Genomic DNA, 132,630 nt, shown 5'->3' with positions numbered 1-132,630 from the left:
GGTGGGGTGGGGTTGGCGGGGGTGGGGTGGGGTTGGGGGTGGGCAAGGCGCCTCGCGCCGAGAATTCTGCGCCTGCGCAATGGTATGTGGCGGAAGCGCGTGCGCGGTGACGTGGACGGGGGGGGGTAGGTGGTGCGCGCGCAGTCTCTTCAGCTGGCTGCACGGTGTGCGAGCGGAACGGAATAACCCGCCCCCAGCGGGATGTGAAGGACTCGGGGTGAGGTCTGCCGCGCCCAGCACGGTAACTCTTGGGCCTGGGTGGAGGGCATTTGTTTAGTACTGGCTTGAAGGAGGCTTTCGAGAGTTCGAAGCTCTTGGGTTTTATTTGAGTCTTCCGAAGCACTCGGCAGTGAGAGCTTCGCGCGCCCTACCCAGGCCCGGCCTGACGCGGGGGCAGCCTTGGGTGCGCGCGCTTCCAGGCCCCCGACCGAGACTGCGCATGACACCTCTTGCGCGCCCCCGTTCCCACTTCCGGACTGCACTTCTGACGAACTGGAAAAATCGACGCCAAAGGGATCGGCCACGAGGCGGGCGGGGTGAGAAGCGCCTTAGGCGCGGCCCTGCCCTCGCGTGCGTGGGGTGCTCCGCGGCGTGGCACGGTCTGCGTGACGACACTCTGTAGAGTGTGAGTCTGTTGCGATTGTGGGCAACCCTTTGAACCATAAGTCCTCTAGGCTCCATCTACTGCGGGCGGCCGAATCGCTGAGAGGAGACGTTGGTAATCCTGTTTTCTCGCCGAAGCGGAGCTTGACTTTGACACCTGTGCACACATCTCTTCTTACGTGAAATGCCAGGAGTGACTCTTTGAAGAGTAGCCAGTGTACAAAGAAGGGGCCGTCGGCTGCTAGCTGGTGAGGAAGGGAGCTACGTCTGAGCGGGAACCTTAGTAAACAAAGGGCTGATTGCTTGTAGGTGCTGATGAGAGCGGGCTGGGAAAACAGGTGGGGAGAGATGCTATTTTCGCTTTCCATCAGTGGGGGCAGTCTCAGGCTGCCGCAGCGTTTAAATTGACTGAGAGAACAGAAATGAATCTTTTACCTGCCCCCCATCCCCCATCTCTTAGGTGAAGGGGTGGGGTGTGAATAAGACCGCCCCCAACCCTTCCCCTGCTCTTCCTGTAGTAAGGACACCTGTTGTGCTTGCGAAGAGTCAGGGAAACAGGTGATTAATAGTTGTGGTTGAAAGGTAGAAAAGTGCTGTAAGTTTTTTGCTAGGTTTCTCCTTCCGATTTTGGGATCTCTGCTTGCAGTGATTTTGGCGTGGTTCCCTTCATCCAGCACTTAAGTTGGTTGGGACGGTGTGAAGGGAGCGGAGAGGGGCGGCAGTAACCGAAATATCGACCCTTTGGAAGTGAAAGTGTAGGGAAGAGCGTGTCGGGCCTGGTTTCCGTCGCCAGAGCCGACACGTGGATCTTGTAAGAACTTTCGAACCCACCCGAGCTGCACTCGCGCGTGCTGTGGCGGTATTTGCAGTAGCTTATGCAGCTGAGTCTTGTAGCTAACCCTGCAGCTTTATTCCTTGCTCCTGGGCACGACGCCGCTTCTGGGCTGCAGGGAAAGTGAATGGGGGCGGGGTGATGGCTAGGATGGGGGCGGGATCAGGAGGGCTTTGAAGCGCTCTGTGGTCACCACGGTAACAGAACGCTGCGGAGCTCCCGCGGAGCTAGCTAGCTGGTTCCGGCGGGCTGCACGTGACCCTCGGGGTTGCTGTTCCCCGGAAGAGCTTACTCTTCTGCGGTCCTTCACGTGGTACCCAGCCAGTCAGACGTTGTCTGTGAGAATTACTGCAAGAGTTGGTCTTTAGTAGACGACCAGGCCATTTCTTCAGTGGTGGGTGATATGTTTTTATTCCTTTTCCGGAGGATGGCATTCTATCTGGGCTACCATCCATCACACGGCCGGGTTTTCTAGCCAAAGTGTGTGAGTGGCTTCGGCTACCTTACTAGTGGGTAAACGTTTAGACTTGCTGAAACACTGTGTCCTGGGAGTTTCGACTTAACGATCACGAAGGAGGCTTAGCATCATATAAATCTTTGCGAGTTAAGTACTCAGAAAAAATTACATGAAATTTCCTTCCATTGGAGAGGGTGAATTTAATTAAGATCCTAGTTTGTGGATGACTTGTAGGCAACAGAAGCTCCTCTGGATAGGTTTGCTAGGAATAGGAATGAACTTTTGCTAATTTAAGACTTGTTTGTATTGAAATGGAGCTGCAGCGAATTTGTGAAGCAGAATACAATCTAAGAAATTGTTTAGATTCCCCCACAGTTTAATTTACAAATTATTGTTTTTGAAAACAGAATGGGAACATGCTATGTAGATATTTTAAAAATTCCCTACTTTCGCCATTCCAACTTACTGCTTCAGAACTTGCCTCCCCTCCCCGTTTTTTTGGGGGGAGTGCCTAATTTTTAGGAAACAGCAGCAGCTAATGATCACAGTTTCAGTGAATTTACTCTATTATCACATCATTTTTCGGAAGCTTAGTGAAAATTGCATAGTAGATTTGGAAACGGACAGGTCCTCATAGAACTTTTAGTCCAACAATAGATAACCGCCTTATTGGTATTATACATTCATTTTTGTAATATCAAAATCAGTTTAAATTGTTCTTTTAAATTGCACACTAGATGAGAACGTCTCTCATTTGGTAATTGCTTTTTGGATTTTTGAAAGTAAAAAAATGAATTTCCGAATAGTTGACAATTTGGATGTGAGTTTGATGATTAATTATATATTTTAAAATTTGAATAGGACTTAGGGACTAAGAACTGGGTAGTTTTTTGTTTGTTTTGGTACAGGAGATTCCTTGGTGACTAAATTCCCTCTGCTAATGAATTTAGTGTTTATAGGATTTCCTTAAAGTCGATTGCCCAGAATCACATAGGCTGTGTTTCAGATGTAGAACTGAAAATTCAGATCTTCCTGAACTTGGAGACCAGCTTTCCAGGTCATGCTGCCTCTCTGCTTATGATTTAGTCATTAAATGGGTTAATTTAGTTATAATTTGAAAAGTTATTTTGCATCTAAGGAACAATAAGTAGAAAGACTAGATTGAGTCAAGGTGAAACTAAATTGAGAAAAACTAGATAAAAAACTGCTTGAAATTGTAACCTTTTGCTTATTGAAATTGTAACTTTTTTTTCAATTCAAAATACTCCCTGAAAACTTATCTTTTTTGTTAAATATGTAACTATGATGACAACTGATAGGATGTATCATTTTAGGGTGTCACTTTGTTTGCTTTTCCACATATAAAATTCTAGTACTGAAATAATTCTTTGCATGCCTAATAGAGGAATACTGACAATTCTGAAAATTTCGAATTGGTTATTGTATACTAAGCCATTTGGTACTCAATTCCTAGCACATAGTAAATATTTATTGACTGACATGACAACATGCAAGCCCTGACAGCTGAATAATATTGGATCAACATAGTTTTTTTAATTTCATTTTTGTAGGTAACTCCTTTTGAAGAAACTCATACCAATTCAGAGAAATAACTCTTGGAATTCACAGCCTAAGAATAGCATGGAGGCACTGAGGGGCTAAGTGATTTGAACTGAGTCACACAACATATATGTTATCGGAGGTGAGGCATGTGAATATATATAATCCCTTTAAAATTATACATTTTGCCCATGATATATCCCTAGTGGGGATATTGGCACCTTACTTTTGCTGTATTGACTTTCCAAACACTGTCTGTAAGGTTTCTGGATCCCCAGGTTAAAGCAAATAAACAAACTCCTCAAAATCTACAACCCTCCTGTTTTTCATGATTTTTGCTTATGTGGCTTAAGCCCTTGGTTAAAGAATACTCAGGTATGTATTTCAGAATAGTTATTTATATTTTCATAGTCTCCTCCCAGTTATGTAGATATTTTTGAGTATGAAAGTGACAATATAAGCCAATTTTTAAATATCTAATTGTAAAAATATCCATTAAAATTTGTTTTAAAATGCCATGTGGGCTTAGATTTATTAATTTCTCATAGGATAATAATCCTCATAGCATTTTCTCCTGAGGAGAAATAAAACGTTACCTTTAAAAAAACAAAAAACATTGGTCACTATAAGTAGAAGTTATTTTTATTAGGAAATACTGTAGCATTATGATATTATGCTTTTCCCCCCCTATGATATAGGGGAGGAAAGATGAATGAAAAGAGTAGTGGAGTTGAGTATCTGGTATTGAGTTCTTCTTTTGATGTGTAATACTTTGGTATGGCACTTAATCTTCTAAGGCTTCAGTTTTCCCAAATGTAAAATGAAGAGTTTGGCATTAGATGGATTTTCAAGTTTCTTTTAGCTCCAAGATTATCTCATGCATCTTATATTTTAATTTTTCACACATTATTTTTGTGTGTGCAAAAAGTTAATGAAAATAAACATCCTGAAGTAGAAGAAATCTAAATAGGTAGTAAGGAAATAATTAAATTATTAAATATCTCCTGCTTTGTATATAATTTTGCATTGAATTTATGCTTTTATTACATAAGTGTGTTGTCAATTAGATGATAATGATACTTTTTTCCTATTAAAATTTAAGAGGCAAATTTTAATTTTCTTGGTTTTGAAACAGAATCGATCGTATATTGAGACTAAACGTGAAATATGCCCTTATGGCCAAATCTTTTTTGTAATATGTAACAATGATTTTTGTAAACTAAATATCTGTACACTGAATCATTATCCCTTAGAGGTGATACACTTTCAGTCCCAACAAAACTCCTGACAGGAATCAGATTAAAATGTGAGTAGGAATTGGACAGCTGGATGGCTTACTTGATTGAGAACCAGGTTTGTAGGCTGCTGATTCTGGGTTCAAATGTTGCCTTGTTTACTTCCTAGCTGTATGACCCTGGGCAAGTCACTTAATCTCCATTGCTTAGGCCCTACCACTCTTATCTTCCTTGGAACTAATACGTAGTATTGATTCTAAGATGGAAGGTAAGGGTTTAAAAAAAGATTGTAATTGGGAAATATTTAACAAAAATAAAAATACAACACAGTATAGGTAATGTAATTTGTGGAATTCATTTACAGCCTACAGAGATCTATTTTTATTTGAGTTTGATACCACTGACTTAGGTTATGACTTCATAGAAAATCCCCTTTTCCATTAGTATTAAATTTATTCCCATTTCTTTTTATTTTAAGTTTCTGTGTTTTCATTTCCCTCTCTCCCATAATAATACTCTTTAAACAAGTATTATTATAGGAGAACTTTTTTCATCTTGAGCCTTTCCTGAATGACATTCCCTATAACCAACTGCCTTTTGGATATATGTTTTTTTCTTTTTTAAAACTCTTCCTTCTTAGATTCAATACTATGTATTGGTTCCAAGGCAGAAAAGCGGTAAGGGCTAGGCAGTGGGGGGTTAAGTGACTTGCCTAGGGTCACAGCTAGGAAGTGTCTGAGGTCAGATTTGAACCCAGGGCCTGACTCTCAATCCACTGAGCCACCTAGCTACCCTCCTTTTGTATATTTTCAATGGGTTGTCCTCTAGGCTCAGCATAGTCAGAACAGTCTTTCCTCCTCAAAAATCTCTTTTCTTTCTAACTTCCCTATTTCAGTCAAGGGTTCTGCTATCTTTTGAGTCACTCAAATTTACAGACTTGGAGAGTTAGCCTTAATTCACTCATCATATCCAGTTCAAGTTTTGTTGATTGTACGATCTTGGCATCTATCCTCTTGTTTTCTCTCATGGCTACCATGCTAGTTCAAGCATCACTTCATTCTTGGACCACTGAATTGGCTTCCTAAGAGATCTTTCCTCAAGTCTGTCCCATTATCAATCTATTCTCTACACAGCTATTAAGGTGACATTCCTAAAACAGGTCTGACTATAGTTGTTTGCTTACTTTAAAAAGCTACAGCAGCCTTTTTTACCTATAGTATAGAATACTAACTTCTCTGTTTGGTATTGAAACTCTTCACAATCTGGAACTTGAGGCATGCTGCTTCCTTGCAGATTTTCAACGAGGTGCTAGATGATCATTTGGATCACTTGCTGGCCTTCTTATAGTCAGAATTCCTTTTTCATTTGGTTTGGACTCTCTTGGTGTGGCTATTGGGTTCCCTTCCAACTCATGTTTTGTGTAATTCTATGATACTTTGCCTAAAGGCTTAATATACTCATTCATTCTACATTTTAACCAAATTGGTCTGTTTGCTGTTCTAGCTCTGTTTTCCCTTAACGTCTAATAATTAGATGTTTCATTTCCTTGCCATTCCATAACTGTCCCCATATGCATAATGTTGTCCCTCTTTATCTCTGCCTCTTAGAGTTCATAGCTTCCTTAAAAATTCAACTCAAAAAAAAATTCATCTCAAATGCCACATGCATGAAGCTTTCCCCTAAGGTGTTTATCTTCATTCTCCATAAGTTACCTTATATTTATTTTTCATTATCTTACATTTGAAAATGTTTTTCATCTTTGAAATCTAAGCTTTTGGAGGTTAGGTGTTGAATTTGTCTTTTGTATTTGATTTGTGGTGTTCTTAATATATGGTCTGCATGATTCTTAAGTGCAGCTTCTCTTTTGAGTTTGACAGCACTGCTCTAGGCAGCTCACTTAAGACTATAAATTGCAGAGAAGATGCCTTGGTAGGAGTTTCCTCTTCTGGGTATGCTGTATAATAATGAAATCTCAGTTGTCCAATCTGTCTCATTTACACAAAATGATTCTTTTAAAAAAAGAATTAAAAAAAAAAAAGAAAGTTTTAGGAAAGGTAAGAAGCAACATGACATCTCTTAAAGCAGGAAGTCAGTAGGCAAAGAGATGAGAGAGGGAGATTATTTCAGGCAAGGGGACAGGCAGAGAAAATGCCCAAGAAAGAGAGATGGAGTGTCTTATTTGTGGAACAAGGAGTGCCATGGGATGGAAGAATATCTCTTGGAGAGTAAGATAAAGACCAGAAAGGTAGGAGAGAGCTACATTGTGAAGGACTTTGAACCTTAAACAGATGATTTTGTATAAATTGAGGTCATGGGTAGCTACCGGAGTTTGCTGAGTAAGGGGTTGGGGTGACATGGTAGGCCTTGTGCTTCAGAAAAATCACTTCGTGGCTAAATGGAGGATAGATTGGAGTGGGGAGAGACTTGAGGCAGGCAGACCCGCCAAGTAGGTTTGTTCAATAGTTCACAGTGTGAGGTGTAAAGAAAGAACCTTATTAAACTGATAGTGATGATCAGAGGAGAGAAAGGGATGTATTTAAGAGATGCTATAAAGGTGAAATTGGCAGGCTTTAGTAGCAGTTTTGAATATGGAAGATGAGGAGTCACAGATGACTCCTAAATCATGAGCCTGAGAAACTGGTAAAGAATGTGTACTCTACTACAGTGATAGGGAAAGTACGAAGGGGAGGGTTTAGGGGGAGATTTTAAGCAGAGCGATGATAATCCTTGGGAGCATATGAGTTTATAATATAATATATTTATATGTAATGTAATATATAATATAATTATGAGCATTATGAGATCATAAATGAAGTAGTTTAGACAGAAAAGAACTGGTCTCTGGACAGAAACCTGTGGTACACCTACAGTTAGAGAATGCATGATCTGGATGAGAATCTAGCAAAGAAGACTTGAGAGAGAGTGGTCAGGTAGGGAGGAAGAGAGGTAGGAGACAGTGGTACACTAAAAACCTAGAGAAAGGAGTCTCAAGAAGTAGAGGATGTCAACAACTGAAAAAAGTTCATTGAATTTCGCAAGTAAGACATTATAACTTTGGATAAAATAGTTTGGGGAGTCTTTCACAGTTGGTCATCATACAATATTGCTGTAACTGTGTGCAGTGTATTTTAGGTAATGCTTAATTCGTTCTGCATCAGTTCACAACCCTATCAACAGTGCATTAGTGTGCCAATATTGCCACATCCCTTTTAACTTATCACTTTCCTTTATTGTCATATTGACCTATCTGATAAGTATGAGGGGTGATACCTCACAGTTTTAATTTGCATTTTTGTAATCAAGAGTGATTTAGAATGTTTTTTCATATGATTATTGATAATTTTGATTTCATCTGAAAATTACTTGTTCATATATCCTTTGACCATCTGTCAATTAGGAATGGCTTGCATTCTTACAAATTTGACTTATTTCTTTATAAATTTGAGAAATTAGACCTTTATCAGGGAAATTTGTTATAAAATTTTTTTCTCAGTTTGTTGTTTCCCTTCTAATCTTGGTGACATTGGTTTTGTTTGTACAAAAGCATTTAAATTTAATATAATCAAAATTCATTTTACATCTTAGAATGCCATCTTTTGTTTGGTCATAAATTTGTTCCTCCTCCATAGATGTCGTGTAAACTGTTTTCCTAATTTACTTTTTTTGTCACTCTATATCTATTTTGACCCTCTCTTGGGATAGGGTATGAGATACTGATCTATTATATCTAGTTTCTGTCATAATGTTTTCTTTTTTTCCCAGCTGTTTTTGTTTAATAGTGAGTTCTCCTCCCCAAAGCTGGAGTCTTTAGGTTTATCAAACACTTAAGTTGCTGAGGTCATTTACCCCATATATCTAATCTATTCCATTGATCCATCATTCTGTTTTTTTAGTCAGTACCAGACTGTTTTGATGATTGGTCCTATGCTAGGCAATTTTCTTCACATTTTTTTCCCATTAATTCCCTTGATAGTCTTGATATTTTGTTCATACAGGCGAATTTAGTTATTTTTTCCAATTTTGTAAAATAATTTTTTAATAATTTGGTATGGCACTGAATGAGTAAATTAATTTAGGTAAACTGTCATTTTTATTATATTATATCTGTCCACTCATGAGCAATGAATATTTTTCTGATTGTTTAGATCTGACTTTATTTGTGGAAAGTGTTTTGTAGTTGTGATCATATAATTCCTGTGTTTGTCTTGGCAGGTAGATTCCCAGGTATTTTATATTACCTAGAGATAATATTTTTATTCAAAGATATTTTATTTTTTCAATTACATGTAATAATTTTCAGTTTATATTTTCCAAAATAATAAGATCCAAACCATTCCCTCCTCCCACTCAGCAATTTGATTTGGGCCATATATGTATTATCATGCAAGATACCCTTCCTTTGTAAGAGCAAACTTGTACAAAACCAAAACTTCAAAATAATTTAATAAAAACTATAAGTAAACTGATATAAAAGATAGTATGCTTTGATCTGCATCTGACTCCCATCAGTTTTAGAGAAGTCTAAATGTGATTTCTCTTTCTACCTTCTACTGTTGAACTTTGGTAATATATAGAAATGATGATGATTTATGTGGGTTTATTTTGTGCCCTGCAACGTTGCTAAAGTTATTATTTCAACTGGTTTATCAGTTGATTCTTTAGGATTCTCTAATTTTCCTTATTGCCTACTTTAATTTCTTCAATTTCTTTTTCTTTTCTTATTCCTAAAGCTATCATTTCTAGTACAAAATTAAATAATAGTGGTCATAATGGACATCTTTGTTCCCAGATCTTATTTAGAAGACTTATTTATCTATTAATCTTATTCTACTGCAGATGATACTTGATGATAGTTTTCAGTAGAGATTACTTATCATTTTAAGGAAGGGCCAATTTATTCCTATGCTTCCTAGTGTTTTTAATATTTTGTCAAGGATTTTTTTATGTATCTATTGATAAATCATGTGATTCCTATTAGTTTGGTTATTAATATTATCAATTATGCTAATAGTTTTCCTAACATTAAACTAAATCTGGCATAAATAAATAATAAAATAATAACAAGCAATAAATAATAAAATAAATAATAAACAAAATTCCTGCTATAAATCTCACCTGGTCATAGTGAATGATCTTCATGACATATTGCTATATTCTCCTTGCTGATATTTTATTTAAATTTTTTGCATTGATATTCATTTAGGAAATTGGTCTGTAATTTTCTTTCTGTTTTTGCTTTTTGTGACTTAGTGTCATAAAAAGAATTTAATAGGATTCCTCTTTTGTCTATTTTGTCTATTTTGACCAATAGTTTGTATAATAGTATTACGATTAATTGTTCTTCAAATGTTTGATAGAATTCAATTGTGATTCCATTTGGCCCTTGGGATTTTTTCTTAGGGAGTTCAATGATGGTCTGTTCAAATTCTTTTTCTGAGATGTGATTATTTTATTATTCTATTTCTTCTTTTGTTAATCTGGGCAATTTATGTTTTTGTAAATATTCAGCCATTTTATTTAAATTGTCAAATTTATTGGCTTTTAATTGGGCAAAATAACTTTGAATGATTGCTTCAGTTTTCAATGGTGAATTGTGTTTATTTTTGATAACTGATATTTGATTTTCTTTCTTTTTTTAAATCAAATTAACCAATGCTGTATTTTTTTAATTCCTAGTCTTATTTATTAGTTTAATGCTTCTCTTTCCATTTTATTAATTTTCCTTTGATTTTTAAGATTTCCAATTTAGTCCTTAATTGGGGATTTTAAATTTGTTATTTTTCTAGATTTTTTAGTTGTATGCCAGATTTGTTGATCTGTTTTTAAATTTATTTTATTGATATAAGCATTTAGAGATATAAATTTTCCCCTAAGCACTATTTTGGCTCTGTATACCATTTTCCTGATTCTGTTTATTTCACTCCACCTTAGTTCATAAGAGTCCCCTAATACTTCTCTAAATTCTTACTGTACATTTTTGATAGCACAACAGTATTAAAGTAATTCATGTGCCTCAGTTTGTTTAGTCCTTTCCTTTCTTTGTTGACAGCCTTTCAGTAGCATAAAAAGTGCCATTATGAATATTTTGGTATATATTTGACCTTTCCTACCTTGATCTCCTTAGGGGGTACATACCTAGCATTGAGGTCTCTGATTCAGAAAGTATGGACATTTAAATAATAGAATGGCAATTATAATTTTTTAGCAGTGGAGACATGTAGTGGAATAGTTAACATATCTCTTAGAATATATTATCCTTGTTATCTTAAAAGATTCATTTTTCATATCCATATCATTTTTAAAGTAAATTATAATCTGTACAATTTATTTTTAAAGAGGCTTTAATTATATATTTTGTTTGTTTTCAGGATGGTGAGAACACAGGACTGGCTGTTTCAACTGAGTGTTGTCTACAGTTAGTTCAAGAGAAAAATTACTACCAAAGTTACTATGGAGCAACAGCAGGTTACATTGGGTAATCAAGATGGTGGGACTGTATCAGGAACAGCACCTGCCTTTTTTGTCATCTTGAAACAGCAGCAAGGGAGTAATAAAACTGATCAAGGCATTTTAGTAGCAAACCGGGATGCCTGTGCTCTAGCCAGCAGTGTGTCATCACCAGTAAAAACTAAAGTCAAGACATGCCTTCCAGCTGATTGTACATCAGGGGGCATCACTGTTACCCTGGATAACAATAGCATGTGGAATGAGTTCTATCATCGAAGCACAGAAATGATTTTGACGAAGCAGGGAAGACGCATGTTTCCTTACTGTCGCTATTGGATAACTGGCTTGAATTCAAATTTGAAGTACCTCCTTGTAATGGACATCACTCCTGTGGACAACCACCGCTATAAATGGAATGGCCGCTGGTGGGAGCCCAGTGGTAAGGCAGAACCTCACGTCCTGGGGAGGGTATTCATTCATCCAGAATCTCCTTCCACAGGACATTACTGGATGCACCAGCCAGTGTCTTTCTATAAACTGAAACTTACCAACAACACACTGGATCCTGAAGGACACATTATCTTACACTCTATGCATCGTTATCTGCCTCGACTCCACGTGGTACCTGCAGAAAAGAATTCAGATTTTGTACGGCTAACTGGCCCTGGTGTCCGTACCTTTACCTTCCCACAGACTGAATTCTTTGCAGTGACAGCTTATCAGAACATCCAAATTACCCAGTTAAAAATAGATTACAACCCATTTGCCAAAGGGTTTCGGGATGATGGATTGAACAGCAAACCTCAACGAGATGTGAGACAAAAGAATAGTTCAGACCAGGAAGGGAGTAGTGTTCCCAGTTCTCCTGGTTATCGGGGCCATCTTACTGAAAGTGATGGATCAGAAATACAGCAAAGTGTCCCAGATCCTGAACTGAGTGGTCATGAACCATCAGAGGTGGACTTGGAGAAGGCATCTTTTAATGCAGAACGAGATTTCCTTGGTTTTCTAGATTCTGGGTTGACTCCTGATGAGATTCCACAGCTAAAGCAGGAAGCTTCCGAAAGGTATGACAGTGTATTTCTGTTTTTGTAGCAATGGACCTGGGGATTGAGGGGATTTTACTATAGTGGCATTATGGAATGATGATTATGGACAGTTGGTAAGTATTAAAACACACCTAAACTATATAGTAATGATTGTTAAACATATCTTTCTCATATCTTTCATGTAGTGTACCTTTTTCTTTATGAAGGCTAATTGATTTTAAACATTTCCCTTGACTTTTAATCTCCCTTCTTTTTGGGGGGAAACTGATAATGTGTTATCAATATAGGGAGCTCCCACTGAGGAACTCCTTCAATTAGTGAAGATTGACACTTGGCTCTGCAACTCAGTCTTAGTTACTGGTATGCTTTAAGATAAATGTCAAAACTTGTGGCAACAAGTCCTGGCACTAGCAGCCCAACCAAATTAAAATATAATTGGGACATGTTTAACAAATTAAATAAAAATACAGTACAATATAGGTAAAGTTAAGTTGTGGTTGGGCTCTGTTTCTATTTGAGTTTGACATTAGTGCTCTGAGAGGTTAAGTGATTTGTCCAGGGTCACAGAACTATTATATGTGTATCAGAGGCAGAGTAGACTTAACCTTGGATCTTACCATATTGCAGGCTGATTACACAAATGTTTGTCTCTAGACTTAGTCACTAAAGCATGTCTTATTCAAGTGTCATAGATATTTTTGTGTTATGTTTTGGATTTCAAACATTTGTAGCTGAACATGGATAGATTACAATGGAAGCTAAAATGGGGATCTAAGTTTAATTGTAAGCAGGGTAGAGCCAAGATGGCGATTTAGTAGCAGCAAAAACAAACTGTTCTAACAATTCTTCCAAATCATTGTAAGCACCAGTTATGTGCTTTCATCCAAATGGTAAAAAATGTTGACTGAGCTTTCCAGGATGCTATTGGTGATCACTTTCCAGTTTAAAAGTAGAAATTTACTCTTTATTTTCTTTTTCTTTGGATTATATTGAGCAGTGTGTGCTCAGAAACTTAAAACCCTGTAGAAGTTCTTTAATTAGCATTATTGGAGAAGTGTGGAAGACATGATTATTTTGGAGTTCTTTTTTAGATTTGCACAGATGCTTAATGAATTGAGATATCTCAACCCCATCTCCATCTTGAAGATTTTTACAGACCATTTAAGACTTTATTGATCATACAACCAAGGACAGAATATAAGGTCAATTAGCTCTCTCCTCCAATTACTAATTTTACAGTTTGTGAATTGTTCATACCCTAAATTGCTTTAATCTTTTTCTTTACTTTTGGTAATTAGTACCTCCACTGAGGCTTAGTGAAAAGAGGATAGGCAACACTAAAGTAAATTATGGTTCTTTTTTTCCTTTTCTTTTGGTCTCTTAACTCTGGTTAATTGATTTGTTGAAAAGAATGAAACTAGTAGTGAAAATCAGACTTGTGGATTATCTTGGGATCTTATGTGTACTTATCTGAATTGATAAAATAATTAACAGTATAGCATGAACTCCCTCAATTGCTTTCATCTCTTACTGTAGTGTGTGTTTATGTTTCAACATTTTTCCCAAGCGCTTTTCTTCAGTTTAGGACAGTGGAACATCTTGCCTGAAAATTAACTCTTCTCTTTTTCTGTCTCATTCTAAAAAGATTTTAGGATTTCATTCTGAAGGATATTTTAGAAATCATCTCAACCAACTCCTTACTTTGCAGATGAGAAAACTAATATCTAGACATAAGGGAGTTTCCTAGTGTAGTAAATAGAGCCAGGATTTGATCCAATATCCTCTAACTCAAATCTAGCAGTTTTTTCCCCTTTATCACTAATAAAATTAATTCATTCTCTTTTTAACATCACCAATTTCTTTTTCTGTAGGTTCCTTCTCTTCAAATTTGTGCAGGTCTATTTTCTTGAAAACAAAAATCTTAATTTCATAGTTTTTTTTATTGATGAGTTTTGCTTTTATATGAGCCACCTTTTAATTTTTTTTTTCCTTTAGTTAACTAAAATCTGGTCCTCCCCCATTGGAAAAGAAAGAAAAACAGTCCTTATAACAAATATGTATAATGAAGCAAAACAGCTTCCCATATTGGCTTTATTCAATAAATATATCTGTCTGCTCTCTGAGTACATCATCTTTCTGCCAGGAGGTAGATAGCATGCTTTATTATAGATCATCTAAAATTATATTTGATCATTGAGTTGATCAGTTTCCAAGTCTTTTAGAGTTGTCTTTACAGTATTGCTATTGTATAAATTGTTGTCTTAGTTGTTCTGACTTCATTGTCATTTCATACAAGTCTTCCTAGGTTTTTAAAAAAATTGTCCCTTTAATCAGAGGTTTTAAGCTCAAAGGCTGAAATCAGCCCACAAAATTCCTGAGTGTTCTCTGAAACCAAATCGAATTGGGAAATATTTAAAAAACAAAACAAAACAGTATGAATAATGTTAATTCGTGCTTTTTAAATCAACATGAACACTCAGGAATCCATTTTTATTTGCCTTTGACACCACTGCTCTTTATTTCCTACATCACTCACATCTCTATATATTCTCAAATCCCCTGACTCTACTTTTCAGTTGAGCCTTCCTTTTATACCAAGGAACACAGCAACTGATAATAGTATGTACAGGCTTCTGCACTCATATTCCTCTCTTTCCTCAATTTTGGGTCCCAGATTGGTCATTCTATGTTAAATAGTATTTTTTCTGGTTTTGTTAGGTTTCTGCTTGAATATATTACATTTTTAGAAAATTCTTTTTATAGTAGTAATGTAGTGGAAAGAGCACCAAGATTCTAAATCAGAAGATCTAGATTTATGTATTGACTATGTGACCCTGATAAGGCAGTCTCTCTGGGCTTCAGTTTTCTCGTTTTCAGGTCCTCTCTAGAACAAAACTGTGATCTTCCTTGGGCCTCATGCAATGCTGTAAGGTATAGTTGTACTGGATTGATGAAATTTTTTCCTTCCTCCAAAAGTCAATTCAGGTCTCATCTATTAAATGAAGTATGTTTCCTTATTTTTTCTCTTTCTCATTCCTTTTGGTTATTAGGGTTTTCCCTCTTTAAAATGCCCATATATGTGTTGTATCCTCCCAGTGGAAGTAAACTCTTGAGGGCAGGGATTAGTTAATTGTTCTTAGTAGGTTAAGTTTGTAGTAAAATGTCTTGCCAAATAGCTTAATAAATGTCTGATTGAATTGAGTTAGCATTTGAAATAGGCAAGTGGGGGCTACAATGGGTTTGGAAGCTAGATTATCTGGGATTGCAAAGTAAGTGAGAAATGAGGAAAGTATAGTTTTTTTTCCTATGAGTTTTGTTGTGAAAGGGAGAAGAAATAGCAGAATCAAGACTATGAGAGACCTGGGCATGATTATAGGCAGTAGAGGAGGAACTTATTAGATACGGAGAGGTTGAAGATGAGAAGGGATAGTTGAAAGAGCAAATTTCCAATGGATTTGTTATCCAGGGAACAAATAGAGGAGTGTTAGCTTTGGAAAAAAGAACCACCTCTTCTATAGATGCTGGAGTGAAGAAGAACATTTGGGATGATGAAGAGGGGTTTTAAGATGAGGGAGAAGGGAGCCCATGATTGGCATGGATTTTTTTTTTTTTTAGTCATGTAGGACAGGGAGAACTTCTGGTAAAAGGGATGTGAGAAAGGAATAGTTAAGGGATTTCAAAGAGCGGAGAAGACTTAGAATAGGTATTTGAGGAGTGTGATGGTCTATGAATAATAAAAGGATTGCTGTACAGTAGTGAATGCTTTATAGTGGAGTCATTTGATATGTATTGACTTTCTCTAGCAGTGTTCACACAGCAAGTATTAGAAGGAGAAAAGGAAGGAAAAAACCTCCATAGTATTCAATATACAATCACAAAGTAAGCTAGCACAGTGTATTGCATAGTGAATGATTAACAAATTATTTTTCATTTATTGGAAGTACATGCTGAAGGGCAGCTAGGTGGCGCATTGGATAGAGTGCTGGGCACGGAATCAAGAAGACCCAAGTTTAAATCCAGCCTCAGCCTCTTACTAGCTGTGTGACCCTGGGCAAATTACTTAACCCTATTTGCCTCAAAAAAGAAAGGAAGGAAGGAAAAAAGAAAAAGAAAGACAGACAGTACATGCTGGAGACTATTTACTTTGGTAAGTTAAGTTTTTTACTGGGTGTGTTGAATGCTGTAGAGAGGTTCATTCTTTTAAACATTTAGAATTCAATATAAAATTAAGAGCACTAGGAAGGTATATAAGAAAAAGGAGTCTGGGAAGTGAAAGAAGCAAAGATTGCAAATCGTTAGGAGTATGTTTGTAACCTTCTGCTATTTAGAGCTTAATATTGCCCACAAAGATATTTTTATTAACTTTTACATAGTATTACACATGTCTTTTTTTCCCCCTGATCTTTTCTGACCACCTTAAGTTTGTATATAACACATTAGTTGCTATCGTTTTTAACTAAATGGTTGTAGTCATGTGTATTGTTTTTGTTTTGCTCTTTACTTACTAAATACTTAATCACCACCACCAAAAAACAGTTAACTAACCTTATGAATAAAAAAGATGTGCAAAATGACAAACTCCATATTGTTTGTAATTTGTTTAAAAATATTTATATTATATGTGTATACTAATATAAATATCCTCTGTTTTTGTTCCCTTTGGATTTATTTCACTTGGTCACTTTTTTCCTCTTGATTTTGTGACTGATTTTTAAAAAATGTAATCATGTTATGTATTATTCTTATTTTCTTTTCTTTTCAACTCTTTGTATATTAATCTTATTTTCTTTATATTTCTAATATTTGTCATTTAAATAACATTACATTCAAATATTATAATCTATTCAGCCTTTTCTCCCATTTGTTGCATTTGTATTATTTCCAGTTATTTTAAACTGGAATTTCAACATAATAAAACTTCCATGAATATTTTCATACCCACATACCCACCTGAAAGTTAGTAATAGATATAAGTCTGAATTTACACATAATCCAAACAGTTTCTGATGAGACAACAATGGCTTTAGAGAGCATAAATACTTTGTACAAGTCTTACCTTAACACTTATGCCGTAGAGGCAATTCTGCATCACTGAGAGGTTTTGGCACTGGAACAAAAGTTCCACTGGGTATGATCAATCTGGAAAGACTTTGTTTTGGAAAGAGTATGGTCCTTGCAACAGATTATGTGTGCTGCCTAAGGACCAATCTAGCAAAATATAGTCCTGGTGATATATGTTAATGAAGGACCAAAAGGGCTAAATAAATGGTGTTAGGAACATGGGGAAACAGGCCTAATATATTACAATGGTAAAGAAGCTGTGAATTTTTTTTTAATACACATTAACAGCTGTAAACCTGTTCATGCTCATAGACCTAGAGATCCCATTTACTATGGGTAGGCCCTGAGGGCATTATTGAGAGGGTAAAAAGCTATGTATGAAAATATTCATTGTTCTGCTCTTTTTACTCTGCAGCACTTCATATAACTTCTAATATTTATTTGAATTTTTGTGTATTTCTTCTGGCACTTTGATGTTTGATTGTCTGATGTTTATATGTCATATGTATAAACAATAGTTTGTTTAGATTTTTCCCAGTTGATGAGTCTCATTTGTTTACAGGTTTTGCTCTCTGAATCAGGATTACTAGTTAACTGTTTATTCCCTATGTATCTTTTATATTTGTCATTAGGAGACTGAATGAATGTTTTATGGTTAACTTCCTTCTTGGATTTTGCTTCTTGTGGATTTCTGAAGCTTTAATGCTTTATTTTATTTATATTATTTATTTTATTTATTATTTCTCTTCCATTTGTTAAAAATACTTTCTTTACCATGGAGTCATAAAGAATAGGTAGGCAGACTAAATGAATGAACAGTAACAATATAGATAGAATCATTATAATGATTCACAAATCTAGAAAAAAGAATTGGACTTCAAGTCAGAGGTCCTTGCCCTTCATTTTGTAGTTTTAGCTTTTGATTATAAGCAAATCTCTTTGCCTTTTTAAACCTTAATTTTTCTCCTCTGCAAAATGGGAATGTTAGGTGTACTATGAATTGGCCTCATATTTTAAGAAAATCTTTGTGAATTATATGAATGTGAATAAGCTATTGTGACATGAAATAATAATAGCTAGGATTTATATAATGCTTTAACGTTTGCAAAGTGATTTGCATATATTATATCATTAGATCCTCAAAACAACCCTTTGAAGTAGATGCTTTTATTACTTATACTTTGTTACTGAAGAAATAAGAGCAAATGGGTTAAGTGACTTACCAAGGATCAGATAGTATTATTCTCTTAAGACCAAATGTGAACTCAAATCTCCTTGAATCTGAATTCTAGCACTCATTTGTGCTAGTTTCTCATGATAATATCCTCAAATTAATTGATACTTTTTGCTAATTTTGATTTATATTAAAAAATGTATTTACTTAAACATATTATCTGTGATACTTCTATTGTAGCATTATGCATTTACTTTTAATGTAGAAAATTAATTGCCATGTTGAAAAGCTTTTTCTGATGTTTGCCGCTGTTCCTTTGATGTATAGCAAGTCAGTTTACTTTTTATCTGCTGATAAAGCAGACAATTGCTTTTTAGATTTTAAATTGGATCAGTCCTAAGACTTCCAATTTAGAGACTAATTAAAGCATCATTAAGAAAATTAGATGAGCTATCAGGAATTTATTTTTCTATTTTTGGGGTGCAAGAAACCTGATTTCTTTAAAAAACTTTATTCTTCAATGAATATTATATGGTTCATAGAGCTACTGTAGGATATTATTATTGACTTAAGTAATTCATTGAACCTTGATTACACAGTTTTTACATATTCTTTCAAGAATGAATATGATAAAGTACTTTTGTCTTTAGCAGTATCTTGAGGTTTTTTCCTTTTATGTTGTTGGTATAGAATTACAGCTTTTTCCCCCTTTCCCCTTTAGTCCTATTGCCAGCAGCTTTGAAGACAACTCTCATGTAACATCACCATTAAATCCAAATGAAAACTTTAATGTGGTCATTAAAGAAGAACCTCTAGATGAATATGATTATGAACTTGGCATGTGCCCTGAGGGAGTTACAGTAAAGCAGGAAGACACTGATGAAGAAACTGATGTGTATTCAAACAGTGATGATGAGCCCATCCTGGAGAAACAGTTGAGGAGGCATGGAGAAATAGATGACCCAGAAGTTGACCATTCTGCCAAACGGCCACTCAGTAGCCCATCAGGTGTTGCTAAAGCCAAAATGTTAAAATTGGACAGTGGCAAGATGCCAGTGGTCTATCTAGAACCCTGTGCTGTAACTAAAAGCACAGTAAAGATCTCCGAGCTACCTGAAAATATGTTTTCTCAGAGTCGGAAAGAGAAATCTCCTGTATTGACTGAATTAGACTTTTTGCCTGCATACATGGAGAATTCCAGGAAATCCAGCTTTTGTTTGCCTAGAGAAATCGAGAAAGAACTTAGGAAACAGCCCTTAGAACTCAGAGCACCACAGAAATACTCCTCTCTTAAAGAATCTGAATGGAAATATCCTGATTTGGATGACAACATTAGCATATCAAAAACACTTAGCAATAATCCTAAAAGCTTAGATGGAGATTTTTTTTCAGAAAAAGATGACTTGGGCAGAAAGAGAACAACTATATTAAAAATTACAGGGGCTCCAAAAGCATCTAGCACTACTCAGAATATCACTTCAAATGTTCCAGGAAAAAGAGGAAGGCCCAGAAAATTTAAACTCTCCAAGGCAGGTAGACCACCTAAAAGTACAGGAAAATCTGTAACAGCCAATAAAACTACCCCAGTGGGATCTGGGAACACCTTTCCAGATGTGAAGCCTGATCTTGAAGATGTAGATGGTGTCCTTTTTGTTTCCTTTGCATCAAAGGTAAGTTTTTTAATTTGAGTATTCTTTTAGGTCATATGGGAAGAATTATAATTTGCTTTAACGCTATAGTGGTAATGTACCTAGAAATCATAGTTCTTATCACTGCAACCATTGGATACTTCTCAAGTGTACATTTTCAAAACACTAACACCTATTACCTCCTGCTTGGAAATTTTGTTATAAAACGTTCAAAGATAAATTCTTTTTAACCAGTGTGTGTGATGTTTATTTTAACTGAAAGGTAGAACTCATACTATTTAATTTGTTGGCATTAAATCTATAGAGACTTACAAAAACTGTATTATAATTTAGTATTTGTAAAGGTGGTAAGGCCATTCATCCTTTGAGGACCAAAGATTTTCTCTGTAATCAAAGTAACTCTTTTAACTGATGTTTAGAAAGTTGATTTTTCACAGTAGTGTATCCAAAGGGATCTTGCCCATGATTTTCTTTTGGATATCCTCCTCTTGGGTCCTTCGTTATCTTTCTCTCTGATTATCAGTAACGCCCAAGAAAGCAGAATTGACCACTATGATACCGAATTTCATTTGTTTTTTTCATGTTTCCCACTCTATCATGTTGTTGAAATGGCTACCACAGTATGGATTCCAACTTCGTTTGGCCCCAAGAAATTGAAACATTAAAAATTTATGTATTATAATAGTATTATGGCACAATCATAGGTCAGTTAACTATGAGTTTGATATTATGTTATCAACCTACTTTAATTTTAAGTTCTTAATGTTGATTTGAAATATTCATATTTAGGAAGCTCTGGACATTCACACAGTTGATAGAGCAGTTGATGAACCCACCAGTCTTCAGGATTCTGCCACAAGTGATCCAGGTATTCTATGTAGCATAAAAACTAGAACTGACACAATGGGAGTACATAGATATTTAGATAATGAATATTTATTAAGTGCCTGCTATGTGGCAGGCACTGTGCTAAGCACTTAAAATAACCATCCCATTTTATTTTTAGACTAACTCAGGGTGGTGAGTGCTATTATTATTCCCATTTTACAGATAAGGAAATTGAAGCAGACAGCAAATTAAAGGTCTTTCCCAGTTATATGGCTAGTTTGAGGTGGGATTTGAATGGGAGCCAGACTCTTAAATCCAGGGATCTAAGTAAACAATGTAGAATTTTCTTTATTGCATAATATGTATTTATGGAGCATCTTCCTAGCTCTAAGGACCGAACAGGTCATGATTACCATTTAAATAGAAATTGTACTACATTCTGCCCTGTCCACTCAACATTTCTTTGCTTAGATCTGGGGTCTGAGTCTTGCCTATTGAGCCAAGTACAGGTCCATTAATGGGTCTATTTTCAGAGGATTAGTTTAGTTAAGTTTGAAGAAGTTTTGTAACTAGTTTGACTTTAGAGTAATGCCTCAAAAGTTAATCGACTCAGCTGTAGTGAGATTGTAATGTCAGTTGACTGAGAGTATCATGATATTTGAAATATTGACGTATAGGTATTTTACTCTCTTCTCAACTTTCTGAGTAGGTCATAGAGCAAGGATTTGTCAGCTGGAACAGGAGTTGTTAGAAGATTTGAAGTCCTTAAGGCACAAACAAGTGATCCATCCTGGTCTTCAAGAAGGTGAGTGGGAAATGGTTTTTGCTATTGTTCTGAGAAAAGAACTCTTTCTGCAAGGTAAATAAAATAGTAATATTCTCTTGCATAAAATTCTTCCTCCTTTTGTAGTTTGTTAAATAATTAATGAAATTTGTTAATTTCTCGTAGAAACCTTTGGTTTTGTTTTTCCTTTTTCTTATGTCTCCTTTGTTTCATTTCTAGGTTCAATTTATTAAGTTGATCTTTTTCTTTTTCATTAATATGAGTATTTAAGGTTATGCATTTTTCCTCTATTAGTTTAGTGCAAAGCTGAAAAATTATATCCAGCTGGACCTTGTTTTACTCAATCTTAACATATGAATTCAGGTATATGCAATTGTCGATGGAAATAAAGGCAGAAAAATATGTAAAACAAAACATTTTAATTATATACGAAATCTGAGCCATTTCCCCAAGCAGGTAAAGTCTTGTAGCAGTTCAACCAACTACTCATTTTTGCTCTGAGAAGTGTTAGTGTGTCATTACATTGTTTCCATCCAAGTATTAGCTCTTATACCAGTCTTTGTCAAGAATTCTTGCTTCTGGGGGAAGCTGGGTGGCTTAGTGGATTGAAGACCAGGCCTAGAGATGGGAGGTCCTAAATTCAAATCTGGCCCCAGATACTTCGTAATTGTGTGACCCTGGACAAGTCACTTAACCCCCATTACTTCAACCTTACTGCTCTTCTGCCTTGAAATCAACACAGAATTGGATTCTAATATCAATTAGATATTGATTGAAGGTGGTATGGGTTAAACAATTTTTTTTCCCCCTAACAAGTCATGTTCATGTTAGAGCAGTGCTCTTTGTTTCTTTAATGTGATTTAATTATTAGTAATGGCCCTGAAGTACAACAGTAGTGATCCTGAGAACCCTGCTAAAAATAATTATTAAATATTGGAGTTTGCTATTATACATGATTTTTAACTTAGACTAAGCTTCTTAGAATGTATTTGTTGTATAAAATGAGGTCTTACTGTATTGTATTTACACTTTTATTATTAAAAATTATGAACTAGATTTTGTCTCTAACTAGATTTTCTAACTAGAATTTGTCTCTAACATTTTTTTTTAAACCCCTAACCTTCTGTCTTGGAGTCAATACCGTGTATTGGCTCCAAGGCAGAAGAGTGGTAAGAGCTAGGCAATGGGGGTCAGGTGACTTGCCCAGGGTCACACAGCTGGGAAGTGTCTGAGGACAGATTTGAACCTAGGACCTCCCATCTCTAGGGCTGGATCTCAATCCACTGAGCTACCCAGCTGGCCTCCCCCCCTCCCCCCATTTCACTAAAAGGATAAAATTTTTTTCTTTTGTTTTGGAAACTTAATTGTTTTCCCCCCTGATTTTTGTGTGCGTAAGATCAGAGACTGGATACAGAATTAGTCTTTTCAAAATGTCAGTATAAAACAAACAAAATATCAGTATATTTTTTGTGAATCATTATGTTTGAATATTAGTATTGAAACTTAACTCTGTGACCATGAACAAATTGCCTATCCATTTTCAACCGCAGTTTCCTTATTTCTTTGCTGGGAATAATATTTGCTCTAGCAGCTAGATGGCATGGTGGATAGCGTGCCAAACCAGGAGTCAAGAAGACTCGAGTTCAAATCTGAGACAGATACTTACTGGTTATGTAGCAATGGATAGGCAATTTGTTCATGGTCACAACAGGAAATCCCTAAACATATGCAACCATAGATATGGAAGGAAAAAAAATGCAACCATAAGTACAGGCTCTCTGTATATATTAAAGATAGTTTATTTTCTAGCCTGTTATAAAAAGAAAAAAGTTAAAATCATTATATTAAGATAAAAATAAAGCAAACGATATGACTAAAAAAGTTTAACATTGTGTGGATTAGTACACATTATAACAGTACACATAAATGAGCTGTCCTGACTGGATTCACTAATAACTTACATTTATGTAGTATTCAGTTGACAGTGAGCTTCAGTTGTGAGGTAATTAGTAATGATGGTGATAGCTAACATATTTTAGGCACTGTATGAAGCACTTTACAATTAATTAGTATTTACTTTGAACTCCACAACTATACTAGGAGGTAGGTGCTATTATTACCTCCGTTTTACAGATGAGAAATCTAAAGTAAACAGAAGTTTGTGATTTGCTACATAATGTTCATTATATGAGTGCCTGTACTTATGGTTGCATTTTTTTTTCCTTCCATATCTATGGTTGCATATGTTTAGGGATTTCCTGTTGTGGAAATTTACTTTACCAATGCATGTTAGCAAATATTCTACAGCTGATTTGCCCAGGTTCAATCAGCCTAAATATCAGTTGGTGGTGAGATTTTGATCTAGGTTGTTTGAGTTGAAATTGCATAAGGTAGTGTAGGGGAAAAATTTTTTTAGGACAAAGAAATTCACTTATGTATTAGTTTAGTCCCTTCTCAAACATCACTTTGTGCATGCTTAACATCACTATTTATCTCCAACTGTTGCTCTTTTTCTTTGGACATTTTCTTTTACAAAAAATATATTTTTTATGGTTAAGAAAAATTTTTTTAGTTTATTGTTAATGCCAATCAAACAGTTTTGATCAAATACCTCATAGAATCATGAAAACTTAAAAGTCATAGAAAAGTAGCAAATGAGTAATTGATAAGTTGCATGTTTTCTTCACATGCCAGAAATAATTGTTTCTAGCATCTTGAGTAGTGATACAGATTGTGAAAGCAGGACTGAGAGAAATGGCAGCAAAACATTTTAAAGTGAAAGAAGTGATGCTTTAGACTAGTAGTGGCAAACCTTGGAAAAAAAATTTTTTTTTTACCTTCTTAGAATCAATACTGTTTATTGGTTCCAGGGCAGAAAAATGGTAAGAGCTAGGTAATGGGGGTTAAATGACTTGCCCAGGGTCACACAGCTAGGAAGCGTCTGAGGCCAGAGTTGAAACCAGGACCTCCCGCCTCTGGCCTTGGCTCTGAATTCACTGAGCCACAACTGCCTGATGGCAAACCTTTTAGAAACAGATTGTTGGATGTATGATTACATACTTCTTGAATATAGGCTAAATTTCACCATGATTAAAATGCTGTGAGTTTTATGCATTAAGAATCAGTATGAGAGGGAGTCCAAGACCAAAAAAAAAAAAAAAGCAAAGAGTCCCTGTTTTAAAGGAAGCTAGGGATTCTGTGAGGGAGAAAAGAGAATGGCAGTACATTCTTGGCATGGAGGTAGGCAATGGGATGTTGAGTCAATGAACATTTATCAAGTGCCTCCTATGTGCCAAAACCTGTATGGAGTGATAGGAATACAAATACAAAAAAAAAGAAAAACTTTGTGACCTCAAAGCATTTACAATCTGATGGAGGAAGAAGAAACATAAAAGGAAGTTGAAAAGCAAGGTAAAGGAAAGTTTAGGAGTAGGGAATGTAGAATTATTATATTCAGGTAAGAAGGGAGAACATACCTAAACTAAGCTCTCCCTTTGAATGGAAGATGGAAGTTTATGGCCCTGACTCCCAGTCAGAAGCAGAGAGTGGTGATGAGATGGAACTGGAGTCCCTTGACTGATGAGATCTTGAAGGAACGTACAGGGGAAAGCACATTGGTCGTTTTGGCGGAAATCTATACACAATGCATGAGGGGGAGAGTCTAGTGCAGTAGATTTGGAAAGATAGACTAGAATCGGCTAACGATGGCCTTTAAAAACCAGATCAAGTTTATATTTTATTTTAGAGGCAATTACAGGCCACTGTAACTTTTTGACCAACAAAATATCATGGTCATCAAGCCTGTATTTTAAGCACTTTAGCAGCTACAGGTGGGTTTAAAAGTGACGTGGTCCCAAAATCAGCAATATTGTACAATGATTATCAGTGAAAACTTGACTACTCTCAGCATGCAATGATCTGGAACAATTCTGAAAGACTGAAGGAGAATGCTATCCATCTTCAGTGAAAGAACTGTTGGAGTTGTCTTTCACATCAGTATATTTATGATTTTATTTAGGGGTTTGGTTATGTATGAATCTGTTCTTACCATGGTGACCAATATGTAAGTGTGTTTTGCATGACAATAAAGATACAATTAATATATTTTTTTAAAGTGATGGGGTTCTGTCTGAGGCTATTGTGTGGATAGAGAAAAGGGAGAGAGATACAAGACATTTTGTGGAGGTAGAATCTATGGCTTGGCAACTGATCAAATGTGAGAGGGAAGGAAAGATGTAGGAAGATTGAGGTTATAGACTCAGATGATAAAAATTATGGGGTCCTCAACAGAAATAGGGAAGTTGGGAAAAAAGGGAAATTTTAGGAGAAATAATAGTTTGTTAATTTGGATAATTTCTGGTGTCTATGGGATATCTTGATTAAAATGTCTAATAGGTAGTTGGTGTTAAAAAATTGAAGCTTGGAATATAGGTCTTAAAGTTTTGTACACATAATGGTGATAATTTTGTTTACGGGACTGTAAGAGATTACCAGGAGAGAATATTAACAAAGGAGAGAAGATAATTCAGGACAGAACACTTAACATATAACAATGGGGTGGGACAAGAATGATTAATGGTCCTGAAGAGGACACTGAAGAGGAGTAACTAGATAGTAGATAATTTGTAGTAACTAGATAGGAAGATAATTAGGAGAGAATAGTGTTGTGGCTATGTTCTCTTCTTAGATATTTCTCTTCCCCCCTGGGTTTTCAACAGTGTCAGATACTACATAGAGGTAATAAAGAAAGGTAGTAACTGAGAAAAGGTTTAAGAATTAGAATAGAACTAGAATGCAATGGTAATATAAATTTTGTTAAAATTAACTTTTTATGATTTTTATTTTCATTTTTTACTTTTGAAATATTTTTTCTAACGAATTTAAAAATTTTTTACATTTGTTTAAAAGTTTTGAGTTCCAAGTTCTCTCCTTTCTTCTCTCCCTTGACCATTCCCTGAGATGGCAAGCAATTTAATTTGTATACTCCTGTAAAATATATTTCCATATTAGTCATGTTCTGAAAGAAAACACAGACCAAAAAACACCCAAGAAACATAGGGGAAAGAGTGAGTTTTTAATGAAAGAGGATTTTTAAGCTTTCCTGATTAAAAAAACCAGAGCTGTGTAGAAACTTTGAAGTTCAAATACAGTAGTGAAAGTGATATAAAAAGGTAAATGTGAACGAACAGTGATAAAGGACTACATCATGATATACTGCTTACATTCAAATATGGGAAGATGATATGTATTTCCTCTGATCCTTATCAGCATTAGGGGTGATAGAGAGTGTATAATTATGCAGCCTAAAACTAAATGTATTGTCTTGATGATCTTAAAAGTATGGAATGGCAAGGGGCAGCTGGGTAGCTCAGTGAATTGAGAGCCAGCCTAGAGACGGGAGGTCCTAGGTTCAAATCCGGCCTCAGATATTTCTCAGCTGTGTGACCCTGGGCAAGTCACTTGACCCCCATTGCCTACCCTTGCCACTCTTCTGCCTTGGAGCCAATACTCAGTATTGATTTCAAGACGGAAGGTAAGGGTTTAAAAAAAAAAAAAGTATGGAATGGGAGAAAAAGAGGAATATCCTGGGCAGCATGGGATAAGACAGAAAAGAAAGGAAAAATTATCTCACATAATTAGGCTGTACAAGGTAACATCTAACCAACCTCACTGCCATCTACACTGATTTAAAAAAAAAAAAAAAGCATTCTCTCTCTTTCTCCCTCCCACCCCCACCCCCCATCCTCTGATACCTTGGATGGATGGATTTCTACCTCCCTTTCTGCATAAAAAAGGAAAGAAATAACTTTTCAAATTATATTAAAATTTCAAAGTTTTGTAATTCAGTATGATGAGAATAGGACAAAGATAGGAATAGTGTAATGTTGTGAAAAATATCTGTGTAAAATGTGTATCTTTGTACACATGAAAGTATTTGAATGATTACACTGATATATGTCAGTTATTTAACTCAAAGAAGGGCTTACTTTAATTTAGAACATAATATTTCAGGATTTATTCACTGGGTAGATTTAAATAGCAATTATATGCTCTTGGACTAATGATGAGCCTTTCCTGGTTGATATGTGCATTTGAAAGAAATTTTATGTTACTTCATCACTTCGTCTTTTTAATTTCTTCAGTGGGTAGTGTTTTGTACTTGGGAGTATAAAAATTGCAAGTTATGTAACTAGAGAAATGATTCATAATAAAAACTGCCATTAATTTTGAATTTATGCAACTTTGGACAGGAATTTGGTGAAAGCTTACTGTTTCATTGACTTCTAACAAGGATTTAAAAAATACAGTAATAGTGCAAGGGTTCTCCTTAATAGAATTTCTTTTATTAAGATTTTAAAAAAGTATTCTAGTAGTATCCATTTATATTTTAACTGTTTATGATTATTATATATTCATTTTCTCTTCATAATTAAAGACCTAAGTAATCCTTAGATGACTTAGTTCATTAAATTTGTACAGTAACATGTACTTGTATTACATTTTTTGAAAACTAAATTTTCACTCACTGAATTTGGCTTCTCTTTAGATTATCAAATGTAAGGGTTTCACTCTTGTTAAAGATAATAATAGATCAATTTAACATTTCTGGAAGATCTGTTCTAGTTTGCATTTCTTTGTTGTCCCTTTCCAAGTTTCTTCTACAAAAGCCCTGGCTTAGCTGAATTTAATGCCACTTTTTCTGTATGCTTTCAATTTCTTTTGAGCTACTGTTTTGATAGCCAGTCCTAATCATAGCTTTTTGTCATCTTTATCAGAAATATTTTTATCTGTCTCTGCCACTACCCTTCTGTACCCATTGCACAAATTAAACAACCAAATCAAACCCATAAGGTCCTCGATAATTATAGCACCTCCCTCAGAGGGGTCTGTATGTGAGGATAAAATGAGAGAATATTTGTAAAAGGTTAGTAAATACCTGGCATATAGTAGGGATAAAAAAAAAAATCTGTTTTCCTTTTCACACATATTATTACCCCTATTTTGCAGATGAAGAAATTGAGACAAAGGTTAAATGATTTTCCCAGATTCACATAGCTGGGAAATGTCTGAGGCTGGATTTGAACTGGGTTCTCCTTGACTCCAAATTCAATACTCTGTACACTCTTCCACTATTGTAGAAGTAGATGGGACCTTAGAGATCATTGTTTTCATTCATCTCATTTTGCCATTAATGAAGCTAAGGCTTAAAGAGTAGAGGCTTTAATTCACTCATTCATTTGTTTATTTTGTCTTCTATGTTTGTCAACTAGTACTGGACTAGGCCTCTTGATTTTCTGTCCAGTGGGAAAAAACCTTTTTTTCTTATTTTTTTTTTGTGCCCAGATGTTGATAGGAACCTTAATAAAGTTGAGAATGAACTAAGAATGTGTTGTTGAACCTACGGTCCATGTGCTGTAGGGGGTTGCTCCTCTGCATTGTGCCTGAGGACATTTCTCACATGACCCACCTCTCTGCCCAACAGCCCAATGGGAGTGCTTCCTCCCTCTCCTGTCTGGGGTAAGGGGGTGGGCAGCTTACATGTTGCTCTAGGGTTGCAGATTGGTCACTGTCTCTAAAAGGTTAGCCATCACTGACCTAAGCCATGAACAAATGCTTATTTTGTATAATGTTATGCTATTTTTTTTCCTTTTAGAAATTGAATTTTGTTTTCGTAAGGTATTTTCAAGTAGTTTCTAGAACAAGATTTTATTTTTTTGGAATTAGGCCAGCTCTTCTAATTTCTTGAGACATTTCTGGTATGGTGTGGTAGACACTTGGGGGAATGTAATAGCTTCTTAAATATTTTACCTCTTAGAACAATGGCTGTTCATAGAATATTATGTGACTGAAATTGTCATTGAAAAGTTTTATGTATAAATTGAAGAAGTTCTTAAATTTCCTCAAGTATCTTTTAATGTGATTGGCTATTTAGTATTATTGGTTGAATAGCCTTAGGAGAGTCTCTTAACATCTCATTTTCATAATCTGTAAATTGTGATATTTTTATTTATACTACTTGTTTTATGTGATTGTTATGAGGGAAGTTTATCATAATACAATACCAAAAAATAAGATCAATATCAGTGAGGTTTTGTTTTATTTATTTTAAATATATGTGTGTGTGTGTGTGTGTGTGTGTGTGTGTGTGTGTGTGTGTGTGTGTATTTTTTAATGCTATCTTGTGTTATTTCTGGCAGTGGGTTTAAAACTGAACTCAGTGGATCCAACAATGAGTATTGACCTTCAGTACTTGGGGGTACAGCTGCCTCTGGCTCCTGCTACTAGCTTTCCTCTCTGGAACCTTGGAGGAACTAATCCTGGCTCTCCAGGTGAGTAAATAGCATTTGAAAACTCAAACACCATTTTTATTATTTAGGGTTATGGTTATATATTATGTGAATGTAAGATTATATTTATTGAAAATCAGATAAAATTAGATCTTATGTGTAATGGCATGGATCTTAGGGAATGAGATGATAAATAATTGTTTGGAATTTTAGTGACCAATTATTTGTTGAATTCTTTCTTTTTCAGATACTGGATTACCTTTTGTTTCCAGGACAGGGAAGACCAATGATTTCACTAAGATCAAAGGTTGGAGAGGAAAATTTCATAATGCTTCTTCCTCTAAGAATGAAGGTAACCAAATATTTAGAATGACACAATTATTCCTAATATATGTTTTATAAAATGTGTACTTTGATATTTATTCTTTCCTCGTCCTTCTCTTATGCTTTCAGTTGAACCAGAAAATGTGAAAAGAAATGTATTTTTCTCATTTATTTTATTCTTTACATTCTTGCATCTATAACCCCAGATGTTCTGACTCAGATTATTAGAGGTGCTTACTTTTTCCCATTACAAATGACCGTAAAGGAAGAATCATCTTCCTTTGTTAAAGAAAAATGCATATTTTTAATTGTCAAATTATTTATTCTTTCCTCTAAAGAAAAAAGGGGGAAAAAATCCTCATCACAAATTTACAAGCAAGGCAAATTCCCATATTGACCATATCCAGAAGTATGTATCATTTACATATTGGTCCTATCCCTTTCCCTATCTAGATATGAGTAGCAATCCTCATCATTGGTCCTTTGGAATCATGGTTGATCATAGCATGGAATAGAGTTCTGAAGTCTTTTAAAATTATTTAGTGTTTTTGTTATAAATGTTTCTCTTGGGTTCTCTTCACTTTACTTTGCATCAGTTCATAGAAGTCTTTGTAGGTTTTTCTGTAATCATGTTTTTCATTATTTATTATAGCAAATCAATGTTTCCATTACATTCATGTACCTTAATTGGTTCATCCATTCTCCAATTGAATGGCTCTGTCTTAGTTTCCAGGTGTTTTTGTTTGTTTTTTGTTTTTTTTGCCACTACCAAAAGCTGCTATACATATTTTTCTACTTAGAGGACTCTCCTTTCTTGGATCTCTGAAGTATAGGCCTGGTAGTGGAAGAATCATCTTCTTTGAACATTTTTATCATTTTAATGTTTTCCTTTTCTGGGACACTTTTTGTAAAGTTCTTTGTGATAGGTGTGAATATTCTCATTTAAGAGAGATAAAAATAAGGCTCAGAAAAGCTAGATGATTGCTTTTAGTCATATAATTTGGTAAGTAAGAGAGTTAGGATAAGAATACAGCTTTCATCTCTATTCTCCTACCCCTCAAAGCTCTGCAAGACACATTTTCCTCACTTAAGGCTTCTCTGGTAGGTTCTAATCACTCCAGCCACCCCTTAACTGTCTGCCTATTCCTAATTATGTATAAACACTTTCTTATGGTTTGTTATTTCAGTTGTTTATGTGTTCTTCTATTAATTGCCACTTTTATTAAAATATAAACTGAATGATAAAAACTTTGTTTTCCACTTTGACTTAAAAAGAACCCCCCCCCAAAAAAAAAGAACCCCAAACCCAACCAGTACAGTACCTTGGCACATGGATAAATGGTTATGTTTTTTGCTTATTCTTTTTTCTGAAGCAATGAACTTAAACACTAGTGAACAAAATTATTTCAGTACACAAAGATATAAAAGAGCATTATATATGAAGCCATGAATCTCTTTTACAGTTTGTTTTTAAAAGTGTATATTAAACATAACATGATAGTACCAAGCTACACCACCCAACTGGTGATCTTTGTACCTTTTTGAATTTCCTTTGATTTGAGATCCATATAATTTTTCCTTTTTATTTTTTAGTCTTTTCCTTTTCCTGGTTTCCTGCTTTACTTTAATCTTCTATTTACCTATTTTTGAACTTCTCCTTTACATTTTCTGTTATTGCTTTACAGATCTTGACCCTCCTGGCCCCTTTTTTTATGCTGGACCCCACTCTCAAAAATACTAGTTCCTTAAGATGATAGGAAAAAAGTATTAACCCATCAGGAATTTTCCTGTCCCTGATTGTATAATTATTTACCATCCTTTGCATCCTTCATGATAATTTTTTTCTCTTTTACCATGAGATATTCTCTCTGGGTTCCATACCCACTTACTTTTCTGTATGCCAGTTGCCTTGAGGAGCTCTGATTTCCCCTTTCACCAGAGTGGTCTCTCTTAAGTATCAAATCCCTATAGATTATACTTACTGTAAGCTCCCTTTCTCCCATTTTGCAATATCTCCCTTCTCTTCCTGGAAGCATTCTTCAGTTGAATCCTTTCCTGCCAGTTAAATGAGATTTCCTTTCTTTCAACTTGTTTTAATCCCTTCATTTGCCTCCTCCCTCAGTGCTTCTCTCTAGGTCAACTTCTAACCTTAATACAGCTGGTAGGTGGAGGAGCTGCTTAGTGAATTAGGGATTTGGGATTTACTTTCCTGCTTTTAGTTCATCATTCTTGGTGCCTTAGACAGAGGAGGTTGTTGAAATTGTTCTTGTTCATAATTCTTATTTCAAAGAGATTTAAGAAGTCATCAAGATCTCTTGTTGATTACATCACCAGGAAACCACACTTAAATTTTATTCTTCTGAGTATTTTTTAATGTCTCATAGATGTTCATCTCTTGTTTTGGATCACTATTACTACCATTTGTCTCTTATCCACCCCTCTCCCCAAGTCTTCCTTGTAATAAATATAGTCTAGCAGAAGAAATGCACACTTTTACTTTTTCTGAACATGTCTCTTTTTGTACCTCTTGCCCATCTTTTTTTTTTTTTTGCCTAGAGTTAGGAGACATGTTTCATCAATCTTGTGGAACATGTTTCATCAATCTTGTGGAATATCATTGTATTGGTCAGAATTCTTAAGTTTTTTGGTAAGTGACAAGCTTAGATTGTTAAATTAGAGATGTAGAGAATCTTTGTATTGAAAACCAAAGTTTTATAATTTTGAGTTGAAGCATTTTTTTCACCAACTGTTGAACGCTTCATATCTGTGTTGGTAAAGGAAGTATTTCCACTGATGAAATCACAAATCCCTAAGTGTTCAGGACATTTTGCTAAAGCATTGGCACATAAAAGTAGACATAATAACTTTCATGTCATAAACTCCCTGAAAAAGAAAATATGTGAATTAAAAAAATCAAAATTTCTATTCGCATATATTTTTATATGCCCATAGCTTAGGCTGGGTAGAAGGGTGGAGATAAATCTCTATGTCTGTCTGTCTCTGGTATGGGGGAAACTCATCTCCCCACCCCACATGCTCTACCCCTAGCCCTCTTTGGTATCTTTTTTTTTTTTTTTTTTTTATCCTGGGACTCCATTCTAGGAGCATAGGGCCACAACCAGTAGGCAATGGGTCACACAGTCGCTCAGGGTCACCCAGCTGGGAAGTGTCTGAGCCCGGATTTGAACCTAGGACCTTTCGTCTCTAGGCCTGGCTCTCAATCCACTGAGCTAGCCCAGCTGCCCTTACTTTAGGTTGCAGTTTCTTTAGCAGATGTAGTTTTTACAGGGTGGGGTTGCTAGCCCCACGCCCAACCCTCCTCCTTTTTCATCCTTGGCCCAGGAGTGGTAAGGGTGGGCAATAGGGGTCAAGTGACTTGCCCAAGGTCACACAGCTGGAAGTGTCCGAGGCCGGACTTGAACCTAGGACCTCCAATCTCTAGGCCTGGCTCTCAATCCACTGAGCCATCCAGCTGCCCCTCCTCTTTGGTATAGGGGAGAATAAGAGAAGTATAGAGGTCCTGGCAACGTGCTACGGAAATTTTTGGAATGGAAAGGTATCTTTTTTCCAGGGGTACACATTTCACAGAGGAGGTGATTCCTGAATTGGGTCATGGAAGAAGAGATTGTCTTCAATAAGTAGTAATTAGAAGGAAGTCTCTCTGAGACATGAGGGACAGATTGAGGAAATGTATAGGAGGAGGAGAGAACAGAAGAACAACAGGGAATAGATTGCTTTTCATTTTCTCTGAAATGTCAAGTTCATGAGAAGTAATGCAATGAGAACTAGTAAGTTAAGTTAGCACCATATAGTAGAGAGCTTTGAATAAAAGCATCTAGAATTTAATGAAGAGGCATTGAGGATTCCTTTAAAGGCTTTTAAGTAGTGCAGTGTGGTATAATGGTACATTTTTTTATTTTTTTTTAATTATATTTTTATTTTTATTTTGAATATTTTCCCATAGTTACATGTTTCATGTTCTTTCCCTCTCCCCCAAACCTCCCAATCCCCCCTTAGCCAACGCACAATTCCACTGGGTTTTACATGTATCATTGATTAAGACCTAATTCCATATTATTGATAGTTGGATTAGAGTTATCGTTTAGTGTCTTCATCCTGAATAATATCCTCATCAGCCCATGTATTCAAGCAGTTGTTTTTCTTCTGTGTTTCTCCTCCCACAGTTCTTCCTCTGAATGTGGCTAGTTTTCTTTCTCATAAGTCCCTCAGCCTTGCTCTGGATTCTTGCATTGCTGCTAGTAGAGAAGTCCATTACATTCGATTGTACCACAGTGTATCAGTCTCTGTGTACAATGTTCTCCTGGTTCTGCTCCTTTCACTCTGCATCAGTTCCTGGAGGTATAAATGTTAAAAATGATATAGGCTGCTATAAATATATATATTAGTAATTTAATTAAAGCCATGCTGATAGATAAAGTTATTAGACCACGCTAAGAATTCAAAATCTGCCGCCTAGCCATAATTGTCTCCTTTCTCCTCTCGAGTCTGCTGGCCAAGAGGCCACTCCCTCCTAACCCAGGAGATTTAAACTCTTCTCTGCGTCGAGACGGCCTCCCCACGCCCAAAGAACCGGAACCAGAAACCCGTTGGACCACGGGAAATGTAGTTTGATAATTTCCCCGTGTCCAGAAAATACACACACACATATATATATATACACACACACTTAAAGATGGCATCTCCCAAATTTCACTTTTACAGAGGTCATTCCAGTTCACATGGAATTCCTCTAGTTCTTTATTCCTTTGAGCGCAATAGTATTCCATCACCAACAGATACCACAATTTGTTCAGCCATTCCCCAATTGAAGGACAGTCTCTCATTTTCCAACTTTTTGCCACCACGAAGAGTGCAGTTATAAATATTTTTGTACAAGTCTTTTTCCTTATTATCTCTTTGGGGTATAAACCAAGCAGTCCTGTGGCTAGATCAAAAGGCAGATAGTCTTTTAAAGCCCTTTGGGCATAGTTCCAAATTGCCATCCAGAATGGTTGGATCAATTCACAACTCCACCAGCAGTGCTAAATAAATGTCCCAATCTCACCACATTATAATGGTGCATTTTGAAGATTATTTGAACTGCTTTGTTAAAGGTGAATTGGAGAAAGAATAGACAAGAAGCAAGAAAAAGGTACAATTTTTAAAATGCATAGGATATAAGATAGTCAGTTTTTGTATTTTTTTCTCCCCTTAGAATATTTCAACAAATAATTAATTTTCTATTCTAGTGCTACTCAGAGGCTTGCTTTTTTTTTTTTTTTTAAGACCCTTAACTTCGGTGTATTGTCTCATAGGTGGAAGAGTGGTAAGGGTGGGCAATGGGGGTCAAGTGACTTGCCCAGGGTCACACAGCTGGGAAGTGGCTGAGGCCGGGTTTGAACCTAGGACCTCCTGTCTCTAGGCCTGACTCTCACTCCACTGAGCTATCCAGCTGCCCCAAAGGCTTGCTTTTTTAAATAGTGCATTTGTTAATATTTATGCTGAACTTTTCTCAAATGTGTGTTTGATTTCAGGTAGCAGTTCAGAAAGTTCCCTGAAGAATCGCTCTGCCTTTTGTAGTGACAAACTTGATGAATATTTAGAAAATGAAGGCAAGCTAATGGAAACAAGCATGGGCTTTTCTTCAAATGCCCCCACATCACCTGTGGTTTATCAGCTTCCAACTAAGAGCACTAGCTATGTACGAACATTAGATAGTGTCCTAAAGAAGCAATCTACTGTTACCCCATCTACATCTTACACTTTGAAGCCTCATCCTGTAACCTCTGTCTCTCGTAAGACCAAGTCTCTCAACAGACAAGCGGTTTCCAGTGGCCGAACCAAATCATCTTTTAAACCCATTTTGCCATCTCCTGTTTCACCAAAGCAAAAATCATCTCATTCAGTTCCAGGAGATAAAGCCACCAAGGCTTCCCCAAATAGCATGTCAGAAAGTCAGGGGGAAAACTTAACTGTACCAGCTACAGATGAAAATGTATTGCCAAAGCAGATCAATCTTAGGCAGGCACATCACCAACAGCACCCAGCAACTCGCCCTCCAGGATTATCTAAAACTCAGGTGAAGCTGATGGACTTGGAAGATTGTGCCCTGTGGGAAGGGAAACCAAGAACATACATTACCGAGGAGAGAGCAGATGTGTCTTTAACAACTTTGCTTACAGCTCAAGTATGTACTTTTCTTTTTCTAGAAATTATAAGCTTGGGTTGGAAAGGAGTATGATTAGTGAAGGGGGTGGTGGGAGGTGAGCAGTACCAACAGGAGGATCAGTTAGTTAATAGCATTTAAGTTACATTTATATCTTGGTTACAAACAAGTTAAGATGTCCTATCCATTTATTCTTCTTTACCAGCCAGAGGGTGTGTCATTCCTTCCTGCCAGCAGAGGGAGATGACAATACAGTTGTGTTTTTGAATAAATCCCTCTCCTATGTAAAAGCAGTTTGCCATTCTGAAATCTCTAATTTTAATCCTCAGAATGTGAAGAAGTACATTTGTTGATTTTGTTAAAAGACCTTTGAAACATTTTGCTTAAAAGTACTAAATCCCAGAAAATCCAATTAAATTTATGAATTGAGAGAAGAGTAACATTTTCATTTAAAATTTTACAATAAGAATTTTTAATTGTCATGAAAGAACCATTTCAGTGGTTTGTGGATTCGTGTCAAATGACAATTGAGCATTTAAAACAATAACATAGCAACTGCCACTTTTGATCTTTATTTCCTAAATGGAAGAATGAGTCAAAAATGTAAGAGGAAGGAGAAACTGATGAATCTTTTAGCCTGGGTTCTAGCAGGATCATAGAGGGACTAAATTCTTTAACTGAACATCTTCCCATTTAAACATTGGGCTTTTTCTTTGTGGGAAATATCTTTAATAGATAATTATCCCTAATGTCTGATGAGGAATGAGCCTCTAGTTTATTAAAACCTAAACTCTTAGTGCTCTTATTCTATATGCATTGTATCTTCCCTCACTCTCCATTATCTGTTATAAAGAACTTTATATATAATTCCATTTGAGAATAAGTCCATCCTTATTGATAACTTTAATAAGAACACTCTCCTGCTTATCTGTAACACGAATTATAGTAACAGATTGCTCCTTGTCCTGGCTACACAATCACCATCTTGTTTTTTTGGGTTCTAAATGAAAATCAGTCTGTTATTACTAGTTCTTATAGATTATCAAATGAAGGATGGGGCATGGAACAATAAGTTGTGACTATTGTATTGATAGAGATTATATGAGTAATATAGTGATTGAGGGTGATATTGGGAATATATTTTAGAAAAATTTCAAGTATCTGCTTGCTTTAACTTTAGGCATCTCTCAAAACTAAACCCATCCACAAAATCATCAAGAAACGAGCTCCCCCCTGCAACAATGACTTCTGCCGACTGGGCTGTATATGTGCTAGTCTAGCCTTGGAGAAACGCCAACCTGCCCATTGTCGCCGGCCTGACTGTATGTTTGGCTGCACTTGTTTAAAAAGAAAAGTTGTGCTTGTTAAAGGAAGATCCAAGAAAAAGCGCTTCCTGAGGAAGACTGCTCGAAGAGACTCGATATTTTCTGGTCCTGTTGGGGAGCAGAAAAAGGAGGGAGGGAAAGATGTGACCAGGGAAGAAGATCGGTTGAAAGAAAAAAAGAGAAGAAAGAAGGTGGAATATAGTGAGTTTTATTTGATAATTTTATGGGAAGATTTATGTATGTATTGATTATTGCAAAATTGTTTAATTTTAGCAATCCAAATAATTCTTTTATATTTAAGGGATTGATTACCTCTGATTTGGAAGTTCTCTCCATCATTTCGTATTGCTTATTCTTATTTACTCATCCTATGTTTCCTGTTAATACCTTCTCCTTAGTTTGACATGAAATCTCCTTGACTTAATGCTTTGCTTTTTCCTGATATCTCTAGGGTACCAGTGGAGTAATCTAGTTCTCTGTCTATCATCCTGCTCATCCTCTCTTCCTGTTATACAGTTCCTTAATGGCATCTTTTACGCATATTTTCTTAAGAAGCCATGCAACTTTGCCCTTTGTGTGATAATTCATTTTTAATTCTTTGAAGACTTACATTTCATACCTCACTACTAGACATCCAGTATTAGGCATTAGATTAAAAAAAATTATTGTTCTGGACTTTCACAAGGTTGACAGGAAGCCTAAAACAGTTTAGCCCAAGATTAGTTCATTAAGCACCTTGTTTGTACCAGACACTATTGTGAAGACAAAACAAAATTGTTACTGCTCTCCAGGAACATTTTACTTTTTACATTGATTTTACTGGTTGATGGCAACATGTATTTTAGTAGATGGATAGTTAAAACATTTGTTTAGCATTTACTGTATGCCAGGCATTGTGCTAAGCACAAAGATAGGACCAAAGCTAGACAATCACTGCATTCAGAGAGCTTACATTATAATGGGAGAAGACAACATCTAAAGTAGAGCTAGAAAGGAATGGAGATTGAGTTGAGATATGCATGCTTTGGCATGGTGATTGCCAGGAAAAAAATCCTGGCAAGATAAGGTGATGGTTTGCCTGTTAGAGCTGGGAAACTCACATGTAGGAGTCCAAGGTTAAGGTGGAGGAGCGGTAAATGAAGATGATGGCTAGAGTGCAAATATCATGGTGAGGGGATGGAAGGGAACTGGAATGGAAGATTGGTTTCTGGCAAGATAAAACAGCTTTATCAATTGGATGACTAGGGATGTAGTCCAAGGTTGGGATAGGAGGCTGGGGGGATGAGGATGATGGTTGACTGTAAAGGCAACATGTGAGTATGTGATTAGGAAGCGGTATGGAAGCCATTATCCATGGTATGGAAGCCATTATCCATATATGAATAAATAGAAAATACAGTAGTTTTTGGCAAAAGGAGAGAGGAAGAGTACTAACAGCTGTGCAAAACCCATCTTAGATTAATCCCACCATCTGCCTCCTTTGTTCCTATTCATGTACTATAGAATGTGCTGGAGAAAATTATGGAATGATGTTGATTGGGTCCATTACAAATTTTTGCTATATGGTCTTAGCTGGACCTTTGCTACAGCAAGATACTCCTTTTACACATGTTATTAATTCTCTATCCCATTTGCCACTGGCTGTGCAAAATGTTTTCATTCTTCCCGAAGTCTCTTGTGGCCCTACTTTCTCCGTTCCTCTCATTTTTTTGAGGACTTTGCTTCATACTTTTTCCCTCAAAATTGAATCCATTCACCAACAGCTCTCTCTTCTGTTCTCCACTTATATTACTTGTACGTCTCTCACCTTCTTTAACTCTGACTCAAATGAAGTAGCCCCTTTCCTTACCATGGCAAACTCCCTACATTTACTTGTGAGCTTTCCCTTTCCATGTTCTCCAGTAGATTTGCCCCTGCTTTTATTCTCTCCCTTTCTAATCTTCAATCTCTAGCTCCTTCTTCCTTGATATCTCCAAATATGCCAATATCTCCCCCATCCTTTAAAAAAACAAACTTGTTCCAGCCATCCCTCCTAATTATTTTCCTTCATTTTTCCTCTCTATTGCAGTGCAGATTCCTTCCAGGAATTTAGCTATGGAGAGATTTCAGAAAATGTGATGGTAGGGTCAATTGAATATATTTTTTTAAAGGATCAAGGGCATCTAGTTATTTTGTAGAAAGTATGGAAGGAACCAAGGAAAAAGAGAAATAGTTTAGTTATGTTTCTTTTCTGATGTCTAGCACATCTTTGAATGGTTCACTTTGTTTATACATAAAAAAATATATTAAACTCTTAAATATGTCCAAAGCACCATGTTAAATTCTAGGGATACAAATAGAAAAGGAGAACAGTGTTTACTTTTCAAGGAGCATACTTATTAATGAAGAAGATATAGGAGATTTCAACAGCAATGAAAAGACCTTATGATCCTTTGAATGTTACAGCAAAGCAGATGGTAATGTATTTTCTTTAGTGTTGTTTCCATTGATAAGATATTTCTGATGTTGAAATATTAATTTCTAATGTTGAACCATTTGACAGTGCCAAGGACTTTGATGGAGAAAAATTTCTTTTTGTGGTCTTCAGTAGCAATGATTGTCGAAGAGTCAGGAACTTTGACCCTGTAGTATCAGTTTTCAGAATGTTTCTCTGAAAGGCATATTTTCCTGAATCATGGCTGTTGGGGTTGTGTTGGAAGCAGAACTGATGGTTGGGGAGTGGGGCGGTAAGCTATTCCTTGGGTTCTTAGATTCATTGATCTAGGCCAGTGTTGGTGAACCTTTTAGCGATCTCGTGCCCAAACTTCACCCTCAAGCCACCTGTGAGGGCCCCTCCTAACCCCCTTCCCCCCCATTATCCCAGACAGGGGAGGAGGGAGGAAGTGCTTGCATTGGGCTTCTGGGCAGAGGGATTTGGGTATGTGAAAAATGTTCTCAGGTGCTGTGAAGAAGGGGGATTGAGCAGTCCCCTCTGGGCACGTGGAAGAATGGGTGCCATGCATTTGCCAACATGGATCTAGGCTGTCTCTATAAGGGTCTAAGGGGAATTTGTGTTAGTTGATATGATCTGCCTGGGATGTGTCACCTCATGGCTTGTCCTTTGGTGCCTTTCTACTTTAGCTAGGATGGATTTCTTGCCCTTTTAGTAGTAGTTGATTGGCATTTGATGAAGTTTATAATATAGTAAATTGATATTCTAGGAACTGTGCTAAGCCCTAGGAATATAAAGAAAGGCAAAAAGTCAGTTTTTGCCCTCAAAGAGCTCTTATTCTAATGGAGGAGATCACATATCAACATCTATAGGTGTTGATATGTGATCTCCTCCATTTTGTGTGTGTGTGTGTGTGTGTGTGTGTGTGTGTGTGTGTGTATAAAACCTATATATCGGTTAAAGAGGAAATAATCAACAGAGGAGGAATGCATTAGGATCGGAAAAGCCTTCCTGTAGAAGGTAGGCTTTTATAGCTGGCACTTTAAGGAAGCCAAGAATTTTTCCTTTGGATAATGATTATGGGAACTGAGCTGGAATAGAGTCCTGTGCCTGGTAGACACGGTTAGCCCAAGGATTCTTGGTCTTCCCATCTCATTGATGGTCATTGGTTCATGGTGGTGGGTCCATAGGTTGGAAGTAGGGTCAATAGTGTTGGATAAAGGATAAAGGCAAATTAAGGGTAAATTATGGAGATTGAAAAAATTGGTCGTTAAATAAGTACTGAAATACAAAAAGGGCAAAATCATGGGAGAAAAGAATAAGGAGTTTAGACTCTGTCGTATGGACATTGAAGAGCTTTTGAAGATTTTGCAATGATGCAGCCAATATGATGTTTTAGAAAATTTATTAATAAGTAATATTGAAAGCTTCTTAAGTGCAAGAATTGTCTTTCCTTTTGGTTTTAGGTATCTCTTGTGCATAGTGCCTTACATATTATGAAAATGGAATAATTAATAAATTGTTTTTCAATGAAATTTAATTACAGAAGAACATCTATAGCTTCAGAACATATATTCCATCACTTACAATGGATGACTGAAACAAGTGAATTACCTGTTCATTCTCACTTTTAAAAAATTTCTATATCTGTGTCTAGTCTCTCTCCCTGCTCCTGTCCCTTGGCTCAATGCTCCCAGGCCTCCTACTCCTGATTCCCCCAAAAGAAAAAAAAGGAAACTAAAAAAAAGTAAAAATGGAAGCAGAAGAAACTGATTGGGACAGACTGTTATAACAGACGTCCAGCACTTAGTGCACAGACCGCCAGTACTGGGAGTTGACTTTGGATAACTGAAACTGGAAAGTGAAACTGAGGATAAGGGACTCCTATGGCATATGACTGTTAAACATTTATGTGGTACTTTAGGTTTACAAAATTCTTTCCTCATAGCTCCATCATCTTTATGAATTCCATTCTCTACCCTTCTCTCAATACCTCTTCCCACTAGTCTTCGCTAAGCAAGGTGTACTTCTGGTGATCTAGATTCTACAGCAATTTCTCTGTTGTTCTAGTTTCAGCCAGCACTCCTCCCTACCCATTATCCCAACTTTCTTTTGTAAGCAATGGACCTCAACTCTGTCCAGCTAAGAATGGAAAAGAGAGAGAAATATAGGAAGGAGAATCTCAATTTTCGGTGATCTTTTATATGAATAAATCTCAAGACAGTAGAAACTGCCTAGAACACACACTATCCTGCCCAATCCTGCAAAAAGTAGTAATAGCCTCTTAAGTGTGATAGCTCAGCCATAGAAATAAAGATTTTGAGGGAACTAGATCAGGGACCAACCAACATGTGGGAGCTAAGCTCAAGTTAAAAGATTGGTATATACCTAGAGCCAAACATTCTACCCAGAAGTTACTTGGGAGAGGCCAGTGAAAAGTTAATTTTCTTTAAGTGTCTAGTACTGATTGTATAAACCCACCAGCTTAGTGGAAAAAGTCAGAAAGAAAGGGTTATGAGAATTTAAGGAAAAAGAAGATTTAACACCACCAAAGATATCAGAAAGAGAAAAATTCAGTTAAAAACCTAGAGCCACAAACAGGTAAATCAACAAGGAATACATTAAAATCAGATGGGAAGATGAGTAACAAGACATCTAAAAGATTACAAATGTTTCTAAATAAATATTGCAAGGTAAAGGAAATTGTACCTGATGATACATAGATCCCTGTGAATTTCCAGGAGAGCTTGGAGTTATAGCAAGATGTTCCAGAATAATCTGACACAAATTAGAACCATAAGAGAAGAATTTAGGTAAGAACAAAGAGCAAAATGTATTGCCTCCACAGCAGAAGTAAGAAAGAATTAATCTTTCATAAGGAAAAAAAAAGGCAAGCCTGGACATGGGCTTGTCATGATGCAGAAAACAATAATTAAAAAAAGGCACAGGTAAAAAGAATCCAGATTCCTTCCATATAAAAACAACCAAAGACCCCTCCTTTGCTCTTGTATGCATAACTATTAATTCAGACATTTCTAATGAGAAACAACAGATTCCAAATTACCAGGGGACATACTCTTTAAGGTAAAGGAAAGGACTTTTTTGAATAATATAATATTACTCATCAGGAACCTCAGAAGGGTATGGAACAATATATCCTGAAAAGCAAAGGAGATCAAGAGGTAAAACAAAATGATATGCCCTGTAAATCTGTGCCTAATCATTGTTGAAAAAGATGGATTTCCAATGAGACATCTGAAATATTTCTAGGGGAAAAAAGACTTAACATTTACAAACATTTCATAGCAATAAAAACATTAAGTGTAAACAAATACAACTGTTGAGGAAAGCAAAAATAGCAATTCATATCTAGAGCTTTAAAAGAAGAAAAATCGAGGTATCTGTGAGGTTAAAAAGATCTCTAAAAGATTTCTTTCTAGAAGGAGATAAAGATCAAAGTGGAATTTTAAAAAGAGGAGCAAACTTGAATCACCAAAGGACTAAAACACTGCTATTCTCCCACTCCTCTACAGTTGAATCAATGTATTTTGTAAGATTACATTAAAAAGTGGAGAGCATAGATAGAAGGTGGAGACCATGTAGGTGAACCCTAATCAAATCATGGTAACAGGGAAAATGACTCTGAGTGCCCCTAACAAGAACAGTAACCTACTGAAAAATGGATATGTCAAAAGGAGAGATTGAAATGGGGGAAAGGAGGGAAAACTTGACTCAATGGTGGGAAGGGGTTCAGAAGAACATCTACATGGGGGGAAAGTTATAATCTCCAGTGAGAGATGAGAACCCGACCAAATGGAGACCTAAATTATAAAGGAGAACAATCTTCTAATTTTGATGGAATATGTATCATAACTAGCACTTATATAATACTTTTAAAATTGGAATATTACATTAGTTATATTTGATCACAACATTCCTGTGAAGTTGATTATCCCTTTTTGGCAGCCAAGAAAACTAAGGTCAAGAGAGGCTAAGCAACTTGCCTGGGATCCCACAGGCAGTAAGTATCAGATGCAAGATTTGAACTTTGGGTTCAAATCACTGTCTTCAAGTGTAGCATTTTTTTTTTTAAATCCTTACCTTCTGCCTTAGAATCATTTTGATTCTAAGACAGAAGAATGATAAGGGCTAGGCAATGGAGGTTAAGTGACTTGCCCAGCGTCACACCACTGGAAAGTGTCTGAGATCAAATTTGAACCCAGGACTTCCCATCTCTAGGCCTGGCTCTCAATCCACTGAGCTACCCAGCTTCCCCCCCCCCCCCCCCCACCAAGTACGGCACTCTTAACCAGTCTGCCATCTAATTAAGTTGTTCCCTCCTGCTGATTCACAGGAGAATTCTTTTTTTTAATTAAACATTTTTGAAAAAGGTATTTTGTTTTCTCAATTACACTTAACAATTTTCCACATGTTTTCTGAAATTATCTCCCTACTGTAATAAGTAAATACTAGCTGGTGTATTGATAACTAAACTATTATTAATAAGCTATTATAACTATTATTGATAACATCAATAACAAAATGGTAATATAATAGCTAGTTATTATAATCAGTTAAAGCTGTCAGGGCCAAGCTGGTTTCAGGTGGTGGATTGAAGGCTGAATTCAATCTAATACAACTTGAATTTATTATGGAGGAGAGGTATAAAAAGGAAAACAGGAGGTAGGGATAAGAGTTGAAACTAGGAGAGTATATGTGTTTTTTTTTTTTTAATTTTTTAATATTTTATTTTTTTAGAAAATTTTCCATGGTTACGTGATTCTTGTTTTTACTTTCCCCTTCAACCCTCCCCCCATATCCAACGTGCATTTCCACTGGTTTTAACATGTGTGATCAATCAAGACTTATTTACATATTATTGATAGTTGCATTGGTGTGGTCATTTAGTGTCTACATCCCCAACCATATCCACATCAACCCATGTGTTCGAGTGGTTGTTTTTCTTCTGTGTTTCCACTCCTGCAGTTCTTCCTCTGAATGTGGGTAGCGTTCTTTTCCATAAATCCCTCAGAATTGTCCTGGGTCATTGCATTGCTGCCAGTACAGAAGTCCATTACATTCGATTTTACCACAGTGTATCAGTCTCTGTGTACAATGTTCTTCTGGCTCTGCTCCTTTCACTCTGCATCAATTCCTAGAGGTCTTTCCAGTTCACATGGAATTCCTCCAGTTTATTATTCCTTTGAGCACAATAGTATTCCATCACCAACATATTCCACAATTTGTTTAGCCACTCCCCAATTGAAGGGCATCCCTTTGTTTTCCAGTTTTTTGCCACCACAAAAAGCATGGCTATAAATATTTTCGTACAAGTCTTTTTATCTATGATCTCTTTGGGGTACAAACCCAGCAATGGTATGGCTGGATCGAAGGGCAGGCAGTCTTTTGGAGCTCTTTGGGCCTAGTTCCAAATTGCCATCCTGAATGATTGGATCAGTTCACAACTCCACCAGCAATGCATCAATGTCCCAATTTTGCCACATCCCCTCTAACATTCATTACTCTCCCCTTTTTTCATTTTAGCCAATCTGCTAGGTGTGAGGTGATACCTCAGAGTTGTTTTGATTTGCATTTCTCTAATTATTATTATTACACTTTCTCATATGCTTATTGATAGTTTTGATTTCTTCATCTGAAAATTGCCTATTCATGTCCCTTGCCCATTTATCAATTGGGGAATGGCTTGATTTTTTATACAATTGATTTAGCTTATTTGAAGTAATTAGACCTCTCTGTCAGAGGTTTTTGTTATAAAGATTTTTTCCCAGTTTGTTTTGTTTTTGTTAATATTATATTATGTCTAAAGTTCAAACTCTGCTAATATATTTAAATAAATCCCCCCCCCCCCAAAAAAAACTAACTCCTCATGGAGTTTCTTCTTGTCTGAAAACAGACCTGACTTAACTATACTCTCTGACTAAAAATGAAATTCCATCTTACTATCTTATCCTAAGCTAAATTATAAAAATCTTAAATTGATACAAATTCTTGGTCTTCAAACACCTCCTTAAAATAACTTTCTAATATAACTGTCATTTTCTCTTCAGAGAGACTTGACTGCAGCTCCTTTCTTCCTCCACTCCAAAGGTACAACTGTTTTTGTCAGTTCACTCAAAGCAGATCTCTAGCGCCCCCTCAGTTTCTCAAGAGAAAGTCTTCAGTAAACACACTTTCAGCTCAGTGTGAATTTCCAATCTCAAAGTAAACTGTCTCAAATAATAAACAGATCTTCTTTTCTGTCAGAGAATGACCTAGCCACCAACTGTCCCCAAAACAAGTCAGAGAGGATGGACCCAGAACTCCCAACTGACTCGTCTCTTATCCTAGGCCTCTTAAAGTGACCACTGCAAATTCTATGTGTCTTCCCTCTTAAAGTGGACAAACCCTTTCTCTTACTTGAAATTTGTTCTTAATGACAGCTAAATAAATTCTCATCACAATACTACCCCACCCTCTCCCAAAAGATGGTAATCAATTTGATCTGGGTTATATATTATGCAAAATATATTTCCATATTGGTCATTATTTTAAGTGAATACTCATATAAAAACAAAACCCCCAAAACAAAAACATGAACTAAAGTGAAAAAACAGTATGCTTTGATATGCATTCCAACTCCTATGGTTCTTTCTCTGGAGGTAGATAGCATTCTTTGTCACAAGTTCTTCAGAATTGACCTGTAACATTGTTTTGAGAGTAGCTAAAAAATCTTTCATAGATGTTGTACAATATTGCTCTTGCTGTGTACATTATTCTCCTGGTTCTTATTTTACTCTATATAAGTTCATGGAGGTCTTAATAGCTTTTTCTGAAGTCATCCTATTCATCATATAGCATAATAGTATTCTGTTGCCACCATATATCACAATTTGTTCAGCCATTCCCAAAATGATGGACATTCCCCATAATTTCCTATTCTTTGCCATCCTGAAAAGAGCTGTTATATATTTTTGTACAAATAGATCCTTCCCCTTCTCCCCCCCTTTTTAAATCTCTTGGGGATACAGACCTAGTAGTTGCATTTATAGGATCCAAAGGTATGCACAGTTCTCTAGTCTTTTGGGTGTGGTTCCAAATTGCCCTTCAGAATGGTTGGATCAATTCACAACTCTTTTAGTATCCAAATTTTGACACATCTCCAACATTTATCACCTTACTCTCATATTGGGGCCAATCTGCTACGTGTGAGGTGTTACCTCAGAATTGTTTTAATACAAATGCATTTTCTGAGTGATTTAGAACATTTTTTCATAAGATTATTTATGGTTCTGATTTCTTAATTTGAAAGCTGTTCATATCCTCTGACCGTTTGTCAATTGAAAAATGTATTTTTATAAATTTGACTTCATTCTCTGTGTATTTGAGAAATTAGATCTTTATCAGAGAAAGTTGCTATAAATCTCCACCCCCTCCCCCCAGTTTGTTGTTTCCCTTCTAATCTTGGTGACATGAGTGTTTTTGGTATAAAACCAAATATATAATATAATCAAAATTATTAATTTTACTTACAATTTCCATAGCTCTTGTTTGGTCATAAATTCTTCCTTTCTCCTTAGATTTGCTAGGGAAACTATTCGATGTTCTCCTAATTTACTTATATTATCAACCTTTATGTCTAAATCATAAACCCATTTTCACTTTATCTTGGCATAGTGTGTGAGACATTGGTATATATCTAGTTTCTGCCTTATCTTTTCCCAATTTTCTCAGCAGTTTTTGTCAGATAATAAGTTCTTATCCCAAAAGTTGGAGTCAGCTGGATTGCTAAGGTCATTTTGCCCTTGTATATGTTGTATCTGTTCTATTCAGCTGGTTCACCATTCTATTTCTTAGCCAGTACCAGATTGCTTTGATGATTACTCCTTTTTAATACAGTTTTGAGATCTGATACTGCTAAGCCACCTTCCTTCACATTCCTTTTTTTTTTAATTTTCATTAATTTATTTGATATTCTTCCAGATGAATTCTGTTACTATTTTTTCTAGTTCCATAAGATAACTTTTTGTTAGTTTGATTAGTATGGTGTGGAAAAAGTAAATTAATTTAGATAGAAAAAGAATTTTTTTTAGAGATCCATTAAATCTCTTATAAAAGTTTATTAATTTACTTTATGTCTTGTTCATTTTTTCGTTAGATTTATCTAGTTCTGAGAGGGTAAGGTTGAGACCTCTCCCCACCAGTATAGTTTTACTGTCTATTTCTTCCTGAAGCTTATTTAATTCTTTAAAAATTTGGAGAATATGCCATATATTTAGTATTGATATTCATTGTCTATGATACCTTTTTATCAAGCTGTAATTTCCTTCTTAAGCTATTTTAATTAGATCTGTTTTTGTTTTACCTATGTCTGAGATCATGATCGCTACTCCTATTTTTTACTTCAGCTGAAGCTCCATAGTTTCTTTTCCAGCCCTTTAATTTTTTTAATTGATTAATTAAGAACATTTTTTCTGTGGTTACATGATTCATGTTCTTTCCCTCCCCTCCTCCCAACCCCCTCCCATAGCCAACATGCAATTCCATTGGGTTTGGATGGCATTCTTTCTCATGGGTCCCTCAGAAATGTCTTGGATCCTTGCATTGCTGCTAAGAGAGAAGGCTATTACATTCAGTTGTGCCACATTGTATCTGTCTCTGTGAATATGGTTCTCCTGGTTCTGCTCCTTTCACTCTGCATCAATTCCTGGAGGTCATTCCAGTTCACGTGGAATTCCTCCAGTTCATTATTCCTTTTCACACAATACTATTCCATCACCAGCAGATACCACAATTTATTTAGCTATTCCCCAATTGAAGGGCATCCCCTCATTTTCCAACTTTTTGCCACCACAAAGAACGTGGCTATAAATATTTTTGTAAAAGTCTTTTTCCTTATTATCTCTTTGGTGTATAAACCCAGCAGTGATATTCCCCAGCCCTTTAATTTTACTCTTTGTGTCTTCTTGCCTCAAATGCTCTCCCTTCTCAGCTATATTAACTTCGCTTAAAACCCTAACTAAAATTTGACCTTCCACTGGAAGCCTTTCCCTACCCCTCTTAATAATCATTACTTCTCTTTGTTAATTATCTTAAATTTATTCTTTATGCTTTTTTTGGTACATGGTTTTACCTCATTAAACTATGAGCTCTTCTGGAGTGGGGGACTGTTTTGCCTTTCTGTTTATTAGCACACACATTCCTGGCAAATAGTTTACACTTGAATATTTTCTGACTGAGATGCATACAATATTAGGAAAACAATAACATTTTTTTTAGCATTTTATTTACAATTTTATATTAAATTATTTTTAAAAATACTAAACTTATTTCCAATTCCATGTAAACACAATTTTCAGCATTTGGTTAAAAAATTTTTTTTTGAGTTTCAAATTTTCTGTCCCTCTCTCCTTCCCCATTCTTGAAGGCAAGCTTGATATATGTAGTATTGTATAGTCATGTAAAGGGTATTTCCATGTTAGTCATATTGCAAAAGAAAGTACAAAGTAGAAAAAGAAAAAAAAAATTAAAAAAGGTAACCTTCAATCTGTATTTAGACCATCAGTAAGTCATTCCCTTTTTTTTTCTTTTAAATTTTAAACCCTTAACTTCTGTGTATTGGCTCCTAGGTGGAAGGGTGGTAAGGGTGGGCAATGGGGGTCAAGTGACTTGCCCAGGGTCACACAGCTGGGAAGTGTCTGAGGCCGGATTTGAACCTAGGACCTCCCATCTCTAGGCCTGGCTCTCAATAAGTCATTCACTTTTGATATTATTACTGTATACAATTTTTTAGGCCTTTCTGAGAGCATTCTGCTTTGTCATTTCTTTTAGCATAATACTATTCCATCACAATTGTATATCACAGCTTGTATAGTCATTCCCCAAATGATGGGTATCCTTTCACTTTCCAATTCTTTGCTACTACTAAAAAGAGCTGCTATTAACATTTTTATATATATTCTTTTCCTTTTTGTTTTTTAATATCTTTGGGATATAAACCTAGTTGTGAAATTGCAGGGTCAATGAGTATGCACAGTTTTACAGCTCTTGAAGTATAGATCCAAGTTGCTCTCTGGAATGGTTTAATCATTTCACAACTCCACCATAACTGTCTCCATTTCCTCACTTTCTCTCCAACATTTGTCATTTTCCTTTGAGTCAGTCTGTTAAATATGGGGTTGTACTTTGGAGTGGTTTTATTTTGCATTTCTCTTAATAGTGATTTAGAGCTTTTTTTTTTTATGACTATAGTTAGTTTTTTTTTTTACATTTATTAATATTCATTTTTAACATGGTTACATGATTCATGCTCCTCCTTTCCCCTTCAACCCCCCCCCCCCGCACCCCCCACACCCATGCGCATTTCCACTAGTTTTGTCATGTGTCCTTGATCAAGACCAATTTCCAAATTGTTGGTAGTTGCATTGGTGTGGTAGTTTCGAGTCCACATCCCCAATCATGTCCACCCCAACCCATGCGTTCAAGCAGTTGTTTTTCCTATATGTTTCCTCTCCTGCAGTCCCTCCTCTGAATGTGGGCAGCATCTTTACCATAAATCCCTCAGAATTGTCCTGGGTCATTGCATTGCTGCTGGTTCAGAGGTCCATTACATTCGATTTTACCACAGAATGTCAGTCTCTGTGTATAGAGTTCTTCTGGCTCTGCTCCTTTTGCTCTGCATCAGTTCCCGGATATAGTTAGTTTTGATTACTTAATCTGAAAGCTGCCTGTTCAAATTTGATCATTTATAAATTGTTGAATTACTTGTATTCTTATAAGTTTAACTCAGTTCTCTCTATACATGTATGAGAAATGAGGCCTTTATCACAGAAACTTGCTTTAAAAATTACATCTGTGATTACTGGGTATTTTCCTTTATTGTTCCCCCCGTTTATTTTACTCTCTTGCTCTTTTCATTGTTCTCAAAAACGTTTTGCTTCTGACTACTCCCATCTCCCATCTTTCACCTCTCCCACCTCCCAATCTCTTGGGATTTACAAATAGTATCTCATATAAGAATATAAACAGTTTAATCTTATTGAATCTCTCATGATTTCTCTTTCTTGTTTACCTTTTTATTCTTTTCTGGAGTCTCATTTTTGAGAGTCACATTTTCTGTTCAGCTCTGGTCTTTTCATTAGCAATGCTTGAAAGTCCTCTATTTCGTTAAATACTCATTTTCCGCCCTTGAAAGATTATCCTCAGTTTTGCTGGTAAGTGATTCTTGCTTGTAATACTAGCTCCTTTGCCTTCAGAAACATCATATTTCAAGTCTTCTGATCCGTTAACATAGAAATTACTAAATCTTGTGTTATCGTGATTGTGGCTCCACAGTGTTTGAATAATTTCTTTCTGCCTGCTTGTTATATTTTCTACCTGACTTGAGCACTCTGGAATTTGGCTATACTATTCTGGGTATTTTCATTTTGGGATTTCTTTTGGGAAATGATCAATCGATTCTTTTTCTGTTTTACCTTCTTGTTTAAGAATATCAGAAAAATTTCCCTGGATAATTTTTTGAAAGATGATATATCTAGGATCTTTTTCATCATGACTTTCAGATAGTCCAGTAATTCTTAAATGATTTATCTTTGGTCTATTTTCCAGGTCAGTTGTTTTCCCAGTGAAATAGTTCATATTTTCTTCTTTATTTTCATTCTTTTGATTTTGTCTCATTGTTTCTTGATGCCAGTAAAGAGACCATTGCAATCTTCTGACTTATTGTACAATACCTTTACCCTTAGATTTAGAGCTCCAGAGGGCCCTGATGCTGTGGAATTGTTGAGGCATAGGCTCATTGAATTCTACTTTGGGCATTGCCTGTGAGTAATTGCACTGCAGGCTCATCCTCGTGTAACAGATCTTTCCTGCCAACCTTATAGGTTGTCTTGGGAAGGAAAATTGTTTTTACCTCTTCTTTTGTGGGTTCTGCCACCATACAATTTATTTTGAGGCCTTATTTTAAAGTTGTTTGGTGTTGAATTTGTGAGTCACTGGGAGACTTGCTGCCTTTCCTCCAGCATCTTGACTTTGCCTCCAACAATAAACATTTAATCATATTAAATAAAAACATCCAGAACTTCATTTCAATGCAAAGCTGCCCATTCTCTTCAATGTTATCGTATATGTTTTTAAAATGCTCTCAGTAAGAAGATGAGATAGAAATGAAATGTTTAAAGTTGGGCAAAGAAGAGTTAAAACTATTCCTATTGGCTGATTGCATCATTTCCTTGGATAACTTTAGTGGTTCAGTAAATAAGTTAATGGCTTCAACACAGTTGGAGACTACCAAATATACCCACAAATATCAATAGCATTTATATATAATTAAACACAAAAAACATGAGGCAACAATGGATGGGAAAATTTTATTCAAAATTGCTTCATTACGCATCATATATTTTGCATTGAATATACAAAAGCAAACTCGGGAATTGTATATATGTATTACCAATTGCTCTTTTAAAGACATAAAAAGAACAACATATCAGTGGTCATGAGTAGGCTATGCCAGTTTAATAAAAATTATAATATTACAAAGTTAATGTATAATTTTAATAGTATTCTATTTCAACATTTCATGGGAATATTTTATAGAACTCAAGTAATAAAATATCTAAAATGTGTAGGAAAATAACGAAAACAGGAAAGATGATACAGGGGAATGGTGGTACACTCAGTTCTTCAACTATCAAATAGCAGTCATCAAAACCATATAGCATTGTTTAAAATATAGATAACCAGACAGGAAAGAATTAAAAATAATGGAATTTAATCATTGTTTAATAAGCTAAAAAACAAATGACAGGAGAAACTCCCTTTTTGGCAAGAATTTCTAGAGAAACTGCTATGCTTTCTTGAAGACATTAGGGATTAGACTAGTATTTTATATTATATTCCACATTAAATTTAAAAAATGACATGTGATCTGAATAGTAAAAGACGATACTATACAAAAATGAAGATAAAAGATAAAATAGATAATTTTGATTGTAGTAAATTGAAAGGCCTCTGTACAACAGACAGAGCTCATTTAGGCTCAGAAGGGAACTTGATTGACTAGAAAATAATGGTTTTTTTTTCAAGTTCCTCAGATAAGAGTCTGGTGTCTAAAGATATATAGTTAAGTAGCAGAAAAATGAGAGCATAAGACATTTCCCAGTAGACAATTGATCAAAAGATGGGAAAAAATGAGTTCTTACAAGAATTGCACACTTTTAACAATCGTATGAAAGATGTTTCAAATCAACTAATAATAAGAGAACTGCAGATCATAACCACCCTGAGATTTCACTCATACCGAGAAATTGGTGAAGATAGCAAAAGACTGTAATAAGTAATATCTGATAAGATGTATGCAACATACATTAATACATTATTGGTAGAGTTTTGAAGTAATACAACCATTTGGAAAGCAGTTTGGAATTAGGAAAATAAAGTGACTAAAATGTTTATAGCCTTTGACTTAGAAATTCGGTTGCCTAGATATATATCTCAAGGAGTTCACTGATTAAAAAAAAGTGTTCTAGATTCCAAAAAAAAACAGAACATCATTTTTTGTGGAAGCAGAGGGACTAGAAAGAAATTAGATATCCATACATTGAGAAATGGCTAAACAAATGATGGAAACAAATGTGATAGAATACTATGTTATCAGACAGGATTACTGTAAAGAATTCAAGGAAACATGACAATAAACTGATCCAGAGTACAGTAGCCAAGAAAACAATATACACAATAATTATAAGAATGTAACTGGAACAACTATGATACAATAAAAAATTCATGTTGTAAATATATAAAGAACAAGAAGAGAGATGAGAAGACAACTTTCCCTGTTTTTTTGAAGGACTACAGGGCAATGAGAATAGCATATATTGCCAGCCATTTAAGTGCTAATTTTTTAAATCTACATTATTTTTCTATTTTCAGCTGTTTACTAGATATTTCCACTTAAATGTTTCTATGTATCCTAAGCTGAGCGTCTTTTTTTAAAAATTATGAACTTAATAGGTATCAATAAACATGAACATTTCCCTATAATACGAAGAACAGAAAATGAGAATCTGTGCATGTTATTATATATAGCTTGATTTTTTTTAATGCGTGTGTGTGTGTGTGTATACACACACACACACACACACACACACATACACACACACACCACTATCACTGCCTTACTTGTCTTTTCCCATCTGAACTTTATTCTGTTTACTATGTATTTTTAAAAATGTTACATTAATTCTTTTTTTGAGGAGTCACTATTACTCCACTTAACAATTTTTCCATGGGGGGGGGAAGCCTCTTGTAACAAATATGGTGAAACAAAACACACACATTGGTTGTATCTGAAAATATTTCTCATTTTTTATCTCTAGTCTGTTAACTCTTTCATAAGAGGGGAAACATGCTTCACCACTAGTATTCTGTAGTTAAGATTGTTGCATTCAGTTTTCATTTAGTTCTAAAAATCAGTTTTTACTAACCTCTGTTAATAAATAACACTTGGGGCCTCAAATTTCTTTGTCTACAAAATGAAAAGGATTGGACTGTGTGATTTAAGATGTCTATTATGGGGGCAGCTGGGTAGCTCAGTGGATTGAGAGTCAGACCTAGAGATGGGAGGTCCTAAGTTCAAATCCTGCCTCAGACACTTCCCAGCTGTGTGACCCTGGGCAAGTCACTTGACCCCCATTGCCCACCCTTACCACTCTTCCACCAAGGAGCCAATACACAAAAGTTAAGGGTTTTAAAAAAAAAGTCTATTTTACTTTTTAGCCATTGAACATAGTCTGGTTTAAAACTTTGAAGTCATCTTTAAAAATATTATTATACTTTTTTCAAACTGTTAATATTCCTTGTAAAATATGTATGATATTCTTGACTTTTGCACTTTACTTCCATTAGCCTTGTCCAGATATTTTATCATGTTGCATTTGGATTGTTATAGTAAATCTCTGGTTGACCATGCTCAATTTTCTCTCACTTTAATTCTTTTTTTACCTGCCAAATGAATCTTCTTTGCAGGACCCCTTGATCTTTAATACTGCCATTGCTTACTTTGTTAGCTCCCAATTTTCATGTCTTTTTGAGACTTTTTGTTCATATTTAACCAAGCTCATTGTTTCTGAAATTCACTCATTGTTTGCCTCTTCTCTAATGCCAACATTTATGCCCATCTAAATCTGATACATACTTTGAAACCTAGTTAAAATCCCATTTCCATGAATCCTTCCCCAACGTTTCCTGCCAGCATTGATCTCTCTCTTTCCTCTAAACTGCTCCAAACATTAGCCATACAGTTTATATCATAATTTTTATGAGCAAGTTACATTGCAAGTAACTTGTTTTATATGATATTTTCACTTAGTACAGCGTTGCACATTATAAGTAGGTACTTAACTACATAGCTATTTGACGTAAGTAATTGATTCCTGTCTGGGAACTTTGTCATGTTAGGAACATTATAGAAAAGAAACAGTATAAGGCAATAAAGAATGTACCAGTCATGACATCAACAATATATCCTGCAGGAATTCAGAGGTGGCAAAGAACACCTTAGGTTAAAGTATCCAGGGAAGAAAAGTTATTTATGTAGATGGATTTGAGTTGGACCTTGATGGGAAACCAGAACAGTGTTGCTAGTTAGTTATTTGTGTATTTATCTTTAAATCTTCAACCAGTCAATAAGTATGTGTTAACTGCTTATTGTGTGATGCAAAACATAATATGTGGTGCTATGTACTTTTTTTTTTTTATTTTTTATTTTTTAACCCTTAACTTCTGTGTATTGACTTATAGGTGGAAGAGTGGTAAGGGTAGGCAATGGGGGTCAAGTGACTTGCCCAGGGTCACACAGCTGGGAAGTGTCTGAGACCGGATTTGAACCTAGGACCTCCCGTCTCTAGGCCTGGCTCTCAATCCACTGAGCTACCCCGCTGCCCTGCTATGTACTTTTTTAAAGTATGAGTGACACTCTTTCAAAATGGTTATCTTTGTAATATGTTTTACACACACACGTGAGATTCATATGTGTTTGAATCACAAACCTGCCTTTTTTTGTATGTATATCTTGTTCTTTATTATCCCAGCAGTGTTTTGAATGATGTTTAGAGCTAACCTTATTAAAGTTAACCACGGTTTTTCTCTTCTTTATTTAGCTATCTGTGATACGGAACCAGAACAGCCCATTCGTCATTATCCATTATGGGTAAAAGTAGAAGGCGAGGTAGATCCTGAGCCAGTTTATATTCCCACACCTTCTGTTGTTGAGCCAGTGAAACCAACAGTTTCGCCTCACCCAGAGATTTTGCCTACCAGCAGCAAGAACAAACTTACCAATGGAGTTAAACCAGTGCGTGTGTATACTCCCAAACCCAATCCTGTGGTAAGCCTGGGGCTTCACCTTTTAAGAAAGGATCCTTTTCCCTTTCATATATAAAAATAGTGCATTTTCATCATTTATTCTCTGCAAACAATTTTTTGTTCTTTTTATATTTTTTTTTTGTAGAATAAGTTAATTTATAATCTTAAAATGTTAACAAAATGAGAGAGGTGTGAAATATTGTTACTTAACTTATTTATTTATTTTTCTGAAAGCTCTTACTTTCTGTCTTGGAATCAATACTTTATATCAAGACAGAAGAGTGGTAAGGACTAGGCAGGGGTGGGTTAAATGACTTGCCCAGGGTCATACAGCTAGGATGTATCTTAGGCCACATTTGAACCTAGGATCTCCCTTTAGGCCTGACTCTCAATCCACTGACTGTTAACTGCTTAAACTGAAAGTTGTAGTCTCTTTTAGACATCTTTATAAATAATACTCATTAATTTAAATCAAACTAATGTGAAATTTGCAATAACAAATACACAATTATTATTATCTTTAGATCATTGATCATTTGAAAATAACTTACTATTTGTTTTTGATACTGTTTTAGACTTGTTTGGAATTAAAATTTTATTTGGCCTATTTCACACTTTATTTTGTAGACTTTTCTGAAGTCTATTCTTTTGGATTTTTTAAAGTAGGATCTACCTTTTGTTTCGCATTAGTGAAGTTTATTCATTCCACAGTTCATTATTGTACCCCTCTTATGTGCAAATCCATAAGGTACATGCTTGATACTTATTTTAGTGTAATGTAGCCTAAGGGGACATTTGAGGGGATTCTCAAATCCCATATTAAATGACCCATCCTATAATGTAAAATCTATCTGTACCAAGCAAATTTTGCCTTTTAACCAGAAGTCTTTATAAAATGTTTTATTGCTATAAGCATCAAATTCTAGATTAGAAAATAACAAGGAACAGCATAATCGGAGAGCTAATAGTATCCTAATTATATTAATATATGAAGAAGTTGTGATATCAAATTTCAAACTATTAAGTTTTGTTTTCTTGGCTAAAAACATTCTTTACATTGAGGGAAAATCTTCTAATCTGACACAGTACCCAAGAGACATAATGTTAAAGTGATGAGTGTATTAGATTTGGAGTTAGGAGATTTAGATTAAAGATTGTTTTTCTACTTGCTAGCAGGGTAAATTGCATTTATTTACCCAATCTGTCTTATACAATAATTTTGAAAGTCAAAAACATAAAAAACCCTCCCCCTTTTTTTATAACTAGAAAGCACTTTATAACCATGAGATGTTGGCATTGATATCCTTGATATCCATTAAGTGCTACTAGCTGCCTTGAAACTTCACTTCTTACAGTTTAGTATTAGTCACTTGTAATGTTTAGTCATAATTTGCTTTGAGAGCAGTCATTCCTATTTTGAAATTCTGAAGGATTTTTTTTTTTGTTGTTATTTTTGGCTTGTGATCTGGAGTTTGCAAGGCACCCTGCTTTAAGTGTCGCATTATGTTTGATGGAATTCTTTTATGTAACTTTACAGATTCGAGAAGAAGACAAAGATCCAGTGTACTTGTACTTTGAGAGCATGATGACTTGTGCTAGAGTCCGAGTATATGAACGCAAACTAGAAGAAGGGGAGCAACCATCACCATTGAGGCAACAAAATTCATGCCAATCTAGTACTAAGAATTGTAGTTCTAAGGTGAGATGCTGCTCATTTTTTTTTTTTTTTTTTTTTAAGGAAAGAAGACACCTTTAAAAAATATTTAGCATTTTTTAAAGTTCCAAGTTCTCTTCTTTCCTTAAGGAGGCCCTGTCTTACTCATCGAGAAGGCAAACAATATGTCACCCATCATACATGTGAAGTCATGCAAAATATATTTCTATATCAGTTATATTGTCTATTCCCCCCTACCCCCCACCCAAATAAAGAAGGTACAAAAGCAAGACATTCTTCAGTCTTCACTTAGAGTTCATCAGTTCCCTTTCTGGGGGAAAAGGATGACCTTTTTTGTCTTGAGTCCTTTTGAAATGTTATAGATCATTGTGTTGATCAGAGTAGCTCAGCTTTTCATAGTTGATCACTTTGACAATATTTCTGTTACTGTGTACAGTGGTCTCCTGGTTCTGCCTACTTTATTTCATATCGACTCATAAGTCTTCCCAGATTTTGCTGAACCCATTGCCCATATAATTTCTTATAACACAGTACTATTCCATCACAACAGTATGCCACAACTTATTCAACCTTTCCCTACCTGATATACATCCCTTTGATTTCCAATTCTTTGTCACCACAGAAAGCTGCTATTAAAATTTTTATACATATAGGACCTTTCTCTTTTTCCTATAATATCTTTGGATCTTTGATCCTTTTCCTTTGCTCTCTAAGGCTTTATAGACCTAATAGTGATGTTAGTGGGTCAAAGGGTATGCACAGTTTTATAGCCCTTTGGACAAAATTCCAAATCATTCTCCAGAATGGTTGGACTAGTTTACAACTTTACCAATTGCACAGGTGGCCCTATTTTTCCATTTCCCCTCCAACAGTTTTCTTTTTTTTTTTTTCCTGGATGTTAACAGATCTGATAGGTATGAGATATTACTTCAGGAATTAAAATTTTTTTTTGTTTCTCTGGTAATTAATAATTTAGAGCATTTTTTTAATACGAGTATTGATAGGTTTGATTTCTTCTTCTGAAAATTGTCCATTTATATCCTTTAACCATTTATCACTTGAGGAATAATTCTTATTTTTTATAAATTAGACTGAGTTCCTTATATATTTGATAAACAAAGCCTTTATTAGAGAAACTTGCTGTAAAAAATACCTGACCCCGTTCCTCCCCTCCCCCCAGTTTTCTGTTTCTGATTTTGGCTGCATTGGTTTTGTTTGTGCAAAGCCCTTTTAATTTAATATAATAAAAGATACCCATTTTACCTCCTGTCATCCTATCTGTTCTTTGTTTAGTCTTTAAAATCTCATATCCATAGCTCTAAAAATCAATTTCTTCCATTATCCCTTAATTTGCTTATGAAATTCACCCTTTGTGTCTAAATCATGTACCTAATTTGACCTATCTTGGTTTATGAGTGTGAGATGCCAAATTTCTGGACTTCTTTCCTATTCTCTTACTTTCTTGTTCTACCAGAAGTTTTTTTTGAATAGTGAGTTCTTGTCTCCAAAACTTGAATGTCTGAGTTTATCAAACATTGGTTGCTATGGGTATTTATGTGGTATATTATCTACCATCTATTCTACTTATATTTCTTAGCCAGTACTAGATTTTTTTAAACCCTTACCTCCTGTCTTAGAATGAATACTGTGTATTGGTTCTAAGGCAGAAGAGCGGTCAGGGCTAGGCAATGGGGTTTAAGTGACTTGCCCAGGGTCACACTGCTAGGAATGTCTGAGGCCAGATTTGAACCTAGGAGCTCCTATTTCTAGACCTGGCTTTCAATCTAGTGAGCCACCTAATCTCCACCACCACCCTCAAACCCCCCTCCCTCCCCCCCCACACACAAACTAGATTTTTCTGTTGATGGCCACTTGAAATGTGGTACTGCTAAGCTATGGAGAGCCCACTCTCCACAGGTCCAGAGGCTCGAGATGGTTTCATTCTCGCCATACATCTTTTTCTTAGAGATAATGGATTAAGTCATACATGAACTTCTACTGAATTACAAAATCATTTGATTGACATTTTTTAATTATTCTGTTTTCTTTGATTATACAAAGGATGCAAAAGCTTGGCAAGAAATGTTCATCGTGGAGTAACTGGGCTGGAAATTGTACTTTCCATCCATCCATGAGTTGCAATTCATGTGTTACAGTTTCACATAATAGTTGATTACATTTTGACCAATCAAGTCAGGGATGATTATTCTTTGCTCTTACATAATTAATCAAGCAGTGATTCACTACACTAGCAGATTACAAAAGATACAATAACACTATCCTGGTCCAAATATTGTTTCAATACCAGTCTTTCATTTTTCAATATTTTTCAAGGGTGAGTTGAAGTTTCGGCTAGCCTGCAGGGTTATCAAAACAATCCAGTAGGGAGAGGTGTACTTGCTTTTCCGTATTTTATCCATTGTCTTTTTTTGTGTTAACATTCTAGATCCTAGATCAGCGAGGAGAGAAAACTTGTAGACTGTTCTGGCCTGTTTTTGCAGGCACTTGTGTATGGGAGTGAGAGCTCTAAGTTAGGGTTTTTAAATCTTTAACATTAAATCACTAATTGCTGGTTTGTTATGGAGTGATCTTAAGGGGAATTTCTGTAATAATACATGTAGATGGGGATTTCCTAGGAGTCTGTAGGGGGTCTGTAAGGACTCTAATAACTGGTCTTTACTATTCTATATTTCCCTGGGACTGAGTAGGAATATTGATCACGATAATTCCAGTAATAAGGAGTGTTAATAAGGGAAGAGTCATGCAGGGGGAATCTTGAATGGGGATGACCATTCTCCCTAAAATCCGCTCTGTAGTTATAGGCTCCCGTCTGAGACCTTGTCATTCAGGATGGGGTTTGATGGCCATATGTTAATAATTTTCTAGCTCTAAAATAATAATTCTTTGGCATTTTGATTATTGTGACACTGAATAAGTAAATTAACTTAGGTAGAATTATCATTTTTGGAGTATTGGCTCCAATGGCTTACCCATAAGCAATGAATATTTCTCCAGTTGTTTTAATCTGTCTTTATTTTTGTGAAAAGCATTTTTCATGATGTTCCTATAGTTCCCTGTGTTTATTTTGGCAGGTAGTGTCCATTTTATACTGTCTGTAGCTATAGAAGTTTTTTTTATGCAGTATCTGTTAGGTTTAAATTGATATCTCCAGGTTCTTATTTTCCTTAGAGTATAATTTTCATAAATTCTAAGATTTAGGATTGTATTATTTGTAATTGTAATTTGTAATTATTTGTAATTGGGAATTGTATTTTGCAAAATCCAAAATTTGAAATCTTTTGAGAGTAATTTTAGGATCTGTTAACTCCCTGAATCAAGAAAAGTGAACTGTTTTAAGAAAACACTATAAAGAAACCTACACTGCATTGGAAGATCTAAAGTGAACTGTGGGAAGTATTGATTGAACTGAAGTGGGTTGAATGCATTTAATGAATGTAAATTTCTTATGCCAAAGGGGATTGCCCCCTAATTGGCTTTTTGTCAATGTTCCTAGCAACCATTGGATTTGCTTTCTTTTTCTTTTATTTCCCTTTCCCTTTTTATTATTTTAGTTTTCTGTTAGTTAGTGTAATATTATAGGCACCTTTAACTAGAAGATTTTTAGAAGTATAAGTTAGTTATGTTTAACCGATCCATTGGGAATTGTAAAAACGAAGGGACCTGGAGGTCTTCTTGCCATAGAGGTGTGTGTAGGGATTAACCAGCCCACAGTGACAGGAAGTAGGAACTCAGAAGTCTCCTGCTGGGAGAGCAGCAGTTGGTAAGTTGACTCCTGGGTGTAACTTGATCATTGGGGGTTGGTGATTAGTTAGTTGGTGGTTAGGAGATATATATATATATATATATATATATATATATATATATACTGCCTAGTGAGCTGAACTGAAGGGTGGTCAGCTGGACTTTCTCTAAGGGCAATTATTAGTGGCAGGTATAGGTAGATATAAGCATTTTTAGGTAGTAAACTAAAATTTTAATTGTTAAAAGCTGCTAGAAGTTTTCTTTTTTCTGGCTTAAAGGGATAATATTAACTTACAACTCTAATATATTCTCGTTAAAACTTAAATTATTAAAAGATGCTCTCTTATTTTGTCAAAACCTCTATTTTAAACAACTGCTTGAACACATGGGTTGATGCGGACATGATTGGGGATGTAGACTCAAAAGGACCACACCAATGCAATTATCAATAATATGGAAATAGGTCTTGATTGATGACACATGTTAAAACCAGTGGAAATCCGTGTTGGCTATGGTGGGGAGGGGTGAAGGGGGAATAGTAAGAACATGAATCCTGTAACCATGGAAATTTTTTCTAAAAAATAAAAAATAAAAAACAAACAAAAATAAAACCTATTTTTTAACCCTTACAATACTTTTATAGTGACTTGCAAAAATTATGGCAATAAGCTTGTGAAATGCAATTAGAAAACTTACCTAAAACACATCCTTTTTCATATAACTCTCTTCTCAGTAGGACATTGTTTTACAACAAATAAATGAATTCAATTTCCTCCATTAGTGGAATTATAAAATGTTTAAAAACTAAATGCTGTATTTTATTGGCATAAGGTAACACATCATTTATATAGTGTCAGGGGAAATTATTACATAAATTAATTTTTCAGAAAACTAACACTAAATACCAAACCTTGTTTGAAGACCTAAATATTTTAATGTAATCCTTTGATTATGATTTTTCTAGTTTTCAGTTGGCAACATTTTTAATTTCCTAGTATGTATCAGTCACTTGTTTTAAGCATTAGAGTTTTTAAAATAGCAAAATTTTAAAATGTATAAGCATATTAATAATTTTCTTAAAATTGAATTATTCTTACATTCCTCAGTGAATAATGTTTTTGATATATTACTGTGATCTGTTTACTATATTTTTATGAGTTAAGTTTTGTTTAAACCTTACCTTCTGTCTTAGAATCAGTACTGCAATTAGTTGCAAGGTAAGAGCAGTAAGGGCCAAGCAATTGGGGGTTAAGTGATTTGCCCAGGGTCACACTGCTAGGAAGTGTCTGAGGATAGATTTGAACCCAGGACCTCCCATCTCTAGGCCTGGCTCTTAATCCACTGAGCCATCTAGCTGCCCCCTTTTCTTGGTTTTTGAGACTAATTTGTGTAGCATAGGTATTAATTGATCTTTAAATGTTTGCTAGAATTCTCCCATTAGTATAATTGGATGAGGGATTTCTTTTTCCTTTTGGTATTAATGATAATTTTTTCACATTGTATTTTTTAAGATTTTTATTTTATGTTCTAGCTTAGGCATTTTTAGATGCTCCATTTTTTAGTCTTAGAGTCTTGTTAGGGTATAATGATATAATAGGTTTTAATAATTTTTATTCTAACTTGTATATTATTCATATTTGAGAAATGCACACTCACACAGACATACATAATGCTAATCTTCTCTTTCACAAATGGTCATAAATCTTTGTTCTCTTACTTTTCCAACAATTCAATTCTGCATTTTACTTTTCATTTGTACAGATCTAAATCAAGAGTGTTAACATCTCCTATATTCTGGTTAACTTTTCTTTCTCTCCTTAACTTAGATGCTTTGCCATTTGGAATATAAATGTTGGGCATTGATATTGTTTTATTGTTTATGACAGTCTGACTTAGATTAAAATATAATTGGGAAATATTTAAAAAACAAAAACACAATACAACACAGAATTTGAATGGCCTGTGACACCTTTAAAAATAATGTAATTTCCCTGCCTCATTGTATATCACAGGGCTTGGCACTTGGCACATAGTAAGCAGTTAATAAATTCTTGATGACTTGTTTATCTCTCTTGATATTAAGAACAATTTTTGCTGAGACAATGATTTCAACTTTAGCTTTTAAAAATCATTAGATACATAGTGATTTGTTCCAAACTACCAATCTATTACATTCTTTATTTTTAGATTTGTTGCTTATGTATACCATATTGTCAGGTTTTGTTTTCCTATGTTTTCTGTCATGTTATCCATTTAATTGGATAGTTTTATCCATTTTTATTTATATATCTATTTATCCATTTACATTTTAGGTTATGTTTATTCAGGCTGTGTTTTCCTCCATGTATTGCTTTTATTTTAACTTTAAATTCCCTTTCTCTTGTCAATTCTTTGTCTCTAAGATCAGTTTTATGCTACTTTCGTGCTCTCCACTTTATTTTTTAATTTAAATAATTTTGTTTTTTGCTCATTTTTCTCCTTCTACTATGTGGTTGATCCAAAATTTCCTATTTCCCTACCCCACCCACTTACTTGCAGTAACATTTTCTTCAAGCATTCTTTTTCAATGGTGTTTCCTTAGTCTTACTCTCACTATTCTCTTCTAGTCTGAATTTTATTCTTTATTTTTTGTTCTTTCATGATTCTTTCAGTGGCTCTTGTGGGAGTAGTTTTAGTAGTATCACACTGAACTTCTTCTTCTACCCAATATGTATATTATTGCAATTGTTGATCCTATGCTCTTTTTCCCAGTTTTATTCCATTTATAATTCGCCATTCATGAAAGAAATAATATTGTCTGAAAACTGCATTATTTCATGGGAGATTCTATGTCTCCTGAGTCAGGAATCTTGCCCTTACCATGATCCTTCACCATTCCTAAAATCAGATTATTTTGTCTTTTTTATAAATCTCATTTTCTCCAACACCTTTTGGAACTTAATACCTTTGATCATTAAGTAAGAATTTAAGAAATGATACTTAGCTTTGCATAATACAGCAAACAGTGATTAAATGAAACAATTCTCTGTTCTAAATGACTTATGTTTTATAGGGAGAGACAATGTGTGCTTATATGAATATATACAAAGTAACACAAGTTTATTTTCCTGGCAGGGGAGAACCAGCACCTTGGTGGAATCTCCATGATAAATTAGTTTTAAGCTTACTTTTGAAGGAAAGATTTCTTGGTGGGATAGGATACAGTTCTGGGCAGTATAAGATTTCCTAGTATGCAAAATGATACCATTTTAAGGTCCTTTAATTCATTCAACAAGCAAAAACCTTTCTCCTTTTCAATTGGAACATTCTTTGGCTCTATTTGAGGCTGCTAAATGGCATAGAATCAGGAAGACCTGAATTTCAAATTCAGACTTAAACATTTACTAGCTTGATACTGGGTAAATCAATTTAGCCTCTGTTTTTCTCAATTTCCTCAACTATAAAATGGGGATACTTTTTGAGTATTATTGTAAGGATGAAATGCAGTATTTGTGAAATAGCATTGTATTTGGCACATAGTAGGTGCTTTATAAATGCTATTCTTGTTGTTTTCCTCTTCCCTTCAGGCACACCACCATTCTTTATTCTCCCCATTCTAGTTCATCCTCTCTATTGCTTTTGTCCTTTTCTCCCATAGCTTCCACTCCTATTAAGTCCTGAAGTTAATGTACTTTCTTTGGTCTTTGGGCAGGGCTGAGGGAGTTGAGGAGAATGTCTATTTCTAACTCTCTTCTGTTTCTTGCCTCACCTCTCCCTAATGAGGCAACTTCTTATTGGAAAGTGAAATGAGTAGGGGCAGCAATGAATAGAGATCCAGGCCTAGAGATGGGAAGGTCTTGGGTTTGACCCTTATTAATTATTAATTATATATATATATAATTATATGTATAATTAATTATAAATTATTAATTTGACCCTTAGACACTTCCTAGCTGTGTGACCCTGGCCAAGCTACATAACTCCAAATTACCTAATCCTTACTGCTCTTCTGTCTTAGAACCTATGTAGTACTGATTCTAATATAGAAGGTAAGAGTTTTTTTTTTAAAGTTAAGTGAACAGAACTAGGAGAACATTGTACACAGAAACAACAATATTATATGAAGAACAAGTGTGAACGAATTAGATATTCTAAGCAATCCGTGATCTAAGACAATTCTGAAGGACTCAAGATGAAAAATACTATCTACCTCCAGAAAAAGAACTGATAGCAAATTGAAGCATGTTTTTTTTTAACTTTGTTTAGTCTCTGTTTTCGTTTGACCATATGACTAATATGGAATTCTGTTTTGTATGATTATATAATCTATTTAAAATTACTTGCTTTCTCCATGATAGGGAAGAAGAAAGAAGGGAGGGAGAGAATCTAGAATCCAAAATTCGAAAAAAATGAATGTTGAAAAAGTTACATATAATTGGAAAAAAATGAAGTATTTTAAAAAATACTTTTGCAATGCAATAAGACAGGACCTATCCTCAAAGAACTAAAATTCTAATGGGAAAAGATAATACAACCAAGAGGGTGGAGTGGGAAGGTGGATGTAAAAAAGCTTATTAGGTATCAGCCCAATGAAGGGATATTTCCAGGGGAGAAGATCCCATTGTAGTCATTGTATATATTGTTTTCTTGACTCTGCTGGTTATTTATCCTGATTGAGCCTATTTATACACAGAGTAATTTGGGTATGGGGTTTAAGATGTATAATGGAAGGAGTCTTTGTATTTAAGTTATGAAGTTTTTACCCTATTCAGCGTTTGTCTTATTTTTGCAATTCAACCTATATCTGCTTAATAGTTATTATTTCTGAGATTTTGTGTGGGAGAGGTTTGTATAAAGCAATTATTGTTCAGTCTTGCCAATCATATGATCCTTTGTCTCCCTAGTCTTTTTCTTTTTTGAACCCTTACCGTCTGTCTTAGAATCAATACTGAATATTGTTCAAAAGCAAAAGAACAATAAGGGATAGGGATTGGGAGTTAACTGACTTGTCCAGGGTCACACATCTAGGAAGTTTCTGAGGCTAGATTTGAACCTTTATACACTTTTGAACATCCTAGGCGTGGGGTGCAAGGGGCTCCCCCTCTCCCCCTTTATCTTCATAGTCTTATAAATATTACTTATTTTAGAGTACCTGACTGCAAGGTTCAGTGACAGAAATGTGCTCAAATGTAATATTTTTTTAGTCTATCATGTAGATACTGAGTAAATTTTCCCAGTTTGAACTATTCCTTTTTCTCTAATCTCATAGGAACATGACTCTGAACATCAATCCATGAAGCAGAATACTTATGACATGGAGAAGGATACCGATAAATCAGGAGGTAAAAACTAAAACTTTCTTGCTCTTTTATAGTTGTTTTGGATGGGTTGCAATTAAATAAAGTAATCTGGATCTCTGAAAGTAGACTCTGTATACCTACCTTTTAATGCAAGAATAAATACAGTAAATTAAAATGTATTAGTAGTTAATTAGTATTCTTTTTTAATTCAAATTTTTATTGATTTTTTGTTTTAATTTCTCAATTGATCTTTCTATCTTATGTTATTCCTTATTAAAAAGTATAAAGAAGAGAAAAACAAAACAAACAAAAATATAAACCAGCTTAGCAAAACTTAAATATTGCATGAACCAAGTTCTTCATTTTCTGTGTAGTATTCTGCATTTATGATCCTCTACCTCTGCAAAGACAGGAAGAAAGGGCATTCCCATAGCTCTTTTTGGGGGACTAACTTTGGCTGTTAGAATTTCTCACAATATTAAATTTCAATTTCTTTTGGTTGCTTTTTCCACTTATATTTTAGTCATTATGAATGTATGTTTTTTTGGTAGTGCTTTACTTCATTTTGCATTGGTTTATATATGAGGCTTCTTATTCTGTATTCTTCATAGTCATTTCTTATAGTGCAATACAATTCAGATTAATTTATGTACCACAATTTTTTGAATCCATTCCCCAGGGGATTGAAATCTACTTTGCTTCTACAAAAATTGTATGTTTAGTTAAACCTTCCTCTTCCTCCAATGGTGAAAGAGTTTTTTGGGATGTGGAGTGAGGCAATCACAAAAGGCTGTAGTTATTAAAGTGGATTTTTTGTAAGTAGGACAGAAAGGAGGAGCATTCTTCTCAAATTGATTTTTCTCCACCTTTTCCTGGACAGTGGTAGTTTGGCAATAGGAGCTTGTTCCCTCAGGGATGAAGAAGAAAGAAGGTATGTCCTAAATTAGATGAGAGTGAAAGAGAATTGAGAGTTTTCTCATTTTCCATCAAAGATAGCTTCCAAAATAGCTATATTATTAAGAAACAATAGACTGGATTTTGCTGGGCAGTTGCTTATTAAAAGCTACACCTCTCTTTATTTCTCATTAATAAATACACAGAAGATGAAGCGTGGAGGCTAGTGAGGAAGTGGAAATGCAGGAATTTTTTATAGAAGCAATCTCAGAGCAAATTGCAGTGGGAATGTTTAAAGGTAGAATATGCACTTGTTGCCATAACAACATCACTTTTGATCTGAAGGAACTAGTCAAATTCATGTTAAATGGCTAAGCATCTTGTTCGTGCTTGATTTGCATTTATGAATGGTAAACTATGACAAAAATTTAGCATTGGTTATGGGTCTGGTAGGAAAGCTCTTTCTAATGTAACATACAAAAAGTATGTTAACACAGTATTATAGGCTTAAAATTCCTAATCAGTGGGTTGACAAAAACCTTTATCAACTCCTTTTCCAAGGTCATATTCTTGATAAAATGAACACCTGTGCTCCTAAAATGGTAAATTGTGAAACTGACATTTGCTGTTTTAAAGCTTCATAGAGATGAAACAGTATTGTATTGGCAAAGTACCTTTCTGAAGTCTTAGAAAAAATATTAATTGGTTACAGTTTGCCCTCAAGATGGTTTGATAAAACCTATTTTAATTCTTTGTCAGAAAAAAGCTGGAGGTCCTCCTGCAATGAAGGGGAATCATCTTCTACCTCCTACATGCATCAGACTTCCCCTGGTGGGCCCACCAAACTGATAGAGATCATCTCAGATTGTAATTGGGAGGAAGATCGAAACAAAATCTTGAGCATTTTGTCTCAGCATATCAATAGCAACATGCCACCACAGTCCCTCAAGGTGGGCAGCTTCATTATTGAATTGGCTTCTCAGAGAAAGAGTCGAGGTGAAAAGAACCCTCCCATTTATTCTTCTCGGGTGAAAATATCCATGCCATCATGCCAAGATCAGGATGATACAGCTGAAAACTCTGACTCAGAGACTCCTGATGGTTCACCATTACACAGAAAAATGGATGATACCACCTTTGAACAGACAAATGCGCTAGAAGCACTGAGGGAAAAATTGCATGGAGGCAAAGCTCTGCCTTTCTATGCTGGACTTTCTCCTGCAGGGAAGCTAGTGGCCTATAAACAGAAACCCAGTTCAAAGACATCAGGACTAATAGAGGTGAGTGACAACTATCTTTAGTCTATATTTAACACATGCTACTTAGCTTGGAAAAATAAATCTGCTTTTAGGACCCTTTGTGGTCCTAATGCTGTTTATTCTCATATTTGGTGTCTGGGGTACAAATAATTGCCTCTTCATAAATGAGGAAAGCCAGACCTTGGCAAGAGATATAAATTGACAAAAATCACAGTGGAAGCTAATAACAAAGCCAGAACTAGCTATCGAGGTAAATACTTTGCCTTCATGTATTAGGTCATCTTATCTTACTATTTTTCTATGAACTTCTTTTTACTACCAATAATACGAGTATTGTTTGTATACTATAATTTATCATCAGGATAGGAAATTTTATTGAGTATTTGACTTTAATATGCTCATTTCTAGAAAGGGAAACAGTGTACTTTTCTAGATATTTTGGTTGTCTTTTAAATTTAAGTAACCTCTTTTTCAAATATAGCCGTTTTTTGTTTTTTCAATGGTTTCTGGAACTATAAATGTTGGATTTTTTCTAATAGTTTTATAATTGATCATGTGTCATCCTGACTTCTTTGAACCAAAGGATAGCTTTCCTTAGTGGAAGTTGCCACTTTGAAAGGTCATTCCCCCTCCCCCATCTCCTCTCATTGTAACAAGTACAAATTTATCCTCGTTATCCACTGTAAAATCATTCAGAACTTTATAAAATAAATTGGGAATCTTCTAAATAGAAACTCAAGGCCTACTCATAGGGCTGCTTTTTTTCTCAGTATATCTACTTTTTAGTTACTGCTTAACATATGAGAAAACTTATTGGTACAGGTCATTTTCATGGCTCTTATATCAACCTGACTATTCTATCCTTTATGACATAGATGAGGGAAAACAGCATGCAAATACTACAAGCATACTCTGCCTAATATTGTTTGATTTTTTTTTTTTGAATACCACATTGTTGTGTGAATTGGGCAATTAGTTAGACTTTCATAATTTTATGGTAAGGTTTTATTATAATTTATTAGACATGTTTCTGAGAAACAGTTTGGGTCAGGGACAGTGCTCTGCAGGATATGCTTGTGATAGCTTAAAAAATGTATGGATATTGAGTTATCTGAGTGTTTTATATAAACATTTATTAACTATTTCTCTAGATGTACTGAAAAAAGAGAATGAATATTCAGTCTTCTCTTTTACACTAATGATTTTACAGATTTATAAATTTGAGACAAAGTGATTTCTTTTCCAAGGTCTCATGCTGTGAGTTTCTTTGCCCTTAGAGGTGGTTATAAAATTCTTTTCCTTCTCTAAGAACCATTGGACCATTTAGGGAAGACAGCTCACTTAAGCAGGCTGGTATGATCTGCACTTTTGAAGTTGCTGAATGGTCAGTGTCCTTGTATTATGATCTGAATCTCACAAAGCCTAAAAAGTTACATTGTGATTCATAGTGAGAAAGATCTAATTCTTTGTACTAAACTTGGATTCAAAGCATTTTTGATCTATGCTGATTTTAATAATTCTGGGACTAACCCACTTTCTTTGTATCAGTTATCAAAATCTTTACCGTAGAGAATTTTCTTAGCCAATTCCTATTTTTTATTACTCATTCCATTTTTTTGAAGGGACAGAAGTTATTTCACTCTATAGACAGAATAATGGAGGCACAAAAAGTAGTGCATCACATTTAGAATCTTTTAGCACATTAATAATTAAATGATAGGTAGAGAAACATTTTGTCTCTTAATACCCAGCTAGATATTTTTTCATGCTGTTTCCTATGATAATGACAGCCTATTTCTTTAATCTAGGTAGTAGAGTTAATCATTACTACATCCTATTCTTCTTAACTCTTACCACCACCTACTTGGTGGTTTGATTTTCAGATAATTTCAATGTCAGCAAGTTCTTTTTGCCAACTATAACTTGATTTGAATTAGCAGCTGAAAACTGTAGTGGGCTTTTTTAGTTAAAGTGAGGCTGAATATAAGAAATAACAGAATGGAAAACTATGGTGTCCTACAAAAGAAAGCCCCAATAGGACTTTATGGTACTTTCTAAAAGGAACTTTCAGGAACATAACTCATTTTCTTCCTTCTGGCAATTAAATGATTAAACCGTCCTTGCTTGTTACCAAGCAAAGATCTTGGTGGATTTGATAGCATTTCTCCCCAATTGTAGTACTGACAAATGAATATTTCTCATCTAAGAATCTTGTTTTCTAAACTACCAAGTAGTTGCCAGAAAAATTTAAGCTATTTAGATAGCAATATTCTCTTTCATCTCTTAATTACTCAGATAATTTTGAGTAAAAAGAGTTCCTTTTTTAAAATTTGATAAGATGCCCACCAAAATAGTTGTTTTTTTTTTTTTTAAAGCAGCACTTGTCAAGGGAGGTGAGTTAGCAAGAGAATTTTATTTTTACAGAATTTCTCTTTGCCACTTGTTTCAGGTTAATGGTAAAAGTTACCCGCAGGCTAAGTTGCTATTGGGACAGATGGGGGCATTGCATCCAGCCAATAGGCTAGCTGCATATATCACAGGCAGGTTGCGACCCTCAGTCCTGGACCTCTCAACCCTCAGTACTGTCATCTCCAAGGTAGCATCCAATGCCAAGGTGGCTGCATCCAGGATACCACGCACCCAGGTGCCTTCGCCATCCATTTCCCAAACGATGTCCTCCAGCACTACGACAACCTCCACGATGACGACTCTGAAGGCATTTGTTCCGGCACAGAGGCCAATTGGTAAGTTAGAACTCATTTGTCTTTCTATGTGGTCCCTAGCAAAGTATCTGAGGGTTAGTTGCAGATAGAGAAATTTAGATTAGAATATTAGAAGCAAGAGTTCATTGTTGTTCTTAATGTCTGTTAAATATTTTTCCACTTTATATAATTCTCTTAATCAGTGTTATTTTTGGTCATTCGTTGACTAGAGTAGTATATGATTTGAATTTTTATTGGATGTCATGAGTTGGACTTGTGTACAGGTGGTTTTCAAACCTTCTCTTGGTTCCATAGGAATATTGATTCAGCAATGTTCTTTTAGACTTAGATGTTGATGGTAGTGCTAACTACACTAATTTGAAATCTCTGAATTGGCCAAAAGCTGGAGTTGTGCCAAAGAAGATACGATGTGTTCCTTGATAGTCTCTCATTTTTACCTTTTAAGAAACCACTTTAGCTGTTAACAGAAACTCAATTTTCTTCTTTCCTTTTCTCAAAGAATGATATATGCATGGTTCAGGAATATGAGGGACTCTCATCCTAACATTCAAGAATTAGGCAGTGAAGGAGGTGGAGGTGCTGGGACAGGAGGAAGTTGGTGAAGAAAATCTTATATAAGAGAAGAAAAATTCCTTAGATTCTCTCTCACCCTCCATCTGTTCCATGTGATAAGATTGTGTGCTGTTTTGTATTGTCTTTCTAGTTTCACAACCTGAGTCTTTTATGTGACCAGAAAAATAAGTTAATATAGCAGACTGAAAACAAACACAACCCTATTCTCTTAGTAGTGCAAGGGGGTTGGACATCAAAAAGAATTGCATTAAACTTTTATGGGTGGAAATTGGCATGTATAATGCAGGTAGGTGGTACCTGTAAGAAAATTGACCCCAACAGTGTATAAGAAATGTTAACAAACACAGTCACTCAGAGGGTGAAGGATGGGAACCTGTTGAAATTTTTGACCTGCAAATTTTTATTTGCAGCAGTTCGACCCTCTCCTGGTGGTGTGTTCACACAGTTTGTGATGAGTAAAGTTGGAGCCCTGCAGCAGAAGATACCTGGCGTTAGCACACCCCAACCCCTAACAGGGCCACAGAAGTTCAGTATCAGGCCTTCTCCAGTAATGGTCGTCACACCTGTGGTTTCTTCCAAGCCATCTCAGGTGTGCAACCTTGTGACGGAACCAGTCACTACCACCACCCCTCAAGTATCTTTAGAAAGTATTACTACTGTGACATCTCCTGTGACTGCTGTTTCCAGCTTGGGAACTAAAGAAACTACTACTCCTTCTGGCTCCACCTCTTCAGGGACTCTTGAGATCTCTGAAACTAGCATCAGCACCCCTATTACACCCACCCTGCCTTCAACCACTGTGAACGTTACCAAAGCTACTGGGATAGCTGCCCCTATAACTACCATTGCTTTACCTAAATCTGTAGTATCTTCACCAACCATCACTCTTCCTGTTGCTTCCACTGCCTCCACCTCTGTAGTCATAGTGACCACAGCTGCATCTTCTTCCGTGGTGACCACACCAACTTCATCTCTTGGCTCTGTTCCTATTATACTCTCGGGAATTAATGCAAGTCCACCAGTGAGCCAGAGACCAGGTAAGGCCTAGATGCTACTAGCTGATTTACTATATAAATGTTATCATCACTTTTGGGGTTGGTTATACTAGGACTGTAGATTTCTCAATGGATAAATGTACAGAAAAGAGAGAGCAGTAAATGTGACATAAAATTTGAATTTTTGCTTGTTGGCTTGGTTGAAAGAATTCTTAATGAGAATTTCTTGTTTCTATTAACTTTTAATCTAAAACACTTAATCAGCAATATTTATTAAGGACCCTAATCTGTGCTAGGCAGTAGCATGTGATTTATTTTGGTCAGAAAGGAAACAAGATAGCTAAAGTAAGGATCTTTGAAATATGAATATCTTTGTCCTGACTACTGATTCTCATGGGAGCAATTCTGCTTTAGATAACTAATTTTCTTTCCTTCCACTGAATAACTTTTGCTTTTTTAAATTTAGTCATAGTATATTAGCTCATAGTTCAACTTTCTGAATATTTATTAAAATGTGACTACCTAGAGGGATCAGTGTTATAACTAGAACTAGAATGTTGGGGGGATATATGTGACTTCTATTTCCCCCCACATAATGATAAGAATATATATGTGAATATTAGTTCAGGTATCAGTTTGAGAAGTGGAACCGTTTGTTGATTGTTTGTGGAACCAGAATGCTTATGATATTTTGTTTTAACGTAGTCTCTCTAAGATTTAGCTGTTCTAATGCTTTGAATGCTCTGATCAGAAGAGAATAAAGTAATACATAAAACTTACTAGGTTTTTAAAATATATTACCCCATCTTACCATGTAGATGAATCAGTTAGTTCTTCCTGAGTTGCTATTTAATTTGGTAAAAAATATGCAAAGGGATAGTTCAGGGTACAATCTGATTGTCATGATTGTACAAATTCAGCCACTTAGATCTCCTGTGACTTCTTCCTGGTGAACTTCTCTCAAATGATTGTACAAATTCAGCCACTTAGATCTCCTGCGACTTTCTCCTGATAAACTTCTCTCAAACATCTAGGTGTCAGTCCTCTGCCCCACATAAAAAGCTTTTTATATTAAAAAGGAAACATATAATTTATTTTTGTGGGAATATTTTAGGTTTTGAATAATTTCTCAGATTAAAGTGAAAACTCAAGTGAGTAATGTCTAAAGATATTTAAAATTTTTTTGTTTAAATATCTTATTTTTTAATAGAAAAATAATTTTTTTCCTTTTTTGTATTTCGTGTTTGGATTTTTTTCTTTCCAAAGTAGTCTCATTTCTGTACAACAACTTTTTTGACTAATGTAAATCTTAAGGACAGAGTTTTCTTTTATCAACTTGGATGTGATATGTGGAATAAACAATTCTGATGCTGGAAATTACTAGTTCTTGTTACTTTACTTTCCTGCTTTGTAGTAGTAGGTTAATGTGAATATATTGGTAAGGCAAATACATCAATTTTAAATGATTAGATTAAACTATTTTAATTTTTCTTGATTTCCAGGAGTTTTCTCCTATTCTGTATCCTTTTGTGTAATTACATAAATATGTTTTGTTTCATTTTACTTGGAGCTAATTTTATATCTAAATTTACCTCATAAGTTTAGGTAGAAACATAAAAGCTCTTTCATAACTTGCTTTTTTAGCAAGTCACTAGTACTTTTAAAGTCACTAGTACTTTTAAGTATTGTTACATTTTATCTCTGCCTTTTTTTTGCTTGTTTTTGTTTTTTTGTTGGGTTTTTTTCCCATCTTATTTTGCCTTTTCCTGTGCAGCCTTCGTGTAGCTTTGGCTTCATTTGGAAAGCCCCCTACATTCTATTAATAGGTGGAGTCTTACTTTTGTTTCCCCCTCCCGAAAATGTTTCTGCATATCGTAAAACTTCTGCCTACTGTTTAATGAACTATGAAGTTAGGTTTCTTCTACAGTTCATGTTAGTGCCCCTGGTTACATTTGATGTGAATTTGAGCCAAGTATGTTTTTTTTTTCTTACAACATTATTAACATGTTTGCATGGTGCTGCCAAGCTTCAAGCAGCACTTCACATAAAGAATAGTACAAATGTGAGGGATTTGCAAATTCTAAATGCCTACTTATATTCTGAAATATACTCTAAATTTATAGCTTCGTCTTTAAGTTCTCATGAAACAGAATCAATATCTCTCATTGAATTGTCCCTCCTACTAGTTTTTTACTACTGATTTGCCTTTTAAACATTCTAAATGTATTTTTTCTAGCAAAGTCTACAACTTTTAAAGTTTGAAATCATATCTAGAAGGCAATTTTTTATAATATAGCCTAACCATGATTCTATGAAGGGTTTATCCATAGCTTTAGGATTTTCCCAGTTTCATAGTTTAAACTCATTAAAAGACAATTTGTTGTTGGATTATGACTTGTGGCATTAATTGTTCCTCTCTGTAGGGAAGGAAAATTTTGGGGTGCCATGTGTCTATTCCTTGTTTTTCAGAAAATGCTCCTCAGATTCCAGTGGCTACCTCTCCAGTCTCTCCTAGCCCAGAAAAGCGTGCTGGACCTCGACTTCTCTTGATCCCTGTTCAACAAGGCTCTCCTGGTCTTCGACCCCTCCAAAACATGCAACTTGTTCAGGGTCAGAGGATGCTTCTGCAGCCTGTCAGGAGCCCTAGTGGAATGAACCTCTTCAGACACCCCAATGGTCAGATTGTCCAGCTTGTTCCTTTGCAGCAAGTGCGGGGTTCTAGTACACAGCCCAACTTACAGCCTGTTATGCTTCGGAACCCAGGTATGAGAGTTATTTTCATAAACTTTTTTGTCGTAGAGACACTTCTTTTGTTTTTCCTGGAAATTAGTCCAATGGACTTAAGTGTTTTATAACTTGTTTGGAATAGAAAAGAATGTATTTATTATGTGCTTACTATGCTAAGCCTATGCCAAGTGCTGGAGATATAGAAAGAAGGTCAAGAGAGTCTCAAGCTGCTCTTGTTTTAGTTGAGGGAGAACATGTTAAGGAAATACTGTTTGTATTCAGTTCATATGGCAGATGGAAAGGCCTGGTAAGTACTTTGTTGAGGAAAGTAGCAAATTAAGACATTGGGGATCTAAATATCTTAGAAAGTGACATCTTCTATACTAGAAAAAAAGCTTTATTTTGGGAATGACAATTTGTCATTTCTTTTTTTTTTTTTTGGTAGGTTCTGCAGTAGGAATTCGCTTACCTGCACCTTCCAAACCACCTGAAACACCACCTTCTTCTGCCTCCCCTTCAACTTTCCCAACCATAAGTCCTATGATTCAGACTGTTGGCTCTTCTCCACCTATGAATTTAATTACTCAGGCATCATCTGTGCTTTCAACTGTGCCTAGTTTTGTTTCTCAAGCTGGTACTTTGACCTTGAGGATATCCCCTCCTGGAGCAGGCAGCTTTGCAAGTCAAACAGGCTCAGAATCCAAAATAACTTACAGTTCAGGTGGGCAACCAGTTGGCACAGCTAGTCTCATTCCTCTCCAGTCTGGTAGTTTTGCTTTGCTACAGCTTCCAGGTCAGAAGCCAGTTCCCAATTCAATTATTCAGCATGTTGCTTCACTGCAGATGAAGAGAGAGTCTCAAAATCTAGATCAGAAAGAGGAAACAAATTCTTTGAAGCAGCATAATCATAAGAAGGCATTATTACATTCATTAGAGGGAGATGTTACAGAGTCAGAAAATGATTTAGGATTAGAAGCAGAATTACCTGGTAGGACTGAGGCACCTTTGACTGATACAGTAAAGCAAGAGCAAACTGCTACTGCCTCTGAAGTAGCCCCAAAAGATCTCCAAGAAGGTGGGGGTAGTCCTGCAAATAAAGGACAAGAGGATATTCCTGCTGATGTCATATCCTCAGACCACTCCTACATCAGTGGATCACGGACAAATGAAGGCAATAAAGAGGTTAATGAAGAGAAAGAGAATTGTAATAGTAGCCATTCAGAAGAAAAAGTGAATGAGATTCCAGAAGATAAGCAAAATCACCAAGAAGTCAATAATAAAGCAGTTCAAACAACTAATGATGTACAGCTGAAAAATTCTAGTGTTCAGGGAGAAACATCTCAGCTAGGAAGTGTAAATGAGGAGCAGGAAGATATAAAGAACCCAGAGGTAAAACTGATGAACAGTGAATTTTCAGATAGCTTGAAGGAAGACAAATCCAGGAGCAAAGTGGGACAGGAAGAGGTGACAGAACAGCCTGAAGCAAAGAAGGATTGTGGGACTTCTATAGAGAAAAGAAGTACTATTAGAGAGAATCAAGAAAATCACCTAAGGGAGAATTTGATCCAGAAATGCGATGGTATTTCAAGAGAACATATGCAAGCTGGAGAGGAGCATATGACTGAAGGACCTGGGACAAGTCAGGAAAACTCTAATGTTCTTGATCAAAAGCAAGGCTCTTCTGATTTACTGGAGGAAAATGAACTTACTAAGAACACCAGAAGTTTTAATGTTGAATGTGATACTTGGAACAAGATTCCTAATTCTGCACCATTATCTGTTCCTCAAGTGGTTGATAGAGCTCAAAAAGAAGATAAAGTTATTCAAAGTCATTTGCTTCTACCTGGAGAGCAAATACAACATCTAAAACAAAGGAAGAAAAGTGGGAGAACTGTTGTTGACCTCCCTGTATCAGATGTGGAAGAGGAAGAGGAAGAGGAGGAGGAAGAGGAGAAAACTGATGATTCTGCTGATGATATGGTTGATGGCATCTCTGACTACCATAGCGAAGAAGTTGAAGAAGTCGAAAAGGTAGTGCACCCCTTTTTGTTTTGACTGAAAGGCCTCCAAGAATCAAATAGTTTGGTATTGCCAATAATCTTTCCAGTGGATCACCAAGACCTTATTGAAGACCAGTATCTTCAATTAGGTGGTCAGACTTCTGAAGTCATAAGTAAATAGATTACTTTTCTATTTTTAGTTCTCATACTTTTAGACAGCAAATACTGATTTCCCATTATATTAAGAGCCTATTTTTGACATTTGTCTGAATATCTGAAATGGATGAGAAATCATTTTGGCTCTCTTGAGACTTGGCAAAAATGGCCACGCTAACAAATTATATTTTTATTTTTTCCAAATCTATTACTCTATTTGGTATGATTGAGGTGTTCAGTCTTATCCTCTATATGAGGCACAGTTTTCATATCACAGCTGTGTGATACAGAACCTACTTACAACAATTTCTATTAATTGAGTTCTTTTTATATTGGAATATGTATTTTTAAAAAAGAAAGTAACCATTTAAGCTTTTAACTTAATCTTACCATGATTGATTTTTCACCATTTTCAAAACCTTAAGTTTCAAAAACTTAAGTTTTGACCTTAAGTTTACTAAATTCTTGCTCTAGGTTTTAATTACCATTCCCTATAACTTATTTGGTGTATTTAAAAAAATCATTTTCTTACTAAAGAATAGTAGCTGCCTCTCAAATTTTAGGAGACTGAATGTAGCGTGAGATCTTTCTGAGTAACCTTTAGCTATACACTGGACTTTACTTCATTCACCCCTTCCCTTTATTATTTATCCACTCTCTGCTGTCACCTAACTCTTGTGGTGAAAATTTCTACCAATTTGGTCTTCAGGTTAAATCATAGGTTTATTGAGAGGTGGCCAGTCTCACAATAAAGCTGGACTCTGGTCAAGATCAAAACCAAAGAGCCTTAAAAATAGCCTTTTTTTTTTTAATGCAAAGAAATCTGATGACAGAGTGACAGAAAATGCAATCAAAATTAGAATAGATGCAAACTCTTTCACATAGGCAATTCTTAATGACACAAGTGCTGATTAAGCTGGAAAGTACAAAAATAATCTCTATGGTTGGTAACTTTATGTTTCCTGCCTTTCCAAGACCTCTGCAATAAGGGTCAGGCTCTAATTGTTTTCCATTGAAAAATATGATTTAATGCTAGGAGTCAGCAGTAAGATGGTCTTCAGTTTGCACCCAAGAGCAGCCCTCCTTTTGGTAGATGTTATCGTAGAGTAGGGTGTGGTGGGCTTAGTGGAAACTCTTGGGTTATAGGCTTAAGGTCAAAATGCCTGTAAACAAGATTTGATACCACCCTAAACTGTATTTTTCTTAGCTAATGTTTTTAATTCTTATAAAGCAAACTATATTATTTTATTATCAACTCAAGAGTAATGAGTAATGATTATGTTATTAAAATAGTCATAAAGGTTAATACTATTATAATCATGAAAGGGGGTAGGGTTTTCACACTCACACTCTTCTGTTGACAAAGCTCTTTATTTTCCTACTCCCTCATACTTGAGCAAAAACAGAAACCATAGCAAATTTTGTGGAGGTATGGGGAACTAAGTTAAAAACATCAAAGAACTTTAGGAATCTATAATTTTATGAGTGGGGATACTCAGTATAATGAAGCAAGTTGCAGCCCCTCTATAATAATAAATGGTCTTCGGAAGTTTCTTTGACTAGAGAATTAACCATCATGTAACGTGGTGATGAACCCTTGTTAGACTTGACTAAACTTGACTAAGTCATCCCATAATTGAAATCTTTCACTCTTCTGAACAGCTGCCAGAACTCCACTGGCATAACCTGTGAAAATTCTAAGTTACCACTATGCCATAGAGATACCAGAGTAGGACATTGGTGATACAAAATATTTAGAATGTTTTTGTGTCAGTATCAATATAATGACTCAACTCTTTGCTATAACTTAGTCCTTTCCAGTGGGAATAATGGAGTTGATAGATAGGCTTCTCTAATATAGTGATTCAGGAATTTGCATTATTGGAAATAGTAAGCTTTTGGTAGAATCTTCCATTTTAATTAGTTTTGAGATAAGAAAACCAAGAACAATCCAACTTTTGAAACCAGCTAGATGTAGCTAGTAACGCTGTATAGGAACACACTTGCTATTATAGCTAGCATGGCCAAAAAAAGAAAAAAAGAAAATGATGCTTTTGCATGCACTAAATTTTTCGCATGTGTTTATATCTGATACTCAAAACATTTTGGAGCTGACCCTTTAGTGTTGGGAGAATGTGGGTTGGTTTTTATATCTTCCTTTATTTAAATCCATTTCCAAAAGGTATATCAGTTAGCTTGCCCAGCAGAAGGCATCCATTTCGTAAATAGAAACCTTTTAGTGTAAATTTTACATGGTATTTATCTAACACATCTCTAGACTTCCAAATGTTGACTTCTTGGTTGAGTTCCTCTATATTCAAGGTAATCGATGTGAAGTATGATTTTTAAGAGCATTAAAGGAACAGTGGAGGGAAGAATCTAGCCTCTGTTTCAGCCATTAATGGTAGCAAGTTCAGTGGGGGAGGGTGATAGTATTGAATAAATCTCAACAATTTATAGATAGGAGATAGGGTTTAATTTGAGTTATATTCATGCCTGACCCTCTATAGAGAAGTTTTAGGTAAATCTTCCTTATTTTTTTGGTGTGGAAAATAACTATTTTAAAAGCTAGGAAATGATAATAATGTCTTGTTTTATAAAATTTTCTGTTAGCAAAGCATTTTCAAATTATCTCATTTTGAGCCTCATAAATATGAGGTAGGAAATAAAATAATTTTTCCCAATTTTTAAATGGAGGAACAGGTTTGAAGAAAGAGAGGTTAAATGACTTGAATCACAGTTAGATAGTAGTAGACCAGGATCCCGACTTGATTTTCTGTCAAAAGGTTAATTTCTTATCTCACTACACCCTGTACTGATGTTTTGCTGAAGTTAAAATGGCTGTATCTTATGCCATTTTAAATACAGTGTTACATAGTTTGCTTGAATAAAGGCTTTACTTGTTTTAGAATCTGAACTTTTTCAAAAGCAAAGTATAAGACTGAAAAATGGGCCAGATTTTTTTATGCTGATCCTTTTAGATATGTTGAGAAAGCTTCAGCTTTAAGTTTTTAAGATTCATAAAAATTAGTGGGTATATGGAAGTATACTATCAAAGTTAGTCCATCTCCTTTGAGCCAGATTTTTTTCAGTTTCAAGATGTGTGTCCTGATGTGACATAACTACTAAGTCTCTCCTATAGATTGAATTTTCAGCCATCTTGTCTACTAATCATCTTATAGATGAAAAAAACTGAAGACCAGGGCAGTTAAGTGATTTGCCTAAGTGATACTCATCAAAATCATCAGAGATAGGATTTGAACTAGGATTTGACTCCCTGCTATATTGCACTGCCTCTCCAATGAGGACCACACACTGGCAATGGAATCAAGCTTAAGATTTCTTGATGGGAAAAATAAGATGAAAGCTCTGGGTTTGCTCTGTTAAAAAAGTAAGCATATAGCTTACTTTTAAATTGCTTATTTCAGAATAACTCTATGGATTATACTGAAGAAGAGGAGCAAATAGACATTGAGACTGTTGAGGAATATTCAGAAAAAATTAATATTGCTCGCTTAAAAGCCACAGCTGCTCACATACGTTCTCCTAAGCAACCGTAAGTTTTTCTCATTAATTTGTTCTTCCGATTTTTAAATTTAATGTCATGCTTAGAAACTTTGAGTAACTTGTCCTGGTTCCTTTTTAGCTTCTTAGCTTTGTTAGCTAGATAACAGAAGAACATAAGTTAACCAAGAGGTACACTACTCAGTTCTCTTTAAATTATCAATTTGCTTATTTTTTTGCTTGTCATTCTAAGCTATTTATCTTAATAACATTTTGGCATTAAGGGGAATTGATTTTGAGCAAATTAAATGGAAATCATCTGGACTCATCAGAAAAAAAAATTGAAAAATAATAATAATCTCCCTGGACATTTATCTTCCCTGGAGAGGGAGGTAATATTAATCATGTTTATCAATCTTATTTAGGTTTATATAAAACTGATAAAATAGGTTAATGAATTGCACATTAAACTTTGAAATAGAGAACATTTTAGACCTCATAACTACAAAATGGAAAAATAGAAATAGTTGGTCAGTAGCTATAATTATTGGAAGAAAAATTGAGGAAAACTGCAAATTGGGGCATGAGAAAAAGCAAAAGCAGGAAAACATCAAATTAAACTTAATAGATAATTAGGCATCAAGCAGAGTGTCTTATGCAAAAATTTGTCTTTCAAAAGGCATGTCGTTTTCAGGCAAATATAATGAAAACTGTCTTTTTGGCTATCTTAAGGGTTAAGCACATGATTTCTTCCCACCCTATTTCCATCTTCACCTGGAGGAGGAGGTTATTTAGAATAAATATTTATTCACTTCATAGGTAGAGAGACTGAAACTAGGATTTCCCTGATTATAGGACACTCTAGGATGAGGATACTCTCTCTACCAGTGCAGGCTAGTGCCTTCTCTGCCACTTGTGGGCCAAGAATATTGTCTGAGGGGTTAGATGACTTATTCAGGGTTATATAGCTAGTGTGTACCAGAGGGAATATTTGAACTCAGATCCGCAGTTTTAGTTGTTCAAAGACATAAATAAGAATCTCTTCTCCGAGGATCTTACATTCTGTTGTGGGTAGGGAGGGATACAATATTTATACCAGTGAGTATGATACAAGCAAAGTTGAGGAGAGAGCACTCAATAGTGCTGGGAGCTTATAGGGGGTAATAGTTTCTTTTATCTCCAAATGTGTTTAAATGCCTTAAGAGTGTCTAGAATTCAAGTATCTTGTAAATACATGCAATTTGATTTGATTTCAAGGCATTGTCAAGCATTTTCATACTTGTATATGAAAGGTAATCATTAGGTAAAAGTTAAGAGAACTGATATTTTAATTAAGACTTGCTGTTGTATGATAAAATTCCAATCATAGGGTATTGGGAAATGACTTTGTCTCCCTTTTCAGGGGCCATAGCCATGTTCTTCTGGAAGAGAGAGCACCTGAAAAGAGTCGAAAGGTCTGTCTAAATATAGATATTTCCCATCCCTTCTCATTCTATCCCCCTCTCTCTTCTTTCTCCCTCCTAATACTAATTGTATCTAAGCTCTCATTGGTAATTATTATTTATTTCTATTTAAATAAATACTAAAATTACTGGTTGTATATGCACACAAATATAACTTAACAAATGGGAACAGTAGTAACATTTTGGCTGTGATCAGCTTATACTTTTAAAATATTATTTGACATCTCTTTCATTTGTCTGGAATTTAAATATCATAAACATTTATTAAACTTTTACTATGCTGAGGCATATGAAAAGATTCAAAAGACAAACTGGGGCTCTCTAGGAGCTTACATTCTAAAGGGGTTAATATTCATTGTCATGAAAAGTCTCCTATCAAAATTTCTTAATAATAAGTTAATAAGTTGAGAATCACTTTCTCAGAAATAAAGACCTGTTTCTTTTGTTTTCTATGTAGTCTTCCACATCTCTCAACTTAGCATTTTTAATTGTTTTTTTTTTTCAGGTAGATATTAAAATTTTTAAAATATTCTTGCCTGGATTCTACTGGGCAAGAACATTAATATAAATGTCATAGATCCTCATGGATAATAAAAAGACATGCCTTCTCCCTTCTCCATAAGGAAAGATATTCTACATTAACCATTTCTCACCTATCACTGCCAATTGCCATTCTCCTAAAGTTATGCATCTTAAAACCACAGTAATATAGTAATCTGTTCTACCTGGCTATTAATAAGACAGTATCAGATCTTGTAGTTTCTGTAAAGTACAACATTATAAATAATTCAACACTACATTATATGTTGCCAAAGAAGTAACTACTTATCCTGCATTACCTTTACATAACCTGTTCATAAATTAGGCCTAAATTTCTTTTGATTTATTGATATCTTTTCTTTTCATATCTCTAATTAAATCAGTTGATGTTACAATAGAATTTCAAATTATAAAATCACTATCCATTTTTGTCTTTGCACCTTTTGATGAGTAAATTTGCCAAAATTTTAAAGTAGTCTTAAAAATTGACAGTTCTATAGAATAGTTTTGGTTTTACAGTTAGGTCAGAATAACAGGATGAGTTGGTTCAGTTTAGTTGACTTGGCCTCCCCAATTTGAACAGGACTCTCAAATTCCTGTAAAACTGAAGCCTGAATTCTGGAATGAAAAACTACAAAAAGAAGCAGAAGCTTTTGCTTATTACCGCCGAACTCACACTGCTAATGAGCGACGTCGGCGTGGTGAAATGCGGGATCTCTTTGAGAAACTGAAGATAACATTGGGATTGCTTCATTCTTCTAAGGTCTCCAAAAGCCTCATTCTCACAAGAGTAAGTTTTCTATTCAGTTGGTATATATGGTTTGAGTAGAAGTATTTCCAGAGATCTTAAGAGGAGGAATGTTGACTATACATAATTGTTGGTAACCTTGATGGATGTATTTCACATTAAGAGGGTAGACTGTTGACAATCTAGTCACTAAAGCATGATATTTTCATGTTTGGGAAATTGTCATTTGTTGTATTAAATGAATTTCTAAGTGACGAGAGCATTTTATTCAAGTGATAAGGAAGAGGGGGAAAACAAAGCATATCCTACTTAGGCAATGATCTTAAAAGCGTAAATCATTAGATTTCGATCAGAGGTGATCTAGCATAGCTTACATGAAAATAGTAGAACATTATAGTGAAAATATTTTGTCTAGATTTAGTTTAGTAGTTGAATAAGTACTACTTTAGAACATCTTCAGAATTGTGATGGTTTTTAAAAAAAGATATTAAGCAAATGATAAAAACCTTTTAGTATTCAAATAGTGGTTTGGTAAACTATTTAAAGTACTAATTATGAAACCATTTTAATTTTTAAAAACACATTTAGGCATTAAATGGTTTTACAGTTGTGTATTATCAATCACGGCCAAATGAATATCCCACAGGAATAGCTCCTTGTCAGTATAATATTGACCAGATAGTGATGTGCTTTGGAAATAATAATGAGCGAGTGCATTGGTAGTATAAAGTATTCAGCCATCTTATAACAGCATTGGTGAACCTTTTAGAAATCATATGCTCAAATTGCACCTTCAAGCTGCCTATGAGCCTTCTGTGTTACCCCAGACAGCAAAGGGAAGAAGTGCTTGTATTGGACTGCTGGACAGAGGGGTGGGGCATGTGAAAATTTTCCTCAGGTTCCATGGAGAGGGGGAATGAAGCAGCCCCCTTGGACATACCAGGGCATGTGTGCCATGCCTTCACCAACACAGAGCTATGGTTTTAAAAATTAACGAAATATAGTGTTCCCTCACCTGTTGTGGGAGTTACATTCCAGACACCCCCATGATAGGTGAAAAATCTGCAAAGTAGCAGGAGAGCAAACAGACCAATGCTACAGTCACTGAGCCAGTCAACATGCAGGATACAGAACACAGAGCTGGTAAGGGTCCCCAGCTATTGGTTAGGAGTTAGTTCAAAATTCTCCCTCCATGTCCTTCCCCCACTCTCCAATTGCCCCCATCCCAGGAATGTTATCTGTTTCAAGTCAACTCAGCTTTCCTGAGGGGTGGGACAGAATGGGTGGCCTGAGGCCAAAGGGGTAGAGCCGGCTGGCCTCCAAGCATGAATGGGGCAGTCGGCTGGGCATTATAGGGAAGGGCCCCTCTGTCCCTGGCTTCTAGGATCCCTGTTCAGCATCCCTGGTATTCTTGGAATTGTCCTGTTAATGTTGTGCATGTGTCTTTGAGAACTCGTTGACTTCTGCTCCTCTTTGTTTAGTGTGACTCCCCTATATGCCAGGCCCTTCCCCCTCCAACTTCTCTACTCCCAACACTCCTGCCCGCCCACATTCTGGCCTAGTCCTGCCTCCCCAAGGCTCCCAGCCCAGCACCTGTTCCTTCTCCCTCTGTGGGCAGCCTCCCAGATCGGGCAAGCCCCTGTTAGGATCCCTCCACCCTTTGTTCTTGCCCCAGCCTGGTTGTGTGTCCACAGGCCTCATTCCTCATGGCAAATGCATGTCTGAGCCCTAGTTTCCCCTTTTTCCACCCTGAAGATGGGGTGGGGTGGGGGGATTGAACTGCAGGAGCTAGGGCTCAGTCCTCCAGTCATGTTCTGTCCACTGGTACTCCCTTCCTGCTCTCAAGCTCATCCTCATCCCGGAGGTTTAGACAGAAAGATGTTCTCCTTTCTTAGCCCTCCTGTGTCCCTGGGTTCTGTTACTCAGTCTTGTTGTTCAAAAGCACCTTGCCTAGGTTCAGCTGCTCTCTTGGTTGGGCTGTGGGTAGGGGGCGGGGAGTTGCTGTTGGGTTTTTCATTCAGTAAACTGGGGGTTTCTTACCCCAAGCCCGCCCACTGCCAAATCCCATGATATAGCAAAAACTCCGCAATACAGAATTATATATGTGTGTGTGTGTGTGTGTGTGTGTGTGTGTGTGTGTGTGTGTGTATTTTTTTAAACCCAGGATACAATGGAGCCATGATAAGTGAACTGCGATATAGTGAGGGGCAACTGTACTCCCATACTTTCTGCATTTTTAAAATGGCATCTTAAAAGTTTTCTTCTTTCATTTCACTTTTAATACTTTGTTATATTGATTATGATGGCAGTCCTCACCATAAAACTTTAATAGAAAACTATTTCAAAGAAAATGAATTGATTGACATTGTATGATTACTTTTTTTCCTAGGCCTTTGGAGAGATCCAAGGACTAACAGACCAGGCGGACAAGTTGATAGGGCAGAAAAACCTCTTAACTCGAAAACGGAATAATTTGATCCGCAAAGTATCTTCTCTTTCAGGTAAGACTTGTAGATGGGGAAGAAAAGGAAAATTAACTAGGAAGAAGCAAACCTTGGCAGGTTTTATTTGCCGCAAGAGACTAGATGTGTACTGGCTTTAACTCATGAGGAAGTTTCTTTTGAGGTACAGCCAGTGATGGCTTACAAAAACTGTGCTTGTTAATGTGACTAAGCAAATGGATTTCACTTGATGTTTCTCATTTTTATCTGGGCCATAAATAGTGAGAGAAAGTTGCTTAAGTTCTTTTTAACATATAGGTAAGACAGAAGAAGTTGTCCTGAAGAAGCTGGAATACATTTATGCCAAACAGCAAGCATTAGAAGCACAAAAGAAAAAGAAGAAGATGGATCAGGATGAGCCTAGTATGCCACCTCGAGCAGTCAAACAGCAGGAAGGAGCTTCTACCTCTGTAGAGCTGGGGCAAGTAGTCATGACCAGCAGACGGGGGAAGCCATTGATACTCGCCAGGAAAAGAGGACAGTCTACAGGTAGGAAGCAGCATATGCATGGTCGTTTCAAGAGAGCTATAAAGAAATCTATTTTCCTGAACTTAACAATTTCTCTTGGCTTTTATTTTACCCTTCTATTAAATTTGCTAAAATCAATATCATGTATCCAATTTGTTTTACAATAGATTTTTGAGTATTCCCTTTCTCTTATATGTTGCTCAGGATAATTTTTTCCCCCAATTCTAGTCATATTTCTAAAAGGAGACTTACATAAGTGATAACAAAGCCCTACCTTTTATGCAAATCTAAATGGGTATTTTGGTTCCTTGGTTTCTAGTAAGATGGCATAGTGGTTGAAAACAAAAAGCCATAAGCCAAAACAAAAAACTCAGTCTATGGTTGTAGCATCAATTATCTGTTAATTTGAAAGAGCCTTTTATAATGAGAATGAGATGCTAAAAATGCCGATTTCAGATTTGGGCTACATTCAGTTCTTGGTTTCTCAATAGTAGTAGTTTCTCTGTAGATTGGATTCCTAGTACCTCTAGATAGATGCCTAGATAAAATGGTAGCCCAAAATTATTATTGTGGTTTAGGGAGGAAGATGGTTTTTTACTTAGAGCTTCTATTTGCTACCCCTTTTCTACTAATAGGGAGCAAAGTGGATTAGTTTAAATTTCTGTACCTTCTTCACTCTAAGATAGTATTAGGCAAGTGAATTAGAAAGAAGTAAACCAATCAGCCAAGTTAGTAACTAAAACTTTTCTAATGCTATAATTAAATTGCTTTTTAATGATTAATGAAGGTTATTGTAATAGTTAGGGTGAAACTGTGCTAAAGAGTCCCAAGCTTTCACAAGTTGTCAGGTCATAGACTTTTAGAACAGAATAGGACTTCAGAAATAATCTAGTCCGACCTCCATGTTTTAAAATTAGAAAACTTAAAACCCCAAGTCAGTAACCATTTTGTAGCAGGTCCAGTGCTAGCATCCAGATTTACTACCTCATTTTCATGCTCTTTCCGCTATACTTAGACACCTGTGAGGCAGAGAAAATTGTAAGGAAGACATGGAATGAAATCTGGCCTCAGACACTTAAGAGTTGTGTGGCATTCATTGAGTTTCATACATCTATAAAATGAGATTAATAATAGCTCAGAGTTGTCATGAGGATAGAATGAAAGTATTTGTGAAGTACTTTGCAAACAGCAAATCCCATATAAATGCAAGATAATATACTACATTATACTTGATTTCCATAAAGATTTAACTATGACATTTTAATTATCTTGGATAACTGGGTAAAATTTTAATTTATTTGCTGAAATTGTTGTCAAAGCATTTCTTTGAATCAGTAGTTTCAAAGATAGGTTTGTTAGTAGGAAAAATATCTCCCTGTGGAGGAATGGTAAACAAAGAACCAAAATTAACTTTTGGTTTCATTGTGATTCAGAAAAAATATAGATATTCCTAAATGTGCCTACCTTAACTACATTAAAATTAAGCCTTGTTTGCCTATTAAAAGAGAAAACACTTTTAGAAATTTAAACTAGACTCTAAGGTTTATTTGAAGACTTTCTATCCTAACTGATGTCTGATCTTCATTATAGAAAAGATCTCACCTTCTCACACAATACATAATACTGCGAGTCTCGTGATGACTCCACAAGGGCAAGTACTCACCTTAAAAGGACCTTTAGTCTCAGGACCAATGGTAACTGTTTCTCCTGCTCTATTACAAAGTGAACTGAAGCCTCAAGTTACCAACAGTGCTGTGGTGCAGCAAGGTATGTCAATGTTGTCCTGCCTACATTATGAAGAAATTTGTCTCTGACATCTTGCAGTGGCAGAAACTTTTGCACATGGATTTTTAGTCTTGCTAGTATTTGTTCCAACATCCTATTTAGATGTAGTTTTGCTTGATTTTGTCTTTGCATTTTTGTTGATCTGGCCTGTTAAAATTATCCAGAAGCCTTTTTTGGGGGGGTTGCTTTTGATCTTCTTAGAGATAAAGAGGCAACATGTTGTGAAATACTGTTGCTTCCAAGTGGAAGTTGGGTGGCTATAAGAATAGAAAATGAATCTCTCTTGATACAAGGGAAAAGCACTGTGATGAACCAATGCTTACTTTCTCAGCGGTTGTAGACTGGTATTACAGTGGTTGCTGTTTGGGGATTGAATATAAAATCAGGTTACTGGAATGAAATTGAATTGTGCTTGACTGGCTTTCTGCCTCATGGCAAGTTATAGACATGGGGCTGCTGGGCATTTCCACTTACTGGGTTGTTCTTTTAGGCTTGTGGGGCTTTAGCTTCACATCTACTGTTGATTACAGAAGTATAAGTGTCCACATCTGGAATCTAGTAGTCCAAAGGTGAGAAAGTTAAGTCTAAAGGCAAAAAAGTAGCTCCTAGTACTCCCTGCTGGACAGAAGGAACCTCATATCCCTGTTCTACATTCTCCCCAATAGTTTTCTTTGATTCTTCTCACTTTTGACTTTTGCAACATTTTAATTGATAGGGAGAAAATGTATTCGTTTTGACTCTCTTTTTAAATCATTACCATAGGAATCTTTGAAGCATTATTGTTGTTACTTTCCCATTGGCTCAAAGTAGTAAGGAAAAGGCCTTCCAGATGGCCTTCTCACTACCTGTATGTCTATAACTCTTGTTTAGATGAGTGGAGAGAGAGGTTAGCATTTAGAAATTCAATACATGATGAAGAAAAAGATATTTAAATAGTTTAACAGATGCAGAATTTAGGTATATGTGTGCATGTGTAATTATTTTACAGACACAGATTTTTCTTGATGAGAATTTATTGGAGTACAATTTCTTTGAAAAGTAAGTTCAGTTACTTTGAAAAGAATATGCTTCAATGATTTCTAGCAGAACATAATTTTAGGTAGGAGAAGCTCAATACATTTGAAACAGATTAGTTAAAAGAAAAGGCAGAGAAAGCTACTCCTCAAACCTAGGAGAATTAATGACAGAACAGGTGTAGGAATGGGTTCTTACATAGATGTGTACATTATTTCTGTCAGGGAGGATCTCCTGAGAGTGAGAAGGCTTGTACTTTCATTTCTCAATAGCAAGAGCTAATGGAAAGGAAACATCTTAATTCAAAGGTGAATGGGGGGAGAGAGAGTGTGTATTTCAAGAGGTAACACTTTGTGAATTAATAGCAAGTCATAATAGTGAATCAGTTTTTGTTATTTTTTGGACAGTTTTTCCTCCCTGAATGATTAACTTAAGGGGGGGGGGAATCTGAGAATTTTGTAAATGAAGCAACAAAGTATTTGAAATATCTGCTAATTTACCAAAAGAGACTTGTTAGAATATATTACTATCTCCTATATTCCAGTTAACATTCTGATTTTCAAATGTCAGTAAATGGGTGTGCCTATAGTAGATCATTTTGGGAAGAGGGTAGGAAAGTTGGGGAAATACAGATAATGGGGAGAGGGAAAAAAGCTGAGGGAGGTTTTCTTCTTTACTTTTATTACTCCAAAGTTCCTTGGTCTGGTCATATGACCATGTACATGTTTTCCTTTTCAGATTTCATCCTCGCCATGTAGGGTTTTAAATGCTAAACTGTGTACGGAAAATTAAATGACAATTACACGGGGCTTTGTTTATTTATACAATATGGGTTTCCGGTATCAGGGCTTCTCACACCTATGAAGTAGATCATCAGGCAAATATAGGGACTAGAAAGGGTGCTTATTAAGGATAGCCTTTGGATATACCAGTTTTTTTCCAAATGATAGTCATATTCACCATCTCCTTAGTCTCAGTCTTACTGTCTTCTAGTGATAGATAGCAGCTCTAGAACTTTTAATAATGACAATAACCCTGAACCTACTTTGAGATAATAGGATAAAAGAACGGATCTTTGGAGCAAGCCAGAGGGTGGATGTGGAAGGCATTTCCTTGAACTAGGACACTTAATTTATCAAAGTGGGATGTAAGAAGATTGTCTTAAGGCCAGGGCTTAATTGACATTTTTTTATTGTTAGCCTAGGGTCTAATATTTTAAGGTATGCTATTGTTTTCAAGGGACATGTCGGGTAGTGTTGATTGAATGGGTCTTGAATATAACTATTTGGGATGTTCAGTCAGTGTTTTTGATAGAAGATAATGGGGACAGCACTATAGATCTTAATAATGAGTTCTGCTTTTCTTGGTTTTGCAGAAAGTGATGACTTGTTTATGATGCCCAGGATTGTTAATGTAACCTCATTGGCCACAGATGGAGGTCTTGGCTTAGATGTGGATGCCAGCAAACATCCTCATGAAGCTCCTCCTGCCAAGACACCTGACCAGACACTAAAAGAAACCATCAGAAACGAGAATACATCTTTTGAAGACCTGACAAGAATCTCTTCTGGAAACAATCATGGAGATGGGAGAACAGTGCCAAGGCAAGCACAGGATTTTGTGGAAAACAAAGATATTAGTTTTCCACAGATAGTCAATGTTTCTAGTGTGCAGGCACCTCTAGAGACCTTCTCCAGAAAAATTTCTGGAGGAATTGTGAGTGGGAACCAATGTAGGAGGAAAGAAACTGAATTAGGAGGTGAGAGGTTGAAGTTAAAGGAGATCCCATTTCGTAAATTGCAGGTGAAAGATCTTAAGGATTCAAATATAGAGACAGAGTTGAGAAAAGTGGCTTCTGCCATTGAAGAAGCAACACTGGACCCTACTGAGCTTCTGTCTAGCATGGAGGAGGAAGATGACACAGATGAGACACTAACCTCATTGCTCAATGAGATTACCTTCCTCAATCAGCAGTTAAATGATGACTCTTCCAGCATGACTGAGCTCCCCAGCTCTATAGGTACAGAATTCCCTAGGTTGGCAAATGCCCGGCGGGCTGTTGTTAGCAAACTGGCCTCTGGCAACCGAGCCACTTTTCAGCTTGGCACCCTTGGGAGTAGTTTGAAAGAGCTGCCTGAGGTACAGGAAGCCAGTGGTTCAATCAGTCCCCTTCTCCTGCACCTGGAGGATGATGACCTTGCTGAGGGTGAAAGGCAGCCTACAGAAACTGATGTCCTTAAGATTGTCATTGATCCAGAGATAAAAGAATCATTTCCTTCCCAAAGGAGGGCCAGTGATACAGGAAAAATGACTTCCAGCCTCCCAGCTGAGTCTGAAAACATGTCTTCACCCCCCATTCTTCATATGAAGACTGGTCAAGAGAGTAGCAGCACAGATACCTTATGGAGGCCCATGCCAAAATTGGCACCACTAGGACTAAAATTAGCTAATCCCCCCAGTGATGTAGATGGACAGAGTCTCAAAGTGATGCCTTGCTTGGCACCTATAGTTGCCAAAGGAGGGCCAGTTGGGCTGAAAACCACAGTACCAGGCCATAATGACCAAGAAGGACAGGAAAACAAAGTGATGCCAACATTAGCACCTGTGGTGGCTAAAATGAGTAACTCTGGATCCTCCTCTAGTTCTTCAGGCAAATGAGGAGGTTTTGTCTTGAATTGAAGTGCAAAAGCCTAAGACTGTTAAGGCTGTAAAGGGAAAAAAACTGCCTCCTGCTCACTCTTCTGTAGGCATCTTCTTATTTTTTTGTCATGGGACTATGGTCCTTTAATTTGAGGGTGGGGTAGGTGGTGGGAAGTATTGGCCCTGGAATCAGTGCTATGAAATTCTGATCATGCTAAAGATCGTTACCTCACTTTTGGTGCTGGGTTCCATTATTCTCTGGGGGAGGATGGTCATCTGTCCTGACTGGACATAGGGAACCCCTTTTACCAAGGAATTTTTCCAAGCATGGGGGAAAAGAAACTAGCCCTGGATTTCTTCTTCCCAGAGAAAAAGCTGCTTAAGGCTGAGGAGCTGCTATGAATTCTGCTCCTAGTACAGTGAACTGTCTATGCAGATATAGGTTGTTTGTGTCTGAAGTTTCTGCAGAACCCAAGGAACAAACACAATGAGCTTGTGCAAAGGAATCCAGAGGAACTTACTGGTATTCTAGGAGATAGAGGGTAGAGGGAATAAATTATATGGAATACCAAAGTGAGGAATTCTCTCAGCAAAAACTTTCACTTTCCTCATATCGTAAACTTCCACTCCAACATCTTTTCTACTGTAAGCCCAAGCCTTTCGTAAAGTAGGGAAGCTTTTAAATGTCTCAGCTAATTAGCATAATTCATTTAATAGCTGTATTCTTTCTCACTCTCCTAATGGGCTTCTAGATTAGCATCTTGTCACCCCAAAAAATGCCTCCTGGAGGACTCCTAGGGTGTGCATGGAAATCCTTTCTTTCCTTCCCTTCCCTCCCTCAAGTCACTCCAGTGACAACCCTGCTAAGATATGGTTTTGATTCATGGAGGGTATGCGCTCCCCCCACCCCCCAGCCAAAAAAAAAAAAACACAACAAAAAATGGGGCTGTTTGCTAGATCAAACTAGTCTCTTCTGCATACAAGAATGGTGCTTGGACAAGGATTTGCTGCACTTGCACAGGGTTGTATAGCAAAAAAAATTAAAAAGTCATAGCAGACACTCATTACCAGGGAAATAGGGCAGTATTTGAATCACAAGATGTATTTTTTATTCTCTGCCACCATGGATTCAATGATATATAGAGCCTTTTCACTCATAAGCTATCAGGTTGTTAAGACCTGACAGCCTGTAAAGATATTTATATTTTTGTACACAGTTGTTTTCATAGCTTCCTTAAAGGCTGAAGTTTTCAACCTAAGAGATGAGATTTGTAATGAGTATAGAAATGTTTTTTCCTATCTGGTTTGTAAATAAGTAGGAATCATGGTGCACTTGAGGGGTCTCTTGGAAACTCCTGGAAGTGAGAATCACTGCTCTGAAATTGTACTGACTCTGGGATCTAGCTGCTGCATTTTGCCTTTCTTACGTAATTGTATTTCGGAATGTAACCCTTGTCTTCACCACCTTCATTGGCAGGATTTCCTTGTGTTGTGGAACACTAACACAAGAGAGCTTCCAGCTTTTGAAGCTCCTGGGCTGTGCCTAGGAAATGCTATCTCTTCACCCTCCCCTCTTCTCTTTACCCTACATCCCACACACAGCATATCTTCCCAACCTGGGCTTTGAGGTTGTTTAGAATGATTTTGCAGGTGAATTCTAACTTCTATGTTTGGCATCCTTCCTGCCAATCTTGAAAGAATGGGATGTCTTCCCTGTAGTCTTATTATACACAAAGATAATGGCAAAGTAAGAGCCCAGTAATAATAAATGCTTTGTTGGTTTTGTACTATTAATGCTAGGGCCTAGAAGTCCTGAGCTCTGACCTCCTTGCTCCCAAATGAAGAAAGAAGGTGAAGGATATCCCTTTCTCACCTTTCTCCCCTTTCCATGTCCAAAAGATTTCATTCAATGCCTTAGCCAAGGAGACCAGCATCTGTCGCCCTTGCTTGTGCCCTCCTAACTGTTCCTCCTGGCTTCTCCAGGCTTCTTTGGTGCCTGTTAGTGGAGGTTCCACTCAGCAGTAACCGAGGAAATCATCCTCAGGATAAAAGGAGCTTTTTAGACTCTAAACATTTTTCTTTCTCTTTCTTGGAAGAAAACAAATAAACTCTTCCTATCTGGAGGACATGTTTGGCTCTGGTATTGTATAATGACATGAAGACTTGAATAGGTGGCCTGAGGTTCTCAGGAATAACTGTTGCAAATGGTGTACTACCCAGTAGTGTAGTACTCTGGAACTGCCAAATATATGGCAAGGCCAACTTGGGAAGGACTCGGGCTTCAGAGAGAGAACGCGTCTGCATGTCTTGTTCCTGTAATTTGCCAGCAATCTGAAATCTCCAAGGGTCCCCTCTTCTCCCACTAATTTTAGTGGCTCCTCATTGGTCCCAGACTTACTCCTATCCCAAGGGATTGAATAAAAATTACATATGTGATTTATGAAAGATATAGCTGTGTGGAGAGGGATTATGAAATCAGGACAGTGGGCTTTCAACCCACCCTGCAAAGAGCATGTTCTTGCTAGACCAAGAATCCTGTTTTTTTTACACATCTGTAAATAGATGGAATGTTTTTAAGAATATAATAATGTTAAATTTAGCTTTTCCTTTTATATATTAAAAATATAACTTTCCCTCTTTTCTGCTTTTGAAAAATGATTATTTTTTTAGAAATCTAACAATAGGAAATGTTTGGTGACTGAGAGAGGCATAATGTATAAACCTGAAATAAATCAATCATGTTAATTAAAGCAGGATCTGCTATTGGGGGGTTTGTGTTGGTTTGGAGAGGGGGATGGAAATATTGAGACAGATCTTAATACTGAAAGTTTATCCTTGACTGGCCTTATTCTTGGAAGCTGCCTACAGTACCTTTTGGGGAGAGTTTTGAGATATTATAAGGCATGGTTGGTTCTACTCTCTCAACACTTGTAGCTATAAAATTTCATATAGCATTTATCTCAAGTATCTAAGTCTTAGAGGAAGTCTGTATCCCAGTGAACTGAAACGAGTTATATAGTTGGCACATGCATTATGCAAGAGCACTGTTTTAAATTTATTTTAATTACAAAGGACATAGAAAACAACTTTTTAAAAAAATGAACAGGAATGGTTTACTTTAATAAACCCACTGTTAAATTTGCAGAAAGTCTCTTCCCTTTATAGTAAAGATTCACCGAAAAGTCCCTTTCAGTATTGTTCTCCATTAGTGCCTTTGTTTTGTGATCATTACCTGCAGGTAATATGCCATTATATGAATGCCATGCAAATGCTTCTCTTTGTAGAATTTTGAAAAATGAACATATTGTTAGAAATGCTGTTTGAAGGCTGGAGGCTAAGTAGCTTATACCCAATGAGTAAAAAGTGTTTTGAATATAAAGGAAAGAGGGACATGTGTGGTTTGTTTTGATTTCAGAATTTAGCTGGGGTTTGCTGAAAGTCTGGTTGAGATTGAGAGGGAGATGAGGTAAGTTGAAGGGTAAACGTTTGAGGACAATCAAACAAACATACCTACCTCCTAAAAATATGCCTAATAAAAGGAACCAAGATTCTGTGATCAATTACTTTTTTAAATGATTTAGGTAGTGAGAGACCACTGAAAGTACTTGGGTTTATTCACTTGGCAAACTACTCATTACAAAACATGAAGCTTCCAGTAGTAAAATTTTATAGAGATACTAGGATGTAGAGAAACTTTTTGTAGCTGTTGTTCATTGTAGTTTTAGGGTTATAAGTGTTAACATTTTCAATAACTTAAATTTAAAATGTGTTTATTAATGCCTTTAATTTTTACTTTATAAATATATCATTCCCCATACTTCTACACAGAGAACCCTTCATTGTAATAAAGATTACAAAACTAATCATCAAAAAGGGCGAGTGGGATTCAGTGGGTAGAGTCAGGCTTAGAAATGGGTGGCTCTGGATTCAGATGTGGCCTCAGACACTTCCTAGCTATGTGACTGAGCAAGTCACTTATCCCCCAGGTTGCTAGCCTTTTCTGCTCTTTTGCCTTAGAAATGATATTTCTTATCAATTCTAACACAGAAGGGTTAAAAAAACAAACAAACCATGTTATAGTTTCCATAGTAGGTGCAGTTTTTCACACTCAGCCCATCACCACTATTGAAGAAAAATTTTAAAAGTGTTAAGAAATAAGATCTCAAGAGTCGAAAAGGGACTTTGAGGCCGTCTCCTGATGGAGAATACATACTACCACATGCCTACCTGATGACTTAAAAGAATTCAAGTGAGAGAGAATTAACAAATTCTAGTCCATTCCTAGTTTTCTAATTATTAAGCTTTCTTTACCTGGAATTGAATTGCAGAATGCATCCTCCTCAACGTCAAGAATTATCTCACTTGGTATTGTATCTCAGCACTTAAAATGCCTGCACTTAAGGGCTCCTTGATTAAAAAGGAGATCCCTGCCACCTGAATACATTAGACCAGTGATGGGCAAACTACGGCCAGCAGGCCAGATGCTGCCCCCAAAATGTTCTATCCAGTTGTGACATTATTCCTAATCTGACAAATACAATGAGTAGGATACAATACAATGAAACTTTGAAAGAGTTGCCTTAGAAACAGACTGACTGATGAGCATTTCCTTTCCTTTGGCCCCCTCTTTAAAAAGTTTGCCCATCACTGCATTAGACTAATCTTTCTGTAACTGTCAATCATTGGTTCTATTTTTGTTCTGTTGGTCCAAGTCTAATCTAATTTGTATATGACAAGCCTTCAGATACTTCAAAATATCATTTACCTCCTGCATCATCCCATCTCCAAAAAAGTTTTCCAAACCAAACCTCCCCTGTAATTCCTTCAGGTAATCTTCAAATGACAGGTTTTAAAGGCCTTTCTTTATTATACTCACTCTTCATATGTATTACAGTTCATCACTGTCCTTGTTAAAGTGGAGTATCTAGAACTGAACTTGGTTAGCTAACATTTGGAAAAGTTCTTTGGGTTTTATATAGATGTTCCCATACAAGGCAAAAAGAAAATGGGGTAATCACCTAGTTCAGTGATGGGCCAACTATGGCCCACGGGCCAGATGCAGCCCCCTGAAATGTTCTGTCTGGCTGTGGGACATTATTCCTAATCTGACAAATACAATGAGTAGGACACAGTACAATGAAATTTTGAAAGAGTTGCCTTAGAAACAGACTGATAGACAAGCATTTACTTCCCTTTGGCCCCCTCTTTAAAAAGTTTGCCCATCACTGACCTAGTTCATTCTGGACCTTGCTGTCAAAAGCAGATTAAGTTCAGATTAAGTGGTGTGTTTTTTTAAACCTTATCACACTGTTGTTAAGTCATTGAGGTTGAACTCCACTAAATCCCCTAATTTTTTTCCAGACAAAATGTTATGTAGATAGATGCCTCTGCCATTTTGTACTTAGGCAGTTAGTTTTTTAACCCAAGTTTTAAGGCTTTACACTTTGGCCTAATAAGTTTCATTTTACTATAATTAGCCCAGCATTCTACCCCATTTTATTTTTTTGAATCATACAACTTTGTCATTTGCAAACTAGTTATGTATTCCACCAGTGGTTTAATTTAAATTTTCATTGCTCTTTTGTTTTTAATGTGATCATAATTGTTCCCCACCCACCCACTATGCCTTTTAGAGTCATTCCATATAATAGATAACATTTTTTTTCCAAACAAAAATGTGGGGGGAACACAATCAGTACACTGAAACAATGGAAAATTTCTGCAATGCATAACATTTGTGAACCTCCCACCTCTACAAAGAAGTTAGGAATGTCCTCTTTATCTCTTTTTTCAAGCCATAATTTATAATTTTGCAACATTCATTTTTCATTTTTATATATGTACTTACATTGGTTGTCGTAGATATTGTTTCTTGGTTCTGCTTATTTCACTCTATCAGTTCATGTAGCTCTTCCCATACTTCTATATTCACCACTCATTCTGTGCAGTACAGAAATATTCTATTTGCTACAGTTTCTTTAGATATTCCTTAAGCAAAAGACATCTACTTTGTTTCCAATTCTTTGCTATTGCAAAAATTGTTACTTATTAATATTAATGTAGCTTAGTATTAATAACTAATAATGTATGTGGGAATTTCTTATTGTCTTAGAGTACTCAGTAGTGGAATCTTCTCTGTCAAAGGGTATTGATTTTAATCATATTAATTGCATAATTCCACATTGCTTTTTAGAATGGTTGTACCAGATCACAGCTATACGAACAGTTCACCAGTGTGCCTATCTTCCCACAATTATGGTTTTATTAACACCACAGATAATAAATATTGACCATAAAAAAAAAAAGGACAACCTGCTGCCATTCCACTATAGAAACTCTCAGCTAAGCTGAAATTGCTCCATAGTTGCCTCTCTTAAAATCCAGCCATTCAATCAGTTCCAAATCCACCTAATTTTACTGCCTATATGGTATATAGATTGCCTGTAATTGACTAGGTGTTTTTTTTTTTAATAGCAAGTATTCCTGAACAATGGGCCTTTGTTTCCCCCTAGTTAGAAGAAGTTGGGCAGAGTGATGAAGACTGACAAAGCATTTCGTTCTTATATCCACAATTCTGAAGAACTGGGTGAGGCTTAGATTTGAGTTGTATAGTCAGGTCCTCTTAATTCAACATTCAACAAGCTTAAATTATGAGGGTTTACTATGTACTAGGGGCCTGGCAGTCAGCGTACAAAGACCAAAAATAAAAGTCTAGCTTTGCATTCTACTAGAATTATTCCCAGAAACTAACCAAGTGGAAGGTACGTAGGAATAAGGAATGGAAAAATAGACTACAAATTTGTTCTCTTAGCTAGGTCCCCAGTATAGCTGGGCAATTAACTTATTCCTGATTGATTCCTTAACCCTTACTGAGCAGACTTACTAACACAGACTGATCTTGGTTTTCATCTGCCCTTCCTCCCATTTGAAAACTATTTCATACATTACTGAAACCATCAGCTTCCTTCATAATAATCATAACATCATTTACCCCAGGCCCTGAAGAGGTGCCCTTTACATGTATTGGAGCACATCCTGTCTTGCAGATTTCCACATGTCATATTTTCCATAGACTACTTTGAAATCTTTAATCTCGCCTATTGTTTGGTTCTTTTCCTGCTGCCCAAGTTTCCCCTAGACTTAATCCTAACTTGACCCTAACATCCCCTCAGGTTATTGTCCTATATCTTTCTCAGCCAGACTCTTATCAATAAATTTTTAAAGCCTTCAGTGACTGTTTTCTTTCTCAACCCTTCAGCTGAAGTTAATGATTAACTTTTTCCAGTTAATGATTTCTTGATTGCCAAATCTAACAATCTCAATCCCCATTTTTCTTGACCTCTCTGCAGCATTTGACACTTGTCTATCTCTTGTAGTTTCTTGTGACACTGCTCTCTCCTGATTCTATCAGATTCCTCAGTTAATTTTCCTGGATTATCATCCATATCTCACTTTCCAACTCTATAACTCAAGGCTTTGCCTAAAGCTTTCTTTTTCTTCTCTCTCATTTGGTCACTTCAGTTCCCAAGGGGTTTTATTCTCTTTGTGCAGATGTTTCCCAGATCTCTACATTAGGCCTAGACAGCCATCTAAATGGCCCAGTGGATAGCTTTGCCAGGAAGATTCAAGTTCAAATATGACCCCAGACTTCCTGGACAAATAAATTTAGTGTCTGCCTCAAAAACAATAATAGTATCTGCCTTACAGAATCATTGTGAGTAAATGAAGCAGTATTTGTAAAAATCACTTAGCACTACTCCTAGCAGTTGGCACTTAAAAAGTTTTATTTCTTCCTCTTCCCCTCCCCTCTTTAATGCCAATCCCAGTAGGCCACTTCCAACTAGATGTCCCATCTCTAGCTCAACCCCACTCATTCTAAATCTATTTCTATAAAGAGAAAACCAGCATCCTTTTAGTCATTCAGATTCACAACCTTGGAGTTGTCTTCAACTCGCTCTTATAACCTCTACATTTACAACATACTGGGATGAAACCTTTCCTCTAAAGCCCCATCCCCTAATTTGCTGGTGCTTTCCCCATCAGAATTACTTCATAATTATTTGATGTATTTTTTTTGTATATGAACTGGAGCCAGAAGAAATTGTGTTCAAATACATCCCTACCAACAGTTTGGCCACTGTGCGTATGAGGTATTAATCACACTGAGCTTTACTTCTCAGGATTAATTGGTAATATCATTCAAATAAAGATCATATATTCTGGAAATTTTGTCAAAGCAGTAGGAAAGATTGGTTATACAATTAAATTTGTCAATTATTAAGCACCCATATTCCAGACTTGGGAACTACTATCTTTTTACCTTTCTTAAACCTTATGTTAGGTGAGTTCCTGAATGAATTGGAAAGCCTTTTTTCATAAGATACAGCCAGTTGCTAATCACAAGTACTGATCAGCACTGCCCCGTAGTATTTTGTACATAATAGTTCAAATGCTTGTCAAGCTAAGCAGTGATTTGACTACAGCTTGCAGTTTTTCAAAATTTGATGAATCGATATTGCTTTTCATGTGTGAATTTTCCAAATTTATATCTGTTAAAACAATGTTAAACAATTATATGAAATCTATCCCAATGAATTTGAGATCCTAGAATATTAAATACACTATAAATGTTTAGAGCAGAACAAGCAAAACAAAATGACAATTGGTCAAGTACCCTTTTGGATATTGTTGGTGTTAAGGTAGGTATAAGGTTAAGTATATAGCGGGGACATAGGGTACAGTATGGATTTCATACTGGGCCAGTGACAACCTTTTTTTTTAAAGGAATAGTTTGTACAGAAATGCCTTGCCATATCTTTAAAATTTTTTGTTGAATTGGGGGATGGGGATAGCTGAAGAAGTCTTTCATCCATAATGGTTCTGATGGGTTTCACTTGACTTTAGGCCATCTCTGGCTAAAAAGATAAGGGACATTATATCTGTCACAAGACCTCAGAGTTGCTTGTATGGATACACCTAGTTTCTCTTAAGGATCTAGAATAGAGGTTCTTAATAGTTTTTTTGTGTGTGTGGTAGACCTTTTTGACAGCCTGTGAATTCTCCTGAGAATAACATTTAAAAAACAGAACAATACTTAATTCACAGAATCCAGGTTCAGGATCCCTGAAGCTCTGGGTTGGAACCTGTAGTACCCAAAAAGTGACACTTGGTGGCACAATTGGCTACCATAGGAATTTTGTTTCTGGTATGGCATACCACCTGCTAGCTATAGGCAATATTAATGCCCTTTCTTTTGGACTTAGGAAAAATGTAAATGTGTTATGAAGATCTCTGAAAAAAATGACTTTTTGATCATCCTAGGTCCAAACATTTTGATTCACACTGGTGAATTTCAATGGTATAGGGAATTTGGGATAAAAAAAAATTTCCTACTAAATGCAGATTGGCAACTTCCTGCAATTTATAGTATTAGAGAGCCTTGAGAGATTTGCCCAGAGGCACACAACCACTAAGTGTCAGAAAATGACCTTGTTTTGGCTTCAAGACCAGCTCTTCTTTCTGAGCCCACCCTACCTTTACTGTAACAATTTAATCTTGCTTATATCCCTTTTATTCAAGGGCTCCAGCTTAAGTTGTCCTTGGGAGATGATGCCAGAGGCTGCTTGAAAAACTTCATCTCCCTTAGGCTACACTGCTTTGTTTCTACTCTTCATCATTCCCCAGCAGGATAAGCTCCTCACTAAGAAATTCATCTTTATGGAGTTTGCTTCAATTTTGCCATTCAACTCTTTAGTATTCTCAGTTGCCTTCTTCTCTAATTGGAGTGTAGAATAGAAAACTATTCTGGCAGTCTCCCTTTAAAGAGGGCCTAGAAGCTCATTTTCAAGCAGTTCTACCGATTAGTTTTTGACCACATTTCTCCCTGCCCCAGCTTTTCAGCTTTTAGGTGTTGTCTCCTAGTAGAATGTAAGCTCCTGAAGGGCAGGATCTTTTTATTTAAATCCTCAGCACCTTAGCACAGTGCTTGGCGCACAGTGATGCTTAATAAATATTTATTATAAAATGACTTCTAACCAGCTTGTCATCTATTAAGTATCTGAGGATGAATTTCAACCAAAGTTTCAAAGACTTGAGTTGACTTAAATTTAGGTCTTCTTGACTGATAGCTCTTTATATTCCATCCTTCCTGACTTCAAATCCAGCCACTTCCATCTGCTCTAACTTTTTATCATAATAATGGGGGAAGCATAATGTGGATCCAAAGGGACATGGTGGCATCTCAGCACAAAATCTAGATTCCATCAGATGGACTGATGTGAAAGATAAAAAGGCTCTCCTGTTCTCTCCTAACTCCTTTGCCACTAGTCTTACCTGAAACACTGTAAAGACCTTGCTTTGCACTTCTCTCTCCTCTCATTAAATGATATTTATACAAACACTTAACAGTGCTTAGCATGTAGGTGCTTAAAAACTTGCTTTTTATCTTGTTTTCTTTACCCCATTCCCCATGTAAAGAGAGATGGATTAGCAAGTGACCATGGGAGATTTTGTACTAAACAGGTTTGAGAAATCTACAGGTAGGGAGTGGAGAAAGGGTATAACCACTCTATAATTGGAAAAGTTTCAGAACTTTCCTATTTCCTCTAGGATAAAATACAAATCGTCTGGCATTTAGAACCCTTCCCAATCTATCTCCAGCTTTTCCAGACTTAATTCACATTACTTCTCTGTTAAGGTCACATTACTTTATGTACTGTTAAGGTTAACTTGTGGATTAATAACAGTCCTGACCCCTCTTGATATCCCCAATTCTCCTCAGCAGCTTTGTTTTGGAGGTTGCATTTGAACTGAGCTTTAAAGGAAGCTAAGGATTCCAGGATGTGTAAGTGAGACTAAAATGCATTCTATCCATCTGTAGAGAATACTTAAGGCAGAGGTCAAAATGTCAGATAGGTGGGATTATAATTTTTAAACTAATTTAGAATATTTTTCCATGGTTCCATGATTCATATTCTTTCCCTCTCTTCTTCCCCCCCCCCCCTTCCTATAACCAACGAGCAATTCAATGGAGTTTTACATGTATCATTGATCAAGACCCATTTCAATATTATTTGCATTAGGGTGATCATTTAGAGCAGTAGTTCCCAAACTTTTTTGGCCTACCACCCCCTTTCCAGAAAAAATATTACCTAGTGCCCTCTGTCACATACTATCACTGCCCCCTTACAGTTTTTCACCACCCCCAAATGCACCTGTGGCCATCACCGCCGCCCTGGATCACTGTAGCACCCACTTTGGGAATCACTGATTTAGAGTATACATCCCCAATCATATCCCCATTGAACTATGTGATCAAGAACATGTTTTTTGTGCGTGTTTCTGCTCCCAAAGTTCTTTCTCTGAATATGGATAGCATTCTTTGGGATTATAATTTTGAACTAGAAGAGAACTTGGAGGTCATCTAGGACAACTGACTTATTTTATAGATGAGCAAATTGGGCCCAGAGAATTTGTGATTTGTAGATCAGGATTTGAACTTAGTTCTTACACAGGAAAGGGAGAGACTGTATTGATACTTCTTCCTCACCTCACCTCAGCTTATAAAGGTCCATCAGCTTCTATGTGAGCATTCAGGTTAATAATAAATTGGATGCAGGAAGGGCTTCTTTTTCTATTCCATAGAAAACACAGAAGTTTACAACATAGTCTACAATTTGGTTTCTTTCCCACCCCAACTGAAACCATTTACTGATCTCTTTATTAATAGCTTTTTCTCAGTCATCCTTCATAATCTTTATAGCACCTGACACTAGTGACCACCTCTTTGGTTTTTGTGACATTGCTCTTCTGCTTTTCTTCCAACCTGTCAGATTAAGTCTTTCAACAGAATCAGCATCATTCATGTCATGGCACCTTGCCTGTGAGTGTTTACCAGTGGTGGTGTCTTGAGCCCTTATGGTGATATCATTAGCTCCCATCTTGTATTTGGGGCAGCTAGGTGGTACAGTGGATAGAGCACTGGGCCTAGAGTCAGAAAGATACATCTTTATGAGTTCAAATCTATTCTAGACACTAGTTGTGGGACCCTGGGCAAGTCACTTAACCCTGTTTGCCTCAGTTTCCTTATATGTAAAATGAGCTTGGGAAGGAAATGGCAAACCACTCCAGTATCTTTACCAAGAAAACCTCAAATGGGGTCATGGAGAGTCAGATACAAGGAAACATTACACCAGCTTTATGCAGATAACTCCTAGATTTACACATAACAGCCTTAATCTTTTTTGACTTGTAGTCCTGGTTCTTTAGTTATTCATTGGCTATTTCACCTGGATGTCTCATAACATCTCAGATTCCACGTGTCCAGCTTTCTCCCTAAATCTATATTTTGTTCTAATTTGCCCATTTCTGTCAAGGACCACAATTCTTCCAATTCTTGAGCTTGCAATCTAGAAGTCAATCTTGACCACCCCCTGCTGTGGTATTCCTTTAATCAGCTGCCATGTTTTGTTGATTCTACCTTTTGAATCTCTCTCACATCTGTCCCTTTTTCTCTACAGTCACAAAAACTCTAGTTGAGGATCTTATCACCTTTTGCCTCCTAACCAGTCCCTTCCTTACTTGTGATCTCTTTATTTAATCTCTTCCCTCTCCAAACCTCCCCTATAAAGGTACCAAATTGAATTCCCAAAGCACAAGTCTGACCATATTTCCCAGCACAAGAAATTACAGTAGTTGCCTCTTGCTTTTGGGATAAAATATAATCTCATTAGTTCAGTCCTTTTTAGTCTGGTCCCAGCCAATATTTCCAGGCTGATTACAGATTACTCACAGAATTATAGAATTTGAAGAGGCTTCAGTGACCATATAATTCAATTTATACCTGAAAAGGAATCCCTATTGTAACATTTCTGACAAAAGGTCCCCTGGGTCACCTTGGAGGTATGGTGGATAGTGTTGGACTTGGAATCAGGAAGACCTGAGCTCAAGTCTTCCTCAGACACTAATCAATCAGCTGAATGATAATCACTCTGGACAATTCATTTAACTGCACAGCCTCAGTTTCCTTTTCTGTAAAATTGAGACAACTGTACCTACCTCCCAGGGTTGCTGTGAGGACCAAAGGAGATGATTTATATAAAGTGCTTTGCAAACCTTAAAACATTAAATAACAAAAGTGTTAGACAAGACTGACTCTGCTATTGGAAAGCTCTAATTGTTAGGAAGTTTTCCCTAAATTTGTTTCTGCAACATCCACCCATTACTCTTATTTCTGCTGTATATAACCAAACAGAACAAAACTTAATCCTTCTACCTAACAGCCCTTCATAAATACGTGAACACAGGTATCCCTAAGTGTTCTCTTCTATAGGCTAAAGATCCTCACTTCCTTCAACTGATCCACATATGACTTAAACTCAAGGTCTTTTACTATCCTGATGGTTCTCCTCTGAGTGATCCTCTGAGATATCTGAGTGATTTCTCCTTTATCAATATTCTTAAACTGTCATCCTCAGAACTAATCCAAATACTTAGGTGTTCTGATCAGGGCAGGGTATTAAAAAAAAAATCACCTGATCACTCGGAACTATGTTCTTTACACCCAAGATTACATTAGCTTTTTTGGTTGCCACATATTGCTGATTCATATATTAAAATATTATTTTAAATATCCAAATCTTTTTCAGGCAAATTTTCTCTAGCCACACTTTCCTTGTCCTATGTTCATGGTGTTGATTATTTAAACCAGTGTTAAGACTTTACATTTATCAGGTTCAGACTAGTGTTAAGACCTTCTACCAACTTGATATTTAAATATTAATGACTGACTATTCTTTGAATCCAGCCATTTAACCAGTTTTGAATTCATCTAATTGTTTTTATTGTCTAGTCCACATCTCTCCATTTTCTCCACAAGAATAGTATCACATGTTTATCAGTGCTTGGTTAAAGATTAGATAAACTCCTGTATGTATTTGTATGTATATACATATATAACTATATATGTAAAATATGAGGCACTCACATCTATAAGTGTAGTAACATAAAAAAAGGAAATTTATTCTGGCATGACCATAACAAAGTCATACAAACTCTTTATAATCACTGTTTCCTTTTCTAGATTTTCATTAACCATTTCTTTGTTTTAGATTTTTACCAGTATCTGGAGTCAAGCTCATAGACCTATATAGTTTTCAGACTCTTTAAATTTTTTTTTTTTAATCAAGGCATTTGACTTTCTCTATGGCCATAGTACCTCTTCTGGTTTTCCATGGTCTTTCAAAAATCACATCTACCAGTTCTTTTAGTATCTCTGATGTTCCAGGTGACTTGAATGCTTCAAGGCAACTAGGTACTATTTTACTCTATATTTAACTTGGGTATCAGCTTCCTGTTATTTTTTTGTAATTTCTAGTACAAGGATCATTCTCCTTGGCAGAAAAATCAGAAACAAAATAAGGATTGAGCAGCTCTGCCTTTGTTATTGGTTATAATTGCTCCTCCACCCCAACCAGAAGTCCTACCCATTGTTTGAGCTTCTCTTTTTCTCTGTATAGCTTTAAAAAAAAAAAAAAAAAAGCAAAACACCTCATATTTTTGCTATCTTGATCTTTTCTAATTAGCCTCAGTTGATTCTGAGATTAAACAGTATTATCAGAACTTTATAGGATCATGCCATGATCCTGTTAACCTGCCTGTTTCCATCTTCTGAACATATTTTATGAGTTTCCTGTGCATCAATATCCCTTCTCCAAACAATCCCTTCTACTTTACAAACTCTATACTCCAGCCAAATAATCTTACTTTTATCTTCCCTAGATACACCATTCTGGCTGTTTCTGGGATGCTTTTCATTCACTTTATTACCTGGGCCAACATAGAAGACAGCATGTAGTCCTACTTTCAAATCAAACTGTGAAGTTCTTGACCCTTTCATGCCTGAAACACTTGCTTTGGAGAGTGATTGCTAATTGATGGTTGCCTCAATTGCCCACTATCTCTAGGACAGGCAATCTCAATGAGCTGTTATGCCACTGTTGCCTTCCTTTACCAGTTCTGGAATGAAAAGCAAATAAACTTGTCCTTGCTCCTGGAAACGGTGTGTCAATCTATTCCCCACAGTCTCCATTCACCATCCCTGTACTTTCCAAACCCAAAATGACCCTCCCTAGTCACCACTCCCCCATATTTGTTGCCTCCCTAATTAGAATTTGTTTCCCTGAGGGCTTAGCACTAAGTATTAAATCTTTTAGGGTTCATTCACTTTTACTCCCTCACCTCAAGCTTCTAAGGAATCTAGCTTTCTTCAAATTTCAGCTCAAGTACTACCTTCTTTAGGAGACCTCTACAATTTATAGTCTGAGAGAGCACTGGAGAAGTTGACTTGCCCCAGGTCACACCCCAAGTATGACAAAGGTAGGTCTTGAATCCAGAGCTTCCATTCCTTGGCCAGCTTCTCTTTTCCGGACTTTCATGTGTATATGTATGTATATATGCACACATATACATATGTACATCTCTAGTACTCAGCTTATACTTAATACTTGGTTGTTGATGTTGATTGAACTGGTATGAAACCAAATCATGCTTAATTTTGCCTAGAGTAAATCTTGTTTAGCCAAAAAAACCCAAAAAAACGCTTTTTGCGCCATAACATTTCTTCCTGCTTGTCCCCACCCTGGCCTAAGCTCTAGGTACAGGGATTCCTAGACTATTCAACCAAACCCATCTAGTCAGTTGCTTGCTCTAATTAAATGTCACAGTCAAAAATCCTATAATGAGGAAGAGACTCCGTAGTCCCTCATTTTGGCCTCTGCAGGCCCGGCGCAAATAACAGGTCAACCCGATAGTGCTTGGCTGAGGAACTATCAAAGCGGAGGCGGCTTCACGTGGGCCGGAGGTGGCTCGGTTCCAAAGACTTTTTGGTAGTAAGCGGGGAGGAGGACCTGCTGAGCTTTACTCTACGTAGTTTTGTGACGTCATCCACTACAGGCCCGAAAGTTTTGTCCCAACACGGAATCCCCAACTGAACAGAGACTCTCCTTTAAATCTAAAGGACAAAGCTGCAGCCCGGATAAACGGGGTGCAAAATTCCTACGTTTCCACTAGGATTGATCGCCCTACGTTTGCCGCAAATCCCCTTCCAACCTCCCTCCCCCACCCCCCCAGCCAGAAGCCAAGGGTTTCGAGAACCTCCTTCCTTTGGCCACTGGACGCCCAGTTTCAGTGTATTCATCTAGGGACCAGTTTTGCCCCTCCCAAGTGTGGCGTTCTCTGCAGGTGGTGGATTGGATGAGTGTCAGAGCTAGTCTTCTGTGTAAAGCAAACTGACCTCAGCGCTCAGCACAGCGTGGATGATATATCTTGTCGCCTAGTGCTCAGATCCCAAACGTTCCTACCTACTTCTCTCTAGGCTTTAGTTTCCCTCCCTGTAAAATAAGAGAATGCGTCCGGACGGCACAGAAGTTCCCTTTCCACTCTTCCATTCTCGACACAGGACATATTTACGTCCCTCAAGGGTCCAGTCTCTCTCTCTCGCTCCGCCCTTTCAAGCCTAAATCTCTACCTTCAAACCCAGCCCCGGGAACCCCATCTCCTCCTCCCACTCTCTGGTGGCCCCGCCTCTTTTCCGACGGCCCCTCCCCCGGGGAGCAAGCCGCGTCCTCGGCCGTCGTTCGCGTTTTGAGCCGTTCGTGCCGCCATAGCTGCCTGTAGCCGCAGTTGCGGCGAAGCTGGAGTTACGAGCGTGATGCCAAAGGGACCTGCGAACTGGACAGTGTCCGACTCCTGGGGCTGGTGAGGCGGGGCCCGGGAGCGGGGTTGTGTGTAGGAGTGTGTCGGGGTGCTGACTGGAGGCCGGGGATTTCTGGAGAAGTCAAGGAAAAGGGGGCGGAGAAGGGGCTGGACCGGGGTCAGGGTGGTGGGGGAAGGAATGGGGGCTGGATACTGAGGCGAGACGGGGCCGGAGCTGGAACAGGGGTCCCCAGAGTGTCCCGGCCGGCTCAGTTGAACCCTTCCTTCAACTCTGCCCTCACCACCCGCCCCTCCTACTCCGACCCTTACCGCGGGTTGCCATGGGAACATTCTGGGGGAATCACTTCTGGCTCCCGCCGGGGTAGTCCTACCCACTCCCTTCCCAGTTATGGCACGGGTAGATGAGTGGGCCTGACGTTTTGCCACCCCGTCCCCGGTTTTCGGAATTTCTCCCCTTCCCTTCCTTATTCTCATTCCTGGCGATGTTTGGAGCCCACGGGGCCCGGTGGGGGGAGGGGACGCAGAGATGTAGCGTGGAGGTAACTGCAGAGCGAGGGGCCGGAGCTCGGCTGATGCAGCGACCCCCGCCCATGTAGGTCGGTGCTGGGACAGATTGGAGGACCCCATGGAATAAGGAGCCCGTGCCGAGGCCGGGGATCCGCCTGAGTCTCTGCGCCCTTCGGGGATCCCTCACCATGATGTCTGTGGAAGGCTCCACCATAACCAGTCGTATCAAGAACCTGCTCAGGTCTCCATCCATAAAACTGCGTAGGAGCAAGGCCGGTAACCGGAGGGAGGACATCAGCACCAAGGTGAGGTTTGGTTCTGTTTCTGGAGGGAGGAAGGAAAAGCATGGGGGGAGGGGTCCAGGAGACTATGACACTTAAGAGATCAGAGCAGATAAGTGGGAATTAGGCTTCCTGATTTCCAGTCATAGCCTCGCTATAGATTGATTGTGCTTGGGTAAGCTACTTGTCCTGCGGTGACTCAGTTTCCCTTCCTGGGAGGGGATAGTCGTAGCTTGTGTGCCTTTTAGAAAGTAAGCAGTGACTAATGCTCCCTGAGGACTGCTGACTAGCTGGTGAGAATTCGTAGCATCAGGAAAAGGATTATGAAAACATTTAGCTTAGGGGTTTGGCTTGACTTGGGTTTGAGGTGTTCTCCTAGGTAACCACTCCAGGATTCTAGGCAAATTTATTTATACTAACTGGTCAGCTTTCATTAGAAATTGGGAACAAAAAGAAAATGTTAAAAGGTCTGTCTGGTTTCTCCGGGAGTACTGGCGTAATGGGGTTGATGCCATCAGAACTGAGTAGTAGCCCCTTGGTACCAACGAGCAAAATGTAATAATTATTTCATTTTAAAGTCTGGAGGGAGAGGAGGGGAGCGTTCAGAATGGCTATCATTTGTTACTATAAAAGGATCCTAGGAGTTAAAGAAGTTAGTCCTTTCTATTTCTTTTCTCTGTTTTCGTTTTGTTTTGAGTTCTGGTTCACTTGCTGGACACTTTTGCTGAACTACGCAATCTTGGGAATGCCAAAGTAGAGTGAAGTTGATTCTTGAAGGAAACCCGAACTTCTTTTCCACAGGATCAGATTAGATTTTTGTGTCTTATTAGGCCTGTAAACAAAACAGCACCGGGAGGTAGAGGATTGCCACTGGGAAAGGCGTTTGAAACAGCTACATTTTATTGCTTGGCCTGCATCTCTTCATTGGGTGAGCAAATCTGGCAGCCAGTGATTTAATGCTCCACTATCCAGTGTGGTAGAGTTTTAAGAGAGCTCTGTTCAGATCTCTGTGCCTCAGGAGATCCTTACTTGGACTTAATCAGTGGATAAACAGCCTTTCTATTTATTTTAGTGAAGAAACTGCCCTGGATTGAGACTGACCCCAAGTTTCTGTATTGCTATCATTTTGGGGGGGATTTGTGCCTCTCCAATGGAGTTTGCTGCGATCAATATAAATGTAGATTTGATCCTGACTCTGCTTGTGAGACCTTTCACCAAATCACTTATACTTCCTTAAGTCTCAGTTTCTTTATCTGTAAATTGAAGAAATTGGTTTAGATGGCCTCCGAGGTCCCTTCTAGCTCTGGTTCTATGGTTTTATGATCTTGTTTGCTTAATTGTTTAGATCAGATTTTATGAATGTTCGGTTATTTTTAGAAATGCAGGTATAGATCCTTGGCAGGTAGCTTGGAAACAATCAACATAGATGTGTTTCTGACTTGTTTGTGATGACTGATAATGGTGGAATTTGGAAGCGTTTATAAAGGGAGCTTAGTCAAAAAGTTGGGTGGTGCTGGCTCCATTTTTGCCCTGGAAGTTAGGAGGCTATGTAGAAGTTGCAGCTTTTTGGTTCAAGAGAATTTAATACAGATCTTGTAAACCCATATTTCAAAACAGGAATATAGAAATCATCTTATTGTAACATTCCCTGTCCTGGAGCTATGTGATGATGGAAAAACTTTAGTAAAGTTTATGTACCTTTGACCAAAAAGGGTGAGGCAGCCATCTAAGTGAGTAGGGATTCTACGAAAGGCATTTAGTGTCTAAAGAAATAACAGTTGTTTTGTGTGACTGTATTCCTAAAGACAAGGGCCCATCAGCTGTTTTGAGGGTAAGAAACAGCCTTTCAGCTCAGGCAGTTCCTTAAGGCTTTTTTAAAAAATTGCCTACAAAACCTCATGTTTATATTGGGAGTCTCATGATTCAAATAGTTTCTGAAATACTGGGACTTGTGAACTATCCTGATAGTGTCATTAGGTGTTTGTGGTCACTGACTGACTGCTGGAAGAACTCCAGTGGTGTTTGTGGGATTAATTCTGTAATAGAATTAAAGATAGGTATAATGGGGGCCCCTATACTGTCATTTTTTCAGGATGAGAAAAAATAAACAATTCATATATTGCTTCTTTGGTAACTCAGCGACAGTAGGCATTTTTAGCATTTTAAATGGCTTTGAAATAAATCATGAAGGAAAACTATTCTCTGTTTTCCATGTGGGCTTATCTATATACTATCAGCCCACAGAATTGCCAGTGTGATAGGGATTTTTCTCCTGTTGGATTTATCCTACCTCTAGCAGAATCTGAGGGCTTACCTTATTTGAAACTTGATTTTAATATTCTACTTTGGAAACATATCTAACCAGGGAATCTTTTCTGATCCCTGGACCTTCAAATTTGGACAGATGAGAGAATAAATATTGCTACCTGCAACTGAGTAAAGTTGCATCTTATCGTTTTTTTGATCAGAAAGCTGAGATGCCAAGCAATAGCTCCACTCTAGAGAAACCTTTGTGGATCTTGTAAAAGCTGCTGAAAGCTGAAAAGTCTTCATAGTTTATGAATTGTTGTTATATTATAGATTAGAACCGAAGATTTTAATATTCTTTTAATTAAATGAATAGTTAAATTGTTTATTAAGCTACCTGGACTCAGTCAATCAAAATATGGGTACCTACATTGTATGTCTTGCACAGTTATTAGGCATTCTGGAGAGAATTACAAAAGGAATAGAAGATCTAGCAATCCCCATCCTCAGGGCTTCTATTTTAGTCAAGAAGGCAGAATGCATCAGAGAAACTTTATAAAAATGTTCTTCAGATGGATTAGTTGTGTCAATAAATGCAAATGATATAGTGCATAGATTAAAGGGATACTAAGGAAAATATACTAAGGAGATTAGTATTAATCATGGCAAGGTTCTTCAAGGAGAGGTGAGTTTCGAATAAGGTTTTGTAGAGATAAAGAACATTGGTTGGTAGATAAATGTGAGGAGAGTATTCCAGGAAAAGGGGAAGGCCATGTATAGAGCAGAGGGGGCAACAAATAAGTTGTAGGAAGAGAATAACATCAGCTTGTTAGTTAGTGAGGAGGGAAGCATTTAGATAGGAGAGTGATGGAAAAATAAAGTTGTTGAACTATTGTGGGAAAGAATTAAGGGGTGATTGAATAGAGGCCACTCTTCTAGGCCTTTCCAACAATGTGAAGCATTTACATTTTATTCAATAGGGCAGGGATGAGAAATGCTCCTTTTGGTGACTCTCATTGCCATTTTATTGCACACTAGTAAATACTTTGCATACATATCTAGACAAATAGAAACTGGAATTTTGATTTTTATTATTGTGCATATAATTATATAGGCTGCTGGCCTGCATGAGTCTTTTTGCAACTACTTTTGACTCTAGTGAAAATAGGGAATTGAGGACAATGGATCACGGCCCTTTGTATGATAATACTAAAAAATGGTAATTCAGGAAAGGGAGATGGCTAGAAGGCTTTTTCCCCCCTCCCCTAATCCTGGTGTAAAATGAGTAAGAATTGGCTTAGAGTGCTAGCTATAAAAATAGAAAGGAGGCTTCAAGAAGCATTCCAGAGAAAGGGCTACATACATTCATGTAGTTTGGATATAAGAACCAAAATGACTTTTCAAGAATGTGAACCAAAAGGGGCTGTTGTATAGTTATTGATGGTCATAAAAGAATTGACTAAGTATGTTTGTTTAGAGTGGAAGATGATGAGCTCACTTTTGGATGTAATGAGTTTCAAATGTCTTTAGGACATTATTTACTTGAACAAATTTATTGACTATTATGTTCAGGTTGTTAGGGTTAGGCACTGCAGAGTATACAGAGGAAAACACTGTGTTTAAAAAAAAAACAACCTATTAATCTGGCTTGGGTTAAATGCTATTCCTCCAGGAGATAGGAAAATTAAGTAAAATCACCTGAGCACCATCCCAGCCTTGAAGTTTTATGTTTCCAAACCTTGCCTTTTCATTATGTATTAATTTCCCCAGAGTTATAGGGTAGTACTGAAGCCTAGTCACATCTTCATGAATCTTTGTGGGTTTCATAGAGAAGAAAGGTTGAAATATTTTTAATTAGGTTATTTCTGAATATTTATTACTTGCTGCTTATAACTAGTTAATGAGACTCTGGAATCTTATTGCTTTGTGGGGATGGAATCTTTCTAATCTTCAAAGCCCTTGCCAACTATCTGGATGGCAGGACTCTGCATGTTACCAGTTCATCACCTGGGTCCATAATTGGAGTTTCTTTATCCTTTTTGAGCATCTTATGGCAGTATTGTGTCATCCTTCTCTTTTTGAGGATCTTATATCAGTTTTGTGTCATCTATGAGGTATCAGAATGCAACTATATAACACTTTAGACTTTGCAAAGTACTTTATAATCTAGTTCTAATCCTAACACCAACCCTAGAAGGTAATAATACTTTAGGTATTATTAACCCCTCAGGATCATGGATTTAGAGCTAGAACTCAGTGGCCTTAAAGATCATTGAGTCCAACAGCCTCATTTTATAGATGAAGAATCTCCAGCTCAGAGGGATTAAGTATCTTGATTGGTCATATAGCTAGTAAATGTTAGCAATAAGATTTAAACCTAGGTCATTGAACTTCAGGCCCAGCACTCTTCCTTTACACCACAATGTGGCTCCTTGGCATTTGTCTCATAGGACATGATTGTAATTACCCTGGAAACTCCAATTTCAGTGATGAGTCTTAAAGCAGAAGTTAACTTTTTTGGTGTCATAGACCTCTTTTGTCTGGTGGCACTTCTAAACCCCTTCCCTGAAGCAGCTAGGTGACAGAGGGATAAAGCAGTTAGGAAGACCTAAGTTCTAATCCAGTTGTCCAAGGCAAGTCACTTTACCTCTGACTACCTTAGTTTCCTCAACTGTAAATTAGGGATAATAGCAAAATCTTCACAGGATTGTTGTGAGGATCAAATAATATTTGTGAAGTACTTAACATAGTTCCTGACACATAATAGGCACTTAATGCTTATTCCTTTCCCCCTTCCCTTCAACTGTTTTTAAATACATAAAAAAAATACATAGGGTCTCAAAGGAAACTAAAGGTTAGTGAAAATATGTAATTTTTTTCTCATCCAAGTTTACAAATCCTCTGAAATATATCAGCCAATTCCAGATTGAGAACTCTTGGTCCAAAGGTTTGAATTCAAATGCCCTGGATTCAATCCTGGGACTGGAGCTTTAATAATTTAGCAGAAGCTTTCTGTGAGAGATAGGAATAAGGAACTCCGAAATAATTTCTATGGTCAAGTTCAATTTTCAGTATTCTGATCAATCAATGCTCTACTATGCAATTCAATTAGAACTCATAGGAATCAGTATTTTTCTGCGTCAAACACTGAAGGTCCATTCCCATGCTTTTTTTTTTTTGGCTCAGTCGACTAGATGAAGGGACACAGATGAGACCCCTGTTACCAATAGCGTTCACCCTGTATTTCTTCTGTATGCCACCTTGGGCAAGCCCTTTCTGAATTTTTTTTTTTATCTCTAAATGTATGTTTGCTTTACTGGGTCAGTGAAATAATGAAACACTTGTAGAATATAATAAGGTCTTCAGAACAAATATTATAAAATGGAGATTGTCTCCTGGAATCTTAATTGATGTTTTTATTAGCCTTTGGAAAGAATTGCAGCAGAGTTGGGAGTTTCTTTTTTTGATTAGAACCTAGTACCTTTTCCTCTGCTGCCTAAAATAGCATAGGCATGTAGAGTCACAAATTGGCTTACAAATTCTTCCCTGGTCTGTTGGCTTCTACCACAGTAGGAATTAACAGCACTGCTATTTTCCAAATTCCTCACTGTAAATTAGGACAAATGCTGTGGGTCAGTTTCTGTCTCTGTTTTGTTTCCTGTTGAGTGATTTCTAATATCTTTGGGGTGAACATCAATATTTCTCTCTCCCACTAGGTAGCTCCACCAACATTCTCATATTCTAACTCATGAAAATATTAGCTGAGATATGGCTTTATATTGATCTCTATACTTCCCCTCTTAGCCCAAAGCTGGATGTACTGCCATTTCCCCTACTTTTGTTTGGAAAACTGCTGAAGGCCTGAAATTCAGGACAGTATTAATTCAAAACAACTTTCCAAGAGATCTTGTCTTTATTTTTGTTCACAGAGTACATCTTGTTTTCACTTCATGTTTAGACAATAATCATGATAGAAAAATAAAGTGTTTACAGCATTTTGAATTTGATTTGCTCAGTCACTTGCCCTATGCACTATTTCTCCAGATGCCATAATATGTCACTGGACATTTCTAGATTTTTCATCTCTTTCCTTAATAGCACAGTTGCTAGCATTTTGGATATAGGATTAGAGTTGTTTTGGATCATCTTTTTGGAAGTTTGCAGTTACATTTGTGTTTATTCAGACTTTGTGGGTCAACTAGGGAGCACAATGGATAGAGCTTCAGACTTGGAGTCAGGAGGACCTTGGTTAAAATCTGACCTCAGACACTTCCTAGCTGTGTGACCCTGGACAAGTCACTTAACTCTGTCTACTCCTTGTCACTGTTCTGTCTTAGAATTGATACTGACAGAAGGTAAAGGTTAAAAAAAAAAAGACTCCAGCTGCCTAATTAATGTTCAGTTTTATGAAATCATTGACACATTTATTCCCTCCACAAAAGCAGATTTTAACCTCTCTACAACTTAGACTTTATTCGTTAAGGTGCTAGAAAAATTTGTCATTGGGTCTGCTGATGATACCCTCCAAATTTAGTAGGTTTCTAAGGTCTGTCATTGGACTTGTACTCATCCTTTCCAGCTTTGTAGAACTTGCCAGAACTTAAGTTCTACTAATATAGCCCCAAATCAGAACACTTTGATGTTTCAGAGTCAGATATTAGGGGAAAACCTAAGAAATATGCATATTATTTCTTATTCTAGCCCCAACCTTCTCACCTCTCTCTTTCAAAAAAGTGGTGAATGTATGAAACAGGATCTTGTGTGGGTCCATAAGACTGGTATTTGCAAATATTCAGATTTTCCAAGTCTTGGTTTACTTTTTGCCAGAGATTGTATCAGCAAGGTCTTCATTACTGGAGAGGCCACAATATTTTCCTCTGGTATTGAAGGACATTTAAAGAATGTACCCAGGGTATTCGTTAACTTCACTTCTCCATCTAAACAATAAATTATATATCTCCCATTTTAGAGAGAACTTCTATGCTGCTTTAATGCATAGAGGCAAGAAATTTATATTTTGTTGTTTAACTGTATTTGCCTTGCTAACACTTAGCTTCCCTCCAAGGCTGGAATGAAGTTGAGTATTGTGTTATTTGTGTCCCCTGTTCCTTTCATTTCTAGCTGATGTTCTTCAGTTGGAGATCTTAGAGTGTTCTTTTGTGATGGTCTGTGACTAAGTTCTGCTCTTGCAGTCCTCTTTCTTTGAAATTTGGATAGCATACTTGATATTGAAGTCTCCTATATACTTCTAGAATTGAATATCAGTCAGTCAACAAGTATTTATTAAACACTTATCAGGCACTGTGCTAAGCTCTAGGGGATACAGAGAAAGGCAAAAATTCAAAAAGAGTCCCTGCCTTCAAGGAGATTACATTCTAATGGGGAAAACAACATGTAAATAAATAGGTAAATGCACAATATATTCAGAGTAAAAGGAGAAGGCTCAAGTGGCTTAGGAGACAGGGAAGGCCTCTTGCAGAAGACAGTGTTTGAGCTGGGTCTTAAAGGAAGCCAAGGATATCAAGAGGTGGAGGTGTGAAGGGAGAGTATTATAGGCAAGCAGAGACAGCCAATGCACAAGGATAGAGAAGAGAGCTGAAGTGTGTGAGGAACAGCGAGTAGACTGTGGTCACTGTATTGTAGAGTTTGTAGAAGATAGGAAGATTTGAAGACTTGAAAAATTTGAATGGGGGTAGCTAAGTGGCTCAATGAATACAGTAGGCCTAGCTTTTATCACTCTTCTGGCTTAGAACTGATTGTATTGATTCTAAGACAGGTTAAGGTTTGGAGGCAAAAAAAAAAAAAAAAAAAAGGATATGAAAGGAAGGAGATTTGAAATGTATCAAGGGTTTAAATGTCAACAAGAGGATGTCATATTTGATCCTGAACAGAGGAAGGAACCACTGGGTTTTATTGAGGAGGGCTAGTAACATGGAAAATCACTTCACACTTGAATTCATTAGACTACCTAATTTCCTTCCATCTGCCTATCTTTAAGTGCCCTGGCCAGATTCCCAGTTCTCCTCTATGAGGTCTGAATTTCTAGGGACCCAAATAGCCATATTAGAATTATTGTCACAACTTCTGCGGGGCAGAGGAGTGGGTCTTGTGAGAAATGTCCTCAGATGAGGTGGGGAGGGGAGCAGCCCCCTCCAGCATGTGTGTCATAGGTTCACCAACACAGCTGAATGGGATAAGCGGAAGAACAGGTTAACTTTGGTTTTTTCTGTACTTCTCAGACCTTGCCTAATACTTCATTTGCACTTTTCAGTGCAATGCATATATTATTGGCATATGAATATTACAGGTATCCCTTCCACATCATGACTTTTCCCATCATGTTTTTGATACATCACATAAGAAATTAAATGGAAATGTTAAGGGAATTTTGTGGAAATATGAAGGCCAGCAGACACAGAAAAAGTTTAGAAACTCAGAAATGCATAAAACATATGTATAGTACTACATAATACCATCATATTTTATTTTTTAATACCGTAAATGAACGCAATTTCTTTTTTAAGTTAAAGTAAAAAAATTAATTTGAAAAAAAAGAATGCAAAAGCCAGTGGATGATACACAGGCTAGAAATGTAGAGAGCTTAAAAAGTTTAGTAACTCATAAATGCGTAATATTACCTGTATAGTATGTATTTAACTGTTTAATAACATACATGAACAGCTACACAATATTTTTTTCTTAAAATTAAATTTGTAGCAAAAAAATTGAGATGCTACAGGCTAATAGTGAGTACCAGTAAGAAATTCAAAGGTTATTTTTTTTTAATCTTGTTATACATGCAATATGTTTAGTATCATTCTCATATTTGGTTCATTTTAAAATTCCATTCATTTTTTAATTTATTTTAGCCTTTACCTTCTGTCTTAGAATCAATACTGTGTATTGGTTCCAAGGCAAAAAAGAGTGGTAAGGGTTAGGCAATGGAGGTTAAGTGACTTGCCCAGGGTCACATAGATAGGAAGTATCTGAGGCTACATTTGATCAAAGGACCTCCCATCTCTACACCTGGCTCTCGTGTCCACTGAGCCTCCTACCTGCTCTTGGTTCATTTTTTTTTTTTAATTTCGTATTTTGTATTCTTAAATTTTTTCATATAGTGGCTTTTTTTATAACATTGATCTATAATATAACCTATGACCAGATACTTAACTCAGATTTTTCAATTGGTGATTATAAATGCCCTATAAAAGGAAACAAAAAAATTCATACTTTTTCTCTGATATGAAAGGAGGACCAAAAAATGGATTTTCCTAATTGGTGGCACACTTCTAATTCCTGAGATGTGGAAAGGAGGCCTGTATTTGCTTATGAGACAGAGCTTTATGATAGCTGCAATTGACTTAATCTTTGTTATCTTCCCTAGTGCCCAGAATGTTTTGTATGTAATAGGAATTTGAATTTCACCAAATGAATTGACTCGAATAAGTTGCAGACATATATGTGAAGAGCACCCAGAATATTGATGTTACTTGATTCCCCAATCCCTCTGTGGTGAAGGACATGCAATTTCTGATTCAGAAAACCACCATTAATCTACTCCCCCTTTTCTTTTTACTGCCTCTTAAAAGATGGTTTTTACTAATTTTAAAAATGATTTTAAAGCATTTGTCCACAATTTTTCATCTCTAACCAGTTTTCTCCACCCCTAGCTCCCTGTCTTTCTGAGTTATTAGCCCCATTTCTAGTACTGTGCAGTCCGCTGGAGTCAGTGTGGAGTGTGGACACAAGAAGACACTCATGCAGAGTGCAGCTGTGTGATTTTCAGCTGACCGTAAACCACAACCAGTTGTTGTTTTTCTGTCCTAAGAATATGGACAGAAAGAAGTCATGATTGGTGTTTTTCTTGGTAATTGAAAACTCTTCTGTCCCTCAGTAGCCAGGTTGGAAGTCTCCTTCTCTGGGCTTCTCTTTTGCATCAACTTCTGCTTGTGCCTAAAATGGAGCACAAAGCTTCCATTTTGATTTGAGATATAAATTGTACCCAAATGGTAGATATTTTCCATATAAACTAGGGTGGAAATTGATGATAAGAGTATTGATAGTTGGGGTTTCAGGGAATAGGAAAAGGAGCATAAACTACATTGCCCAACTCCTTACCTGTGTTGTAGTTGCTGCTCCAATAAGTAGTGATAGCAATAAGAGGTGGGGGTAAGATTTTCTCTATTCTCCCCAGATATTTGTCTTACCAAATATAAGGAGGGGCAGCTCCTACAGTCTGATCAATTGGATGAGGGCAGCACTTTTTTTCTTACCTTGATAAGGAAGATTTTTATTCCATATATATATATGGAATAAAAATAATATATATGAATAAAATATATATATATGGAATAAAAATAATATATATATGAATAAAAAAATATATATATATATGAGTCAGAAAGGCAGCACAACAGCAAATAGAGAATTGGGACAGCAGTTTTGTGATTGTTGTAGGGAAGGTAGGTGCATATTCAGAAAACTTGATCCCCTGGGGAGTTTCAGCTGCTGCTTAAATGATATCACACCAGCTGAGAAGTGTGTGTGTCTGCTTTAGTGCCTCTTCTGTGGCTCACCTTTAGGATAAACCAGAAAAGGAAGGTCTGGAAGTGTTACAGGATACCCTGCATAGCTAGGACCAGGGGAAGCATGAAAGCAGCCAGTGTGACAAGTAACCTTGTCAATATTTTTAGACTAGGACCTGTTCTTGGCTTCCCTTCAGGGAGTTGATTGGACCACTGAAGTCTTAATGTCAGTTTCTTGAAGATTTTTCCTTGGTGGCTTCTGGTTTGGGAACATGAACTTGGGACTGAACCTGGTAGTAAGATTGGGAGAAGCTGAGCTTGAAACCTGCAGCTTCAGGCTGTAAGAGTTGTTTTTGCTCTAGTTTCAGCCAGGTATAGAGTGCATTTGGGCTGCTATTTGCTATTGCTTGGGGTATGGGAGGGATGCTTGGACAGCTTTTCCTGGTTTCCTGGCTGTGTTCTGCCTTAAGAGCCATGACAGTGATGGCTGGGCCCAGGTCTTTCTCTCAGAAACCTTTGGAAGTGTTTTCAGTGAGATCATAATCTACCTGTCTCCTCCTTCATCAGTTCAATACTACCAGGGAACTTTCTTCTGCTTTGGTGGCACTTTTTCCACCCCCTGCTTATAAACAGGTTTATGCTTTTTGATATGGCTTCTTCTGTATCCAACTTTTTTTGTCTTCTCATTTTTTCTTTTGTCTGTAAATAGCAGTGACCTATTTCCAGCTTATATTCTTGCCAGTGTTCTCAGTGCCTAGGACCTTAACTGTTGAAGATGAATGGTTAATATCTCTTTGTAACAACAGGTACTATGGAATAAATTGCAGGGCCAAGGTCGAACCATTCAGAAAATACTTGCCTTCGAACTTGTCAAAGAAAACCATACCAGTAAATTGATAGACTTTTAAATATCTGGATAGATCAGAAAGTATTGAAATAATAATCTAGTTTTTAATAGCAATACCTATAGGTATCAGAATAAATGATTCCTTCTTTTGAAATAATATTAAATTAAGAAGCTGGCATTTAAAAAATTCAGGGAACAGCTAGGTGGCTCAGTGAACAGAGAGCCAGGCCTAGAGATGGGAGATCCTGAGTTCATATTTGGCCCCAAGACACTTATTAGCTATATGACTGTAATCAAGTCACTTAAACCCAAGTGTCTAGCTCTTACTAAGCTCTTTTGCCTTGGAACTAGTACTTAGAATTGATTCTAGGAAAGAAGGTAAGGGTTTTTAAAAAAAAGGTCAAAAAGCTGTATTTCAATCTTTGAGTAAACAGGAAGAGCAAAGGGACTACTGAGTCAGCATAACCCAGTATTTTATATATCTCATATTGAGCTGAGTGAAATGTTTTATTTTTTGTTTTTAAAAATCAGGATCAATTACATTAAAAAACTATCAGACTGATTAATTCTAATGACCAGTCTCAGTCTTCAAGAAGAGATTCTTCTTTCCCCTCAGTAAAAAGGTGCAGATATGGAATATGGTATATAGGCTGTCAGACTCGGTTGGTTTTGCTTAAATGCTTTCTTTGTTACAGGATTTTTTTGGATAATGGTGTTTGGGACAAGGAGAGGACATGAGGAAATTACTGTGTTATAAAAAAAAAGGCAACAAAAACCCTAAAAAAAAAACAAACAATCCATTTCACATTTAAAGCTAAAATCGTTCATTAAATATTTTATTAAAAACAATTATGAATATTATTATTTAATTTTTTTGCTGGAAGGGAAGGGCTTTAATGAGTCTAAATAAAGAGCAAATACAATATATCCCATAAATAATTTACTATAACCATGTTAGATTTATACTAGGGATACAATCTAGAATTCATTAAGAAAGTAACATAATTTTATGAATAGAAAAACTATATGATTACATCAATAGATACAGAAAAAAAGGTTTTGACAAAGATAGTAATCATCTATGTTTTTAATATAACAAATGTTGTTTCAAAATACTATAGAAAAACTTTTTTTAATATGACTAAAGGTACATATATAAAACCAAAGTCTAAAATAACTACAGAAGAAAAAGCAAAGCTGAATCACCTCACCACTACTACTTGAAAATCTGTTTATTTTTTTATATTTAGCTTTTAACTTTTTAATTTTTAGAAAATTTTTCCATGGTTACATGATTCATGTTCTTTCCCTCCCCTCCACACCCCACACCCCAGCCGACACACATTTCCACTGATTTTTACATGTGTTGTCTATCAGGACCTATTTCCATATTATTGATGGTTGCACTGGGTTGGTCATTTAGAGTCTACATCCCAAATTATATCCGAATCAACCCATGTGTTCAAGTAGTTGTTTTTCTTCTGTGTTTCTACTCCCATAGTTTTTCCTCTGAATGTGGGTAGCGTTCTTTTCCATAAATCCCTCAGAATTGTCCCGGGTCATTGCATTGCTGCTAGTACAGAAATCCATTACATTCGATTGTACCATAGTGTATCAGTCTCTGTGTACAATGTTCTTCTGGCTCTGCTCCTTTTGCTCTGCATCAATTCCTGGAGGTCCAGTTTTTTTACCACTACAAAGAGTGCGGCTATAAATATATTTGTACAAGTCTTTCCTTATGATCTCTTTGGGGTATAAACCCAGCAGTGGTATGACTGGATCAAAGGGTAGACAGTCTTTTAAAGCCTTTTGGGCATAGTTCCAAATTGCCATCCAGAATATTATTATTTAAATTATAATTTACAGTTGTAATTAATTTGGTTGAAAAAAGTATATCCAAAATAACAAGCTTGCTGTTTGAGGAATTTAGATTTGTTATTTTTCCTATTTGTCTTCTTCCTGCTTCATGACAAAAAAAAAAAAATCTGTTTAACCTATTTGGAGATAATTCACTTCACACTTTACTTCAAGTAGGAAAAATAACAAATCTAAATTCCTCAACTGGCAAGCTTGTTATATTGGATATACTTTTTTCAACCAAATCAATTACAAAAAACCATAATTTTGTGATTTTTATAGTTTAAATAAAAAATGTATAATCGTAATATATAACTGTATTTGATAAACCAAAATAGGTAAATTAATATAGGTAGAATTGTCATTTATAGTGCACAGAGTGTCAACACTACACTACAGCAAAAGTTTCATCCTCGGCATAACAACCCCATACTTCTCTGTATGCGGCCGCGTGTTATCAAAAATGGCTACACATGCCAGTGCTGACACACGTATCATAGGTTTGCTGTTACCATTCTAGTGTGCTGAAGAAGGATTTGACTTACTCTGTGGCCCTTATATAATAGAATCAGGAGCAACGAGTAGAAATTGCAAAGAGAAACTTTAGATTTGATATCAAGAAAAACTTCCCAACAGATGTATTTGTCCCAAAGTAGAAGAGACTTCCAGAAGGAGGTGGAGGGTTCCTTTTCTCTGGAAGGGTGAAGGACCTTTTCCAGTCAGGTATTAGAAATTCCTTTTGATCTGGCTTGGACTAGAGAACCCTTGAGGTCTCTTCTAGTTCTCAGTTTTGTGATTCTGTACCCTGTTTTTAGACCTGCCCTTAGTATTGGCACATTTTTGTGACATTCTCCGAGTAATAGAATTTCTCCTTTCAATATAGTTAACTTCACTTAATAGAAGCCCAGGAGCAGAGGGGAATAGGGTAGTAGCCAGTGTTATCCCTAACATTAAAAAAAATCATTTATGTATGAGAGGAATCCACCTTGTTAATAACAGAGTACTAACAAGGGATTTTGAAGATTTGCATTCTAGCCCCAACTCTGCCTTTTGTCAGCTGAGGAGGACTCCCCCTTTATTCCCTCCAATATTCCCCTTGCCCCAGCCTCTGTTTCCTCATCTGTAAAGAAGGGATAATGACATCTGCCCTACCAGCTTCTCAAGAGTTGTGACTTTCAAGTGGATGATACATTTTAAAAGTGGTGGTAGTATTTGACATTATGGAGAAATGCAAAGATTTAGAAGATGGCTCTTGCCTTTAAAGAATACGTGGAGTCAACTAGGTAGAACAGTGGATAGAGCACCAGGCCTGGAAGACCTGGGTTCAAATCTGGTCTCAGAGACTTCCCAGCAGTGTGACTGTGGGCAAGTCACTTAATTCTGATTGCCTAGCCCTTACCCCTCTTCTGTCTTAGAATTGATACCAAGACAGAAGGTAAAGGTTTTTTAAAAAAAAAAAACAACCAAATATGCAATCTAGTAGAGAAGATATGGCACATACATAAATATCTATAGTCCAAGGTAGCACAGATTATTATTCCTCTGCAAGGTAGAGGAAGGAGAGAGACTGGAAAAGACTCCAAAGGTGGTTCAATCAATCCACAAGCATACATTATGTGCCAAGCACTGTGATAAGTACTGGAGATATAGACAAAAATAAACTAGTTCTTGCCCTCAAGGAGCTTATTTTCCATGGAGGGAAGACAACTTGTAAATAGTTAAGTCTATACAAAATTAATAGGAGATATTTTCTAGGGGAGGAACTAACAGTCTTTGAAGGATGGGTGGATTTTAATAGGAAGAAATAGTGGGGAAGAGAATTAATTCCATTTGTTGGGATTGGCATAAACCAATAATTTCAAAATTTTATATAGGTATAAAAACAAAGAAAATTTGTTACCACTCAATGTGTTTTTCATAAAACATTTTATGTAAATAATTTTAGCCCTTATTATTATTAGAGGTTATTTGTCTAGGCTTTTCATTTTATGGTTGAGGAATTAGAAAAGTTAAGGGATTGCCCAAGGCCACATAAGTGAGTGGTAGTCAGAGCCTACATTGAATTTCTGGCCTTCTGACTCTGACATCCCCCATGCCTCTTTAGGTGAAGGACAGATGGCTCTAGTCTCTGTATATTGATAAGCTCAAGAATTACCTTTAAACTTTTAAACTCTGTTTAGGGACAGAATAGCTATTTGAAACCAAGGGAAGAGAAAAGGTAAGGAACTATTGTCAACACTCCTTCCCTTCTAGCAGGCTAGACTGAGAACTTCCTTGATGTGAAACAGGGATGGGAAGGTTTTGGTGGGCTCTCAGAGCAGCTTCTCTGGTCCCTGAGAAAGCTTCTGAGCACCCTGGGTTCACTTCCTCTGCCCTTGTCTGATGAGAGACTTTCACATAGAGTTCTCTGGCACCATAAAGGTCTACCTCTTTCTTTCCAGAGAGGGTTTTGATCTTTTCTTCATGTTTCAGGGAACTGTATCCAGAGCAGGAGGAGGAGGATATGAGTGCCCTAGGCTAGGGGCAGATGGAGGTGAGGGAGAGTCTGCTCCTGTCAACACCCACACCCACTGCCTGAAGCGCAGCAATGATTGTTTCACTTTTGCCAACATCTACCAGTTGAAGCATACTCTGGCTTTATCTTACTTTTGTTAACTTGGATTTGAACTTTTTTTTATTGCAAAAAGCAGATGAATCTATGTGGGAGTTATATTTTTAAAAATCCAATAATCTTAGCCTTCCACTTTGAGTTCCTTTGATAGTCCACAGTTTTCCCCTTCCACTAATTAGAAAACTGGCAAGAACAAAGGGTGAAAAGCACAGAAAATGGTGAGAGAAGACGGTGTGTATTTTGGAAATAAGATAAGTAGTCAAACCCTTTGACTCATCAGTACTACTATTAGGGGGACAGCTGCTGGCTCAGTGGATAGAAAACCAGGCTTAGAATTGGGAGGTCCTGGGTTCAAATGTGGCCTCAGATACTTCCTAACTGTGTGACCTTGGGCAAGTCCCTTAATCCCCATTACTGCCTAGTCCTTATTGCATTTTGGCCTTAGAGCCAATACTTAGTATCAATTCTAAGGCAGAATGTAAGAGGGTTGTTTTTTTTTTTTTTTTAAATACTACTATAGGGATATATACTCCAAAGAGATAGAAAAGTCTCTTGCAGAAAAAATAATATTTGTAACATCTTTTTGTAGCTGAAAGTGAGTATTCATTAATTGGGGAATGGTTACCTGAACAATTGTACTATGTGAATGTAATAGGATATATGACTTAATGAGGAATATAAAGAATTCAAACGAATTTGGGAAGGCTTATGTAAGTAAGTCTTGCAGCTAGGTGGTACAGTGGATAGATCAGAGTCTGGAGTCAAGAAGACCTGAGTTCAAATGTAGCTAGCTGTGTGTAACCTTGAGTAAGTCACTTAACCTTGTTTGCCTCAGTTTCCTCATCTGTAAAAATAGCTAGAGAAGTACATAGCAAACCATTCCAGTATCTTTGCCAAGAAAATCCCAAATAGGGTCACAAAGAGTTGGACAGGACTGAAATGACTGAACAGCAACAAAATGTAGTAAGTCAGATTTGTCTCATGCAACAAAAATAAGACCTTCAAAGATCATCCAACAGTTAACAAAAGAATATTTACGTATAGCCATGGAATGGAAAGAATACTAAGCAGAGGTAAAAGATTGATTCATTTGAACTTATTCTCTCTCTCTTTGGCCATTTTGGTCCAAATCCTAAGAAGCTCTGACTCCAGTCCTCCTGGTTGCCTTTTTAACATAGACCTATTGGGGGTGGTTGAAGCTTTAACCTCCTGGGCTAGTTAAGTTTCAGTACCTTTTAAAGGAAAAACTAGTTGAACCTTCAGAGTTAGAACCTTAGAATATTATATCTGTTCTAACCATCCCTTTGTGGCAAGATTGTAAAGGCCTTCTAGAGGACTTTCCCCTTCTTAAATGGCCTTAGGGCCATTACGGAGCAGAGCTGACCCCAAGGATGTAAGAAGTTTGGCATAAGCAGCACTGAAATGGGGTGGGGGTGGGGTGGGGAACTCAAACAGAAAGATAGCAGCTATGTAAGGGCCTCCTGAGGGAATGACCGAATATGGAAGAGAATGAAGATCAGAAACCCCAGGCTTTACTCCCCACCTCCACCCTTTGGAAGGACTGAATCTAGATATTAATGATCCAGTTCATATGGTGGGTGATGGGTGCCAAATCCTTGCAGTTCCCTGGGGTTCCTGATAAAAAGTGGTGAGGAGGAACAGTACCAAGACCTTCAAGTCTACCAGACAGTTGATGCCCCTTCTGGAGTAGCCCCTGGGTTAGGATCATTTTTAGGAAGATGTTTAAGAGGTCAGAAACCTCTTGCATACAACCTATTCTGTTGTCAGGGGTCTTGAAAATTGCCCCATACCATTCCCTCCCTGCTCCCTCTGCTTTCTTGTCAACACAACCAGGACTTAGGGAGGTCCCTCCTCTCAACTCTGAGATGGGGTGGAAATGGAAAGAATACTAAATTTTTGCTTTGCCCCATTAGAGGCCTCAGCTGAGGGACTGTTTCACTTCTGTTAGGGAGAGTTTCACCTTCCTGCTGTTACCAGAAAGCAAACCAATAACAGAAGTCCACAAGCTTTGCACACTCTTCTGATTCCTTCTATAGCTGCTGGTAGGTGTGTGGAAAAGTTCATGTTTGGTGTATCCTAAACGAGTCAGGATCTCTCCCAAATCTGGATTGTTGATGCCCTGCTGCTCTGGACTCTGGGTCATTCAGTAACTCCCACAAACATGAAGGCTCATGTAGAGGATGAAAAAGTAGGGAAAACACGCAGTTTCAACAAAATAAGCACCGTATATGTACTATCTCACATCTATAGTTCCCCTCCTTTGTTAATAAGGACAGAGGGTGGGTTTTCTTAACTTCCCCAGCACGAAACTCTGTCAGCTTTCATGGTTCATCTGTTTTTTGTTCTTTCTTTTTACTTTCTTGTCATTGTGTATATTGTTTTCTTAGTTCTGCTTGCTTCATCTGTCTCAGTATATAAAAGTCTTGATATGCTTCTCTGAATTTCATATTCATCAATCCTTATGTCAAAGAGATGTTACTGTGTCATAGTGTATTCAGCTACCATCATTTGTTCAGCTGTTTCTCAACTGATGGGCATCTATTTTGTTTTTAGTTCTTTGCTACCACAAAATAGTGTGACTGTGACTATAACCTCTCTTCCTTTCTTTGGCTTACTTGGTGGAATATATGCCTAAGCTGTGGGATGATCTCTGGAACAGTGACATTTTTTAGTCACTTTTTTTAGCTTAATTCCAAATTGTTTTCTGGAATGGCTAGACCATGTCACAGCTTCACTATGTGCCTGTTTTCTCCAACATTGATTTTTGTCCCCTGTTAGGGTATGAGGGAAAACCTTAGAGAAGTTTTTATTTAATTTCTGTTATTATTGATGATTTGTAGTGTTCTTTCATGTACTTTGCTAATAATAGGTTAAAAGTTTTTGGAGAACTCTTTGGATAAGATACATTTTGAAGTAATATTACTTCAAATCTTCCATTTGAATCTTCAAATTCAATTTGAATTTGACCAATCTTTCATTCTAAGGCCAGATATGTAAATAGATTGGAGTTGGGTCTTTGTGGTATCATTTAATGGACATCAAGAAGAGTTCTTTTTTATTTCCAAAAACATCTGGTCCACTACCTTACTTAAACTGCACTTTTTCTTTTAAGCTTTTCTTTCTTGGTAACAAATCTAGGGCATAAGAGCAAGGGCTGCACAAATTAGATTAAGTGACTTGCCCAGGGTCACACAGCTAGGAAGCATCTAAGGTCAGATTTGAACCCAGGTCCTCCTGACTCCAGGCCTGGCTCTCTATCCACTGTACCATTCAGCTGCTCCTGAAATTTTAAAACTCAAGGTATTATACACAGTTAAAATATAAATACTAGCTGGTGGTCCACTGGTTTACTGAAATTAGACTTTTAAAACTAATGGTGTTATGCAGTTAAAACGTAAATACCATTAAGAATAGGTTGATAAAAATCCTTTATAAAAGCTCATTTTTTTTTAAGGAGACAAGCAGAGAGGACTTGAACACTATTTGCCATTTGGTTAATGGATGCTACTAGATCATTGAACCCTGTTCCAAGATAAGCAACAGCACATAATACTCTGTTTTGTATTTGAGGCCTTCAGACACAGAGAAAATTAAGACACATGGAATTTTCTACATATGCTACAACTTACTAATAAGAGTGATAGATGCCGTGTGACAAATTAGATAGCATGGAAAGTGTGGACAATCCTATTGTGCTTGTTGCCTTCTCTTTGGAGTACAGATTACTGGGGATGCATTCTAAGACCTATTGTAGATGGTTAAAACCATGTATATAACACTTGCTGTTAACCTTAGATAACAGAATTGACTGATACAGGGACATAGCTAAACTCAAGCACAGTTTTAAGGCTCCCTACTGAGGAGGAATTACTGTCAGGAATAAATTGATTGTTTTTGTTCTTGTCTGTCTTAAGATAACCTTTGGGGTTCTATAATGATACCTAGGAATCTTATGTCTTTTCCCTCTTGATAGCTGTAGAAGGGAAGAGAGGATAAGAATAGGACTATGACTACTGTCTTTACTTGGATTTGTTGAGTTCCAAATTCATGGGCAGATAGAGGAGATTCTTGTCACTTTTTTTTTTTTAAACCTTTACCTTCTGCTATTTTAAGTATCGGTTCCAAAGCAAAAGAGTGGTAAGATCTAGGCACCTGGGATCAAGTGATTTGCTAAGGTTCACACAGGAAGTATCTGAGACTAGATTTGAACCCAGGACCTCCCATTTTTAGGGCTAACTATCCACTGATCCACCTAGCTTCCCCTTTTGTCACTTCTTGGTAGCCCATTTTCTTATTTCTTTTACTTCTGTTCCAAATGGGTACTGGTATTTATCCTACAACTTTGTTTTTTTACTAGTCCCTCTTTTTCTTCCTCCTGGTGCTGAAACTCCTCCCTCCTTTCCATTTGAATACAAAATCAGATTCTCCAGCTTATGGCAATATAATATCCATTGCCATGGCAACTGCTATCAGTAGTCCAAGTGAGTCTGGTGGCCTCCCTTATGGGCAGAGTGTGGATGAGCTCTGACCACGTGGGATTCCCTGTGGGTACTGAAGAACGTTGGCCCTCTCCTCTCTTCCTCTTGCCTGGAAATTTCAGTCCCTTTCAGTAGGATAGGAAGTACTTACTCTTTTAGCCCCTCTTTAGCGGCTTAAATAGAGGGCTTATATATAGCTGAATTATGTCTTGTAACAGAACCATGTTATTCTTGTCTTAGGTCTCTTCCTTCTGCTACAACTCTTAAGGTCACCCTGGCTGCCTAAATGGTCACTTCCCCAGCTGTCCTTTCAGGAACCAGAGACAGATTAGTGGCATTTGAGCACTTGAACTCTCTCCTACTTCAGACTTTGAGGTTGCTTTAGGAAGTATGCCCTTGATACAAGTACCCTTGTATTAACTCCAATGGGCATGGACACCCTTGAATAAGCACTAGTTAATATTGTATTCTTTTCCTAAGACCAGGTGGAACTTAAATTTGATTTCTTGGAAATGGTATAAAAATGAAAGGAATTCTTTTTTTTAATCCCAGAGAATTTATTGTCTAGATTATTTTCCTTTTCTTTTTCTAATTTTTAAAATTTAATTTTTTCAGTTACATGTAGAAACAATTTTTGACAATGTTTTCTGACATTTTAGGATTCAGATTTTCTCCCTTCTCTTTCCTCCCTCCTCCCTAAGGTGGTAATGTGTGTTTTAAAAGTTTGTACCCTGGGGACTTCATTTCCTAGCATTCTTTATTCTTCCTGGGGTTCCCTTGTCTCCTATCCCAGTGTTGAGCCCTGTTGTGGGTTTGTTTATAAATTTGCTGAAACCCACACTGAGGGGACATTTTTAGGGGGCTTTGGCTTTGGCTTGAGGGTAGTAGGCTGCTGGGTCTCTGGCTCTTTGCTCTGATCACTCAGTTGAAGGAACCCCTTTCTCTCTCACTTTGTTATTATTAAATCTTATAAAAATATAATACTAGGGGGGCAGCTGGGTAGCTCAGTGGAGTGAGAGTCAGGCCTAAAGACAGGAGGTGTCCTAGGTTCAAACCTGGCCTCATCCACTTCCCAGCTGTGTGACCCTGGGCAAGTCACTTGACCCCCATTGCCCACCCTTACCACTCTTCCACCTATGAGACAATACACCGAAGTACAAGGGTTTAAAAAAAATTAAAAAAAAATAATACTAGGAGTATTGTATATTCATTTTTAGGCTTATAGTAAATAGTCTGATATAGTTTATACTAGTACTTTCTTT

The 132,630-nt window shown here is 36.6% G+C and overlaps 2 protein-coding genes across 3 annotated transcripts in view; both read left to right on the top strand.

Moving 5' to 3' along the window:
- The first annotated feature begins 11,108 nt into the window (after positions 1–11,108).
- MGA (MAX dimerization protein MGA) lies at positions 11,109–93,387 on the top strand. Of its 2 annotated transcripts, XM_044665114.1 has the most exons (24): positions 11,109–12,201; positions 19,140–20,088; positions 20,857–20,935; positions 21,605–21,700; positions 29,878–30,009; positions 30,215–30,319; positions 35,826–36,478; positions 37,638–37,983; positions 56,371–56,597; positions 58,113–58,274; positions 67,261–67,333; positions 68,945–69,465; positions 72,041–72,188; positions 73,151–73,777; positions 76,205–76,498; positions 76,908–77,412; positions 77,455–78,493; positions 82,047–82,174; positions 83,525–83,576; positions 84,709–84,915; positions 87,263–87,374; positions 87,633–87,863; positions 89,433–89,609; positions 92,017–93,387. In XM_044665114.1, exons 1-24 carry the CDS (start codon positions 11,138–11,140, stop codon positions 93,297–93,299), a joined length of 9,210 nt encoding a protein of 3,069 aa, XP_044521049.1. In that variant the 5' UTR covers positions 11,109–11,137; the 3' UTR covers positions 93,300–93,387. The 2 variants fall into 2 exon arrangements, with proteins under 2 accessions (XP_044521049.1, XP_044521050.1); XM_044665115.1 differs by lacking the exon at positions 73,151–73,777.
- Positions 93,388–110,692: 17,305 nt separating this feature from the next.
- The window catches only part of MAPKBP1 (mitogen-activated protein kinase binding protein 1), a 93,134-nt gene continuing 71,196 nt past the window's right edge, over positions 110,693–132,630 (top strand). The window contains exon 1 of the mRNA XM_044660026.1: positions 110,693–110,806. Within this exon, the coding sequence (XP_044515961.1) occupies positions 110,693–110,806 (114 nt within the window). The remainder of the gene's footprint in view (positions 110,807–132,630) is intronic.

This window comes from Gracilinanus agilis, chromosome 2 (genome assembly GCF_016433145.1).
Source record: "Gracilinanus agilis isolate LMUSP501 chromosome 2, AgileGrace, whole genome shotgun sequence".
In the NCBI taxonomy this organism is placed as follows: domain Eukaryota; kingdom Metazoa; phylum Chordata; class Mammalia; order Didelphimorphia; family Didelphidae; genus Gracilinanus; species Gracilinanus agilis.
Note: the sequence above shows the minus strand (reverse complement) of the source record. Positions and strands in the feature narration are given on the sequence as shown.

Bases quoted from the DNA above. Each gene is read 5' to 3' on its own strand.
- MGA (XM_044665114.1), top strand. From the start codon at position 11,138: ATGGAGCAACAGCAGGTTACATTGGGTAATCAAGATGGTGGGACTGTA. The intron at 30,010-30,214 runs GTGAGTAAATAG...TTTCTTTTTCAG, and splicing joins AACTAATCCTGGCTCTCCAG to ATACTGGATTACCTTTTGTT. The intron at 82,175-83,524 runs GTAAGTTTTTCT...CTCCCTTTTCAG, and splicing joins ATACGTTCTCCTAAGCAACC to GGGCCATAGCCATGTTCTTC.